This window comes from Oncorhynchus clarkii, chromosome 7 (assembly GCF_045791955.1).
Source record: "Oncorhynchus clarkii lewisi isolate Uvic-CL-2024 chromosome 7, UVic_Ocla_1.0, whole genome shotgun sequence".
Taxonomy (NCBI): domain Eukaryota; kingdom Metazoa; phylum Chordata; class Actinopteri; order Salmoniformes; family Salmonidae; genus Oncorhynchus; species Oncorhynchus clarkii.
Genome location: NC_092153.1, coordinates 27,885,112 through 28,029,290, shown reverse-complemented (window position 1 = coordinate 28,029,290; position 144,179 = coordinate 27,885,112). Strand labels below are relative to the sequence as shown.

The following is a 144,179-nucleotide window of genomic DNA, read 5'->3' as shown; positions in this document are numbered from 1 at the left end:
AGTCAGGAGCCGCCGCCAGTCTGCCAGGATCCGTCAGATCCGCCAGTCAGCCAGGATCCGCCAGTCAGCCAGGATCCGCCAGAGCCGCCAGTCTGCCAGGATCCGTTAGATCCGCCATTCAGCCAGGATCCGCCAGTCAGCCAGGATCTTTCCAGGACTGCCAGTCAGCCAGGATCTGCCAGAGCCGTCAGTCAGCCAGGATCCGCCATTCAGCCAGGATCCGCCATTCAGCCAGGATTCGCCAGTCAGCCAGGATTCGCCAGTCAGCCAGGATCCGCCAGTCAGCCAGGATCCGCCAGTCAGCCAGGATCTGCCAGAACCGCCAGTCAGCCAGGATCTGCCAGAACCGCCAGCCAGCCAGGATCTGCCAGAACCACCAGCCAGCCAGGATCTGCCAGATCCATCAACCTGCCTGAGCTTCCCCTCAGTCTTGAGCTTCCTCAGTCGTGAGGCACCCCTCAGTCCAGGTGGGCCCTTTGTTGGGGATAGTAGGCCTGGGTCGGTGGCGAGGGTCACCAATGAAGGGACTTGAAGGAGGTGGACAGAGACTATGTTGGAATGGGGTCCACGTCCAGCGCCAGAGCCGCCACCGTGGACAGACGCCCACCCAGACCCTCCCCTATGGATTTAGGTGGCGGCCGGGAGTCCGCTCCTTTGGGGGGGGGGGGGGGGGTACTGTCACGCCCTGGCCTTAGTATTCTGTGTTTTCATTAGTATTTTGGTGAGGCCAGGGTGTGACATGGGGATTTATGTGGTTTGTTTTGTCTTGGGTTGTTTGTAGTAATGGGATTGTGGTTAGAGTAGTACTCTAGGTAAGTCTATGGTTGCCTAGAGTGGTTCTCAATCAGAGGCAGGTGTTTATCGTTGTCTCTGATTGGGAACCATATTTAGGCAGCCATATTCTTTAGGTCTCTTGTGGGTGATTGTTCCTGTCTTTGTGTTTGTGGCACCAGATAGGACTGTTTCGTTTTTTTCACGGTTCTTGTTTTGTAGATTGTTGTAATTTTCATCTTTATTAAAGATGTACAAAACTAACCACGCTGCATTTTGGTCCGCCTCTCATTCACCATTCATTTCAGTTACCTTTGCCTTCTTGGGATCAGGAACAATGGTGGCCATCTTGAAGCATGTGGGGACAGCAGACTGGGATAGGGAGAGATTGAATATGCCCATAAACACACCAGCCAGCTGGTCTGCACATGCTCTAAGGACACGGCTAGGCATGCCATCTGGCCCGGCAGCCTTGCGAGGGTTATCACGTTTAAATGTTTTACTCACTTCGGCCACTGAGAAGGAGAGCCCACAGTCCATGGTAGCGGGCCACGCCGGTGACACTGTGTTATCCCCAAAGCGTGTGAAGAATGTGTTTAGCCTTTCCGGAAGCAAGATGTCAGTCTCGGCAATGTGGCTGTTTTTTTTGTAGTCTGTGATTGTCTGTAGTCCCTGCCACGTATGTTTCATGTCTGAGCTGTTGAATTGCGACTCCACTTTATCTCCATACTGATGTTTAGCTTGTTTGATTGCCTTGCGTAGTGAATAACTACGCTGTTTATATTCTGCCATATTACCAGTTGTCTTGCCATTGTTAAATGCGGTGGTTCGCATTTTCAGTTTCGCGTGAATGCTACCATCTATCCACGGATTCTGGGTAGGGTAGGTTTTAATGGTCCCATTGGGTACTACATCTTCTATGCACTTCCTTATAAACTCAGTTACCATATCCGTGTATGTGTCTAGGTTGTTTTCACAAGCTACCTGGAACATATCCCAGTACACGTGATCAAAAAAATCCTGAAGCGTGGATTCCGATTGGTCAGACCTGTGTTGAATAGTTTGAAGCACAGGTCCTTCCTGTTTGAGTTTCTGCCTATAGGACAGGAGGAGCAAGATTGAGTCGTGGTCAGATTTGCCGAAAGTTGGATGAGGGAGGGCCTTGTAAGCATTCTGGATGTTTGAATAGCAATAGTCGAGAGTCTTAGCAGCGCGAGTGGTACAGTCAATATGTTGATAGAATTTCGGCAGCCTAGTCCTCAAATTTGCTTTGTTAAAATCCCCAGTTACAATAAATGCATCCTCAGGATATGTGGTTTCCAGTTTGCATAAAGTCCAGTGAAGTTTTTTGAGGGCCGTCAAGCTAACAGCTTGTGGTGTGTTGTAAATGGCCGTGGCGATGGCGGAGGAGAATTTTCTTGGGACATAATATGTGAGGTATTCTAGGTCGGGTGAACAAAAGGATTTGAGTTACTGTATGTTTCTAGAATTACACCATGAGTCGTTAATCATGAAACACACCCCTCCACCCTTTACCGACTCTGACAGAGTATCCCGAGAGAGCCATGTTTCCGTGAAACAAAGTGTTACATGTCTTTCTGGAAAGAAATCCTTGCTCTAAGCTCATCAATTTTGTTATCCAAAGACCGAACATTAGCGAGTAATATACTCTGAAATGGTGGGTGGTGTGCGAGAGTGAACAAAGAATCTGCTCCAGGGAAGTCGTATTCCTGGTGGTAATGCTGGTAGTTCTGGTGAATTACCGCCGCTCTATTATCCAATAGTTCTTCCCGGCTGTATGTAATGACACAAAACATTTCCCGAGCTAATAATGTAAACAATAATACATAAAAAAACTAAATATTGCAAAGTTTCCTAAGAGCTAGTCACGATGCTGCCATCTCTGTTGGCGCCATCTTCGATGTCTTGTCTCCATTACTACCGATGGGGCACCCGATCTGGTAGGCCACATTCGTGGGTTCGTTGCATTTTGCAAACGAGATTATTCTTTCCCGGACTTTCTTAGTTATCATTACGTAATTCATCAGTAAACTTTGTGCGTGAAGATGTTAAACATATGAAAGAGGTGATGGATGTTGCAATAAAGATTTTGTGTTCTATTCGAGCAAGAAGCCTACAGCGGAGTCTATTTTGTGCTCACTTAGAAGAGACTGAAGCGTAGCACATAAACCTGCTGCTGCACATGGATGTGCGGTGGCTGAGCCGATGTACATTTTTAGGGAGATTAAGCGAGTTGTTGCCTGAAATCAAGGACTTGCTCAAGGTCTCCAAACATGCAGGATATGCACAGCTGGAGGACACACAGTGGCTCCTGGATTTAGCTTTTCTCACTGACCTAACTTACATGCTTAATAATGAATTGAATGTAGAGCTGCAAGGAAAAGGCAAACATGTAATTGTCGTGATCAGCTCTGTGTACACTTTAAATGCACCTACAACTGCTCGTCAGGGCAAGGTTACAGCACAGCTTGACAGTGCACGTTACGTGGAGCAAGTCCAGTGCATATTATCTGAGTTTGACAGTCGTTTCACTGACTTTGCATCACTTGATCCTATTTCCACTTACATATATGTGCTTTCGTTTGGCACAGACATAAATGCGGAAGTCATTGCCTACCAAATGGGATCACTTTTTCATTTGGACACAACCTTAGTAGAAACTGACATTCTCACCCTTCAAAATGACATTCAGCAGCTATCCAGGGGAACCACTGAGCTGAAGGAAGAGTTCTGGGAGCTACTACTCGAGGGGAAGTATCCCAACATAAGATGTGCTCTCTACTTATGAGCACTTTTTGGATCAACCTACTTCTGTTAGTCTGCATTTTCTCACATGAAGATAATAAAGACCAAGTACAGATCTACTATGACTGATGACCACCGTATGGCCTGCATGGGACTAGCAACCAGCTGCTTCAGCCCTAACTATGAAAAATGACTTGCCTCCACCCAATGCCAAAAGTCACACTAAGGTAGGAAATTAAATTATTTGCAACATGTTATTGGTTCACATTATATTTGGCTATCAAATAGGTATCATAGCAGCAGGCCCATACCCAGTGGTTTGTTGCATTTCATACAATTTGTTGCTTGGTTTAGATTTAGAGACTGGTTGATCTCATTAGGCTGGCAAAAGAGAAAGTAGATCTCACATCAAAGAAGAATGGGCACACCTGCTGTAGACTATGGACTATGTAGACTACTGAGACTATAGAAACTGAGACTATAGAGATGCGAGACTATAGTGCCTTGCAAAAGTACTCATCCCCCTTGGCATTTTTCCTATTTTGTTGCATTACAACCTGTAATTTAAATTGATTTTTATTTGGATTTCATGTAATGGACATACACAAAATAGTCCAAATTGGTGAAGCGAAGTCAAAAAAATATAATTCTAAAAAACAAAAAAGTGGTACGTGCATATGTACAGTGCCTTGCGAAAGTATTCGGCCCCCTTGAACTTTGCGACCTTTTGCCACATTTCAGGCTTCAAACAGATAAAATAAAGATATAAAACTGTATTTTTTTGTGAAGAATCAACAACAAATGGGACACAATCATGAAGTGGAACGACATTTATTGGATATTTCAAACTTTTTTAACAAATCAAAAACTGAAAAATTGGGCGTGCAAAATTATTCAGCCCCCTTAAGTTAATACTTTGTAGCGCCACCTTTTGCTGCGATTACAGCTGTAAGTCGCTTGGGGTATGTCTCTATCAGTTTTGCACATCGAGAGACTGACATTTTTTCACATTCCTCTTTGCAAAACAGCTCGAGCTCAGTGAGGTTGGATGGAGAGCATTTGTGAACAGCAGTTTTCAGTTCTTTCCACAGATTCTCGATTGGCCTTTATGGAAGAGTGGCATTTCTTAAAGATATCCATAAAAAGTGTTGTTTAAAGTTTGCCACAAGCCACCTGGGAGACTCACCAAACATGTGGAAGAAGGTGCTCTGGTCAGATGAAACCAAAATTGAACTTTTTGGCAACAATGCAAAACGTTATGTTTGGCGTAAAAGCAACACAGCTGAACACACCATCCCCACTGTCAAACATGGTGGTGGAAGCATCATGGTTTGGGCCTGCTTTTCTTCAGCAGGGACAGGGAAGATGGTTAAAATTGATGGGAAGATGGATGGAACCAAATACAGGACCATTCTGGAAGAAAACCTGATGGAGTCTGCAAAAGACCTGAGACTGGGACGGAGATTTGTCTTCCAACAAGACAATGATCCAAAACATAAAGCAAAGTCTACAATGGAATGGTTCAAAAATAAACATATCCAGGTGTTAGAATGGCCAAGTCAAAGTCCAGACCTGAATCCAATCGAGAATCTGTGGAAAGAACTGAAAACTGCTGTTCACAAATGCTCTCCATCCAACCTCACTGAGCTCGAGCTGTTTTGCAAGGAGGAATGGGAAAAAATGTCAGTCTCTCGATGTGCAAAACTGATAGAGACATACCCCAAGCGACTTACAGCTGTAATCGCAGCAAAAGGTGGCGCTACAAAGTATTAACTTAAGGGGGCTGAATAATTTTGCACGCCCAATTTTTCAGTTTTTGATTTGTTAAAAAAGTTTGAAATATCCAATAAATGTCGTTCCACTTCATGATTGTGTCCCACTTGTTGTTGATTCTTCACAAAAAAATACAGTTTTATATCTTTATGTTTGAAGCCTGAAATGTGGCAAAAGGTCTCAAAGTTCAAGGGGGCCGAATACTTTCGCAAGGCACTGTATTCACAGCCTTTGCTATGAAGCCCATAAATAAGATCTGGTGCAACCAATTACCTCCAGAAGTCACATAATTAGTTAAATAAAGTCCACCTGTGTGCAATCTAAGTGTCACATGATCTCAGTATATATACACCTGTTCTGAAAGGTCCCCGAGTCAGCAAAAACACTAAGCAAGGGGCCCCACCAAGCAAGCGGCACCATGAAGACCAAGGAGCTCTCCAAACAGGTCAGGGACAAAGTTGTGGAGAAATACAGATTAGGGTTGGGTTATAAAAACATATCAGAAACTTCGAACATCAAACAGAGCACCGTTAAATCAATTATTTAAAAAAATTAAAGAATATGGCACCACAACAAACCTACCAGGAGAGGGCCGCCCACCAAAACTCACAGACCAGGCATGGAGGGCATTAATCAGAGAGGTAACAAAGAGACCAAAGATAACCCTTAAGAAGCTGCAAATCTCCACAGTGGAGATTGGAGTATCTGTCCATAGGACCACTTTAAGCCGTACACTCCACAGAGCTGGGCTTTACGGAAGAGTTGCCAGAAATAAGCCATTGCTTCAGGAAAAAAATAGGCAAACACGTTTGGTGTTTGCCAAAGGGTATGTGGGAGACTCCCCAAACATATGGAAGAAGGTACTCTGGTCAGATGAGACTAAAATTGAGCTTTTAAGCCATCACGGAAAAATCTATGTCTGGCGCGAACGCGACACCTTTCATTACCCCGAGAATACCATCCCCACTGTGAAGCATGGTGATGGCAGCATCATGCGGTGGGGATGTATTTCCTCAGCAGGGACTGGGAAACTGGTCAGAGTTGAAGGAATGATGAATGATGCAAAGTACAGGGAAATTCTTGAGGGAAACTTGTTTCATTCTTCCAGAGATTTGAGACTGGGACGGAGGTTCACCTTCCAGCAGGACAATGACCCTAAGCATACTGATAAATCAACACTCAAGTGGTTTAAGGGAAACATTTAAATGTATTGGAATGGCCTCGTCAAAGCCCGGACCTCAATCCATTTGAGAGTTTGTGGTATGACTTAAAGATTGCTGTACACCAGCGGAGCCCATCTAACTTGAAGGAGCTGGAGCAGTTTTGCCTTGAAGAATGGCAAAAATCCCAGTGGCTGGATGTGCCAAGCTTATACCCCAAGAGACCTGCAGCTGTCATTTCTGAAAAGGTTGCTCTATAAAGTATTGACTTTGGGGGGGTGAATAGTTATGCACGCTCACGTTTTCAGTTTTTTTGTCTTATTTCTTGTTTGTTTCACAATTAAAAATATTGTGGTAGGCATGTTGTGTGAATCAAATAATACAAGCAAAAATCCATTTTATTTCTAGATTTTAAGGCAACAAAATAGGAAAAATGCCTAGGGAGTGAATACTCTTGCAAGCCACTGTATAGACACTGTAGAGAGTATAGACACTGTAGAGTCTATGGCAACTATGGAGACTATAGAATAACCACAGAAGACACATATGTATGCATAGGAGGTAATGCATATAAGGTAACGACGAGTGATATGGGAGATTACTGGGAATAGTACCAAGTGAATGTATTTGAATGTATCCTGTGCTTGACTAACTGAACAGGGGTTTAGCCCCGGTGTGAGAGTTGTGTGAGTGTAGAAATTACATGTTAAGCTGATTAATTGAAATTTGGGTGTTAAACTCATTGGAATTTGGATGTTATGAGATTGAAATGTGGATAATAAGAGGATTGAAATTGAGCTATTAAGTATTTAGTGAATGAGAGCTGTCAGGGGACAAGCGAAAGTGTGAAAGAGGAGAATGAATGCCCCAACCAGTTCTGCTCCAACCATAATTTAAAAAAATCTGTAACATTATCTAGGGTCTGTCCAACACCACCGTTGTGTCTACAGGTGATGTTTGATGTATAATATTATTGTGCATGGCGATATGGGTTAATAGAGATAAAGTAACATAATATTGAGTATTATCGGTTATTATGATGATGATGAGAAGCATGAATAGAAAAACAATAATATACAACTGACACACCCACACATAGATGTGAGTGGTGAAAAGAGTGTTTAGTGGTCCCGATATGGATCATTTGTATGATAAGGTTAAACATCGTACAGGACTTGACTTCCCCCTAAACAGAACTAAATCATTTTTTTCCTCCACCCTGGTAATACATTTTGAAATAAGCCCATACCTTGTTAAATATAACCAATGAATGAGGAACATGCTTTTCTGTTAACTAAACTTAAAAGGCTACAATTTATTGTGCTCCCAAGTTTGTTTTTATATCCCAAATGATGGCGTTCTGAACCAATTCTTGAGTAGGCAAAATAGATACTGCATTTGTTACCCTGTTATCTCAGGTGCCAAACTTATTACGGACCAAGTGCAATTTCTACTTGGGACTAAGACGGTGCAACTCAGTTAATACATATTGATCCCTCCAAAGCATTACATATAAATATTGAAGCAAAAAGTGAATATCCAATAGAGATTGGTGAAGAAAATATTGAGTAACTCTTTGAAGGTATACTAAAATGAAAACCATGCCTTCCAATATGGCGAAGGTTATACTTTTTGTTTTGTTTTAACCCTTGTAATAGGGGGAAAAGCAGAACATTGTTTGAGAGTGGTCCGTGTGTTTTAGGAGTAGTAATTTAATGTTTTTTTCTACTGGAAAGAGTAGAATGATTTTAGTTGAAGGAAACACATTATGGAGACTAGTGAAAGTAACAAAGTGAATGATATCAATCAGTTACCAGTCTAATAATGCAACATTTTTGTAATTTGAAGGAGTAAGACAGACGGATTGAGCATTGGGACCGATATTAAATTAGAGTCTGCTAGAGTCAAGGCCTGGTCTACTGCTCTTGTGTTTAAGTCATCTGTTGTTTGGATTAGAGATAACCTTCCTGTGGAACAATAGATAGCCTGTTTTGAGTTCAGTGTGTACTTTCGGCTGTGTTGGCAGGTGGCTTGGGAGAGCAGTTAAAAGATCCAGCTGGACCTCCCAAATTAAGCAAGGCCTGGCCATTTTGTTTGAAAATAATATTTATTAAATATGAATACAAAACTTGTTTTTACGTGGATTATGCGACTCAGTTAGCTTTTAACAGCAAGAACCGCAATTTCTTATCCCGGAACCCCACTTCTTAGGGCTAGGGGCCAGTTTCCTGAATTTCCGGCCTGACTGACGTGCCCAAAGTAAACTGCCTGTTACTCATTCCCAGAAACCAGGATATGCATATAATTGGAAGCATTGGATAGAAAACACTCTGATTCAGTTTCTAAAACTGTTAAAAGAATGTCTGAAACTATAACAGAATTGATACGGCAGGCGAAAATCCGAAGAAAATTAGACCAGAATTTTTATTTTTCAGCTCCCAGGCTCTTATTATAGAAACCTATTGCTTTAACCTATCTAGGACTGTCTAGGACTAGCGGAACCCCCACAACAGCCAGTGAAAGTGCAGAGCGCCACATTCAAAACAACAAAAATCTCATAATTAAAATTCCTCAAGCATACAAGTATTTTACACCATTTTAAAGATAAAATTCTCATTAATCCAGCCACAGTGTCTGATTTCAAAAAGGATTTACAGCGAAAGCACCACAAACAATTATGTTAGGTCACCACCAAGCTACAGAAAAACACAGCCATTTTTCCAGCCAAAGAGAGGAGTCACAAAAAGCAGAAAGAGATAAAAATGAATCACTAACCTTTGATGATCTTCATCAGATGACACTCATAGGACTTCATGTTACACAATATACAGTGCCTTGCGAAAGTATTCGGCCCCCTTGAACTTTGCGACCTTTTGCCACATTTCAGGCTTCAAACATAAAGATATAAAACTGTATTTTTTTTGTGAAGAATCAACAACAAGTGGGACACAATCATGAAGTGGAACGACATTTATTGGATATTTCAAACTTTTTTAACAAATCAAAAACTGAAAAATTGGGCGTGCAAAATTATTCAGCCCCTTTAATTTCAGTGCAGCAAACTCTCTCCAGAAGTTCAGTGAGGATCTCTGAATGATCCAATGTTGACCTAAATGACTAATGATGATAAATACAATCCACCTGTGTGTAATCAAGTCTCCGTATAAATGCACCTGCACTGTGATAGTCTCAGAGGTCCGTTAAAAGCGCAGAGAGCATCATGAAGAACAAGGAACACACCAGGCAGGTCCGAGATACTGTTGTGAAGAGGTTTAAAGCCGGATTTGGATACAAAAAGATTTCCCAAGCTTTAAACATCCCAAGGAGCACTGTGCAAGCGATAATATTGAAATGGAAGGAGTATCAGACCACTGCAAATCTACCAATACCTGGCCGTCCCTCTAAACTTTCAGCTCATACAAGGAGAAGACTGATCAGAGATGCAGCCAAGAGGCCCATGATCACTCTGGATGAACTGCAGAGATCTACAGCTGAGGTGGGAGATTCTGTCCATAGGACAACAATCAGTCGTATATTGCACAAATCTGGCCTTTATGGAAGAGTGGCAAGAAGAAAGCCATTTCTTAAAGATATCCATAAAAAGTGTTGTTTAAAGTTTGCCACAAGCCACCTGGGAGACACACCAAACATGTGAAAGAAGGTGCTCTGGTCAGATGAAACCAAAATTGAACTTTTTGGCAACAATGCAAAACGTTATGTTTGGCGTAAAAGCAACACAGCTGAACACACCATCCCCACTGTCAAACATGGTGGTGGCAGCATCATGGTTTGGGCCAGCTTTTCTTCAGCAGGGACAGGGAAGATGGTTAAAATTGATGGGAAGATGGATGGAGCCAAATACAGGACCATTCTGGAAGAACACCTGATGGAGTCTGCAAAAGACCTGAGACTGGGACGGAGATTTGTCTTCCAACAAGACAATGATCCAAAACATAAAGCAAAATCTACAATGGAATGGTTCAAAAATAAACATATCCAGGTGTTAGAATGGCCAAGTCAAAGTCCAGACCTGAATCCAATCGAGAATCTGTGGAAAGAACTGAAAACTGCTGTTCACAAATGCTCTCCATCCAACCTCACTGAGCTCGAGCTGTTTTGCAAGGAGGAATGGGAAAAAATGTCAGTCTCTCGATGTGCAAAACTGATAGAGACATACCCCAAGCGACTTACAGCTGTAATCGCAGCAAAAGGTGGCGCTACAAAGTATTAACTTAAGGGGGCTGAATAATTTTGCACGCCCAATTTTTCAGTTTTTGATTTGTTAAAAAAGTTTGAAATATCCAATAAATGTCGTTCCACTTCATGATTGTGTCCCACTTGTTGTTGATTCTTCACAAAAAATACAGTTTTATATCTTTATGTTTGAAGCCTGAAATGTGGCAAAAGGTCGCAAAGTTCAAGGGGGCCGAATACTTTCGCAAGGCACTGTATGTATGTTTTGTTTGATAAAGTTCATATTTATATAAAAACAATCGGAGTTTACATTGGCGCGTTACGTTCAGTAGTTCTAAAACATGCTGTGATTGGACAGAGAGCCACATCAATTTACAGAAATACTCTTAATGATAAGACTATTATATATGGAATTTTAGATAAAATCTCTGTAACCTCTGTGTCAGATTTCCAAAAAACGTTACGGAGAAAGCAGACCATGCAATAATCTGAGTACAGCCTTTAGACAACAAAGCAGCTAAAAAGATACCCGCCATATTGGGTAGTCAACATTTCTCAGAAATAGCAACTTCTCTAGGATAGGGGGCAGCATTTGGAATTTTGGATGGAAAGCATGCTCAATTTCAACTGCCTGCAACTCATCCCCAGAAGATAAGATACGCATATTATTAGTAGATCTGGATAGAAAACACTCTGAAGTTTCTAAAACTGTTTGAATCATGTCTGTGAGTATAACATAATTTATGTAGCAGGCGAAACCCCGAGGACAAACCATTTAAATGTTTTTTTGAATCACCCTCTTTTCAATGAGTTTTCATTGGGATTCCAGATTTCTAAGGGACTTGCTTGCAGTTCCTACCGCTTCCACTGGATGTCACCAGTCTTTAGAAATTGGTTGAGGTTATTCCTATGTGTTATGAAGAAGTACGGCCATCTTGAACAAGTGTCACGTCATGTCTACTGTTTGATAGAGGCGCAAGACCAGAAAGCATGCTTGAGTTTGTTGTCTTCCTGTATTGAACATACTGTAGATCATTCCGTCTTCAATTTTATCGATTATTTACCTTAAAAAAATACCTAAAGTTGTATTACAAAAGTAGTTTGAGATGTTTTGGCAATGTTTACAGGTAACTTTTGAGGTCTTTTGTCGTCACATTGCGCAAGTTAGAACCAGTGTTTTTCTGGATCAAACGCGCCAAATAAAAGGACATTTTGGTTATATATGGACGGAATTAATTGAACAAAAGGACCATTTGTGATGTTTATGGGACATACTGGAGAGCCAACAGAAGAAGCTCGTCAAAGGTAAGGCATGATTTTTATTTCTGCGTTTTGTGTCGCGCCTGCAGGGTTGAAATGTTTTCTCTCTTTTGTTTACTATGGTGCTATGCTCAGATAATAGCATCGTTTGATTTCGCCGAATAGCCTTTTTGAAATCTGACATGTTGGCTGGATTCACAAGACGTGTATCTTTAATTTGGTATCTTACATGTGTGATTTCATGAAAGTTTGATTTTTATAGGATGAAAATTGTATTGGATGAATAGCGTGCCCAGAGTGAACTGCCTTCTACTCTGTCCTACTGAAAAACGAATTGTCCCGACGGATATATTATCGAATAGATATTAGAAAAACACCTTGAGGGTTGATTATAAACAACGTTTTCCATGTTTCTGTCGGTATTATGGAGCTAATTTGGAATACTTTTTGCCGTTTTCGTGACTGCAATTTCCGGGCGATTTCTCAGCCAAACGTGAAGAACAAACGGAGCTATTTCGCCTACAAAAATAATCTTTTGGGAAAAAAATTAACTTTGGCTATCTACCTGGGAGTCTCGTGAGTGAAAACATCATAAGCTCATCAAAGGTAAATGATTTAATTTGATTGCTTTTCTGATTTCCGTGAACAAGTTACCTGCTGCTAGCTGGACAAAATGCTATGCTAGGCTATTGATAAACTTACACAAATGCTTGTCTAGCTTTGGCTGTAAAGCATATTTTGAAAATCTGAGATGACAGGGTGATTAACAAAAGGCTAAGCTGTGTCTCAATATATTTCATTTGTGATTTTCATGAATAGGAATATTTTCTAGGGATATTTATGTCCGTTGCGTTACTCTAATTAGTTTCAGGCGATGATTACGCTCCCGCATGCGGGTTTGGGAGTCACAAGAAGTGTAAGAGCTGTATCTATTATGCACTGTTTCTGGACAAACCGGACCACTCAGAGTTCCAATGCGGCAATAGCTTACTTGCTGGGGATTATAGGCTGGAGGTGGCTTCATTGATCACGCAGGTCTCCAGCCTACGTAAGAAACTGGAGAAAACGCAGAGTGGAATGTTTGCATTTTCTACACCGGTGACTGGACGGCCTTCACACTTGTTGGATGCAACTCTGCCTTGTTGTTTGTTGTTATTTGACTGTCCGGTGTTTCCAGGAGTTCCCCCATCTGATAGTGGAGTCGAAGGAGCACAGCAAGATGAGCAAGACAATCAACGATGGTTGCATGTCACGAGCCGTGGAAGTCGAAGACAGCGACTTCCCGCAAAGCGATCTACACTCCCAATAAGAGGCCCCGAGAGGATACAAACAACAAATAGTTTCACTGTCTTGGAGCCTTATCTTCCTGCACCTTCATTGTGGGGGTGCCTGTGTCCGTGGCCATAGCGCCTACAACTACGCATTCGAAGTCGATGTTGACAACCTTCCGTCCCTGCTTTGGATTAAGCAGGGCTTCTCCATCTGTCAGAGGCCTGCCACAGGCGCCGGGGGCAACGGGCTCAAGTTATCCTGCCTCTCGCCTGTCCATAAAGGGTTCTCCGAATCATGAGAAGCGTGGCAGTGGCCGGATTTCCTCGTCCTACTTGTCAGGCGTGGTAAGCTCCATGGTAAGAAATGTGATCATTCCTGTTGCAAAAACAATGTCTTATCCCAGAGCTACTCCCGAATGTACTACACCAGGACATGGAAATCGATTCTATCGTAGTCCATGTGAGTTTTGATGACATTATGAAGGGCAATTCTGAAAAGTTGAAACTGGATTTTAGAGATGATTGACTCTCTGCTAAACACTAACAAAATACCCATCATATCTGGCCCTCTGCCATCTCTGAATCGCGGCATTGAACGTTTTAGCAGGATTCTTTCTCTTCACAACTGGCTACGTGATTATTGCAGCTCAATGGGTGTAACTTCTGTTGACAATTTTGATAACTTTTGGAAACAAAACATGTTTTATAAATCATTTGGGATCCTGGATCCTTTCACAGCACTGTAAGGCTGCATTGAGACAATGATTTATCAATGACTCAAGCCCAGCTCAGCTAATCCCAAACATTGTGATGCAGTTGTCATAATGCTTCAGCAATAGTACACTGCACCAGGGGCGTCAGTAGACACAAAATAAGTAACTTAATGTATGTCCCTTTAACTTCCCTGAATGGCTCTACTGATCCTACAGCTGTTATATGCAGTAATCATGTGCCTGAACCATATTTATACCGTTAGCACTAAGCCGGTGTGCCCTAGGATGACGTCCACTGTGAGCAGCTCACCCTGCACTAACATAAAGAACATGAGCACATCTACTATTGCTAAGCTTCCCAGTGAAACAAGTAAGAAACCCACAAGAAAAGTTTTCAAAATAGCTCACGTTAAGAAACAAGGTTAATGAAATCAATAATTTGCCAGTAACAGATGACATTCATATTCTGACTATTTCTGAAACTCACTTAGCCTGTTGAGTGTAGGGGGCAGTATTTTGATGTTTGGATGAAAAACGTACCAAAATGAAACTGCCTATTTCTCAGGCCCAGAATCTAGAATATGCATACAATTCGGATTAGGATAGAAAACACTCTAAAGTTTCCAAAACTGTCAAAATATTGTCTGTGAGTATAACAGAACTGATATTGCAGGCGAAAAGCTGAGGAAAATCCAACCCGGAAGTGCTGTTTTTCCTGGAAGCTCTCTGTTCCATTGCCTGCCTTCGCTCCATTTAAAGGGATATCAACCAGATCCCTTTTCCTATGGCTTCCCCATGGTGTGAACAGTCTTTAGACATAGTTTCAGGCTTTTATTTTGAAAAATGAGCAAGAAAGATCACATCGTGTCATTTTATGGCTGGGTGCCAGCAGCGTTTTGCATGCGCAACTGCTTGGAGCAGACATTTTCTCTCTCTCTCCTATTGAAGTAGCTACAGTCCCGGTTGAAATATTATTGATTATATATTGTAAAAACAACCTGAGGATTGATTATAAAAAAAGTTTGACATGTTTCTGAACATCATACAATGTGATTTTCTGGATTTTTGTTTTAGATTCCGTCTCTCACAGTTGAAGTGTACCTATGATAAACATTACAGACCTCTACATGGTTTGTAAGTAGGAAAACCTGCAAAATCGGCAGTGTATCAAATACTTTTACGTTACTGTATGTGGCAGTGGTGGAGTAGGGTGCTGAGGGCACACAGTCTGTGAATGTCTTGTAATGTTTTTTAAATTGTTTTAAAATTAAAACAGCCTTAATTTTGCTGGACACCAGCGAATGGGGATCCATAATAAATACAAATACCCAATCACAACCCTCCATGTTAGTGGTTAATAATCTGTTTGATTCAGAAGTATTTTTATTTCATTTTTCACGGGTTAGAAAGGATGCTGTACACAAATGAAAGTTTATATTGTCAGAGTTTTGGTTGTACACATGTACATTCTCTTTATTAGACAAAATATATTGAAAACCCCAATGTAAACCTGGTACACAAAATGTATGAAATATCTTTAAATAATGTCTGAGGAACAGGAAAACAAACACTCACTTAATAGGGCTCACTGACCTCTGTTCTGACTTCCTGGTGAGGCCTGATCACCCTTACTAGGAAGATAGCAGAATTTTCTTTTTTGGGGGCTATGAAAAAACAAATAATTAAGAAGTTTATAATTTAGCAGTAGTCCTGTGTGTGATTAGGACAACAAGAAGGACAGATAGATGGAGTGCTGTCTCTAGTCTATTTTACCATTACCTTAGGGGATACAATTATTTCCTTACAGAGTTACAGATAATTCGATTTGATTTATTCTGATATGTTATTTTTGATTTAACAGGCAGTGTTGTTTTTTTCGGACTCATATATCATGATGTGAGTCATGTGTCCAAAGGGGGAATTTCCGGGCCCCTCACCGGGCCCTTTGTTACATACAAAAATTGATTTTATTCACATGCCTGCCTATACAAGAGAAAAAGAGATGTTGGTTTTCCCCACCTCGAGTGATATACATGTATTGCTGTTGTTGTTTTATTTTATTTGTTTTTGTCTCACTTCAATAACAAATCTCACCATATTGGGTCTGCTGGATGGTCGGGATTTCTCCCTAAGGATTAGCCCTCTGACTCCTTGACCTGTAACTCCGCAATAAGATCGGCAAGATGGTAGGGGAGTATAAGCCAATTTGGGGGGGGAATAAATAGTTTTCCTGAATTACAAATGTCCTAATCTAAACTGTTGTTCTGGTCTGTCCTCTCTCGAGGTAATGGCGGAGATGGTATCTAGATGCATGGAAGATCATTCGGTCGAAGAACAGTGTGAACCTCAACACCCCTCTAACCGGCAGAAAATGGCGAAAATGGCATTCAGTATGGTCCACCACTTCTACCGTGAGTCCAAGCCAACAACCTACACACAGTAGGTGAAGATATCAACTTCCTTTTCTCTCATGTTTTTTTTCTCTCAGGAGTGACATGTGGAGTGAGCATGGAGAGAGATTCAGTCCAAACTTCTCTCATGCTGCTGGTGTACTGGTAGAAAAATGGTCAAAGACATAACGATATGTAAAGGATGGTGAGAGACATTATCAAGGCCCATCCACTTTGAACATGTGCCATTAAAAGGACGAATTGAAACCGTATCTGAAGAAGAACATGAAACGGCAAGAAAGGATAATGAGTGCAGTGAAGGGGGTGGTCGACCGTACCCATAATTGATTTTGGCTTGTCCAAAATTGTTTATTTGGGGTATCAGATGTATTGTGAAGATCTGCACACTACAGAATATAGTAAATTTAGACTAAGAATGCATTGAAATACCAATCTGTCATTACCACAAGTGATGAGAAAAGTGAGGGTCTTAGATGAAAGTGATTGAGTCCTTAGTGCTTCATGTTGATTAATTCTAAATTTGGGTTGGATAATATATCAATAATTATAATTATGATTTGGAAAGGCAAGGCTTCTAGAGACAGAGCTGTGCCCTAAAAAAATGCAAGGAGAGACACTAGATTGTAGCTTGGGCTAACCTTGCAGCAAGGTTGGTGTGAAACTGTTATAACGTGTTCTCTTACTCTTCCCTGTGAAATGTTATTAACATGCTGTATGGCGCTGTGCCTCTCTGGTTGATAGGATTTCAGTAGCTATCTTGTTTTATACTCCTCCAGAGGATGTGAAACAGTTAGATGCTAATTCTGGATGAGCCCCATTTACCTCTGTAGATACAGGACGATGAGTAATGATTGAAGGTTGTTTTCTTTTAACAAATTGAGAGTAAGGTTATCTAAACCCTTAACTTGTTTACATTAAGTGGAACCCTGAGCTGTTGAGCAAGCACCAACCCTTTGAAGAGCAGAATTGTTAAACAACTGGGTTTTATATTTTGACTAGGTGGATGTCCCAGGGACAGTTACTGAAAACAGGTCAATGCAACCCGACAGTGGTAAGAAATATGGAAACAATGGTTAACGTTGAGATATTTATTCACCTCTGAATCTGCAGATCCCTTGTGTACGTGTGTATTGTTTTAACACACTCCCAGTAATTAAGTATAACTTTATTATGGTTATAGTATTACCATACTAAGTGGATTGTACAACCCAGAATGAAGGGTCTGAAATAGAATGTCTGTTTTTTTCTGTGTTGATTTCCCTTACTTTAATAGAGTATAGAACATCTTGATATAGAAGCTAACATCTAAATGCTTATATTAAAATGTAATGATTATTATTACACATAGTGATAAGAGGATGGAATGTAATGGGAATTTCTTATATCGAATTTCGGTGTTCTATTCATCTGCTGTTCAATAAACCAATTTCTGTGTTCATGCAAGCGGCTGACTGTATAAATCACACCTGCAATTTGGCAGTACGCCCAGACCGTGTTTTGAAAACGAACAGCCATGTTTTGAGAACAAACAAAAGATATCTCAGTTTCACGGTCTCAGCTTAGAGAGGTGAAGCCTCGTGAGGTGTTGGTCTGTCACATGTTATGAAACAGTATTGGTTGGTCACATGAATGAAACAACACTTTAATGATTAATTAATAAAGCAAAATCATGCAAATATGACTTGTCTGTGTATAGCCATATACAAGACAACTGCTGGGTCTGCCCAAGGAGAGCTCCTGATTGACATGTGTACTATGGTGCATTGAGTTGGTTGGAACCTCTCCAATGCGCTGACAAACAATGATTCATTTAAGATTGACTTCCAGTGTCCCTGTGTAAGAATTTTTCCATAACAAGACGGAATCTTTCACTCCTAGCAAAGTGGTTATTTTGTAGTAAATGTGGAGTGACGGATAATTTGTGCTCTCTGTCTTTCCTTCCTCTGTCTGTCTTTCCTTGGGTGATTTAATGACTCCAACCTAAGTGTATGTAAACTTCTGACTTCAACTGTAAGTAGCACCATCTCACCCCAACCAATATCTCAGTGCAAACATGATACCTAGCCCATAAGTCTGTCCCTAGCAGCTCATTCACCCTGTTTGTCACTACAGACACCTGCCTGCAGCCGTATACACTGCACTAGCACATGCACAGCCACAGACGCCTGCACACTTACCACATGCATGCACATACACATTCACACTCACACACAAAGCAAGAGGTGTTTCATTAGCTCTTTCCTTCACTTACTATAATGACATACTGTAGATCATGTTGCTTTCGCTATGTATAAATACTTATAATTTGAAGGGCCATAGGGTATGGGTAAAAAACGGATATATCATAGGCAGCAGCACTTGATCAGAATGAAGGCCTTTGAGTGAGACAAACAGACAATGTGTAGACCAAACATAATGAGGATTGTCTCAGAGATTAAGTCAATTTGTTCAGGAGCCAAACTGAACTGTATAGCTGATTCAGTGATTCTATAATGACGCTGTATGAAATATCGGGAACAATTCTAAGAAATCGTCCTAATTAAGATAGTGCTTTGAAGCAATGAATACATGGACAAATATTATGAGCGAGACATTTCCTCATTCAGCCATTTCTGTAATTTAGTTATTGCTGTAATGCAGTGAAATGACATCCACTCATCAAGACTCTAATGACTTGTGTCTGTGCTTAGTAGGAAAGACAGAGAATTACCTGTTATTGTTATTATTATTTGTGGAAGAACCACCAGGGGGCAGTCTGGTTCCACAGATAGTAGCCCAGCTCAGAATGCGAGTCAAGGTGATCAGAGGCAATTAAGCACAGCTGACAGTACTAATGACCTAGTCTCTTCCCCCTACAAGAGAGAGGAGGGAACCAGAAGCGTGGACTGGAGAAAAAAAAAAAAAAAAAGAGTGATTGCGTCTCCAAAGGAGGGGACTTACCGGAAGGGAGAAGAAGAGGACAAAACTACCTCTTGGGAATGGCAACCACGGATCTGCACCACCACCCGAAGGGAGCTCTCCACGAACGGATAGTTAAGGCAGTGACACACCTGTAATTTATGTTATAGTTAAAAGTTACTCACCTTGTGTTCCTTGTTCGTGTAAAAAAAAAAGATTTGTGTTTTCCTTGTGAGATCATCCTTGATTGTGTGGGATTGTTAGAGGAGAAATAAATACTTCAATAGAGAACTTCAATGTAAGAGATCCTGCTCCCGACTAGTTTTTTCCGCTTTAGAGCAACCTCAAAGTACTTGCTCCGTTCACATTTATTATTATATTGCAGTCAAAGGAAAAGCGATAAACAAGTAATGTTTAAGTGTTCATACTGATTATTTTTTAACTGTTGTCATTCATGATGAAAGCCCATTTTCTCACGCTGTACTGTACCACCACTTCAAGGATGGAAAACAGCTAAGTGCAATCAAGAACACTATTGATCTCTCAAACTGTCTGACTCATTTTAGAAGTAGTTCTTGAAAGAAGTAAAAATTGCTCGTGTCACTTCCCTTCATTTTGAACATTAAATAATCACGCAAATCAAGAAAGCAGTGTTTTAATGTGAAATGCTTAGGCCAATCCCAAGGGCTATGCCTCAAATGACACCCTATTCCCAATAGTACACTACTTTTGAGCAGACCCCTATGGTCAAAAGTAGTGCACTACTGTATATTGGGGATAGGGTGCCTGTGTTACAATTGCGTGAAAACTGACTGAGTCATGTTGGTTGTTTCTACCAGTTACATGTGCTTGTGTCTGTGTGTGACAGCATGGCAGAGGCACTGAATTGAACCAGCGGAGCTAAGACGTCTGTTCTGCATGGCGTGTCCTGATAGACGTGCTCTGTGCGGCTGCCCTGGCAGAGTAGGGAAAGCAAGGTTGGGATTGAGGGCTAACATTAGGGCCTCAGAGCCAGCTGATAGGGCAGGAATCTAGCTCAGTGAAGAGCAATTTAACAGGATTCTGCTTCGCTGAACCCATTGTTGTCATTAGATGATGACTTAAGGTCCCTACCCCTTCACATGAGCCATCAACATGGCAAATCTTTCTGCAGTTGAAACACAACACCACTGAAACAGGCTCTAAGTGTGTGTGTGCATGTGTCTACTCTATGTCCTCCAGGAGAAGGGGCGGCAGGGTATTGGGGAATAGCATGGTATGTCAGACAAATGTCACCATTCTCTTAACCCAGTTCAAGTGTGGACACTGGAATGTGAAAATGATTTAAACCTCATAAAAATAGCAGGGGCATACACTCTTGCATCAAACCACACAACTACTGTAAATGTAGACAAATCCAGAGTCCATGTCACCTACAGGGGACAAAACAACACATTTCACCGTCATTGCACCTCAGGATAAATACATTCAGCTTTACTGAACACTTTTGATGTGCACCTGTGGGTTGAGAATTATCTACAAGTCTCTGTTATGAACACAACAGTTGTGATACAATGGAGATTTTTCTGAACAAAAGTAATTGCACAATGGCTGTTTTAACATTTCTGTGCAGACAAACTTTCTGTTGTATGAAATACGTTATCAAATTGTTGTACAACTTGAGTGTTTACGGGGCATGTGAGGTAGGCATCAACATCCTTTTAGGAGGGTTGCTAGTTCAAATCAAATCAAAGTATTTGTCACGTGCGCCGAATACAACAGGTGAAATGCTTACTTACGGCTCTAACCAATAGTGCAAAAAATGTATTAGGTGAACAATAGGTAGGTAAAGAAATATAACAATAAAAAGACAGGATATATACAGTAGCAAGGCTATAAAAGTAGCGAGGCTACAAAGACACCGGTGAGTCAGGCTGATTGAGGTAGTATGTACACTGTACATGTAGATATGGTTAAAGTGACTATGCATATATGATGAACAGAGAGTAGCAGTACCGTAAAAGAGGGGTTGGCGGGTGATGGGTGGGACACAATACAGATTGTCCGGTTAACAGTGCGGGAGTACTGCCCAATTGAGGTAGTATGTACATGAATGTATAGTTAACTTCTTGATTCTACTTGAGACGCATATGTCTCAAGTAGGCACCTGGAAATGCAAATGCGCTACGCTAAATGCTAAATGTACTCGTTAAAACTCAAACCTTGATCAAAATTCACAAGCAGGGTATTGAATTAAAGCTACACTCGTTGTGAACCTAGCCAACAAGTCAGATTTTTAAAATGCTTTTCGGCAAAAGCATGAGAAGGTATTATCTGATAGCATGCACCACCTCAAAATGCCTGAATGCGACGTAAACAAAGACTCTGCTTATCCGACGCAGCACAAAACGCAGAAATAAAATATAAAACATTCATTACCTTTGACGAGCTTCTTTCTTGGCACTCCTTTATGCCCCATAAACATCACTATTGGGTCTTTTTTTCGTTTAAATCGGTCCATATATACCCAAAATAGCTTTCTATGGAAGCTGTGTCAATCAGAAAAAAACATCGTTTTTAAACGCTGCGTCATTTTTTAAAATTAAAAAAGTCGACAATAAACTTTCACAAAACACTTCGAAATCCTTTTGTAATCCAACTTTAGGTATTAGTAAACGTTTATAATCTATCAAAATGATTACAGGGCGATGTATATTCAATAGCTCCTCGTCTGCAAATCAATGGCTGCCATTGTCCACATTTACAGCGTCCTGGTGGAGACTGGAAGAAACGGAAGCCAGATACTTGGATTTTCCAACAAAAAATTCAATTGAAAATGACGACAATGGCGACATCGTGTGGAATTTGTATGAATTGCATGCAGGTCGATATTAAATTTTGTCCTCTTTTAACAACCCATGAAAGTGACTTATGGAAATTATTTTTAGCTTTCAGAGAGCAGTTTTTCTTGCGTTTTTCAATGAAACACACAATCTGTTATAGTCACAGCCGTGATTTAACCAGTTTTAGAAACTTCAGAGTGTTTTCTATCCACACATACTAATCATATGCATATACTATATTCCTGGCATGAGTAGCAGGACGCTGAAAAGTTGCGCGATTTTTAACAGAATGTTCGAAAAAGGAGGGGGTAGAAGTAAGAGGTTTTTAAAGTGACTATGCATATATGATAAACAGAGAGTAGCAGCAGCTTAAAACTAGGGGTTGGGGGGGGAACACAATGCAAATAGTCCGGGTAGCCATTTGATTACCTGTTCAGGAGTCTTATGGCTTGGGGGTTAAAACTGTTGAGAAGCCTTTTTGTCCTAGACTTGGCACTGCTGTAGTAGAGAGAACAGTCTATGACTGGGGTGGCTGGGGTCTTTGACAATTTTTAGGGCCTTCCTCTGACACCACCTGGTGTAGAGGTCCTGGAGGGCGGGCCGCTTAGCCCCAGTGTTGTACTCAAATCAAATCAAACGTATTTATATAGCTCTTCGTACATCAGCTGATATCTCAAAGTGCTGTACAGAAACCCAGCCTAAAACCCCAAACAGCAAGCAATGCAGGTGTAGAAGCACGGTGGCTAGGAAAAACTCCCTAGAAAGGCCAAAACCTAGGAAGAAACCTAGAGAGGAACCAGGCTATGTGGGGTGGCCAGTCCTCTTCTGGCTGTGCCGGGTGGAGATTATAACAAAACATGGTCAAGATGTTCAAATGTTCATAAATGACCAGCATAGTCGAATAATAATAAGGCAGAACAGTTGAAACTGGAGCAGCAGCACAGTCAGGTGGACTGGGGACAGCAAGGAGTCATCATGTCAGGTATTCCTGGGGCATGGTCCTAGGGCTCAGGTCCTCCGAGAGAGAGAAAGAGAGAAGGAGAGAATTAGAGAACGCACACTTAGATTCACACAGGACACCGAATAGGACAGGAGAAGTACTCCAGATATAACAAACTGACCCTAGCCCCCCGACACATAAACTACTGCAGCATAAATACTGGAGGCTGAGACAGGAGGGGTCAGGAGACACTGTGGCCCACTCCGAGGACACCCCCGGACAGGGCCAAACAGGAAGGATATAACCCCACCCACTTTGCCAAAGCACAGCCCCCACACCACTAGAGGGATATCTTCAACCACCAACTTACCATCCTGAGACAAGGCTGAGTATAGCCCACAAAGACCTCCGCCACGGCACAACCCAAGGGGGGGAAACCCAGACAGGATGACCACATCAGTGACTCAACCCACTCAGGTGACGCACCCCCTCCAGGTACGGCATGAGAGAGCCCCAGTAAGCCAGTGACTCAGCCCCTGTAATAGGGTTAGAGGCAGAGAATCCCAGTGGAAAGAGGGGAACCGGCCAGGCAGAGACAGCAAGGGCGGTTCGTTGCTCCAGAGCCTTTCCGTTCACCCTCCCACTCCTGGGCCAAACTACACTCAATCATATGACCCACTGAAGAGATGAGTCTTCAGTAGAGACTTAAAGGTTGAGACCGAGTTTACGTCTCTGACATGGGTAGGCAGACCGTTCCATAAAAATGGAGCTCTATAGGAGAAAGCCCTGCCTCCAGCTGTTTGCTTAGAAATTCTAGGGACAATTAGGAGGCCTGCGTCTTGTGACCGTAGCGTACGTGTAGGTATGTACGGCAGGACCAAATCAGAGAGATAGGTAGGAGCAAGCCCATGTAATGCTTTGTAGGTTAGCAGTAAAACCTTGAAATCAGCCCTTGCTTTGACAGGAAGCCTGTGTAGAGAGGCTAGCACTGGAGTAATATGATCAAATTTTTTGGTTCTAGTCAGGATTCTAGCAGCCGTATTTAGCACTAACTGAAGTTTATTTAGTGCTTTATCCGGGTAGCCGGAAAGTAGAGCATTGCAGTAGTCTAACCTAGAAGTGACAAAAGCATGGATTAATTTTTATGCATCATTTTTGGACAGAAAGTTTCTGATTTTTGCAATGTTACGTAGATGGAAAAAAGCTGTCCTTGAAATGGTCTTGATATGTTCTTCAAAAGAGAGATCAGGGTCCAGAGTAACGCCGAGGTCCTTCACAGTTTTATTTGAGACGACTGTACAACCATTAAGATTAATTGTCAGATTCAACAGAAGATCTCTTTGTTTCTTGGGACCTAGAACAAGCATCTCTGTTTTGTCCGAGTTTAAAAGTAGAAAGTTTGCAGCCATCCACTTCCTTATGTCTGAAACACATTCTTCTAGCAAGGGCAATTTTGGGGCTTCAACATGTTTAATTGAAATGTACAGCTGTGTTTCATCCGCATAGCAGTGAAAGTTAACATTATGTTTTCGAATAACATCCCCAAGAGGTAAAATATATAGTGAAAACAATAGTGGTCCTAAAACGGAACCTTGAGGAACACCGAAATTTACAGTTGATTTGTCAGAGGACAAACCATTCACAGAGACAAACTGATATCTTTCCGACAGATAAGATCTAAACCAGGCCAGAACTTGTCCGTGTAGACCAATTTGGGTTTCCAATCTCTCCAAAAGAATGTGGTGGGCCGTATGCACTACCCTCTGTAGTGGCTTGTAGTCAGAGGCCGAGCAATTGCCGTACCAGGCAGTGATGCAACCAGTTGCAGCTGTAGAACCATTTGAGGATCTCATGACCCATGCCAAATCTTTTTAGTTTCCTTAGGCTTTGTCGTGCCCTCTTCACGACTGTCTTGGTGTGTTTGGACCATTCTAGTTTGTTGGTGATGTGGACACCAAGGAACTTGAAGCTCTCAACCTACTCCACTACAGCCCCATCGATGAGAATGGTGGGCGTGCTAGGTCCTCCTTTTCCTGTAATCCATAATAATCTCCTTAGTCTTGGTTACGTTGAGGGATAGGTTGTTATTCTGGCTCCACCCGGCCAGGTCTCTGACTTCCTCCCTATAGGCTGTCTCGTCGTTGATCAGGCCTACCACTGTTGTGTCGTCTGGAAACTTAATGATGGTGTTGGAGTCGTGCCTGGCCATGCAGTCGTGGGTGAACAGGGAGTACAGGAGGGGACTGAGCACGCACCCCTAGGGAGCTCCATTGTTGCTACCTACCCTCACCACCTGGGGGTGGCCCTTCAGGAAGTCCAGGATCCAATTGCAGAGGGAGGAGTTTAGTCCCAGGATCCTTAGCTTAGGGATGAGCTTTGAGGATACTATAGTGTTGAATGCTGAGCTGTAGTCAATGAATAGCATTCAGAATCCAGCTGGAGGGAGCCGGCAACCGACAGTTACTGGCATCAATATCTCAGGTGCCCTTGAGCACGGCACCTAACCCATAACCTGCTCCAGGGGCGCTGCTCTGTGGCTGACTCCTGTTCCCGACCTGTTGTCGGGGTGAGTCATTGTTCTGTGACAGCAAAATTATTAGTATTTTTATTTTTGCTTTGTAATTTCAGAAAAGTTCCATAATACTGTATATCTGCAGTAATAGTGGTATGATGGTGTTTCATAGTATTACTTATTGTGATATTACTGTTGTGATTGGCTCTGATATTCACCTATTGATTTCCCCCACCGGAGCGGCATCTGATATCAAAATGGGAAAGCTGGTTTGACTTTGTGGCTATGTTATCTACTGGAAATCGGGTCAAGAGGCCAATATTGAATTCACTCGGTCATTTACTGGTTTCTTTACAGAACAAAAATATAAACGCAACATGTAAAATGTTGGTCCCATGTTTCATGAACTGAAATAAATGATCCTAGAAATGTTCCAAAAGCACAAAAATGATTTCTCTCAAATTTTGTGCACAAATTTGTTTACGTCCCTGTTAGTGTGCATTTCTCATATACCAGATAATAAGATAATCCATCCACCTGACAGCAGTCCTGGTGGTCTAGATGATAGTGTTCCTATAAGACAATTTTCAGCAGCTGGCAAATTTGAAATATAGTTATAAACAGTTTTCCATAAACAAGGTCTAAAAACATGTTTGAAGCCATTTGTAAGTAAAAACTGGCGCAGTACTAGTAGTAGAGATGATAGGAACACAGACAATTTTCAGCAGTTGGCAACTTTGAAATATAGTTATTAACAGTTTTCAATAAACAAGGTCTAAAACATGTTTGATGCATTTAGTAAGAACAAATTCGTGCAGTACTGGTGGTCGAGATGATTGGAGCACTATGAGATAATTTTCAGCATGTTGCAACTGTGAAATATAGTTATAAACAGTTTTCCAGAAACAAGGTCTAAAAACATGTTTGAAGCAATTTGTAAGTCAAAGTTAGTGCAGTACTAGTAGTAGAGATGATAGGAACACTATGTGACAACTGTATGTGTTACGAACCTCTTTGGCCCTGCAGTCTAGGGGGGATGGAACCTGTAACATAGACAGGTAACATAGACATGTAACGAGACCTGTAACATATCTCATGCAAATCATAATAGTGAAAAGGAACAGTGAGAACTAATAACAACAGACAATTAAATCTACCGTCAAACACCTGTGGTTTATTTGTTAAACACACGGTAAGGTGTGGGGGGGGGGGCTGAGCTGGCCCCAAGGAAAGAAATAATAAATATCCACCCAAAAAACTAAGCTAGTCTTACTTGCTTCAATAACCGCTAGCTAACTAACCAATAAAATAGAGTGGGTGGTCCGCCCAGTTCTAACTAGGGTTCTTAGACAATGTTTTCCTACGGCTAATGTATGCCCATGGGCGACTTGGCTTTGTACCCCCTTTTCCCACCAACAAACAAACAGTCATACACCATAACAATACATACTCACATAAAAATAGACAAGTGGGACATGTAGGTGCAAAAACAAAAGAGAGAGAACTCCAGAGACAACTAATTGGGATTCTTTTAAACCAAGGGGAAGGGGATGTGATTGGGTAAGGGAAAAGGAGCAGGTGTCTCTTCTGACTGGCGACTGGTGAGTGACACCTGTGACTAGGGCAGAAGGAAAGAAAATACACACAGGATACCTGTATCCATAACAGTATGCCTTTTGCAACCGTGAAATATAGTTAAACAATTTTCAATAAACAAGGTCTAAAATCAAGTTTGATACAATTTGTAAGTACAAATTTGTATTGGTAGTCGAGATGATAGGAACACTACAACACAATTTTCAGCAGGGGCAACTTTGAAAAATAGTTATAAACATTCTTAAATAAACAAGGTCAAAAACACGTTTGACGCCATTTGTAAGTAAAAACTGGTGCAGAACTGGAAGTAGAGATGATAGGAACACTATGAGACAATTTATCAGTTGGCAACTTTGAAATATAGTTAAACAGTTTTAAATAAACAAGGTCTAAAAACATGTTTAATGCAATTTGTAAGTAAAAATTTGTGCAGTACTGGTGGTCGAGATGATAGGAACACTATGAGACAGTTTTCAGCAGTTGGCATCTCTGAAATATAGTTATAAACAGTTTTAAATAAACAAGGTCTAAAACATGTTTACTACTAGTACTGGTGCAGTACTAGTAGTAGAGATGATAGGAACAATACGAGACAATTTTCAACAGTTGGCAACTTTGAAATATAATTATAAACAGTTTTAAATAAACAAGGTCTAAAACATGTTTAATGCAATTTGTAAGTTAAAATTTGTGCAGTACTGGTAGTTGAGATGAACACTGGGACAATTTTCAGCTTTTTGCAACTGTGAAATAAACAGTTTTCCATAAACAAGGTCTAAAACCATGTTTGAATCAATTTGTAAGTCAAAGTTACTGCAGTACTGGTAGTAGAGATGATAGGAACACAGACAATTTTCAGCATGTTGCAACTGTGAAATATAGTTATAAACAGCTTTCCATGAATAAGGTCTAAAATCATGTTTGACGTAATTTTAAGTAAAAATGGGTGCAGTACTGGTAATAGAGATGATAGGAACACTATGAGACAAATTTCAGCATGTTGCAACTGTGAAATGTAGTTATAAACAGTTTTAAATGAACATGGTCTAAAACATGTTTGATGCAATTTGTAAGTACACACTTGTGCAGTTCTGGTAGTCGAGATAGGAACACTATGAGACACATTTCAGCATGTTGCAACTGTGAAATATAGTTACAGTTTTCCATAAACAAGGTCTAAAAACATGTTTGATGCAATTTGTAAGCCAAGGTTAGTGCAGTACTGGTAGTAGAGATGATAGGAACACTATGAGACAATTTCCAGCAGTTGGCATCTTTGAAATATAGTTATAAACAATTTTAAATAAACAAGGTCTAAAATCAAGTTTGATGCAATTGGTCACCATAGCAACACCCACCCGTAGCACGCTCTCCAGCAGGTATATTTCAAATCCCCAAAGCCAAGTCCTCCTTTTGTCGCCTTTCCTTCCAGTTTTCTGCTGCCAATGATTGGAACGAATTGCAAAAATCGCTGAAGCTGGAGACTCATTTCTCCCTCACTAACTCTAAGCATCAGCTTACCGATCACTGCACCTGTACACACCCCATCTGTAAATAGCCCACCCAACTACCTCACCCCAATATTTTTATTTTTGCTCTTTTACACCCCAGTATCTCTACTTGCACATCATCTGCACATCTATCACTCCAGTGTTAACGCTAAATTATTTTGCCGCTATGGCCTATTTATTGCTTTACCTTCCTAATCTTACACATTCGAACACACTGTATATAGATGTTTTTATTGTGTTATTGGCTGTACCTTTGTTTATTCCATGTGTAACATGTGTTGTTTTTGTCGCAATGCTTTGCTTTATCTTGGCCAGGTTGCAGTTGTAAATGAGAACTTGTTCTGTAGATTTTGCCAGATGTTCACTATCTGAGGAACAGGCCGTGGAAGCTTTATTGCTGGTAATAGTGTCCATAACCAGAGGTAATTAAATTGTTCAGTCTTTTTTTTTTCTCCATCTCTGCCTGTCTTGTTGTACATGGAACCTGTCTCGCATGCATTAATTAAAAAAAAACTTAAGATGTCAGATGCTAATTTTCAGATTTACACCACATAAACACAGCCATTTTCACTGGACTATCTGTTGCTGCCAAGTCATGATTTTCCTGGGGGTTAGCCTTGCACAAAGACACAAAGCCCTCTATTTTTAAATGTTTCAGGTACACTCTGATAGGTCACACCTCTTCACACTCACACCTCTTCACAAGGTCCTCGGCTGTTGTTCTGGGATTGATTTGCACTTTTTGCACCAAAGTCCGCTCTTCTCTAGCAGACAGAACGCGTCTCCTTCCTGAGCGGTTTGACGGCTGCGTGGTCCCATGGTGTTTATACTTGCGTACTATTGTTTGTACAGATGAACGTGGTTCATTCAGGTGTTTGGAAATTGCTCCCAAGGATGAACCAGACTTGTGGTGGTCTACATTTTTTTTCTGAGGTCTTGGCTGATGTCTTTTGATTTTCCCATGATGTTTAGCAAAGAGGCACTGAGTTTGAAGGTAGGCCTTGAAATACATCCACAGGTACACCTCCAATTGACTCAAATTATGCCAATTAGCTTATCAGAAGCTTCTGATGCCATGACATCATTTTCTGGAATTTTCCAAACTGTTTAAAGGCACAGTCAACTTAAGTGTATGTAAACGTCTGACCAACTGGAATTGTGATACAGTGAGTTAATCTGTCTGTAAACAAATGTTGGAAAATTACTTGTGTCATGCACAAAGTAGATGTCCTAACTGACTTGCCAAAACTATAGTTTGTTAACAAGCATTGTGTGGAGTGGTTGAAAAATTAGTTTGAATGACTCCAACCTCAGTGTATGTAAACTTCCGACTTCCACTGTATGTATTTATAACACCTGGATAATGAACCTCTTTCAATAAAGCGTTTCACATTTTTCACTGGTTGAAATTAAGTATCTCATTGAAATACTATCCTGTGTCCTCAGATTAATGCATGCAGATGAAGGGAGTTAGATATGCATAGTTTTTTTCTGTATATGTGAATTACAAATCAATCATGTTTTTAGTCTATTGCATAGTTACAGTGTGTAATCATTGATCTCCCAGGAGCAGGAGTGGTAAAACTTTTTTTTTTAGGGGTGGATCAGCTTAATAATATTGCGGAAAGATTGTTGCTTCCATCAATGTAATTATCTGCATCATTTCCAATCCCCCATATCTTTTTTTGGTAAATATATATATATATATCCATAAGCATACATGTACATACACATACCTATATAGATATACATCCTTTTTTTAGAATATACCTTTATTATTCCCTGCAAACCCTATCACCCCTCCCCCAATTGGAGTAAACTAATAAAGAATCACACTTAGGCTTCTACCTTCAATTTATACACCTTATACACATTTTAGAGACACAATATATTTGACAAAAGTTATATATTTTTTGTTTTTAGTCCTTCCTCTATTTCTGATGTCCATCCAGTTTTATTTCTATTTGTAGCTGTGCTATTTCACAACATTTCTGAACCTATATACATTTTACAGACTCCGTATGTTTTACATGTTTATCTTGTTATTAATCCCACCCTTCAGCTCCATTCAACCCCTCCCATCTATCTCTTAACACCATCCATTTTGGATTTCTATTTGCCATATATCTTTCAACTGTGCTGTGATGTTTCACAAAAGTACTGAACCTTTCTATTCTCATAGCTTCTACAGATAATTTTTAATTTACAAACATTTTGGCTAAAATTATTATTATTAACTATTTTGCAATTTATATGGCACAGCTGTCAGTTTTTGGTCCTTAAATGAAATTGGTGTACGTTTTTATATATCACACTTTTCTTCAACCATTTCTGTTCTTTAATGCAGGGCCGACATACAAGTTCCTTACTTTTTCCCCTTCCAATTTTGTGGTAATGCTGCAATTAGTTGGTTGTAATTTTGGTAGAGCAGACATTTCCATATGTCTGTGTTAGCTGCATGTGTGACATAACTCCACCAGTCCTATTTATGATATCATTCACAAAAATTGTACCTTTTTAAAACTTTTCTTCAAAAAATACATTTTTTTAATCAATTAGCATATTTGAGTTTAATTACAATATTTGGTGAATTATTTGTTCTGTCTTTTCAGACGGATTAAACTGAAATTGCAACCAACTTTCTAAGGCTTTTTTTAAAAAATAACGAGATTTTGGAGATTTCAAACCACCGAAAGTGAGCAGGTGTAATCTGAATAAAGGGGAAAAAGGCCATTCTTGAACATTGGTAGGGATGTCTCATGCTATTTACTAGAGAACCAGTTTGGATTTAACTATATCTTTTGTATGACTGATGCCTTTAGTGAGAGGTCTAATGCTTTAATAGTTAATCATTGCTGTCCTCCGAATTCATATTCGTTATATAAATAGGCCCTTTTAATTTTGTCTGGCTTGCCATTCTAAATAAAATTGAATATTTTTTGTTTATATAATTTAAAAAGCAGGTCACTAGGTGTAGGCAAAACCATATATATGAATTACAAATCAATCATGTTTCTAGTCTATTGCATAGTTACAATGTGTAATCATTGATGTCCCAGGAGCAGGAGTGGTAAACACTGTTGAAGTGTATAATTGTAATACATACATGCAGACACAGCACCATTCAAATAATGGAGTTTGATATGACTGAAAAAGAATGTCAGAGATTCATACCTGAACCACACCTTTATTTGCCAAGGAAGAGTACATGATCAGTGAATATATTCAATGTACAGAATACAATGTGGGAATCTCATACGTGGTAATAACTACATGTGTATATAGGATTTAAATCCTTGGCACAATAAAGATATTATATTTTACTCTATCCACATGTAACAGTACACAGTAGCTTCCGTCCCTCTCCTCGCCCCTACCTGGGCTTGAACCAGGGACCCTCTGCACACATCGATAACAGCCACCCTGGAAGCATCGCTCTACAAAAGCCGCGGCCCTTGCAGAGCAAACTTCAAGGTCTCAGAGCGAGTGACGTCACCAATTGAAGTGCTATCAGCGCGCACCCCGCTAACTAGCTAGCCATTTCACACCGGTTACACAGAGTACATGATCAGAGAATATATTCAATGTACAGACCACAATGTGGGGATATCATGCGTGGTAATAACTACAGTACATGTATATAGGACTTGCATTCTTGGCACAATAAAGTTATTATATCCTACTCAATCCATAGGCTTCATTGATGCTATTCAGACTTGAAGTTGATACAACAACTATGATAGCTGAGGTTCATAGATAGGTTCTGAACTATTATTCATACCAAACGTTTTAGGGTCCATACACAGATCGGCTACATACTGTAGCTTGCTACACATCCATAGGCATACAGTTATTCGTTATTTTTATCCTCCACTACACAATAAGCAAGTAAATACCTCTAAGTCCCGCGGCGCAAGCTCGCACATTTTAAAGGAAGAATCACTCTGCAGTACCCTCCAAATTCACCATTAAGCTCGATACCATATGTCTCGACCCTGCCCTATGCAACTGCGTCCTGGACTTTGACGGGCCGCCCCCAGATGGTGAAGGTAGGAAACAACGTATCCACCCCGCTGACCCTCAACACTGGGACTTCACAAGGGTGTGTTCTCAGCCCTCTCTTGTACACCCTGTTCACCCATGACTGCGTGGCCATGTACGCTTCCAACTCAATCATCAAGTTTGCAGATGACACTACAGTGGTAGGCTTGATTACCAAAAACGACGAGACGGCCTACAGGGAGGGGGTGAGGGCCCTCGGAGTCTAGTGTCATGAAAATGACCTCTCACTCAATGTCAACTAAACAAAGGAGATGATCGTGGACTTCAGGAAACAGCAGAGCGAGCACCCCCCCCCCCCCCCCCCCCCCCCCCATCCACATCGATGGGACAAGGGTGGAGAAGGTGGAAAGTTTTAAGTTTCTCGGCTTACACATCACAGACAAACTGAAATGGTCCACCCACACAGACAGCATGGTGAAGAAGGCGCAACAGCACCTCTAACCGCAGGAGGCTGAAGAAATTTGGTCTGTCACCTAAAACACAATCAAACCTTTACAGATGCACAATCGAGAGCATCATGTCGGGCTGTATCACGGCCTGGTACGGCAATTGCACCGCCCTCAACCGCAAGGCTCTCCAGAGGGTAGTGTGGTCTGCACAATGCATCACGGGGGACAAACTACCTGCCCTCCATGACACCTACAGCACCCGAAGGCCAAAAAGATCATGAAGGACAACACTCACTCGAGCCACTGCCTGTTCACCCCACAATCATTCAGAAGGCGAAGTCAGTACAGGTGCATCAAAGCTGGGACCGATAGACTGAAAAACAGCTTCACTAACATAGAGAGGCTGCCAACTCAGGTCAGAGTAGGTTTTAGGATGATGTTAAGACACTGCCCAGACTCTGAACCAGGAGCAAATTTAACTTAAAGTTTTATCTCAGCTGGTAATCATGACAGTTTGGTGTACTGCAAAGGAAAGATAGCGATGACACTCATTTACATTGTTGCAAATGATTGGGAATAACCAATTATTTATATGTACATGAGATAACTACCAGCGGGCACTGCTTGAAGCCACCTTGCCTCCATCTTGGCACTCCCCCACCTTTGAAAAATATATTTTGTAATACACTGCTCAAAAAAATAAAGGGAACACTAAAATAACACATCATAGATCTGAATGAATTAAATATTTGTATTAAAAACTTTTTTCTTTACATAGTTGAATGTGCTGACAACAAAATCACACAAAAATGATCAATGGAAATCAAATTTATCAACCCATGGAGGTCTGGATTTGGAGTCACACTCAAAATTAAAGTGGAAAACCACACTACAGGCTGATCCAACTTTGATGTAATGTCCTTAAAACAAGTCAAAATGAGGCTCAGTAGTGTGTGTGGCCTCCACGTGCCTGTATGACCTCCCTACAACGCCTGGGCATGCTCCTGATGAGGTGGCAGATGGTCTCCTGAGGGATCTCCTCCCAGACCTGGACTAAAGCATCCGCCAACTCCTGGACAGTCTGTGGTGCAGTCTGTTGGTGGATGGAGCGAGACATGATGTCCCAGATGTGCTCAATTGGATTCAGGTCTGGGGAACCGGCGGGTCAGTCCATCTTGCCTTCCTCTTGCAGGAACTGCTGACACACTCCAGCCACATGAGGTCTAGCATTGTCTTGCATTAGGAGGAACCCAGGGCCAACCGCACCAGCATATGGTCTCACAAGGGGTCTGAGGATTTCATCTCGGTACCTAATGGCAGTCAGGCTACCTCTGGCGAGCACATGGAGGGCTGTGCAGACCCCCAAAGAAATGCCACCCCACACCATGACTGACCCACCGCCAAACCGGTCATGCTGGAGGATGTTGCAGGCAGCAGAACGTTCTCCACGGCTTCTCCAGACTCTGTCACGTCTGTCACATGTGCTCAGTGTTAACCTGCTTTCATCTGTGAAGAGCACAGGGTGCCAGTGGCGAATTTGCCAATCTTGGTGTTCTCTGGCAAATGCCAAACGTCCTGCACGGTGTTGGGCTGTAAGCACAAACCCCACCTGTGGACGCCGGGCCCTCATACCACCCTCATGGAGTCTATTTCTGACCGTTTGAACAGACACATGCACATTTGTGGCCTGCTGGAGGTCATTTTGCAGGGCTCTGGCAGTGCTCATCCTGCTCCTCCTTGCACAAAGGCGGAGGTAGCGGTCCTGCTGCTGGGTTGTTGCCCTCCTACGGCCTCCTCCACGTCTCCTGATGTACTGGCCTGTCTCCTGGTAGCGCCTCCATGCTCTGGACACTACGCTGACCGACACAGCAAACCTTCTTGCCACAGCTTGCATTGATGTGCCATCCTGGATGAGCTGCACTACCTGAGCCACTTGTGTGGGTTGTAGACTCCATCGCATGCTACCACTAGAGTGAAAGCACCGCCAGCATTCAAAAGTGACCAAAACATCAGCCAGGAAGCATAGGAACTGAGAAGTGGTCTGTGGTCACCACCTGCAGAACCACTCCTTTATTGGGGGTGTCTTGCTAATTGCCTATAATTTCCACCTGTTGTCTATTCCATTTGCACAACAGCATGTGAAATTTATTGTTAATCAAATAAAATCAAATGTATTCATATAGCCCTTCGTACATCAGCTGATATCTCAAAGTGCTGTACAGAAACCAAGCCTAAAACCCCAAACAGCAAGCAATGCAGGTGTAGAAGCACGGTGGCTAGGAAAGACTCCCTAGAAAGGCCAAAACCTAGGAAGAAACCTAGAGAGGACCCAGGCTATGTGGGGTGGCCAGTCCTCTTCTGGCTGTGCCGGGTGGAGATTATAACAGAACATGGCCAAGATGTTCAAATGTTCATAAATGACCAGCATGGTCCAATAATAATAAGGCAGAACAGTTAAAACTGGAGCAGCAGCACGGCCAGGTGGACTGGGGACAGCAAGGAGTCATCATGTCAGGTAGTCCTGAGGCATGGTCCTAGGGCTCAGGTCCTCTGAGAGAGAGAAAGAAAGAGAGAAAGAGAGAATTAGAGCGAGCACACTTAAATTCACACAGGACACCGAATAGGACAGGAGAAGTACTCCAGATATAACAAACTGACCCTAGCCCCCCGACACATAAACTACTGCAGCATAAATACTGGAGGCTGAGACAGGAGGGGTCAGGAGACACTGTGGCCCCATCCGAGGACACCCCCGGACAGGGCCAAACAGGAAGGATCAGTGTTAATCAGTGTTGCTTCCTAAGTGGACAGTTTGATTTCACAGAAGTGTGATTGACTTGGATTTACATTGTGTTGTTTAAGTGTTCCCTTTATTTTTTTGAGCAGTGTACATTTATTAATGTCTACATGTTATTTTTTCTCTCACTTTATTTACTCTATTCAATGTCAACTTTGGGTATGAAAAACAGTCAAACTCCACCTCTTTATTTTTAAATAGAAATTGGGGTGTGCCTTCGGTGGTTGATCAATGATGACAATAAGTTACTTTTTCTGATGAGTGGAAGTAACTGTATTAGTTGACAGTGGAGGGTTTCTATCGTAGCTATCCACTGTAGCTACAGTTAGCTTACGTAAGATAACATAGCAATAGTAGCTAGTACTATGAAGATGAGCTTACTGTAACGTAGCTGATTCCACTATAGTATCTGGGCAGAGAGGGAGAAGTGAAAGATAGATTTGCATCTCCCCCTTTTCAGAGTCTGCCGTGCCGACTCCTCGAATATTTGTTCACGCTATTTCAGAGGATTTAATTTAGGACGGAAGCTGTAGAGGTCGGTAAGTGGCATTTCTGTAGCCAAATATCTTATCCATAAATGTTTGCAGTTGTTTTTAAGCATTAAATGACATGGTATTTTATTTTTATTTGATTTATTTCACCTTTATTTAACCAGGTCGGCAAGTTGAGAACAAGTTCTCATTTACAATTGCGACCTGGCCAAGATAAAGCAAAGCAGTTCGACACATACAACACAGAATTACACATGGAGTAAAAACAAACATACAGTCAATAATACAGTAGAAAAATAAGTCTATATGCAATGGGGGCAAATGAGGTGAGATAAGGGAGGTAAAGGCAAAAAAAAAAGGCCATGGTGGCGAAGTAAATACAATATAGCAAGTAAAACACTGGAATGGTAGATTTGCAGTGGAAAAAAGTGCAAAGTAGATATAGAAATAATGGGGTGCAAAGGAGCAAAATAAAGTGCTTAAAGCTAGTGTATGAAGCGAGGGCCAGCCCCTGCGACCTGTATGCTCTCGTTGGTTGGCCCTCGCTTCATACTCGTCGCCAAACCCACTGGCTCCAGGTCATCTACAAGACCCTGCTAGGTAAAGTCTCCTCTTATCTCAGCTCGCTGGTCACCATAGCAGCACCCACTTGTAGCACGCGCTCCAGCAGGTATATCTCTCTGGTCACCCCCAAAACCAATTCTTACTTTGGCTTTGGTGACAAAACGGATGGCATTGTGATAGACTGCATCCAATTTATTGAGTAGGGTATTGGAGGCAATTTTGTAAATGACATTACCGAAGTGGAGGATCGGTAGGATGGTCAGTTTTACAAGGGTATGTTTGGCAGCAAAGTTGTGTTCAATTACATACAGTAAGACCTAGATTCCTTCAATTGCCTCGTAGGCATGCTCAATTTAGGTTGCCTGGCTACACAGACTCCTTGCTCCGGTCAAACGCTACACCACGTCCACAGACATAGTTTCTTCTCCACCCAATTGACTCCCATTCACTCCTTGAAGGAGAGCTTTCCTTGTCCCAGAATCGTCCAGAATGCACAGCGAGCCCAATTGACGAAATGGGCAACGTACATAATATGCGTTAATACAATTACAATGGTTTCCCATCTCCTCAAAAGTATCCCTGGTACCTCCCCAACCCTTCACCGAATGCGAACACATTCGGGACCATCTGATTGGTCCAGAAACTGATGTTTTGGACAAGAGCCAGAACACACGTGGGCAAAACAGCGATTCAAAGATGATACTCTTATTGGTTAAAGACAATCCTATCACTGATTACTTTGTTTTGTACAACACCCTCCGTGCCCCTTCGCCATCATTGAAGTAAGTTGTGGTCTCAGACTAAAGTATGTAGAGAACGACAGAGCACATAAAAATAATCTGTTCTCAGTTGCAACACTCACTACCAAGTTACAAACTGCCTCAGGAAGCAGTCAGCACAATAACTGTTCGTCAGGAGCTTCATAACATTTTCCATGGCCGAGCAGCTGCACACAAGCCTAAGATCACCATGCACAATGCCAAGTGTCAGCTGGAGTGGTGTAAAGTTCGCTGCCATTGGACTCTGGAGCAGTGGAAACGCGTTCTCTGTTCTTGTGCTGACATCTGGCAGTCCGACAGACGAATCTGTGTTTTGCAGATGCCAGGAGAAAGCTACCTGCCCGAATGCATAGTGTCAACTGTAAATTTTGGTGGAGGAGAAATAATGGTTCGGGCTTTACCCTTAGTTCCAGTGAAATCTTAACATCACAGCATACAATGACATTCTAGACTATTCGGTGCTTCCAGCTTTGTGGCAACAGTTTGGGGAAGGCCCTTTCCTGTTTCAACCCCATTTGTCAAGATCAGTGTGGAAGAACTCGACTGGCCTTCACAGAGCCTTTGTGGATCCAAGATGGCGTAGCAGTAGGACGTATTGTCGTGTCGTGTCCCTTGTATATATCGTTTGTTTTCGTTTTTTTTCTTCACATATCTTTAAAACTTTTTGCTGAACCTCAACTTCTTCTAAATACTCTCCTGCAACCCGCCTCACCCAACGTAGCTATTTTTCCTAAAGTATTTATATTTACTTCGGATCTGGAACCCCTCAACTGAAGCTAGCCAACTAACTACCAGCTAACCGGTCATCAGCTAACCTTTAGCTCGGAAAGCTCTCGCCAGTTCGAACAACGCGACTCTAACCAGAGCATAACGGACCTATTTATTATTTTATTTTTATTTTTCATCCCCGGATTCCCATCGCAAACGGAACATTTTGAGCTCCTGGGCTACAATATCCAGACCCACGACCGGTCCATCGATGTCACCGCATGAAGAGGAATAAACAGACTCCCCCAGACTCCCCCAATCGCGACGTCCCCAAAGGCTAACTCTCTAGCCCTTGCTATCTCCTTGATTGCAAATTCGGCCTGTTAACTGCTAGCTTGTTTAGCCCGGTCCGCTAACTGCTACCGTGTTTTAGCACCGTCTACTAACTGTTAGCTTGTTAGCACAGGCCTGCTAACCGTCTGAATCGCCGCGTCCCAAACACTCACTGAACCCATATTTACTTTCTATCCCTTTTCGATTTTTTATTTGTTTATACCTTCCGGTAACCTGCCTCACCCAATGTGATACGGAACCGCTATTATCTTTACATTTTTAGAACACACTCAAGAACCTCCAGAAGCTAACCAGCTAACTGGCTACAAGCTATTTAGTCATTGTTAGTTTTCTAACCTGGATAACACTCGCCAATCCAGCTTCCCTGCCCCATCCACCGCTGCCCCTTGGACACTGATCACTTGGCTACATAGCTGATGCATGCTGGACTGTCCATTAATCACGGTAATCCATTCTGCTTGTTTATGTTTTATCTGTCGGCCCCAGCCGCACTTAGGCTCTGTGTGTAGTTAATCCGACCCTCTCTGCCTAATCAATCGCCATTCTACCTGCTGTTGTTGTGCTAGCTGATTAGCTGTTGTTGTCTCACCTACTGTTTTAGCTAGCTCTCCCAATTCAACACCTGTGATTACTGTATGCCTCGCTGTATGTCTCTCTCAAATGTCAATATGCCTTGTATACTGTTGTGCAGGTTAGTTATCATTGTTTTAGTTTACAATGGAGCCCCTAGTTCCACTCTTTATACCCCTGATACCTCCTTTGTCCCACCCCCCACACATGCGGTGACCTCACCCATTACAACCAGCATGTCCAGAGATACAACCTCTCTCATCATCACCCAGTGCCTGGGCTTACCTCTGCTGTACCCGCACCCCACCATACCCCTGTTTGCGCATTATGCCCTGAATATATTCTACCATGCCCAGAAACCTGCTCCTCTTATTCTCTGTCCCCAACGCCCTAGGCGACCAGTTTTGATAGCCTTCAGCCGCACCCTCATACTACTCCTTCTCTGTTCCGCGGGTGATGTGGAGGTAAACCCAGGCCCTGCATGTCCCCAGGCACCCTCATTTGTTGACTTCTGTGATCGATAAAGCCTTGGTTTCATGCATGTCAACATCAGAAGCCTCCTCCCTAAGTTTGTCTTACTCACTGCTCTAGCACACTCTGCTAACCCTGATGTCCTTGCCGTGTCTGAATCCTGGCTCAGGAAGGCCACCAAAAATTCTGAGATTTCCATACCCAACTATAACATCTTCCGTCAAGATAGAACTGCCAAAGGGGGAGGAGTTGCAGTCTACTGCAGAGATAGCCTGCAAAGTAATGTCATACTTTCCAGGTCCATACCCAAACAGTTCGAACTACTAATTTTGAAAATTACTCTCTCCAGAAATAAGTCTCTCACTGTTGCCGCCTGCTACCGACCCCCCTCAGCTCCCAGCTGTGCCCTGGACACCATTTGTGAATTGATCGCCCCCCATCTAGCTTCAGAGTTTGTTCTGTTAGGTGACCTAAACTGGGATATGCTTAACACCCCGGCAGTCCTACAATCTAAGCTAGATGCCCTCAATCTCACTCAAATCATCAAGGAACCCACCAGGTACAACCCTAACTCTGTAAACAAGGGCACCCTCATTGACGTCATCCTGACCAACTGGCCCTCCAAATACACCTCCGCTGTCTTCAACCAGGATCTCAGCGATCACTGCCTCATTGCCTGTATCCGCTACGGAGCCGCAGTCAAACGACCACCCCTCATCACTGTCAAACGCTCCCTAAAACACTTCTGTGAGCAGGCCTTTCTAATCGACCTGGCCCGGGTATCCTGGAAGGACATTGACCTCATCCCGTCAGTTGAGGATGCCTGGTCTTTCTTTAAAAGTAACTTCCTCACCATTTTAGATAAGCATGCTCCGGTCAAAAAATGCAAAACTAAGAACAGATATAGCCCCTGGTTCACTCCAGACCTGACTGCCCTCGACCAGCACAAACACATCCTGTGGCGGACTGCACTAACATTGAATAGTCCCCGCGATATGCAACTGTTCAGGGAAGTCAGGAACCAATACACACAGTCAGTCAGGAAAGCTAAAGCCAACTTCTTCAGGCAGAAGTTTGCATCCTGTAGCTCCAACTCCAAAAGGTTCTGGGACACTGTGAAGTCCATGGAGAACAAGAGCACCTCCTCCCAGCTGCCCACTGCACTGAGGCTAGGTAACACGGTCACCACCGATAAATCCATGATTATCGAAAACTTCAACAAGCATTTCTCAACGGCTGGCCATGCCTTCCGCCTGGCTACTCCAACCTCGGCCAACAGCTCCCCCCCCCCCCGCAGCTACTCGCCCAAGCCTCTCCAGGTTCTCCTTTACCCAAATCCAGATAGCAGATGTTCTGAAAGAGCTGCAAAACCTGGACCCGTACAAATCAGCTGGGCTTGACAATCTGGACCCTCTATTCCTGAAACTATCCGCCGCCATTGTCGCAACCCCTATTACCAGCCTGTTCAACCTCTCTTTCATATCGTCTGAGATCCCCAAGGATTGGAAAGCTGCCGCAGTCATCCCCCTCTTCAAAGGGGGCGACACCCTGGACCCAAACTGTTACAGACCTATATCCATCCTGCCCTGCCTATCTAAGGTCTTCGAAAGCCAAGTCAACAAACAGGTCACTGACCATCTTGAATCCCACCGTACCTTCTCCGCTGTGCAATCTGGTTTCCGAGCCGGTCACGGGTGTACCTCAGCCACGCTCAAGGTACTAAACGATATCATAACCGCCATCGATAAAAGACAGTACTGTGTAGCCGTCTTCATAGACCTTGCCAAGGCTTTCGACTCTGTCAATCACCGTATTCTTATCGGCAGACTCAGTAGCCTCGGTTTTTCGGATGACTGCCTTGCCTGGTTCACCAATTACTTTGCAGACAGAGTTCAGTGTGTCAAATCGGAGGGCATGCTGTCCGGTCCTCTGGCAGTCTCTATGGGGGTGCCACAGGGTTAAATTCTCGGGCCGACTCTTTTCTCTGTATATATCAATGATGTTTCTCATGCTGCGGGCGATTCCCTGATCCACCTCTACGCAGACGACACCATTCTATATACTTCCGGCCCGTCCTTGGACACTGTGCTATCTAACCTCCAAACGAGCTTCAATGCCATACAGCACTCCTTCCGTGGCCTCCAACTGCTCTTAAACGCTAGTAAAACCAAATGCATGCTTTTCAACCGTTCGCTGCCTGCACCCGCACGCCTGACCAGCATCACCACCCTGGATGGTTCCGACCTTGAATATGTGGACATCTATAAGTACCTAGGTGTCTGGCTAGACTCTAAACTCTCCTTCCAGACCCATATCAAACATCTCCAATCGAAAATCAAATCAAGAGTCGGCTTTCTATTCCGCAACAAAGCCTCCTTCACTCACGCCGCCAAACTTACCCTAGTAAAACTGACTATCCTACCGATCCTCGACTTCGGCGATGTCATCTACAAAATTGCTTCCAACTCTCTACTCAGCAAACTGGATGCAGTTTATCACAGTGCCATCCGTTTTGTCACTAAAGCACCTTATACCACCCACCACTGCGACTTGTATGCTCTAGTCGGCTGGCCCTCGCTACATATTCGTCGCCAGACCCACTGGCTCCAGGTCATCTACAAGTCCATGCTAGGTAAAGCTCCGCCTTATCTCAGTTCACTGGTTACGATGGCAACACCCATCCGTAGCACGCGCTCCAGCAGGTGTATCTCACTGATCATCCCTAAAGCCAACACCTCATTTGGCCGCCTTTCGTTCCAGTTCTCTGCTGCCTGTGACTGGAACGAATTGCAAAAATCGCTGAAGTTGGAGACTTTTATCTCCCTCACCAACTTCAAACATCTGCTATCTGAGCAGCTAACCGATCGCTGCAGCTGTACATAGTCTATTGGTAAATAGCCCACCCATTTTCACCTACCTCATCCCCATACTGATTTTATTTATTTATTTTTCTGCTCTTTTGCACACCAATATCTCTACCTGTACATAACCATCTGATCATTTATCACTCCAGTGTTAATCTGCATAATTGTAATTATTTGCCTACCTTCTCATGCCTTTTGCACACAATGTATATATAGACTCCCCTTTTTTCTACTGTATTATTGACTTGTTAATTGTTTACTCCATGTGTAACTCTGTGTTGTCTGTTCACACTGCTATGCCTTATCTTGGCCAGGTCGCAGTTGCAAATGAGAACTTGTTCTCAACTAGCCTACCTGGTTAAATAAAGGTGAAATAAAAAAAATTAAAAAAAAAATCTCAACCCCATTGAACACCTTTGAGATTAATTGGAATGTCGACTGCGAGCCAAGTCTAATCGCCCAACATCAGAGCCCGATCTCACTAGCAACTCCATACTAGTGTCCATAATTTTGAAATTAGATGTTCGACCAGCAGGTGTCCACATACTTTTGGTGATGTAGTGTATGTGGTGGTAATTGTTACCAGTGTGCACTTGACCGTACAAAGAAATGATGAGGGAGCCATCTTGTGGCCAAGAAATAAAAATCCCCAAATAGGTCAATTCTGGCTCGTAGAAATCATCAACATGTATTGATCACTTCTTTACTGATTGCTGCAGAAATTTGTTTGAAAGCAGTATCCAAATCCATCAGATGTAGTGATCACAATATAGTAGCCATAAAACCAAAGTTCCAAAGGCTGTGCCTAATATAGTGTATAAGAGGTCATACAATAAGTTTTGTAGTGTTTCCTATGTTGTTGATGTGAAGAATATTTGTTGGTCCGTGGTGTGTAATGAGAAGCAACCAGGCACTGCACTGACACATTTATGCACCCATTAAGAAAATGACTGTACAAACTGTTCAATCCTAGTGGCTTGATGAGGAATTAAAAAAATGTATGGTTGAGAGGGGTGAGGCTAAATAAATGGCAAATAGGTCTGGCTGCACAACAGATTGGCAAACGTACTGCAAATTGAGAAATCATGTGACTTAACTAAATAAGAAACTACACTATGAAATAAAGAAGCATAGTAAAAAGCTATGGAGCACCTTAAATTACATTTTGGGCAAAAAGACCAACTCTGCTCCATCATTCATTGAATCAGATGACTAATTCATCACAAAACCCACTGATATTGCCAACTACTTTAAGATAAGCAAGATGGAATATTACTGAGGATAATAGCGGATGATATTGCCACTCCTAAACTCAGCAAAAAAATAAATGTCCCTTTTTCAGGACCCCGTCTTTCAAAGATATGTAAAAATCCAAATAACTTCACAGAACTTCATTGTAAAGGGTTTAAACACTGTTTCCCATGCTTTTTCAATGAACCATAAACAATTAATGAACATGCACCTGTGGAATGGTCAATAAGACACAAACAGCTTACAGATGGTAGGCAATTAAGGTCACAGTTATGAACACTTAGGACACTAAGGAGGCCTTTCCACTGACTCTGAAAAACACAAAAAGAAAGATACCCAGGGTCCCTGCTCATCTGTGCGAACGTGCCTTAAGCATGCTGCAAGGAAGCATGAGGACTGCAGATGTGGCCAGGACAATAAATTGCAATGTCCGTGCTGTGAGATGCCTAAGACAGCGTTACAGGGAGGCAGGACTGACAGCTGATCGTCCTCGCAGTGGCAGACCACGTATAACAACAACTGCACAGGATCGTACATCCAAACATAACACCTGCGGGACAGGTACAGGATGGCAACAACTGCCCGAGTTACCCCAGGAACGCACAATCGCTCCATCAGTGCCGACTGTCCACAATAGGCTGAGAGAGGCTGGGCAGAGGGCTTGTCGGCCTGTTGCAAGGCAGGTCATCACCTATGGTGATCACCTATGCTCTTCACTGACGAGTCGCGGTTTTGTTTCACCAGGGGTGATGGTTGGATTCGCGTTTATGGTCGAAGGAATGAGCGTTACACCGAGGCCTGTACACTGGAGCGGGATCGATTTGGAGGGTCCTTCATGGTCTGGGCACAGCATCATCGGACTGTGCTTGTTGCCATTGCAGGAAATCTCAATGCTGTGCATTACAGGGAAGACTTCCTACTCCCTCATGTGGTACCCTTCCTGCAGGCTCATCCTGACATGACCATCCAGCATGACAATGCCACCAGCCATACTGCTCGTTCTGTGCGTGATTTCAGATTTCAGTATTCTGCCATGGCCAGCGAAGAGCCTGGACCTCAATCCCATTGAGCACGTCTGGGACCTGTTGGATCGGAGGGTGAGGGCTAGGGCCATCCCCCCGATGTCCGGGAACTTACAGGTGCCTTGGGGGAAGAGTGGGGTAACATCTCACAGCAAGAACTGGCAAATCTGGTGCAGTCCATAAGGAGGTGGTGCAGCTGGTGGCCACACCAGATACCGACTGTTACTTTTGATTTTGACCCCCCCCCCGTTGAGGGACACATTATTCAATTTCTGTTTGTTGCGTCTGTGGAACTTGTTCAGTTTGTGTCTCAGTTGTTGAATGTTATGTCATACAAATATTTACACATGTTAAGTTTGCTGAAAATAAACACAGTTGACAGTGAGAGGACGTTTCTTTTTTTGCTGAGTTTATTTGCCATATCTTTAATTTAAGCATACTAGAAAGTGTGTGCCCTCAGGCCTGGAGGGAAGCAAAAGTTATTCCCCTACCTAAGTATAGTAAAGCCCCCTTTACTGTCTCAAATAGCCAACCAATCAGCCTGTTACAAACTTTTAGAAAAACATTTGACCAGACACAATGCTAATTTAAAGTAAACAAATTCACAACAGACTTTCAGCACTCTTAAAGGGAAGGGCATTCAACAAACTTACAAAAATGACAGAGAATTTGATAATTAAAAAGATTGGGGGGGTTGTGTTGTTATTCAGTGTGGTTGACATTATCGACCACAGTTCATAGAAAAATTTGTGTTATGGCTCTACACCCCCTGCTATATTGTGGGTGTTCCCTCCAATAAAATCCAGGAATTCCCCAGGGCAGCTGTCTAAGCCCCTTACTTCTTTCAATCATTACTAACGACCCTTGCTTTTATTTATTTTTTATACTAACGACATGCCAGTGACCGAGTAAAGTCAGTGTATCTATGTATGCGGATGACTCAACACTATACACATCAGCTACTACAGCGACTGAAATGACTGCAACACTTAAAGAGCTGCAGTTAGTCATTGTATTTGGGACAAATAATTCACTAAACCTCAACTAAATTTTGTAATGAATAATGTCGTAACTGAGCAAGTTGAGGAGACTGAACTGCTTGGAGTAACCCTGGACTGTAAACTGTCATGGTCATAACATATTCATACAACAGTAGCTAAGATGGGTAGAAGTCTGTCCATAATAAAGTGCTGCTTCGCATTCTTAACAGCACTATAAACAAGACAGGTCCTACAGGCCCTAGTTTTGTCGCACCTGGACTAGTGTTCAGTCCTGTGGTCAAGTGCCACAAAGGAAAATTGCAATTATCTCAGAACAGGGCAGCACAGCTGGCCCTCAAGTACAGAGATAGCTAACATTCATAATATGCATGTCAATCTCTCTTGGCTCAAAGTGGAGGAGATTGACTTCATCACTACTTGTATCTGTGAGAAGTATTGACATGTTGAATGCACCGAGCTGTCTGAACTACTGGCAGACAGCTCGGACACCCATGCTTACCCCACAAGACATGCCACAATAGGTCTCTTGACAGTCCCGAGACCAGAACAGACTATGGGAGGCGCACATAGAGCCATGACTACATGGAATGCTATTCCACATCAAGTAACTGATGCAAGTAGTAAAATTAGACTTAAAAAACAAATACAAATACACCTTACAAGAGAGCGGGGACTGTGAAGCAACACAAACATAGGCACAGACACATGCATACACACGATAACATGCGCATTATACACACACGTACACAGAGTAGGGGCATGAGAGCACACACTTAAGATGTTGTGAAATCTGTTGTAAAATGTATTGTAATGTTTTTAAAAATGTATAACGGCCTTCATTTTGCTGGACCCCAGGAAGAGTGGCATCAGCTAATGGGGATCCAAAAAGACATACAAATATTCACAGATAACAAAGGAAAAACAATTCCCCCACTCCTAAGTCAAAGACTTGACCATTTGGCCTTGTTTCTATCTCACTGGTGTTCAGATTGAGTTGGTTGGTGGCACTGCTCTGACTGCCTATTTTCTGAAGCTGGGGTATGAATCATATTTTCCCTTTCTTAGTACATGTCTGAGGGGTATCCTACAAAGCAAGATCAATGACTTAGCCAGCTAACTTACAAGAATATTCTGAAATAACTATGTATTATTTTAAGAAGATAAGCATAACATGGGCATGGTCTAACTGACTCATCAACCAAAAACACCTATGAACCAGAAAATCAATAGTTATTTCAGGTTGTTTATCAATTTTAGCTGGCTTGATCCTGCTTGTAGTATATCCCTCTGGTCTGTCAGACGTGAAACTAGCTGGGTAGATAAGCATCTGAGTGGCCATCGATGAGCCCCCTCCCTGACAACTTGAAGTTAGTAAAACTAAATGAAAGACAACTGTTGCTCATGGAGTCCGTTTGCACAGTTGAAGTTGAGTGGTGAGCACAAAAGGTTGAGAGTTTGTGTCACAGTTGGGGTGGAACTCACTCTGTTACAATGGTCCGTCAACTGAATGATGCTATATTTGGACTAACAGAGCAGTTTGATATAACCTATTGTTTATTTATGTTATGGAAGTTAGTGTAATTTTCAAAAATGTAAAACATAAAGTGGTTAAGGTAGAACAATTTATAAACATTCCATAAATATGCAATAATTTTTATACCATATGGGCAGGTACAATGGTGAGTTAATGACACTGAGGCATCATGAGTTAGTAAAAAAATTATACTATGCTTTGTACAAACACCATCTGTCCATCTTATTATATAGCTACCGGCAACAATTTTGAGTATCAAACCAAATCAGACGCATTTGTGTCAATAATATGGCAAATATAAAAACCAAACTGTAAAAAAACCACACAGAATAACCCATAAAAATCTAGAACAACCACCTAAATAAAATCATTAAAGCTCCGGTCAATAAACAGGCAACATGTTTGCATTATTAATAATAAAGATATTTAAAATTCAGCCCCCAAACATCAGAGATTGTTATTTTTCCATTACACATTTTTCTCATGTTGAAAAACTGATGCTTTTCATAAAAAAATGTAATTTAGTAGTGTAAATCTTTTTTTCTTTTTTTTTTATCAAGCAAAACTCATAGGTTACTACTGTATGACCCTTTTAGGAAACGGCAGATCATTAATGCAATTTCACGAGGAGAAAAAAATGTATCCCACAATTTCATAGTGTAGTTTTAAGACAAAGTGAAATGAGCACACGGCAGTTTATGTTAGCAAGGCTCCTGTGGTCCACTTGATGTCCCATGTGAGGGACTTATGTTCTGAAGAGGAGACTTATGCAGATGAGCTGATGCTCTGCTTGTAGACGGCGTGGTAAGCGTTTCTCAGTAGCACGTAGGGGAAGCATGACTCCAGGAGGTCCATGGTGAGGAATGGAGACTCTTGGACAATCTGAAACCAAACCAAATACATGCATTTTGTGACGAAACCTAGTTGTAACGCTTCAGACTCCAGACTAAACATTGCCCCGTGCAGCATGGGTTTAAAGCCCACCTGCACCTTGTCACTTTCTCAATAAAAAAGAAAATATGAATTTAAAAAAGATTCTCAGAGAAAATGTGTGGGTGTGAACTTGTATTTGTCATACATATGCATAATGATAATGGGTGACATTCATAGATGGGATGGGACATTATTTAGGCAATTTGCTGTTTTAAATAATTGTCTACTTCCCAGGAACATCACATAATAAAAGTAGCTAAATAAATTACTAGTTGCAGTATTCGGAAATCTCCTTGGGTAATGTGCCATACCGTATTGTGCCATCCCAAATATATTGAATCAGCATAAATACTCACCATGTCCAGCAGCAGGTACACAGACTCCCTGTTTCGTGTCGTCATTTTGTCGGTCTCCTGGCCAATCTTCAGCAAGCTGGAAGATGCCAGCTGTAAATACCAAAACAGCAGAGGATTAAAGATCTGCAGCAAAACTGATTTATTTTAAGTTGCTCATCAATTTCAAAAATAAGTTTGACGTTTTCAAAGATCATGCATTTCAGAAACTGCTCAGTTGTGGGGGAAAAAAGTTGTGACAAATCCATTTGTAATGTTAAAGTGAATCTGGGATTCAAACAACAAAGTGGTCACCTTGCCACTTTTTTGACCAACAGCTGAGGGATGGGGCTGGAGAAATGTAGTCACTCTCAAATTCATAGACAGAGCCATGATACATGGACTGGCCCTCCATGAGGTCAACATTACATGTTCTGAAGCTATACAGTGTTTGTTTACAATTACTTTGTTTACAAACAATGAAGTAAAACAAGCTCACATTTTGAGTTTAGATGGGGTAAGAAAGCTTAACTAAACTTCTAAGTTATATCCAAGAATCAATGGCTAAATATAATTCATGTAAAAGTACAAAAATGGATGCACCAATCCAATGTGATAAATCGCAGGGAGGGAAAGGAAAATATGCATATAATAGATCAATGTTGACAAGAGCGACATGTTGCACTTACAGCCAGAAATTCTTTGAGACGATCTTCAATGCTTCCCTTGTGAATGGTGAACAAGGCAGCAGCTATCTGGTTGACAGCTTTCGCCAGACAGTGAATATTGTTGCAGTGTCCTTAGAAAGATTGAAGAAAACATTTACTTCTCAGTTATCACAGTCCAACAACAATTGCTTGACTGTTTACCTTTGATACCTCAAATCTCTCTATAGTTATATACAAAATGGAAATACAAAATACAACTATGGAACATACTGTTCTAATAAAAAAATATGCAGTAAGCAACACATATCAATATACTAGGCTCATTCATACTGAGAAGGCATCACATAACATGCAATCGCGCCTGTTCCCCGCCATTCATTTATTTTGGAAGCGCATGTCTCCTTATCTGATGATCAGCTGTTTTCGAACACACGTGGGTCTGAAAAGACGTTTCTCTTGTTCAATAGCATTCGTACTAGATGAAAAGCTGAAATAAGCATACCATACTGGCATATAAAGCATACCAAATGTTCCATATTTCACATAGACCTACTAAAAAATATTATATTTTCGCATACCTGATCAGAGTACTTACTATTTAGAAAGGGTATTCGGACATGGCCACTGTGTACTAACCATACTACTAGTGATGCACCGGTATGACATTTTTGGCCGATACCGATATCCGATATCTTCCTTGACAAATACACCTGATACCGATATTTACGTTTTTAGTGACCTTTTAAGCATTCTAGTACAGTTAAATAGTTCACACACACACAAGGACGCAGCAGTCTAAGGCACTGCATCTCAGTGCAAGAGGCGTCACTACATCCCTGGTTCGAATCCAGGCTGTATCACATCCGGCTGTTATTGGGAGTCCCATAGCGCGGCGCACAATTGGCCCAGCGTCATCTGGGCCATTATTGTGCTTTTTATAATTCTACTATTTGTATTAATTTGCATCACTGTCAATGAAATACTTTTATTTTGAAGGCAAACCGCAAATTCCACTATTGTGCCTAATCCTTATTGTGGCTAGCTTCACAACACATAACCGGGTCCGGTCGAGCCTCACTAGCAAGATGAAGCTAGCTGGCTGCTTATAACGTTAGCTTTGGGCAACAGGGTTAAGTTATTTTTTTAATATGATTTGTCAGTACATTATGTAAATGTTTTGCTGATACGGTTCAGTTTTAGCTATTTATTTTCATGAACTGAAGTTCAATTTCAATTAGCGAACAACAAGTGGCAACCTAGCTAATGCTTACTCACAATGATTCCTAAATCATTGCTAAGAATAATGAAAATGACTGCAGTTTCTACTGGTCATTGTTTTCAGGTTGTATTGGTGCTAGCTAGGTACCCCAGAAGCTGCGGTCGAACAAATGATGCTTTATTACCAACACAGTATTGTAAACACATCGTTTGTGGCCGGTGTTTGTAGACTTTTGTACAGCTTTGACAGTGCTATGGTATATTTTTTGACACACAAAGACCCAAACGGCGTTCAATAGTATGTATGTCTTGAAACTAATAGCAGTGACGCTATTACTGTCTAACTCCGGTAGGGTAACATCTGAAAAATAGCACCCTTGGTAGTGTGTACCGTTGCTCGACCAGTTGGCGAAAGCCAACATCACCCACGACAGAGAACGGTTGATTGTCAAGGGGAATGAATTCCATTATCTTGGCTTTAATGGATTTTGCCTTTGAGTTGTCTCGCTGAAATTTTCTTACTCATTCAAATGACTGCTCTATCCACACAGCAGACATTTTGGCCTAGGTTAGGAATGCTGTGTTGCATGTGTAGAGCAAAATTTTACGTGGCGTCATTACGTCATATAGGTATGCACGGCAGTTTTGACATCAGTTTTTAACATCGGCGTTAAACTAGACATCGGGCCGATACCGATGTTGGCATTTTTAGCTAATATCGGCTAGTTCTGATATGTTCACCGTTATATCGTGCATCCCTACATACTGTTAAGGATATAGGGCCTGTCCGAATACCCATACTTGTGTTCTAAAAAGTACTCAGACAGATCTATGTCTGCGCCTGGTGGGCTCTATGGTTAATCAGATATGGCCACTATTACCCAAACGGCCATTGACATATAGAAATGATAGAAATACCTTCGATTGCAGGGCTATATTGAGACATGACGTTGCTGGCCAGAGTTGGCATGGAAACGGCAACGAAGACCATGAGCAGACAGGCGATCTTATACTCCTCCTCTGGGCTTATGTTTTCTGGAAACAGTGGTATTATGTACAGTTAATAACTGGATGACAATCAAACAGGCTCTTAGAAAACAATGTCAAAGCTCTGCCAACTACACCACAATCATGTTTATGTTTTTCCAGGTAGCAGTATTCAGTACGGCCAGGCTTTCCTTTTGTAATGAATTGAAGATACACATGAGAAACCTGCACAATGTGCGGGTTTCTTCTTTTTTTCTCATCTTATTCGCCTGTTACCATGCACCTGCAAAAAAGATAGCTCAGATGTGCGAGTGCCTTTAGAATTTTGAACATACATAGAAAATTAACATCTTCCTCAAATGTGTTTATTTCCATTGGCAAACACTGTCAGCCCTTTGCAGGGGCCTAGTTTTGGCTCTCACCTGATTTCTGTGAAGAAAGGGCCACCACTAAGGCTGGGTCTATCTCACAGGGCAGGCCTGCTGCAGACGACAGCTCATACACATTCATGGCCACCTGACAGGAAGAGGAAATCATAGACTCAGCCATAAAAACATCAGATCATCATCTGCAAAAGTGTTTCCAAAATCTATCCTCCAGTACAGGGGACACCAGTTCCACCTATTTTATGTATTCCAGAACTAGCACACCTGATTCAACTAATGCAGGACTTGGTGATTGGTTAACCAATTGAATCAGGTGTGCTCATACTGGAATACATCAAAAAAGTCTAACTGTATATGGGGTACTCAAGAGAGGTTTGGGAAAGACTGTTGTCTCCATTGTAACCCACCGTGAAAGGTCCTATATACACACACACACACACACGTTGCCTCCTACCTTCATGTCAGTCTCTCTGGGAATGTGGTCCTTGAAATCCTCGACGGAGCTCACCAGGAAAGGAATGTGGAAGGACAGCACCTGACGACAGGTGATGGGACAGAAAAATTGGTCACATTTGAGTGCCGGTATGTTGTCATGTTAAATCTAGTTACTGGCATCTTTCCTTCACATCTTTCAAATTTGTATACATTTTATTGGACAGAGAAAGTGGGGAATAATAGGACGAGAGTGCGTTTTCAAACCCATGTCGACACTGGTATAGAAGTGCTGTAGGCGGTGGCACTAACTGTTATAGCACCCAAGCTACATTAATGGCAATTTTGACTTGATCTTATTTGTACCCAGATACACAGCAGAGGACTTCAGTGATGATACAGAGGCCTAGTTAGTGACAGTGATACAGTATTGGCCAGGATACGTGTTGTGACTGGACTTACGTCGCGGAGTGCTTCCTGGGCCAGTGATCGGAATGACAAGATGACTCCAATAATGGTCATCCTTTTCAGGACGCTGTCAACAGCTACAGAATACAGACAAAAGACACAAACAAGGCTTTAACCTCCCGTAGAAGAGTTTCAAAATGAAAAAACCTAACTAAAGAGACTTCAATGCTCAGTGCTGATCTGAGGGGAAACCATTTAGGGAGCACATCTTGAGTCATTACCACATACAGGATGTGCTTAATATGGCAACAAGTCACACTGCGTCTTCTGTTTTGGGGCTACAAGAGTAAGACATGGGCAAGGCAAGAGAGAGACAGACGTACATGAGAGCTTTTTAAAGAGGGCAGCCATCTGCTCTGGCTTATCAAAGCTGGTCCTCATCTGGTTCAGAACTTCCACGTTGTCCACCACCAGTTTCTATGGAAGTGAGAAGGAAGGGGGAGAGCGAGAAAGACAGAGCCAGACACAAAAAAAACCAGAAAGAACAAAATAAAGGAAAGAGAGAGATACTATTCATGAGATTCAGAGATAAAGAGCCCAGGGGCATCAGCATCAGTACAAAAAGCTCTGAAGGAAAATGAAAACAAACGCCTCTGATTCAGTCAGTGACCACACCTTGAGTTCTGCCACCTGGGAGGATATGTGCCACATGAGGCTCTCGCTGAGGAACTTCATGCCATAGGGTCCCAGCAGCTCTGAGAGTGACCTCATCTCTGTGGGAAAGACAGCGAGCAGGGGGATGTCAAATGCTTTGTGTCAACGCGTCACGATTCATACTCCTCTCGTTTATCCCCAATGCTTTTGGGATTTAAATATGTAGGTGGCCATGATTAAAATGTACACATATTTAACCTGATAAAGGCTGCAAGGCTTTCCCCCAAAAATGACGTGTCCTAGAGTGGCGGAATATTCACAAAACTATATTCACTATACAGTAGCCTCAGCATACACTGTACCCATCACGTCACATTATCCTATTCAGGACAGGCTACAAATTCCTGCTCAGAGTATTGCAAGCCTCTATTATGTCTAATACATTATTCTGATGGTCTCACCGGATATATCGGAGTACTCCTCAGCATTAAAGGTGAGCTCGTTCTCCGTAGGCAGGTTGACAAAGGCCTTCATGGCAGGGAAGTAGGCAATGTGGCCGTTACTTACCTGCCGGAGCAAGGTCTCCAGATACCTATGGACACACAAGCAGACTCAATCTCACTGGGTTACACGATCGAATGGATATCTATCAAGAGTGCTGATCTAGGATCAGGTCCCCCAGTCCATGTTATCTTATTCGTTGTGATCCTAAATAAGCACTGCTACTCTGAGACGCTTAATACATATGGCCCAAAACTCCATCTACTCATTGGACATTTTTTTTGTCCTGGTTTTGTGAGGAATCACCTAGGTGACATAATACAGTGCCTTGTGAAATGATGAATCCCTCTTGGTGTTTTTCCTATTTTGTTGCATTACAACCTGCAAATAAAATAGATTTTATTTGGATTTCATGTAATGGACAAAAATTGGTGAAGCGAAAAATATTCAAAACAAAAAAGTGGTGCGTGCATATCTATTCACCCCTTTGCTATGAAGCCCTTAAATAATATCTGGTGCAAACAATTCACTTCAGAAGTCACATAATTAGTTAAATAAAGTCCACCTGTGTGCAATCTAAGTGTTGCATGATTGGTCACATGATCTCAGTACAAGGCCCCAGAATCTGCAACACCACCAAGCAAGCGGCATCATGAAGACCAAGGAGCTCTCCAAATAGGTCAGGGACAAAATTGTGGAGAAGTACAGATCAGGGCTGGGTTAAAAAAAAATCAGAAACTTTGAACATCCCACAGAGCACCATTAAATCCATTATTAAAAACTGGAAAGAATGGCACCACAGCAAACCTGCCAAAAGAGTGCCGCCCACAAACACTCACAGACCAGGCAAGGAGGGCATTAATCAGAGAGGCAACAAAGACCCCAAAGATAACCTTTAAGGAGCTGCAAAGATCCACAGCGGAGATTGGAGTATCTGTCCATAGGACCACTTTAAGCCATACACTCCACAAAGCTGGGCTTTATGGAAGAGTGGCCAGAAAAGATATTTGCTTAAAAAATAATAATAAGCAAACACATTTAGTGTTCGCCAAAAGGCATGTGGGAGACTCCCCAAACACATGGAAGAAGGTACTCTGGTCAGATGAGGCTAGAATTTAACTTTTTGGCCATCAAGGAAAACGCTATGTCTAACGCAAACCTAAACACCTCTCATCACCCCGAGAACCCTATCTCCACAGTGAAGCATGATGGTGGCAGCATGTTTTTCATCAGCAGGGACTGGGAAACTGGTCAGAATTGAATGGTGCTAAATACAGGGTGCTAAATACAGGGAAATTCTTGAGGGAAACCTGTTTCAGTCTTCCAGAGATTTGAGACTGGGATAGAGGTTCAGCTTCCAGCAGGACAATGATCCTAAGCATACTGCTAACGCAACACTCGAGTGGTTTAACTTCTTCGAGATAGGGGGCGCTCTTTTAATTTTTGGATAAAAAACGTTCCCGTTTTAAACAAGATATTTTGTCACGAAAAGATGCTCGACTATGCATGTAATTGACAGCTTTGGAAAGAAAAAACGTTTCCAAAACTGCAAAGATATTATCTGTGAGTGCCACAGAACTGATGCTACAGGCGAAACCAAGATGAAACTTCAAACAGGAAGTGAGCAAAATTTGAGGCGCTGTTTTCCATTGTCTCCTTATATGGCTGTGAATGCGCAAGGAATGAGCCTACACTTTCTGTCGTTTCCCCAAGGTGTTTGCAGCATTGTGACGTATTTGTAGGCATATCATTGGAAGATTGACCATAAGAGACTACATTTACCAGGTGTCCGCCTGGTGTCCTGCGTCGAAATTGGTGAGTAATTTCCAGCTGCAAGTATTCTTCCATGTGATTCAGAGGAGAAACCAGACTTCCATGAACGATATATCATCGAAGAGATATGTGAAAAACACCTTGAGGATTGATTCTATACAACGTGTTTAGTCGTTGTTTCAGTCGATATTATGGAGTTAATTTGGAAAAAAGTTTGGCGTTTGATGACTGAATTTTCGGTTTTTTTTGGTAGCCAAACGTGATGAACAAAACGGAGCGATTTCTCCTACACAAATAATATTTTTGGAAAAACTGAACATTTGCTATCTAACTGAGAGTGTCCTCATTGAAAACATCTGAAGTTCTTCAAAGGTAAATGATTTTATTTGAATGCTTTTCTTGTTTTTGTGAAAATGTTGCATGCTGAATGCTAGGTTTAATGGTATGCTAGCTATCAATACTCTTACACAAATGCTTGTTTAGCTATGGTTCAAAAGCATATATTGAAAATCTGAGATGACAGTGTTGTTAACAGAAGGCTAAGCTTGAGAGCTAATATATTTATTTCATTTCATTTGCGATTTTCATGAATAGTTAACGTTGCGTTATGCTAATGAGCTTGGGGCTATAAATAGGATCCCGGATACGGGATTGCTCGTCGCAACAGGTTAACGGAAAACATTTACATGTCTTGGAATGGCCTAGTCAAATCCCAGACCTCAATCCAATTGAAAATCTGTGTTATGACTTTGCTGTACACCAGCCGAACCCATCCAACTTGAAGGAGATGGAGCAGTTTTGCCTTGAAGAATGGGCAAAAATCACAGTGGCTAGATGTGCCAAGCTTATAGAGACATACCCCAAGAGACTTGCAGCTGTAATTGCTGCAAACGGTGGCTCTACAAAGTATTGACTTTGGGGGGGTGAATAGGTACGCACGCTCAAATTTTTCATTTTCTTGTTTGTTTCACAATAACAAAAATATTTTGCATCTTCAAAGTGGTAGGCATGTTGTGTAAATCAAATGATACAACCCCCCCCAAAAAACGAATCTTTAATTCCAGGTTGTAATGCAACAAAATAGGAAAAATGCCAAGGGGGTGAATACCAAGCCGACATATGTAAACTGAGGACTGGTGTGTTGGTTGGGTGGGACTCACCAGTTGGTGTAGAGGCTGGTGATGGTGGGCTCCCCATGGCTGTCCAGGTGCTGGGTCTGCTGCAGCAGCACGTTGTTGAACACCCGCGTGATGTCAATCTGCACATAGTTCTCGATGGACTGCAGCACCGTCATGTAGGAACGCACGCTGGTGAGTAGCTCGGAGGGCTTGGCGATCTCTTGCGTGGCCTGGTTGTACATGGTCATCCCCACGATGGACCTGAAAGAAGAGGGAGCATCATGAGTCTTGGATTGATCTATAGATTGTATCTATCGATCACATTATTTCAATCAATGGTAATGTATCATACAGTTGAAGTCAGAAGTTTACATACACCTCAGCCAAATACATGATGCTGCCACCCCCGTGCTTCACGGTTGGGGTGGTGTCCTTCAGCTTGCAAGCCTCCCTCTTTTTACTCCAAACATAACAATGTTCATTATGGCCAAACAGTTCTATTTTTGATTCATCAGACCAGAGACATTTCTCCAAAAAGTACGATCTCGTCCCCATGTGCAGTTGCAAACCATAGTCTTGTTTTTTTTATGGCGGTTTTGGAGCAGTGGCTTCTTCAGTGCTGAGAGTCCTTTCAGGTTATGTTGATAAAGGACTCGTTTTACTGTGGATATAGATTATTTTGTACCTGTTTCCTCCAGCATCGTCACAAGGTTGCTTTTCTGTAAATTATTTGCACTTTTCGCACCAAAGTACGTTCATCTCTAGGAGACAGAACTTCCTGAGCGGTATGATGGCTGCGTGGTCCCATGGTGTTTATACTATAAGTAAAAAAAATAAAAAAATAAAGTGATTTATGTATTATTTTTTTCTCCCCAATTTCGTGGTATCCAATTGGTAGTAGTTAGTCTTGTCTCATTGCTGCAACTCCCGTACGGACTCGGGAGAGGCGAAGGTCGAGAGCCATGCGTCCCCCAAAACACAACCCAACCTAGCCGCACTGATTCTTGACACAACGCACATTCAACCCGGAAGATAGCCGCACTAATGTGTCGGAGGAAACACCGTATACCCGGCGACCTGGTCAGCGTGCACTGCGCCCGGCCCGCCATGGGAGTCGCTAGTACGCGATGAGAAAAGGATATCCCTGCCAAACCCTCCCTAACCCGGAAGACGCTGGGCCAATTGTGAGAGTCGCCCCATGGACCTCCCATGGACCTCCCGGTCGCAGCCGGCTGCGACAGAGCCTGGGCTCAGTCACAGCAGAGGCTCTGGTGGCACAGCTAGCACTGCGATGCAGTGCCTCAGACCACTGCGCCACCTGGGAGTTTATACCTGCGTACTAGTGTTTGTACAGATGAATGTGGTACCTTCAGGCATTTGGAAATTTCTCCCAAGGATGAACCACTTGTGGAGGTCTACCATTTTTTTCTGAGGTCTTGATTTCTTTTGATATTTCCATGATGTCAAGCAAAGAGGCACTGAGTCTGAAGGTAGGCCTTGAAATACATCCACAGGTACACCTCCAATTGACTCAAATGATGTCAATTAGCCTATCAGAAGCTTCTAAAGCCATGACATACTTTTCTGGAATGTTCCAAGCATTTTAAAGGCACAGTCAACTTAGTGTATGTAAACTTTTGACCCACTGGAATTGTGATACAGTGAATTATAAGTGAAATAATCTGTAAACAATTGTTGGAAAAATTACTTGTGTCATGCACAAAGTAGATGTCCTAACCGACTTGCCAAAACTATAGTTTGTTAACAATACATTTGTGGAGTGGTTGAAAAACAAGTTTTAATGACTCCAACCTAGGTGTATGTAAACTTCCGACTTCAACTGTATATATCGTATCATATCCATAGTATTTATTGTATCGTATGATATCCTAACACAGCATAAATACTTGAGGACCAGAGGGATAGGAAACACTGCTGCTGAAATATGGTTGTGTCCCAAATGGAAGCCTATACCCTATACCGGGCACTTCGGGCCCTTGTCAAAAGTAGAGCACTAAATAGGGAAAAGCGCACCATTTGGGAGGCATTCTATGTGTAGGTGGGTGGACTCACTTGGTGAAGCGGATCTCCAGGTGGGAGGTGAGGTATTCGCGGGGGGTAAAGGTATGTTCCCACACCACCATGTTGGGCACGTAGTTAATGGAGAAGCACAGCTCTGACAGCGCTGTGTGCAGCTTGTCCAGGCTGGAAGACACAACAAGATAGAAATGAACATCAGCAACTACTAACATACACCATCACACACGCAGGCACGCACAAACAGTCACACACACGGACAACTCACTTGGTGACTAGGAGCCTGTTCTTCCTCATGCTCTCAACACCTGGCTTCTCTCGCTCCGGCTCGCCTTTCTTCCCAGTCAGCTTTTTGGACTTCTTGTTCACTGCCTGACTGATGGTTTTCGCACAGTGTTTAGGAAGCAGCTGCAAAGAGATAACATCTAATCTGAATGAAAATCCATGTGCAATAATTTTATCTATACTTTGATAAGGTAACATAGGATTCCATGAAACTGTCATATATTGTCAATAAGGCTTACATCAATATGGCCCCTGTCCATTCATTATAAAAGGCAAAACTGATCCTAGAATCAGCACTCCTACTCTGGATCACATATGCATTCACTGTACTGAAGTCACTATGGAAAAAAAAGAGACCGCTAAAGTGACAAACGCATCATTATATACCCTATTCCACAAGGACATGGGTCTCCATGCCGATGACCCCTCACCTGGTCACTGAGCGTGCACTGCTCTGTGCAGATGTCGGTGATGAGGTTGCGCGCCTGCTTGGCCATCTCGTCCAGGAACATGTTGCAGAGCGAGAGACTGCGGTCGCCAATGTGATGCCGCTGGGAGAACGCAGGGAAGGGACAGGTAGTTAACCACTCAGGAACAGTGTGAGATGGGAATCTTAGGGGCAACACTTCCGTAGTGCAAAATAATGATTCAAAAAGCAAAACTGACAATAAAGCTCAATCTCGCAGTGATTTAATTTGAAACGTTTCTTGACCAATGTGCTTTATAAGCAGGCTCCTTTTTTAAATTTTTACTTCAGTTTAGTAAACTGATCAATACAATCACTTTGTTCTGCACATTGTTGAAGAAAAGTGTCAAATTATATCACACTGAGATGATTATAATGACATTTATAGTAAGTTTTGTACTTTGCACAATGAAAAATGCTGCCCTTAGTGTTTTATGAGAATCTCAAGTTGCACAATTCCAGAAACTTTCCCAAAGTTCCCAGGTTTGAAAAAAAAATCCCAGTTGGAGGATTCCCAGAGTCAGAAGGAAAAATGCAGGGAGGGAAACACTCCAACTGGGAATCCTGCAACCGGGATTTCTGAATAACCCAGGAACTTTAAGAATGTTTCCTGAATTTTGCAGACATAGCCTTACAAAACGAATTGTAGATATGGATGTGATGTTATGCTTCATAAGGGTTTCTTTCAACCATTGGTTGCGGGGCCTTACCTCTTCGGGACAGAGCTCATGGGTGCAGCTCATGAAGTGTGTGCACAGCAGGGGGAATGAGATGGAGTGGCGCGACTGTGAGGGCAGTTCCAAACACTGCTGAAACATCTTCTCAAATGCTCGGCTGTAGAAGCTATCACCACCAATGAGACGAGGACACCGAGAAAGTCAAACTCAAAATCAATCTAGAGCAATCATATCCAAAGCAATAAATTAATTAATCTGGTTTTCATATCTTGTCATTAACATATATTTTAAATATTTATTTATGCAATTATTCTTTACATTTGTGTTATGCCGATTTATTATCGTTAGCTCTCATGGTTATGGAAAATCATGTGACCGCGCGCCTCGATGTCATTCATTGTTTTTTTTCTAAAAAAATAAGCCCCTACTGGACTGTATTATTTACTATAACTCTATTACTAATTGCATTTATTGCAAGGTAAATTAAAACATGCTAAGTGTTGTAGGAGGCCTTTAGAATAATGCAAAACATATCCTTGACTATCCGAGGTGACAAGTGAGAGGAAGCGAACTACACCTAAACTATACCGAAACTAATTTCACACATAAATTTGCCTAGAAACAAGATTAAATTGACAATAATCTGATGACTGATAATATTATCAGTTGTAAAATTGTACATGAAGAGATGGGCGGAGAGCATGGAATTAATTGAACGAGGCAGGGAAAGGAGCACCACTTTATCAAATCCTCCTTTAACTGCAGTCACATGCAGGTAAAACGTTTTGATTTATTTATGAGACTGTTAGAATGCTGACCCGTCATTGGATGGATGCTATGTGGTGCCCCTGACAACATTCTCTAGTGGATACTTATAGACTGAAAGGCCTGGCATTTCTGGTGTGAAGGAGGAAGAATTTACCTAGGTCTACATTTGTTTAAAGTGCAATCAAAATAATGAGCTGAAGGATCGGATGATCACGCATCAAGAGGAGACTGAAGAGTAGACTGAATTATCACCAAGAGGCTTCTAGATTGAATGCGGCAACGAATATGCTCTCCCTTGGGGCGGATCTGCCATTGAGACAGACCGGGACAAAAACTATGGAGGTCGACTTCCCAAACATACGGCTGGCTACACAACGGCGTTCCGACCAGCTCGACCCCAATTCCCATCTAGCCAGTCCCAGCACTCAGTGACATTCACCGGTAAAGGTAAAAGCTGAAGGAAAGTTAGAAGAACAAGCCACTGACCACAAGCGTGATCTGGGCTCTTCCTGGCCAATCAATTTCAGCCTGGAAATTCCACTCCCACAGTAGGATTTGCAAAAAGGTAGTCCAGAGTCCCCATTGTAAGTAATGAGCGGTCCACGTCTCCCAGTCTACTGAGGGCTTTGAGAACACCCAATGTGAGTCAAAGGCCCCCCACCCTCGGCCCCAAACGTCAGCAATTTTTGAAATGGGGGAGCAGCAGGGGGAGATGAATCTGCTCCAGCTGGAAGGAATCGTCCTCCAAGAAGCACAGGGCTCTGCAAACCTATTCATTGGAGAGCTACCATCATATAGGTTTTCACTCTGGGGTTGGAGCAAAAACCTACAGGAAAGTAAGCTCTCCAGGAACAGGGTTGGAGACCCCTGATCTAGCATCATTGCTGAAACCTCCAAGGTTTGTCATGTTGCCATCCCAGATGCAAGTACTCTTTATTACCTGGGGGTGCACGTGATGGATTTACAAGAACTGTTCCCAACCATCAAAATTCATGTCAAGTGAGTGAAAGCAGAAAAGCTCAAATCCATTTTAAAAACAGCTTATCGTGACCATACAGGATTCGGGTAAACAACCCATAAACTCCGATCCTATTCCTTCTGCGCGTTGGAACTGCGAGAAATTCAGCCGTAAATGGTCTCTACATGTTTGGCTAAGAAAACATTGTACAGTGAGGGAAAAAAGTATTTGATCCCCTGCTGATTTTGTATGTTTGCCCACTGACAAAGAAATGGTCAGTCTATAATTTTAAATGGTAGGTTTATTTGAACAGTGATAGACAACAAAAAAATCCTGAAAAACACATGTCAAACATGTTATAAATTGATTTGCATTTTAATGAGGGAAAGAAGTACTTGACCCCCTCTCAATCAGAAAGATTTCTGGCTCCCAGGTGTCTTTTAAACAGGTAACGAGCTGAGATTAGGAGCACACTCTTAAAGGGAGTGCTCCTAACCTCAGTTTGTTACCTGTATAAAAGACAGCTGTCCACAGAAGCAATCAATCAATCAGATTCCAAACTCTCCACCATGACCAAGACCAAAAAGCTCTCCAACGATGTCAGGGACAAGAATGTAGACCTACACAAGGCTGGAATGGGCTACAAGACCAGTTGGAAGAAAGACAAAATAACTGTCAATCTCCCTCAGCCTGGGGCTCCATGCAAGATCTCAGCTCGTGGAGTTGCAATAATCATGAGAACGGTGAGGAATCAGCCCAGAACTACACGGGAGGATCTTGTCAATGATCTCAAGGCAGCTGGGACCATAGTCACCAAGAAAACAATTGGTAACACACTACGCCGTGAAGGACAGAAATCCTGCAGCGCCCGCAAGGTCCCCCTGCTCAAGAAAGCACATATACATGCCCGTCTGAAGTTTGCCAATGAACATCTGAATGATTCAGAGGACAACTGGGTGAAAGTGTTGTGGTCAGATGAGACCAAAATGGAGCTCTTTGGCATCAACTCAACTCGCCGTGTTTGGAGGAGGAGGAATGATGCCTATGACCCCAAGAACACCATCCCCACCGTCAAACATGGAGGTGAAAACATTATGCTTTGGGGGTGTTTTTCTGCTAAGGGGACAGGACAACTTCCCCGCATCAATGGACGGGGCCATGTATCGTCAAATCTTGGGTGAGAACCTCCTTCCCTCAGCCAGGGCATTGAAAATGCCTCGTGGATGGGTATTCCAGCATGACAATGACCCAAAACACTCAGCCAAGGCAACAAAGGAGTAGCTCAAGAAGAAGCACATTAACTTCTTGGATGTAGGGGGCGCTATTTTAATTTTGGGATGAAAAACGTCCCCGTTTTAAACAATATATTTTGTCACGAAAAGATGCTTGACTATGCATATAATTGACAGCTTTGGAAATAAAACACTCTGACGTTTCCAAAACTGCAAAGATATTGTCTGTGAGTGCCACAGAACTGATGTTACAGGCGAAACCCAGATAAAAATCCAATCAGGAAGTGCCACATTTTTTTAAACCGCCTCATGCCAATGACTCCTTATATGGCTGTGAATGGGCCACGAATGAGCTTAGGCTTTCTGTCGCTTCCCCAAGGGGTCGACAGCATTGTGACGTATTTGTAGGCATATCATTGGAAGATTGACCATAAGAGACTACATCTACCAGGTGGTCGCTTGGTGTCCTCCGTTGCAATTATTGCGTAATCTCCAGCTGCAGTATTTTTCCGTTCGCTTCTGATGAGAAACCAACTGTCACGACTGATATATTATCGAATAGATATGTGAAAAACACCTTGAGGATTGATTCTAAACAACGTTTGCCATGTTTCTGTCGATATTATGGAGCTAATTTGGAAAAAAGTTTGGCGTTGTAGTGACTGCATTTTCCGGTCTTTTTCTTAGCCAAACGTGATGAACAAAACGGAGCTATTTCGCCAACACAAATAACATTTGCTATCTAACTGAGAGTCTCGTCATTGAAATCATCCGAAGTTCTTCAAAGGTAAATTACTTTATTTGAATGCTTTTCTTGTTTTTGTGAAAATGTTGCCTGCTGAATGCTAGGCTTAATGCTATGCTAGGCTATCAATACTCTTACACAAATGCTTGTGTAGCTTTGGTTGAAAAGCATATTTTGAAAATCTGAGATGACAGTGTTGTTAACAAAAGGCTAAGCTTGTGTTTCGATATATTTATTTCATTTCATCTGCGATTTTCATGAATAGGAAACGTTGCGTTATGGTAATGCGCTTGAGGTAATGATTACGCTCCCGGATACGGGATTGCTCATCGCTAGAGGTTAAGGTCCTGGAGTGGCCTAGCCAGTCTCCAGACCTTAATCCCACAGAAAATCTGTGGAGGGAGCTGAAGGTTCGAGTTGCCAAACATCAGCCTCGAAAGCTTAATGACTTGCAGAAGATCTGCAAAGAGGAGTGGGACAAAATCCCTCCTGAGATGTGTGCAAACCTGGTGGCCAACTACAAGAAACGTATGACCTCTGTGATTGCCAACAAGGGTTTTTCCACCAAGTACTAAGTCATGTTTTGCAGAGGGGTCAAACACTTATTTCCCTCATTAAAATGCAAATCAATTTATAACATGCGTTTTTCTGGATGTTTTGTTGTTATTCTGTCTCTCACTGTTCAAATAAACCTACCATTAAAATTATAGACTGATCATTTCTTTGTCAGTGGGCAAATGTACAAAATCAGCAGGGGATCAAATACTTTTTTCCCTCACTATAGATCTATTTCATCTAATGAAAAAGGATCCAGACTGCTATCACCAACATTTGCGCAGTACTAAGAGCTGTTAGGCTTACTCGAGCAAGAACCCTCACTAACACTTATTTAATTCCATGTCCTCGCTTGAGGCATATACCCAAATGGTAGTTTTATACAATCTTAATTCTATAACACGACAAAATGTGTGCTTATCAAATGTAGTTTCCTCAATATTAAGAAAGAAGTGCCGCAGGGGTCAATTTTGGGCTCTGTTCTTTTCACTATTTATATAAATAATATTTGTCCATCTTAAAACCTGTAACATTCATCTCTATAAGCAGATAGTTATTTACTCCCTTTGCCCCCTCAGTACAGCAGGCCATTCATGACTTTCAACAAAAAAAATAGCTTATTGATCTTAAACTAGTGCTTAATCTTAATAAAACCAGGTTTATGTTGTTCTCTGGGTCTCGTAATATTGACCCTGAGGACCTGAGTATCTGCCCATTGAAGGGAACCCAAATTGAGCAAGTTCCCCATTATAAGTACTTGGACTGACGATGAGCTATTTTTTAAAACACACATTGAAAAGCAGATAATTAAGATTGGTTTATTTTATAGAAATACATCCTGCCTCAATTTTAAAAGTAGGAGGAAGGTTGTTCAAGCATCTCTTCTCCCAGGTCTTGATTATGGTGATATAGTCCACATTCACGCGGCAGTCTCGGTTTTAAAATCAGCACTGCGTTTTATTTCTGGGGACAATTTCTGTACACATCACTGCATTTTGTATAGTTTTGTTGGCTGGGAGTCTCTGACTACCAGAAGGGTCAAGCATTGGATGCTTTTTAATATGAAGCATTTTACTTTCAGAGACTCCCCCACCTCACGCAATATTTGGAGATACAGCTAATTTTCAGACCCGCTCTTTGGACTAGCTGGTTCTGGAGGTCCCACAGGTCTCCACCGATAGGGAGGAAAATACTTTTTGTTTTTATACCCCCAGTTCATGGAATAGCCTTGAGGCCATTGCTGGTCTGCAGTGGACAGATTAGAAGTTTAAGGACGGTGATATGTGAGACTTGTGTTTGTTTTGATTAATATTGTTGTACATATAGTCATTGTATTACATTTTATTGTGTATGTACATGCTTATGCAGCTCCCTTGTATATGAGACCCTGGTATCAATGCAGACCTACTCTGTATGAACAAAATGAAATGTATGTATATATTTTCTGTCTGTTGGGTTATGTATTACCAGAAGATGGAGATGTCTGAGGTTTCCACTAACATCTCCACCAGGGAGTCCACCATCTTGGTGTGGAATATGATGGTGTTCATCATCTTGCCCAGTTCACGGTGGTCAGCGATGCCCAGAGAGGCTTTTGACACACTAGTGTAGGCCTGGAGAGAGCGAGAGAGACAGACAACAGTTTCATCACATCAATCAAAATACCTTGAATTTCAAATCAAAACCATTCTCCCTTTCAGCTAGCATCATATTACAGTCTCTCTTACAACTGGTGTTTAACCCCCTAGAGTCGATTGACACGTCAATCTAAGTTACATATCACATCCGGCCGTGATTGGGAGTCCCATAGGGCGGCGCACAATTGGCCCAGCTTCGTCTGGGATGGCCGGGGTAGGCCGTCATTGTAAATAAGAATTTGTTCTTAACTGACTTGCCTAGTTAAATAAAGGTTAAACAAATATATATAATAATAACGAAAAAAAGAGGGATATCAGTTTTTTTTTTCTCCATTGAATCTCAATTCACCGCATCCGCCAGAGTCACACTTCCGCTTCTTGGTCCCATGTTTAATGAGCTGAAATAAAAAATCCCAGAAATGTTCCATTCGCACAACAGAGCTTATTTCTCCCAAATGTTGTGCACAAATTTGTTTTCATCCATGATAGTAAGCATTTCTCCTTAGACAAGATAATCTATCTACCTGACAGGTGTAGCATATGAAGAAGCTGATTAAACAGCATGCTCATTACCCAGGTGCACCTTGATCTGGGGACAATAAAAGCCCAGTTTAAAATGTGCAGTTTTGTCACACAATGCCACAGATGTCTCAAGTTCTGAGGGAGCGTGCAATTGGCATGCTGACTGCAGGAATGTCCAGTAGAGGCGTTGCTTGACAATTTAATATTCATAAGCTGCCATAAACATTGTTTTAGAGAATTTAGCAGTACGTCCAACCGGTCTCACAACCACAGACCACGTGTAACCATGCCAGCCCGGGACCCAGGGTGGGTGGAGTATTTCTGTTTGTAATAAAGCCCTATTGTGGGAAAAAAAACGAATTCTGATTGGCTGGGCCTGGCTCCGCAGTGGGTGGGCCTGGCTGCCAAGTGGGTGGGCCTATGCCCTCCAAGGCCCACCCATGGCTGCACTCTTGCCCAGTCATGTGAGGACCTAATGAAACTCAGTACCATCTTTGAAATTGCATGTGGCGTTTATATTTTTATTCAGTACATTATGACCACTCTATGGAAAGGGGAGAATCTTGCGAACACAATGGTGTTCTCCATTTTGCTCTTCGACCCCCAGAGTGTCACAGGACTAACCCCGAGAGTGTCACATGACTAATGGAGGTATGAAGGTAGTTTTGCGCCTATAAAAGTGGTTGAATGTGTGTAAAACATTTTTTAAATTTTTTGATAGATAGATACTGCAAATACGGTGCATTCAGAAAGTATTCAGACCCCTACACCTTTTCCATATTTTGTTATGTTACAGCCTTATTATAAAACGGATTAAATAGTTTTTTCCCGTCATCAATCTACTACACACAATACACCACGTGATGCTTTGCATTCAGGCCAAAGAGTTCAATCTTGGTTTCATTAGACCAGAGAATCTTGTTTCTCATGGTCAGAAGTTTGCCTTTTGGCAAACTCCATGTAGGCTTTCATATGCCTTTTACTGAGGAGTGGCTTCCATCTGACCACACTACCATAAAATGTCTGATTGGTGGAGTGCTCCAGAGATGGGAAAACCTTCCAGAAGGACAACCATCTCCACAGAGGAACTCTGGAGCTCTGTCAGAGTGACCATCAGGTTCATGGTCACCTCCCTGACCAAGGCCCTTCTACACCAATTGCTTAGCTCGGTTGGGCTGTTCTGGTGGTTACACATTTCTTCCATTTAAGAATGGAGGCCACTGTGCTCTTGGGGACCTTCAATGCTGCATAAATTTGTCGGTACCCTTCGCCAGCTGTGCCTCAACACAATCCTGTCTCGGCACTCTACGGACAATTCCTTTGACCTCATGGCTTGGTTTTTGCTCTGACATGCACTGTCAACTGTGGGACCCTAAATACACAGATGTGTGCCTTTCCAAATCACGTCCAATAGACTGAATTCACCAAAGGTGGACTCCAATGAAGTTGTAGAAACATCTGAAGGATGATCAATGGAAATAGCATGCACCTCGGCTCAATTTCGAGTCTCGTTTTCACTTTGTCATTATGGGGTATTGTCTGTAGATTAGAGACAGTTAATGTAATATATTTTAGAATAAGGCTCTAAAGTAACACATGTGGAAAATGTTAAGGGGACTGAATACTTTCCAAATTAACAGTAAAACATTCTGAGATTTTTATAGCTCCTAAATTTAGAACAGACACTTCAAAACTGTGTTTCTTGTTTTGTTTTTTTAACTGCCCTTTCTGCCATTTATTAATGTGTTATTCAATGCGGTTCTTTGGGATTTGGTAGAAAAGTCCAAAATTAACATTTTATCAAATATTTTTTTTTATATACAGTACCAGTCAAAAGTTTGGAAACACCTACTCATTCTAGGGTTTTATATAATTTTGACTATTTTCTAAATTGTATAATAATTGTGAAGACATCAAAACTATGAAATAACACATATGGAATCATGTAGTAACCAAAAAAAGTGTTAAACAAATAAAAAATGTATTTCATATTTAATATGAGATTTTTCAAAGTGGCCACCCTTTGCATTGATTACAGCTTTTCACACTGTCATTCTCTCAACCAGCTTCATGAGGAATGCTTTTCCAACAGTCTTGAAGGAGTTCCTATATATGCTGAGCGCTTGTTGGCTGCTTTTCCTTCACTCTGCGGTCCAACTCATCCCAGGCCAGGTCATCTGATACAGCACTCAATCACTCTCCTTCTCAGTCAAATAGGCCTTACACAACCTGGAGGTGTGTTGGGTCATTGTCCTGTTGAAAAACAAACAATAATCCCACTAAGCGCAAACCAGATGGGTTGGCGTATTGCTGCAGAATGCTGTGGTAGCCATGCCGTTTTAAATGTGCCTTGAATTCTAATTAAAATCACAGACAGTGTCACCAGCAAGGCACCCCCACACCATCACACCTCCTCATCCATTCTTCATGGTGGGAACCACACAAGAGGAGCTCATCAGTTCACCTACGCTGCTTCTCACAAAGACACGGACAGATTTCCACCAGTCTAATGTCCATTTTTTGGCCCAAGCAAGTCTCTTCCTCTTATTGGTGTCCTTAAGTAGTGGTTTCTTAGCAGCAATTTGACAGTACAGGTCTAAAATCACGTTGTCTCCCCTCAACAAATGTTGAGATGCGTCTGTCACTTGAAATCTGTGAAGTATTTATTTCAAATCAAATCAAAGTTTGTCACGTGCGCCAAATACAACAGGTGTAGACCTAACAGTGAAATGCTTACTTACAGGCTCTAACCAATAGTGCAAAAATGGTATTAGGTAAACAATAGGTAAGTAAAAAAATAACAACAGTAGAAAAGACAGAACAAGGCTATATACAGTGCCTTGCGAAAGTATTCGGCCCCCTTGAACTTTGCGACCTTTTGCCACATTTCAGGCTTCAAACATAAAGATATAAAACTGTATTTTTTTTGTGAAGAATCAACAACAAGTGGGACACAATCATGAAGTGGAACGACATTTGTTGGATATTTCAAACTTTTTTAACAAATCAAAAACTGAATAATTGGGCGTGCAAAATTTTTCAGCCCCTTTACTTTCAGTGCAGCAAACTCTCTCCAGAAGTTCAGTGAGGATCTCTGAATGATCCAATGTTGACCTAAATGACTGATGATAAATACAATCCACCTGTGTGTAATCAAGTCTCCGTATAAATGCACCTGCACTGTGATAGTCTCAGAGGTCCGTCAAAAGCGCAGAGAGCATCATGAAGAACAAGGAACACACCAGGCAGGTCCGAGATACTGTTGTGAAGAAGTTTAAAGCCGGATTTGGATACAAAAATATTTCCCAAGCTTTAAACATCCCAAGGAGCACTGTGCAAGCGATAATATTGAAATGGAAGGAGTATCAGACCACTGCAAATCTACCAAGACCTGGCCGTCCCTCTAAACTTTCAGCTCATACAAGGAGAAGACTGATCAGAGATGCAGCCAAGAGGCCCATGATCACTCTGGATGAACTGCAGAGATCTACAGCTGAGGTGGGAGACTCTGTCCATAGGACAACAATCAGTCGTATATTGCACAAATCTGGCCTTTATGGAAGAGTGGCAAGAAGAAAGCCATTTCTTAAAGATATCCATAAAAAGTGTCGTTTAAAGTTTGCCACAAGCCACCTGGGAGACACACCAAACATGTGGAAGAAGGTGCTCTGGTCAGATGAAAAATTGAACTTTTTGGCAACAATGCAAAACGTTATGTTTGGCGTAAAAGCAACACAGCTCATCACCCTGAACACACCATGCCCACTGTCAAACATGGTGGTGGCAGCATCATGGTTTGGGCCTGCTTTTCTTCAGCAGGGACAGGGAAGATGGTTAAAATTGATGGGAAGATGGATGGAGCCAAATACAGGACCATTCTGGAAGAAAACCTGATGGAGTCTGCAAAAGACCTGAGACTGGGACGGAGATTTGTCTTCCAACAAGACAATGATCCAAAACATAAAGCAAAATCTACAATGGAATGGTTCAAAAATAAACATATCCAGGTGTTAGAATGGCCAAGTCAAAGTCCAGACCTGAATCCAATCGAGAATCTGTGGAAAGAACTGAAAACTTCGAGCTGTTTTGCAAGGAGGAATGGGAAAAAATGTCAGTCTCTCGATGTGCAAAACTGATAGACATACCCCAAGCGACTTACAGCTGTAATCGCAGCAAAAGGTGGCGCTACAAAGTATTAACTTAAGGGGGCTGAATAATTTTGCACGCCCAATTTTTCAGTTTTTGATTTGTTAAAAAAGTTTGAAATATCCAATAAATGTTGTTCCACTTCATGATTGTGTCCCACTTGTTGTTGATTCTTCACAAAAAAAATACAGTTTTATATCTTTATGTTTGAAGCCTGAAATGTGGCAAAAGGTCGCAAAGTTCAAGGGGGCCGAATACTTTCGCAAGGCACTGTACATTAGTGAGGCTATAAAAGTAGCAAGGCTAAATACAGATTCCGGTTAGTCAGGCTGATTGAGGTAGTATGTACATGTTGATATGGTAAAGTGACTATGTGTGACCGATGTGAAATGGCTAGCTAGTTAGCGGCGGTGCGCGCTAATAGCGTTTTGATCGGTGACGTTACAGGAGGGGACTGAGCACGCACCCTTGGGGGGCTCCAGTGTTGAGGATCAGCGTGGCAGATCCTCACCACCTGGGAGTGGCCCATCAGGAAGTCCAGGATCTAGTTGCAGAGGGAGGTGTTTAGTCCCAGGATTCTTAGCTTAGTGATGAGCTTCAAAGATACTATGGTGTTGAACGCTGAGCAGTAGTCAATTAATAGAATTCTCACACAAGTGCTTATTTTGTCCAGGTGGGAAAGGGCAGTGTGGAGTGCAATAGAGATTGCATCTGTGGATCTGCTTGGGCGGTGTACAAATTTGAGTCAGTCTAGGGTTTCTGGGATAATGGCGTAGATACCAGCCTTTCAAAGCACTTAATGGCTACGGACTTGAGTGCTACAGGTCTGTAGTCATTTAGGCAGGTTGCCTTTGTGTTCTTGGGCACAGGGACTATGGAGGTCTGCTTGAAACATGTTGAAAATGTCAGTGAAGTGCCAGTTGGTCAGCACATGCCCGGAGCACACATGCTGATAATCCGTCCGGCCCCGCAGCCTTGTGTATGTTGACCTATTTAAAGGTCTTACTCACGTCGGCTACGGAGAGTGTGATCACACAGTCATCCGGAAGAGCTGATGCTCTCATGCATGCCTCAGTGTTGCTTGCCTCAAAGCGAGCATAGAAGTGATTTAGCTCGTCTGGTAGGCACTGGGCAGCTGGCGGCTGTGCCTCCCTTTGTAGTCTGTAATAGTTTGCAAACCCTGCCACATAAGACGAGCGTCAGAGCCAGTGTAGTATGATTCAACCTTAGCCCTGTATTGACACTTTATCTGTTTGATGGTTTGTCGCAAGGTATAGAGGGATTCCTTGTAAGATTCCGGGTTAGAGTCCCACACCTTGAAAGAGGCAGCTCTACCCTTTAGCTCGGTGCGAATGTTGCCTGTAATCCATGGCTTCTGGTTGGGGTATGTACGTACAGTCACTATGGGGACGACGTCCTCGATGCACTTATTGATAAAACCAGTGACTGATGTGGTGTACTTCTCAATGCCATCGGAAGAATCCCGAAACATGTTCCAATCTGTGATAGCAAAACAGTCGTGTAGTTTAGCATCTGCTTCATCTGACAACTTTTTTATAGACTGAGTCACTGGTGCTTCCTGTTTTAATTTTTGCTTGTAAGCAGGAAGGAGCAGGAGGAGAGAGTTGTGGTCATATTTACCAAATGGAGGGGGAGCGTTGTACGCGTTTCTGTGTGTGGAGTACAGGTGATCTAAAAAAAAATCCCTCTGGTGCTCATCCTCATCCTCTGTGCTTGCGTTTCTTCCTCTTGCAAATAACGGGGATGTTGGCCCTGTCGGGTGTTTGGAGAGTGACCTGTGCGCCTTGCTTGTTGGAGAAAAAATCTTTGTCTAATCTCAGGTGAGTGATCGCTGTCCTGATATCCAGAAGCATTTTTTTTGCCGTAAGATAAGACAAATAACGCAACAACAAAAAAACAACACATAACAGCACAATTGGTTGGGCGCCAGTAAAACTGCTGCCATTTCATCCGGCGGCAATTTATTTGGGCTGCAATTTCTGAGGCTGGTAACTCTAATGAACTTATCCTCTGCAGCAGAGGTAACTCTGGGTCTTCCTTTCCTGTCGCGTTCCTCATAAGAGCCAGTTACATCATAGCAAATTATGGTTTGAACCTGAAGCAAGGATATGCATATTCTTGATACCATTTGAAAGGAAACACTTTGAAGTCTGCAGATGTGATGTGAAATTAATGTAAGAGAATATAACACATTAGATCTAGTAAAAGATAATACAAAGAAAAAAAATATGCGATTTAAATTTTTTGTTTTGTTCCGTCCTCTTTGAAATGCAAGAGAAATAATTTAGATTCTGGCCACTAGATGGCAGCAGTGTATGTGTAAAGTTTAATAATGATCTAATGAACCATTGCATTATTGTTCAAAATGTTGTATCAAGACTGCCCAAATGTGCAGAATTGGTCAATTGATACATTTACAAGTACATAAATATAGAGAACATCCAAAAAGTATATGGTAATAAAAAATGCAAGTTTACACACTCCCAGGAATGTCATAAATGGATAATTAGCATCCCTACAGAGAAGACACTAACCTTCACATCTAGGGGCAGACAGAGCAGGGGTTCAAACTGTAGAACCCAGTTCCTACATTTGAATATAAAAATTGATTTTATCAAATAAAACTGATGCTACATTTTATCTCTGGGATGCTCGGGATGACAAAACAGCAAGATTACTGAATTTAAGTACATTATTTACCTTCAGATGTGAATGTACCAAACCAGTTGCTGTGATAAAGGTTTTGTTGTGCATGCTCCTCAAACAATAGCTATTACAGTGAAAAAATACCATGCTACTGTAAATTGGACAGTGCAGTTAAATTAACAAGAATGTAACCTTTCTGCCAATATAAGACATGTCTAGGTTTTAAAGTAATGATGGACTGCCATTTCTCTTTGCTTATTTGATTTAGTATTTTAGGGCCATCTTCTGTATACTGCCCCTACCTTGTCACAACACAACTGATTGGCTCAAACGCATTAAGGAAATACATTCCACAAGTTAACTTTTAACAAGACACACCTGTTAATTGAAATGCATTCCAGGTGACTACCTCATGAAGCTGGTGGAGAGAATGCCAAGAGTGTGCAAAGCTGTCATTATGGCAAATGGTGGCTACTTTGAAGAATCAAATATAAAATATATATGTTTAGGTTACTACATGATTCCATGTGTGTTATTTCATAGTTTTGATGTCTTCACTATTATTCTACGACGTAGAAAATAGTACAAATAATGAAAAACCCTCGAATGAGGTGTGTCCAAACTTGTGACTGGTACAGTATAGTTTTTATACTTAAAGGGGTCCTAAAGTTCTAAACCAAATAGCTAAATGATCCATAGTATGACCAGTTTAAAACAATTCCATGTCAGTTCAGCAATCCCCCCTACCCCAAAGTCTTATATTGAAAAGAATGAAGGGGGTAAACACCACCGTTTATGTGCTGTAAATGCTGCAAACTAGCATATAGTAAACCAGGATACAATGCCAAAACGCAACTTTTTTGTTCAATTTATATTGCTCTTGAAACATTTCACTCGCCAAATCACTAGCTGTACCCCCCTATCGAATACGACATGGAGCAGATTGTTTACAAATAGACATAATATTCATAGGGACAGCTTCCCAGACACAAATTAAACCTAATACTAGTCTAAAAAGCACTTCCAAAGGAGATTATAATCTGGGTCCAAAAAAACTGTCCCATAAGGGTATAACTACGGAGTTATTGAGCTTTGTAATACGAGGACTGTTTTTGATATGGCTACCATAACCAGCCCTGGTCTGGCAGTGGCTTACCTGCAGACGGAACCAGTCAAGCCTCATGCCCCGGAAATCAAACATGTCTCCGTCCTCCACTGCAACACAAGCACAAACACTCATATCCTGATGTCAAAATCCGCACCCACCACAGTGTCTATACAAAAAGCAACACTTGGGAAGGAGGTAGTGGCAGGCAGGCGACTATCGTAAGTGGCAGGCTGAATACCTTGCTTCACGCTGAGGGAGGTCATGGTGTTCACAAAGGAGGACATGATGATGGACTCATCCTCAGGGCAGACGGAGAGGTTCTGGAAGGGGAGATATACATGTAACTGTCTTGTTGTTGCGAAATGTTGTTGAATGCAAAAAACTAGTATTCGTGTGGCAGCGTGCACGTGTTAATGTGTGTATGGGGGGTGTCTCACCTGCACAAGCTCATTGAGAATCACAGCGTCAAAGCCGGACAAGTACTGCACATAGTACCGTTGCATTACGGGACCGTACTTCCTGATGTGTGCCCGGAGCTCCTCCATGTAGAAGATGAGCTCTGCAACATGCCTGAGAAGTAACAAGAGAAAAGGAGAAGTCAGGGGTGTATTGATTGGTGAACACTGTAGCAAAACAAGTGTTTCTTATGGAACAAGTTCAGGTTAGTCTAAGGCAGCCAAGCCATACTCACAGACAGACCTTGGAGAGCTATTTATAACCGGTCAGAAATGTTCAGTTGATCAACTACTTCCCCATGTTAGGTAAAGTAAACCAGCCATCTAAATCTTGTAGTTATTATGACCAGATTACGTGCCCAGGGGACTCGACCACAAGGGGGCCCCCATTTCTTTTTTTGATTTATTAGGATCCCCATTAGCCAACACTAATGGTGACAACTAGTCTTACTGGGATCCGACATATACCGAAAAAACATTAGACAAAATAATTTCAATTTACATGTTAATGTTTTTAAATGTGTGTGTCTGCGTCGATCAGTCACACATACAGTGCCTTGCGAAAGTATTCGGCCCCCTTGAACTTTGCGACCTTTTGCCACATTTCAGGCTTCAAACATAAAGATATAAAACTGTATTTTTTTGTGAAGAATCAACAACAAGTGGGACACAATTATGAAGTGGAACGACATTTATTGGATATTTCAAACTTTTTTAACAAATCAAAAAATGAAAAATTGGCCATGCAAAATTATTCAGCCCCTTTACTTTCAGTGCAGCAAACTCTCTCCAGAAGTTCAGTGAGGATCTCTGAATTATCCAATGTTGACCTAAATTACAAATGATGATAAATACAATCCACCTGTGTGTAATCAAGTCTCCGTATAAATGCACCTGCACTGTGATAGTCTCAGAGGTACGTTAAAAGCGCAGAGAGCATCATGAAGAACAGGGAACACACCAGGCAGGTCCGAGATACTGTTGTGAAGAAGTTTAAAGCCGGATTTGGATACAAAAAGATTTCCCAAGCTTTAAACATCCCAAGGAGCACTGTGCAAGCGATAATATTGAAATTGAAGGAGTATCAGACCACCGCAAATCAACCAAGACCTGGCCGTCACTCTAAACTTTCAGCTCATACAAGGAGAAGACTGATCAGAGATGCAGCCAGGAGGCCCATGATCACTCTGGATGAACTGCAGAGATCTACAGCTGAGGTGGGAGACTCTGTCCATAGGACAACAATCAGTCGTATATTGCACAAATCTGGCCTTTATGGAAGAGTGGCAAGAAGAAAGCCATTTCTTAAAGATATCCATAAAAAGTGTCGTTTAAAGTTTGCCACAAGCCACCTGGGAGACACACCAAACATGTGGAAGAAGGTGCTCTGGTCAGATGAAACCAAAATTGAACTTTTTGGCAACAATGCAAAACGTTATGTTTGGCGTAAAAGCAACACACCATCCCCACTGTCAAACATGGTGGTGGCAGCATCATGGTTTGGGCCTGCTTTTCTTCAGCAGGGACAGGGAAGATGGTTAAACTTGATGGGAAGATGGATGGAGCCAAATACAGGACCATTCTGGAAGAAAACCTGATGGAGTCTGCAAAAGACCTGAGACTGGGACGGAGATTTGTCTTCCAACAAGACAATGATCCAAAACATAAAGCAAAATCTACAATGGAATGGTTCAAAAATAAACATATCCAGGTGTTAGAATGGCCAAGTCAAAGTCCAGACCTGAATCCAATCAAGAATCTGTGGAAAGAACTGAAAACTGCTGTTCACAAATGCTCTCCATCCAACCTCACTGAGCTCGAGCTGTTTTGCAAGGAGGAATGGGAAAAAATGTCAGTCTCTCGATGTGCAAAACTGATAGAGACATACCCCAAGCGACTTACAGCTGTAATCGCAGCAAAAGGTGGCGCTACAAAGTATTAACTTAAGGGGGCTGAATAATTTTGCACGCCCAATTTTTCAGTTTTTGATTTGTTAAAAAAGTTTGAAATATCCAATAAATGTCGTTCCACTTCATGATTGTGTCCCACTTGTTGTTGATTCTTCACAAAAAAATAAAGTCTTATATCTTTATGTTTGAAGCCTGAAATGTGGCAAAAGGTCGCAAAGTTCAAGGGGGCCGAATACTTTCGCAAGGCACTGTACATGTCAGTATATACACACAACAAGTAGGTCACATGTGGGAGAGGCGTTGTGCCGTGAAGTGTTGATTTATTTGTTTTTAGAAACCAGGTTTGCTGTTCACTTGCACTATATAAGGGAATTCCATGCTCTTATGGCTCTGTATAATACTGTACATGTCCTTGAATTTGTTCTGTAAAAATACCCCTGGTGGTATGTCTGGTGGGATAAGTGTATGTGTCAGTGCTGTGTGCAAGTTGACTATGCAAACAATTTGGATGTTCCAACACATTGTTTATTATAAAAACAAGAAGTGACGCAGTCAGTCTTTCCTTAACTCTTAGCCAAGAGAGACTGTCATGCATAGTATGAATATTAGCCCTCTGATTACAATGAGTCAGTCGCAAGACGCTGTCGCTCTGTTCTGGGCCAGCTGCAGCTTAACTTCACAGCATTAAAAATTTTTGATGAAAAGCGTGCCCAAATTAAACTGCCTGCCACTCAGTCCCAGAAGATAGGATATGCATATAATTAGTATATTTGGATAGAAAACACTCATGTTTCCAAAACTGTTAAAATAATGTCTGCGAGTATAACAGAACTGATATGGCAGACGAAAAACCGAGGAAAATCCAACCAGGAAGTACTATTATTTTGAAAGGCTGTTTTTCCCATTGAAAGCCTATCCACCATACAAAGACTTAGGACCCAGTTCACGAGCTCCGTGGCTTCCTCAACATGTGACCAGTCTTTAGGCATTGTTTCAGGCGTTTACTCTGAAAAATGAGGGAGACACAGCACTTTCAATCAGTGACCAATGAAATGTTCCATTCATCAGCCATGCGCCCTGATCGAGAACGCGCCTTTGTTTCTCCTTTCCTATTGACGAAGCCTTTATCCGGTTGAAATATTATTTATTATTTATGACAAAAACAACCGGAGGATTGATTTTAAACATCGTTTGGCATGTTTCTACTAACTTTTATTGTATTTTTTTTTATTTTTAACTTTTCGTTTAGAATTAGTGCACGCGCAAAGCATTTTTTAAATCTTACTCAGCGGTTGCATTAAGGATAATTTTATCTTTAAAATGGTGCCTAATACTTGTATGTTTGAGAAATTTGATTTATGAGATTTCTGTTGATTTGTATTTGCAGCCCTGCAATTTCATAGGCCCCTAGCGGAACACCGTTCCCAGTGAGGTTTTAACTATGTCTTTCTTTGCAGCACTTGACCAAATGTGTTTTTATTTTTTATTTAAATAGTCAAGTCAGTTAAGAACAAATTCTTATTTACAATGATGGCCTGGGCCAATTGTGTGTTGCCCTATGGGACTCCTGATCACGGCAGGTTGTGATACAGCCCGGGATTGAACCGGGTCTGTAGTGACGCCTTAGACCCCTGTGCCACTCGGGATCCCAATAATGGAGATCAGATCAAACTAGAGCCTGCAAGACTTGCTTTGTGGAGTGTGGTGTCAAAAAAGTAGAGCATCTCTGTGATGTTGGAACCAACCTCAGCACTGCTGCTGTTGATGCTTCATTCGATGGGTGCGGTTACAACATGTAGGTAAGGCAGGTCAGGATTGTTTGTGAATGGTAGATAACTTTTTGAAACATGGTGCATGTGCTGTGACGCAGTTGAGGTGTGCTTTGGTTGATTATGGGCTGACAGACTCAATCCATATGTGTGAGGTGCCGCAAATGCTGATGTTATAACAAAAACGCTCATAAAAGCTCAAAAACATTTGCAAATGAATTGCCAAAGCCAGATTTATCGCACACCGCTACCTTAGTCTAACCCCATTTTGGCTGTTTGCTTTCGTTTGGTTCCTAGTGAATACATCCCAGGTGAGGATTTCATATAAGCAAACCACTATTCATTTGAAGCTAAAAATCTGCATTATCCCCCACAGATGGTTTGTACCGTTAAGAATACAGCTTACTTGTCAATGAAGTCATCTGTGCTTTTTTTCTGTATGTTGTCTGCATGGCGGAGGAGCCAGATGATCTCATCCCGGGCGAAAGAGAGAGCCATGAACACAAACAGAGCCTGTGGAAAAACAACCTGGCCTTTAGAGTCAGACATCCTATTACACTATCACACAAAAAGTGAAGGTAACACAGATGCAAAACACATGAATTGAGGCGCAAACTGAAGAGGAAATTCAGCAACTCTTGGAGGACAGTAGAAGTTGATCAAAATAAGCCTTCATCGATTCTGGGTTCGAGCCCAGGCTGTGTCGCAGCCGGCCGCGACCGGGAGGCCCATGAGGCGGTGCACAATTGGCCCAGCGTTCACGAAATTGTGGAGAAAAAAGGGGGTCAAATTTTCAAAAATGTTTTTATTTAAAAGCCTTTATCAACTTCCACTGTCCTCCAAGTTTTGCTGAATTTCCTCTTCAGACTATCACACATAGATAACGTGTGTTAATATTGAAGATGACTTGTTAGTGACAGAAGCAAATTGCACACTTAATCAACAATAATAACAATACATATCCATCGACAGATTAAAAAAGGGGTTATTTTTTACCTTTGGGCCCAGCAGTCCAGGCTGGTCAGACAGAACTGTGGCCAACTCTTTCAGGGCAGACCTAAGAAACTTGCGCCTTTCTCTATGCATGGTCCCACTGCAATGAATGCAAAATTAATGCTTTATTGATTTAGCATGATGAACATTCTATTGCAAGGCAGTATAAAAAAAACTACTGGGGACAATGAAGACGATATACTTACGCTTGCGATAGTGCTTGTTCTTTGCATTCTTTGATGTCATTTAGACGTTTATTGTAGCTGGAAAACAACGGACATCATTTTAACATGGAAGGTGAAGGGAGACTTCTGTACACATTTACTAAGGTACTTTTATTTTGTAAAAATGTCACACAATATTCTCAAGGCTCCATTTACAGTACAACAACAAAATGTGTCTGAATTAATTTATTACGTCTCTCTCTTTGCAAAGGTACTTGGTTCTTACATGGACTAGTTACTCAGCTATGATCAAAAATACACTCTGCCCTTGAAACTAATGCTGTAGTTCAAAGTTGCAGCTAGCAGTCTTTCCACACTGAGCTTTCAAAAGAGAGATTTACACAGCAGTGATTTGACACTTGACTTAGAATTCAACAGTCCTGTCATTTGTGCTAGTTTGATGACATATCTGCCAGTACTGGTTGAGCAGATTTCAAAATCAAGGATCAACCCACCAGGAAAGAAAATGTTGAATCAATGTTCTATCAACGTCATCTTTTGTCACAATTGAATATTATGTTTTAGTTGACCATTCTGGTTCCACTTTAAATGCAGCTGATAACGGCTTCATAAACACTACATAAATGTGTTACAAATCATCTATAGCTGTGTCATGTTTTATAAAGGGTTCATAAATGCGGCATAACAGTGTGACGTTACCCAGTGTCAAATATAAGTATTAAAGAACACTACATAAAGTGTCTAATGTGTTATTAACGTTCTGCTGATTTATGAAGGTGCTCTCGTGATCCACAGGTTACCGTAGGGTGAGAGGTATTTAAATGGGTTGATGGACCTGCAAAGCTTGTGAGTGTCAGAGCCAAGATGATTTAGAGTAGTCCAACCTGAGACCACCGCACCAGGTATTCCCTTCCTGTTCCCATGCTGGAGACCAGGGCTTAATTAGAACCGGTTACAATGGTGCCAACCTTTTGTGGAAGATCTTTCAGCGGGGGAGTGGGTGAATGTGTCAAAGACCTGATGTGCCCAACACTGTGCGGTATGGGTCGTTTTTGTTGTATGCGTGTTTGTGTAGAGAGGAACATGTAACTTGGTTGCAGAAAGCCACTTTCAATTTCATTAGGTTAGGTGCTTTCATCAAGGTAAGTGTTTCTTGGTGTAACGTCGTCCCCAGGCTATTGCACAAACAGCACATATACAGTGGGGCAAAAAAGTATTTTGTCAGCCACCAATTGTGCAAGTTCTCCCACTTAAAAAGATGAGAGAGGCTTGTAATTTTCATCATAGGTACACTTCAACTATGACAGACAAAATGAGAAAAGAAATCCAGAAAATCACATTGTAGGATTTTTTATGAATTTATTTGCAAATTATGGTGGAAAATAAGTATTTGGTCAATAACAAATTTTATCTCAATACTTTGTTATATACCCTTTGTTGGCAATGACAGAGGTCAAACGTTTTCTGTAAGTCTTTACAAGGTTTTCACACACTGTTGCTGGTTTTTGGCCCATTCCTCCATGCAGATCTCCTCTAGAGCAGTGATGTTTTGGGGCTGTTGCTGGGCAACACGGACTTTCAACTCCCTAATAAGATTTTCTATGGGGTTGACATCTGGAGGCTGGCTAGGCCACTCCAGGACCTTGAAATGCTTCTTACGAAGCCACTCCTTCGTTGTGTGTTTGGGATCATTGTCATTCTGAAAGCCCCAGTCACGTTTCATCTTCAATGCCCTTGCTGATGGAAGGAGGTTTTCACTCAAAATCTCACGATACATGGCCCCATTCATTCTTTCCTTTACACTGATCAGTCGTCCTGGTCCCTTTGCAGAAAAACAGCCCCAAAGCATGATGTTTCCACCCCCATGCTTCACAGTAGGTATGGTGTTCTTTGGATGCAACTCAGCATTCTTTGTCCTCCAAACATGACGAGTTGAGTTTTTACCAAAAAGTTATATTTTGGTTTCATCTAACCATATGACATTCTCCCAATCTTCTTCTGGATCATCCAAATATTCTCTAGCAGACTTCAGACGGGCCTGGACATGTACTGGCTTAAGCAGGGGGACACGTCTGGCACTGCAGGATTTGAGTCCCTGGCGGCATAGTGTGTTACTGATGGTAGGCTTTGTTACTTTGGTCCCAGCTCTCTGCAGGTCATTCACTAGGTCCCCCCGTGTGGTTCTGGGATTTTTGCTCACCGTTTTTGTGATCATTTTGACCCCACGGGGTGAGATCTTGCGTGGAGGCCCAAATCGAGGGAGATTATCAGTGTTCTTATGTATGTCTTCCATTTCCTAATAATTGCTCCCACAGTTGATTTCTTCAAACCAAGCTGCTTACCTATTGCAGATTCAGTCTTCCCAGCCTAGTGCAGGTCTACAATTTTGTTTCTGGTGTCCTTGGACAGCTCTTTGGTCTTGGCCATAGTGGAGTTTGGAGTGTGACCGTTTGAGGTTGTGGACAGTTGTCTTTTATGCTGATAACAAGTTCAAACAGGTGCCATTAATACAGGTAACGAGTGAGGACAGAGGAGCCTCTTAAAGAAGAAGTTACAGGTCTGTGAGAGCCAGAAATCTTGCTTGTTTGTAGGTGACCAAATACTTATTTTCCATCATAATTTGCAAATAAATTCATAAAAAATCCTACAATGTGATTTTCTGGATTTTTTTTCTCATTTTGTCTGTCATAGTTGAAAGCCTGAGATATCAACCATTCAAAGCTGCTCTTTGTGGAAGTGACCATAGAATTCTATAGGAGTGACCTTACTGAGAAAAGTATTTGTCATCGTCACTAGTAACACCATAAAAAAGTAATAATTATGGTTAAACCCCACCCATTTCCACAATTTATCTTCTTAAAATTGCAAATTATAAACTAATGAAGGCCAAGTTTGATTTGAGAGGAAATATCTGGGAACCAGATTATGTGTAATGTGACTAACATGACTTCACAAGCATTTCGTTACACACACAATAACATCTGCTAAATATTTGTATGTGACCAATAAAATTTGATTTGACTTTAGAGCGTATTCTTACCGACCCAACCTGTCACCCTTCATAAAGCAAATGTTTATCATATTCTACATATGTCATATTTGACAATGGTGAATGTCAGTTATGCCACATTTATGAACCCTTTATAAAGAATGAAATGTGATTATAGATATTTTGAAACATGTCGTGCTTATGAAGGCATTATGAATGCTTTATGAAGCCTTTATGAGCGGAACGTCATTTAACTAAAACTTTACCTAAAACTAAAAAAAAAAAAAAAATCTAAACTAACAAACAGGACTGAAAACTAAAATTAAACTTAATTTAAATGAAAAGTGAAAATAGTATAATAACGTGGTACAGATGACTTTGGAATGATACTTCAAATTCAGCATGAACAAAAAAACAAAAAATAATTGAAGTGTTTCAAATGTATTTACTTGCATCAGTCCTATAAAACAAAACAATTACAAGACATACATTCGTGGCCAAAAGTTGAGAATGACAAATATACATTTTCACAAAGTCTGTTGCCTCAGTTTATATGATGGCAATTTGCATATACTCCAGAATGTTATGAAGAGTGATCAGATGAATTGCAATTAATTGCAAATTCCCTCTTTGCTATGCAAATGAACTGAATCCCCCAAAAACATTTCCACTACATTTCAGCCCTGCCACAAAAGGACAGTTGACATCATGTCAGTGATTCTCTCGTTAACACAGGTGTGAGTGTTGACGAGGACAAGGCTGGAGATCACTGTCATGCTGATTGAGTTCGAATAACAGACAGGAAGCTTCAAAGGGACGGTGGTGCTTGGAATCATTGTTCTTCCTCTGTCAGTCATGGTTACCTGCAAGGAAACACGTGCCGTCATCATTGCTTTGCAAAAAAATGGCTTCACAGGCAAGGATATTGCTGCCAGTAAGATTGCACCTAAATCAACCATTTATCAGATCATCAAGAACATCAAGGAGAGCGGTTCAATTGTTGTGAAGAAGGCTTCAGGGCGCCCAAGAAAGTCCAGCAAGCGCCAGGACCGTCTCCTAAAGTTGATTCAGCTGCGGGATCGGGGCACCACCAGTACAGAGCTTGCTCAGGAATGGCAGCAGGCAGGTGTGAGTACATCTGCACGCACAGTGAGGCGAATACTTTTAGAGGATGGCCTCATGTCAAGAAGGGCAGCAAAGAAGGCATTTCTCTCCAGGAAAAACATCAGGGACAGACTGATATTCTGCAAAAGGTACAGGGATTGGACTGCTGAGGACTGGGGTAAAGTTATTTTCTCTGATGAAGCGCCTTTCCGATTGTTTGGGACATCCGGAAAAAAGCTTGTCCGGAGAAGACAAGGTGAGCACAACCATCAGTCCTGTGTCATGACAACAGTAAAGCATCCTGAGACCATTCATGTGTGGGGTTGCTTCTCAGCCAAGGGAGTGGGCTCGCTCACAAATTTGCCTAAGAACACAGCCATAAATAAAGAATGGTAGCAACTTCTCCCAACCATCCAGGAACAGTTTGGTGACGAACAATGCCTTTTCCAGCATGATGGAGCACCTTGCCATAAGGCAAAAGTGATAACTAAGTGGCTCGGGGAACAAAACATAGATATTTTGGGTCCATGGCCAGGAATCTCCCCAGACCTTTATCCCATTGAGAACTTGTGGTCAATCCTCAAGAGGCAGGTGGGGTGGACAAACAAAAACCTACAAACTCCAAGCATTGATTATGCAAGAATGGGCTGCCATCAGTCAGGATGTGACCCAGAAGTTAATTGACAGCATGCCAGGGCAGATTGCAGAGGTCTTGAAAAAGAAGGGTCAACACTGCAAATATTGACTCTGCATCAACTTCATGTAATTGTCAATAAAAGCCTTTGACACTTATGAAATGCTTGTAATTATACTTCAGTACTCCATAGTAACATCTGACAAAAATCTCTAAAGACACTGAAGAAGCAAACTTTGTGGAAATTAATATTTGTGTCATTCTCAAACCTTTTGGCCACTACTTCGTGAATCCTCCTGCAGCTCCTCATAAGAAAGGCACCGAGAGTGGTGTATTCTGAGTGGATCGAGGGTGGTGTGTTGGCGAGCGGCTTACCCACGGATGTTGACGAACAGGTCCTCACAGGCCTTGTGGATGTGAAAGACCTCATCCCTGAAGAGACAGAGGCAGGTGCTGCTCTGGAGGGCCAGCTTCCACAGGCTCAGCGCTGCTGGGTCAGTATTCAGCACCGCGTGGCACAGGACGAACCCGACTAGTGAAGGGACAGGTTAGTACTGTAAAAACTGCTGAATGCTGCTCTACAATTGCAAATATAGTAACATTGATTCCCCTTTTTGTTCAGTCACTGGCTTTATCAATAAGTGAATTGAGGACGTCGTCCCCACAGTGACTGTACGTATACAACCCCAACCAGAAACCATGGATTACAGGCAACATTCGCACTGAGCTAAAGGGTAGAGCTTCCGCTTTCAAGGTGTGGGACTCTAACCCAGAAGCTTATAAGAAATCCCACTATGCCCTGCGACGAACCATCAAACAGGCAAAGCGTCAATACAGGGCTAAGATTGAATCATACTACACCGGCTCCGACGCTCGTCTTATGTGGCAGGGCTTGCAAACTATTACAGACTACAAAGGGAGGCACAGCCGCGAGCTGCCCAGTGCCTACCAGATGAGCTAAATCACTTCTATGCTCGCATTGAGGCAAGCAACACTGAGGCATGCATGAGAGCATCAACTGTTCCGGATGACTGTGTGATAACGCTCTCCGTAGTCGACGTGAGTAAGACCTTTAAACAGGTCAACATACACAAGGCTGCGGGGCCAGACGGATTATCAGGACGTGTACTCCGGGCATGTGCTGTCTTCACTGACATTTTCAACATGTCACTGACTGAGTCTGTAATACCAACATGTTTCAAGCAAACCACCATAGTCCCTGTGCCCAAGAACACAAAGGCAACCTGCCTAAATGACTACAGACCCATAGCACTCACGTACGTAGCCATGAAGTGCTTTGAAATGCTGGTGATGGCTCACATCAACACCATAATCCCAGAAACCCTAGACCCACTCCAATTTGCATACCGCCCAAACAGATCCACAGATGATGCAATCTCTATTGCACTCCACACTGCCCATTCCCACCTGGACAAAATTAATACCTTGTGAGAATGTTATTAATTGACTACAGCTCAGCGTTCAAAATCATAGTACCCTCAAAGCTCATCACTAAGCTAAGGATCCTGGGACCAAACTCCTCCCTCTGCAACTGGATCCTGGACATCCTGACGGGCCGCCCCCAGGTGGTGAAGGTAGGCAGCAACACATCTGCCACACTGATCCTCAACACAGGAGCTCCCCAGGGGTGCTTGCGCAGTCCCCTCCTGTACTCCCTGTTCACCCACGACTGCATGGCCAGGCACGACTCCAACACCATCATTAAGTTTGCATACGACACAACAGTGGTAGGCCTGATCACCGACAACGACAAGACAGCCTATAGGGAGGAGGTCAGAGACCTGGCCGGGTGGTGCCAGAATTACAGCATATCCCTCAACGTAACCAAAACTAAGGAGATGATTGTGGACTACAGGAAAAGGAGCGCCGAGCACGCCCCCCATTCTCAACGACGGGGCTGTAGTGGAGCAGGTTGAGAGCTTCATGTTCCTTGGTGTCCACATCAACAACAAACTAGAATGGTCCAAACACACCAAGACAGCCGTGAAGAGGCCACGACACAGCCTATTCCCCCTCAGGAAACTAAAAAGATTTGGCATGGGTCCTGAGATCCTCAAAGGGTTCTACAGCTGCAACATCGAGAGCATCCTGACCGGTTGCATCACTGCCTGGTACGACAATTGCTCGGCCTCTGACCGCAAGGCACTTCAGAGTGTAGTGCGCATGGCCCAGTACATCACTGGGGCAAAGCTGCCTGCCATCCAGGACCTCTACACCAGGCGGTGCCAGAGGAAGGCCCTAAAAATTGTCAAAGACCCCAGCCATCCCAGTCATAGACTGTTCTCTCTGCTACCGCATGGCAAGCGGTACCGGAGTGCCAAGTCTAGCACAAAAAGGCTTCTCAACAGTTTTTACCCCTAAGCCATAAGACTCCTAAACAGGTAACCAAATGGTTACCCGGACTATTTGCACCCTTGTGCCCCCTCCCCAAAACCCCTCTTTTACGCTGCTGCTACTCTCTGTTTATCTTATATGCATAGTCACTTTAACTATACATTCATGTACATACTATCTCAATTGGCCCGACCAACCAGTGCTCCCGCACATTGGCTAACCGGGCTATCTGCATTGTGTCCCACCACCCGCCAACCCCTCTTTTTACACTACTGCTACTCTCTGTTCAAAATCTAAGTTTATTTGTCACGTGCGCCAAATACAACACGTATAGATAGACCTTACAGTGAAATGCTTACTTACAGGCTCTAACCAATAGTGCATATATATGCATAGTCACTTTAACCATACCTACATGTACATACTACCTCAATAAGCCTGACTAACCAGTGTCTGTATATAACTTTGCAACTCTTATTTTCAAATGTCTTTTTACTGTTGTTTTATTTCTTTACTTACACCCACCCACACACCCGCCCACACACACACACGCGCACACACACACACACTTTTTTTTGCACTTTGGTTAGAGCCTGTAAGTAAGCATTTCAATGTAAGGTCTATGACCTGTTGTATTCGGCGCACGTGACAAATAAACATATTTTTTCCACTGAGACCCACCTGAAGCATTTTAATATTTCTTGTGACTGTTATAAAACAAGATTTTGGAGCCGGGATCTAGTTTTAAGTAAGCAATCCTTGGAAAAGTAAATCCTTAGGGGCAAGAGCCTAACTCCTGTTAATGTAGCGCGAGGCAGATTGATGTACAAGTAAACCCCCTGGACAGTACACTAATCTGTCACAGGGCCTTACCCCCAATCAATCTCCTTATTGAGGAGTGCCAAGCAGGGGCATGAAGTCCCATGTTTCGGTATGACTTGACCAGGGATCGAACCCCCAACCATCCAATCTCAGGGCAGACACTAAGCATAAGGCCAAAAGGAATCCTCCCTGACCAATTTGGAGAAAAAAAAACCTTAACACAATAACTTGAGCAGTAAACTTACACACAATCCATTTCTCCATACAGTCTAAGGAGAGGTATTCACAGGGCATCTAGAACAGAGAACAGACATTTGTCACGATGTATTCACAGATTAAGTTGAGTAACTGAAAATATAATATTGGCCTGCTAATAATGTGGACTTTAAAAACAGCTTGTAACATCTAACACAATTTTCCAAATGGCAGAGCTGGCTACTACATTTAGAAAATGAGTAGAATAAATGGGAGAACACATGACATGTCAACAAGATAAGGTGTTGGATGGGTGAGAGGTGTTAACTGATTGGTGTGAAGGTGGGTTTAGTAGCAGTTTAGTAGTAGTAGTAGTAGGGGCTTAGGAAAGTGACTGGGCAGTAGGCACTGACTGTGTCTGACTGGGCCGGGTTGAGCATGGTACTGGGGGCGCTAATCAGGCTCAGAAGCTGGGCGTTCCTCCACTGGTCAGCGGACAGGTTCCTCCTGGGGTAGACCATCTGCAGCGAGATGAGTGCGTCTGACAAAGACTATCGCCATCAGAACAGAAAGAGAAGAAGATAAATTGAAAGTATTTCTGGGTGCATAATCATTTCTATAGGTATTTACTTGGTAGTTAATAGAAAATTGTGGACATTTCTTACATGGTGCTATCTGTGCCGTGTATGTAAAACAGTGCTATCTATTTTTCATTTGTATATTAGTGTTACTGAGGAATATATTCACAGATGTCTAGTGTCTCACCTTCCCATGAGGGACAAACTCTTCCATCATCTTTTTCAGAGGATTCTCATAGTCCACGATCATTTGGCCCAGCCTTGGGTATTCCCTGTCACTGGTTGCAGAGGAGAGGGGGAAAACAGTCAAAAGACATCACATAATACATTTCAGAGGATAGTCCTGCTCATAGCTCTAGCTGTACCTGGCCCCGTGTGTCATTTCATGGGCGTAGTTGTAGAGTCCAATGATTGCTTTCCGCTCTTCAATACGGGACAGTAGCATCATTAGTGTAGTGTAGGTGACAACTAAGTCAAGGTAGTTCTTGGTGAGATCAAAGTTAACCGTCTATAAAGACAGAAAGAAAAACTCCAGTTAGCTTTGATTAGGATTATAGAAAAGGTATAATCTGAGGAGATTTGAAAAACATTTATTTGTATACCAAGTAAAGGGAATTGTGGAAAGATGAATACTTACAACATCAAAGAAAACCTGGCAAGCGTCAATAGTGTTCAGCAATTCAGAAACATTGTCCTAGAAGAAATACAAAACACTCATGTCTGGATTGTATAGGTACAACATAGCTAAATCGTATATGATTGTACAGGTGCAGTATTTTCCTACCACTATTCAGAGTAATGAAGAAATGGCTACTCAGACATTGACCTATCCTAATTAACACAGCTATATACACATCTATAAACGTTGGATTTGTAACCGAAAGGTTGCAAGATCGAATCCCCGAGCTGACAAGGTAAAAATCTGTCGTTCTGCCCCTGAACAGGCAGTTAACCCACTGTTCCTAGGCCGTCATTGAAAATAAGAACTTGTTCTTAACTGACTTGCCTAGTTAAGAAAAGGTCAAATAAAATAAAAATATATATAAAAACGTATATTACATTATGCTTATTATTACACGAATATACCTATTAAAGTAGTTTAACATCGAGTAAAAAAAAAAAAAAAATCCTTACCTTGAATTCCATGACATCCACAAATGTGAAGTAATATAGAGATAGATTCTTTAGTATTTCAGACTTTTCTTTTTGAAGCTGTGTAAGCTGTTGCTGTAAATGTAGAATAAACAATTTGTTAGGTCTCTCAAGGAGCATGTCAAAGTAGTCATGTCAAACTTATCTGTAAGGTTCACTTCTTTCACCCGCAGTCACACACCATGTCATTCTCCTGGTTTGATGGTTGACGTTTTACGGCACTATTATTTTCTATATTTCATTGCATATCTAACTTTTGAATTTGGCCAATAACCTATAACTTCTTGAGTAAACCATTTGTCAGTGTTAAAGTTTAGATCGTTTCACTACACCAGTCTCCAGATGTTATTAGCTAATGACTTTATGACAAAAATGCATTGTAGGGAACCCTTAGGTACTGAGTGAAGATCCAGTATTTTTTAATTTTTTTATTATCATTATCATTTTTTAATTATTAGCCAATTTCATGGTATCCAATTGGTAATTACAGTCTTGTCTCATCGCTGCAACTCCCGTACGGACTCGGGAGAGGCGAAGGTTGAGAGCTGTGCGTCCTCCAAAACACAACCCAACCAAGCCACACTGCTTCTTGACACAATGCCCACTTAACCCGGAAGCCAGCCGCACCAATGTGTCGGAGGAAACACCGTACACCTGGCGACCGTGTCAGCGCCCACTGCGCCCGGCCCGCCACAGGTGTCGCTAGAGCGCGATGGGACAAGGACATCCCTGCCGGCCAAACCCTCCCCTAACCCAGACGACGCTGGGCCCATTGTGCGCCGCCCCATGGGTCTCCCGGTCACGGCCAGCTGCGACAGAGCCTGGACTCGAACCCAGAATCTCTAGCGGCACTGCCTTCGACCACTGCGCCACTCAGGAGGCCGTTATCCAGTATGGTTTGTAGTTGTGGTATGTATGAGAATTACCATGAGCTATGCTTTATTGCCAAATTGAGACTAAATATTGGTCTAGCTATGTTTACCTAAATCAGCTCTAGCATTAGCTATATACAATTATTAATTGTATTTTCTTACATATATTATAGGACTGTCTTGTATGTCAGTAAAATGTTAATGTAACAATAAGGACATGTTTGTTCTGAAGTCATTTCAGGCGGTTAGGTTAACCAGATTACCCATGCCCTATATTACAATTCATGGAACACAATACAAATATTGTCTATTATTAACTAAACAAACATTTCTCTCCTGCGCAAATGGAAATACAGTCTTAGTTGTTACATTTCCATGTGAATAATGCTCCAATCAAAATCTCAACCATACAATTCAATATTTGATTTTTTTTTAGCTGGGCCAACCAGTTCTGACATAACATTGCCTCAGAATTGAATAGCATGAGGGTAAAGGCTTTTAAATTTTTTCAAGACAAATTAGCAAGAACAAGTTGTGTTTGCATGTGCTACTTTGCCCACTGATACGCAGTGTTTACACAGGCAGCTCAACTAATATTTTTTTCCCACTTTTGACCAATCAGATCCTTTGCCAAAAATATCAGAACTGGGCTAACTGTGTAAACTCAGCCATATAGGCCTAGCTTGTACGATAACTGTATAGTCTAATTGGTAAGAATAATGACAGAGTATTCAAATAGAATGGTTTAATGACCAGATAACCTAGTTGTCAAGATGCATTACTAGGCTATACAAAGTAATCCAAGAGCTGAAGCAGAATTAAACCGATTTCCCCCTTAACCTAGATGGGGTGGGTAAAATGAAACTTTGATTCCTTTGCATAGTCTATCAGGATAACAAGCAATAGGCTAGATGAAAACTAAAACTCTTCCACTACAAAAGGCAGACTAAGCAAAGCTAAGCAAAATGGCACTACAAATAGTACAAATTTACCAAAAAGGACTATCCAGAAAAAAGCCACATTAAGCATGCAAAACATTGAACAAAAACAAACAAAGAAAAAAAACATAAGGGACATAATGACACAGTTAAACATAATTAAGCTCAAAGTCATTCCAATAGGCAGTTAGCTACACATTTCACACAAACACAGCAAAAGCAAATAGTAAGAAAGTAGCATATATGACAACATAAATGTACAGTACACATAATGTACGTACGGTATGACTATGTGATCATACATTTAGAAGTTACCATTTTTAAATGATGACAGACAATTTCCGGCGACACCATGTCTAAAACAATTGTATATACACTGAGCATACAAAACATTATGAACACATGCTCTTTCCATGACAGACTGACCAGGGGAATCCAGGTGAAAGATATGATCCCTCATTGATGTCACTTAAAACCCACTTCAAATCAGTGTAGATGTATTTTTGAAATGTATTTAACTAGGCAAGTCAGTTAAGAACAAATTCTTAAATTACAATGATGGCCTACACCGTCCAAACCCAGACGACGCTGAGCCAATTGTGCGCCGCCCTATGGGACTCCCAATCACGGCCGCTTGTGATACACCCTGGAATCAAACCAGGGTGTCTGTAGTGACGCCTCAAGCACCGAGACGTAGTGACGCCTTAAGCACTGAGATGCAGTGCCTTAGACCGCTGCGCCACTTGGGACCCCAGGTGAGGAGACAGGTTAAAAAATATATTTTTAAGCCGCGCAACAATTAAGACATGGATTGTGTAATGTGTGCCATTCAGAGGGTGAACGGGGTATGGTAGTAGGTGCCACGCACACCAGTGTCTCAAGAACTGCAACGCTACTGGGTTTCACAGTCAACAGTTTCCTGAGTGTATCAAGAAGGTGTTCTTAATGTTTTGTACACTCAGCATATTTAATTTACAATTTAGTCATTAAGCAGACTAAAGTATCCAGAGCGACTTACAGTAGAGGGGATACATTTTCATACTGTTCATCTGTGGGAATCGAACCCACTACCCTGGCGTTACAAGCGCCATGCTCTACCAACTGACTACATGGTAGTTACTGCCTCTCGAACGCTCACAGACAAAATCAATAACATTAATGCAATATCCTACTGCATAAGGTCATTTGAATAAACTTAAAACAGAACTTACATTATTGTTTCGCGTCTCTATTGCAGGGAATTTTCGTACGATAAACTTAACCACCGACTCCAAGTTTTTGTCCACCAGGTATGACGGCTTTGCTTTGGGGTCGCCGCATGCCTAAAGTGGAAAGGGAAGAGAACAGAAAGATGCTACAGCAGTCATCTTTGAATACTGGCTGATTCTCATTGAGCAGCATTGTTAGTCAAATAAGAAGGTTGTTAATTAAGTTCATGATTGACAGGATGAACAGGCAGAGTGAAAATGGTTTCATTTTTGCTGAAAAATGGAGTGAGCAGAGAACGAAAGGAGAACAAAACATTGTGCACAAGGTCTCCTGTTTAGGTCTCATAATTTAAAAATGCCATCTAGAACCAATAGGTTAAATGCAGTTTTTTGTTCTAAATTATGATCCGTTTTTCATTGGGCAGTTCTCTACAAAAGAGATTGCTCTTAAAGGGGAAGTACACCTAAAATAAAACATTTCCCAAGTAATTCCATACATTGAAACTAGTTAGGTGGAGTTAAGACTTCAACCCCTTTCTCCCTGCAGCCTAGAACAGGAAAGCTGCAAAAACGTGTCACGTGATTCCTCACGTTTCTTTGGAAACTACTAGCTCTGTTCCGTTGTCTTTCAAAGACCTATTGTAGACAAATTCTTTGTTAAATTGAAGGCATACGGCTAAATAGATCATCACATTCATAAAAAGAAACGCCCCTTTTTCAGGACCCGGTCTTACAAAAATAATTTGTAAAAATCCTAATAACTTCACAGATCTTCATTGTAAAGGGTTTAAACATGGTTTCACATGCTTGTTCAATTAACCATAAAAAAATAATGAATATGCACCTGTGGAACGGTCGTTAAGACACTAACAGCTTACAGACAGTAGGCAATTAAGGTCACAGTTATGAAAACTTAGGACACTAAGGAGGCCTTTCTACTGACTCTGAAAAACACCATAAGAAAGATGCCCTGCTCATCTGCGTGAACGTGCCTTAGGCATGTTGCAAGGAGGCATGAGGACTGCAGATGTGGCCAGGGCAATAAATTGCTATGTCCGTACTGTGAGACACCTAAGAAAGCGCTACAGGGAGACAGGATGGACAGCTGATCATCCTCGCAGTGGCAGACCATGTTTAACAACACCTGCACAGGATCGGTACATCCAAACATCACACCTGCGGGACATGTACAGGATGCAACAACTGCCCAAGTTCCATCAGGAACGCACAATCCCTCCATCAGTGCTCAAACTCAGCCTATTGCGGACAGAGAGGCTGGACTGAGGGCTTGTAGGCATGTTGTAAGGCAGGTCCTCACCAGACATCACCGGCAAGAACGCCGCAGGGGTGATGGTCGGATTCGCATTTATCATCAAAGGAATGAGCGTTATACAGAGGCCTGTACTATGGAGCGGGATCGATTTGGAGGTGGAGGGTCCGTCATGGTCTGGGGCGGTGTGTCACAGCATCATCAGACTGAGCTTGTTGTCATTGCAGGCAATCTCAACGCTGGTCGTTACAGAGAAGACATCCTCCTCCCGCATGTGGTACTCTTCCTGCAGGCTCATCCTACCATGACCCTTCAGCATGACAATGCCACCAGCCATACTGCTCGTTCTGTGTGTGATTTCCTGCAGGACAGGAATGTCAGTGTTCTGCCATGGCCAGCGAAGCACCCGGATCTCAATCCCATTGAGCACGTCTGGGACCTGTTGGATCGGAGGGTGAGGGCTAGGGCCATCCCCCGAGAAATGTCCAGGAACTTGCAGGTGCCTTGGGTGGGGTAACATCTCACAGCAAGAACTGGCAAATCTGGTGCAGTCCATAAGGAGGAGATGCAGCTGGTGGCCACACCAGATACTGACTGTTACTTTTGATTTTGACCCCCCCTTTGTTCAGGGACACATTATTCAATTTCTGTTAGTCACATGTCTGTGGAACTTGTTCAGTTTGTGTCTCAGTTGTTGAATCTTATGTTCATATAAATATTTACACATGTTAAGTTTGCTGAAAATAAACAGTTGACAGTGAGAGGACGTTTCTTTTTTGCTGAGTTTATAATGAATTAAAATGCCTTTATTTGTATGGCATGTTCAATGAAAACAAATAAACTGACGCTTTTCAGTTTTGAGTCAGGACATGTTCCCACTTTAAATACAGTGCCTTGAAAGTATTCGGCCCCCTTGAACTTTGCGACCTTTTGCCAATTTCAGGCTTCAAACATAAAGATATAAAACTGTATTTTTTTGTGAAGAATCAACAACAAGTGGGACACAATCATGAAGTGGAACGACATTTATTGGATATTTCAAACTTTTTTTCAAAAACTGAAAAATTGGGCGTGCAAAATATTCAGCCCCTTTACTTTAAATATTTGAATGATCCAATGTTGACCTAAACTGTGTGTAATCAATGTTAAAAGCGCAAGAGCATCATGAAGAACAAGGAACACACCAGGCAGGTCCGATATACTGTTGTGAAGAAGTTTAAAGCCGGATTTGGATACAAAAAGATTTCCCAAGCTTTAAACATCCCAAGGAGCACTGTGCAAGCGATAATATTGAAATGGAAGGAGTATCAGACCACTGTTTGCAGAGATCTACAGCTGAGGTGGGAGACTCTGTCCATAGGACAACAATCAGTCGTATATTGCACAAATCTGGCCTTTATGGAAGAGTGGCAAGAAGAAAGCCATTTCTTAAAGATATCCATAAAAAGTGTTGTTTAAAGTTTGCCACAAGCCACCTGGGAGACACACCAAACATGTGGAAGAAGGTGCTCTGGTCAGATGAAACCAAAATTGAACTTTTTGGCAACAATGCAAAACGTTATGTTTGGCGTAAAAGCAACACATATCACACCATCCCCACTGCTGCAGCATCACAGCAGGGACAGGGAAATAATTTTGCACAGCCCAATTTTTCAGTTTTCCAAAACATAAAGCAAAATCTACAATGGAATGTTAAAAAAGGTGTTAGAATGGCCAAGTCAATGTCCAACCTGAATCAAATCGAGAATATGTGGAAAGAACTGAAAATGTCAAATGTCACTGAGCCACTGGGAAAAAATTCATGATGTTGTGTCCTTACAGCTGTAATGTGGCGCTGTTGAATAATTTTGCACGCCCAATTTTTCAGTTTTTGATTTGTTAAAAAAGTTTGAAATACAAAAAAATACAGTTTCACAAAAAAATACAGTTTTATATCTTTATGTTTGAAGCCTGAAATGTGGCAAAAGGTCGCAAAGTTCAAGGGGGCCGAATACTTTCGCAAGGCACTGTATTTATATAAAATAATCAGATGTTTTATGTGGCCGACTGCAACATCGGAGATGGGTAAAAACTGCACGTGCGCTCGTGGGGCAAACTGACGCACAGTGCATTCAGAAAGTATTCAGACCCCTTCCCGTTTCCCAATTATTTTTAGCGGTACAGCCTTATTCTAAAATGAATTAAATTAATGTTGTTCTTCAACAATCTACACACAATACCCCATTATGACAAAGCAAAAACAGGTTTAGATTTTTTTGCAAATGTATTAAATAAAAAACAGATATACCTTATTTACATAAATATTCAGACCCTTTGCTATGAGACTTGAAATTGAGCTCAGGTGCATCCTGTTTCCATTGATCATCCTTGTTTCTACAACTTGATTGGCGACACCAAGACTCTTCTTAGAGCTGGCTGCCTGGCCACACTGAGCAATCGGGGGGAGAAGGGCCTTGGTCAAGGAGGAGGTGACCAAGAACACAATGGTCACTCTGATAGAGCTCGAGAGTTCCTCTGTGGAGATGGCAGAACCTTCGAGGACAACCTTTTCTGCAGCACTCCATCAATCAGTTCTTTATGGTAGAAATGGCCACAAATAAGCCACTCCTCAGTAAAAGGCGCATGACAGCCTGCTTGGAGTTTGCGAAATGGCCCCTAAAGGACTCTCAGACCTTGAGAAACAAGATGCTCTGGTCTGATAAAACCAAGATTGAACTCTTTGGCCTGAATGCCAAGCATAATGTCTGGAGGAAACCTGGCACCATCCCTACGGTGACGCATGGTGGTGGCAGCATCATGCTGTGGGGATGTTTTTCAGCGGCAGGGACTGGGAGAATAGTCCGGTTGAGGGAAAGATGAACAGAGCAAAGTACAGAGAGATCCTTGATGAAAGCTAGAGTGCTCAGGACCTCAGACTAGGGCAAAGGTTTCACCTTCCAACAACACATTGACCCTAAGCATACAGCCAAGACAACGCAGGAGTGCCCCAGCCAGAGCCCAGACTTGAACCCGATCGAACATCTCTGGAGAGACCTGAAAATAGCTTTGCAGCAAAGCTCCCAATCCATCCTGACAGAGCTTGATAGGATCAGCAGACAAGAACGGGAGAAACTCCCCAAATACAGGTGTGCCAAGCTTGTAGCATCATACCCAACGAAGACTTGAGGCTGTAATCGCTGCCAAAGTACTGGGTAAAGGGTCATAATACTTGTAAATGTGATATTTCCATGTTTAATTATTAAAACATTTACAAACATTTAAAACAAGTTTTGCTTCGTCACTGAGGTATTGTGAGTAGATAGATAAAATAATAATTTCAAACATTTTTGAATAAGGCTGTAACGTAACAAAATGTGGAAAACATCAAGGAGCCTGAATAATTTCCAAATGCACTGTTTATGTACTCATTTGGAGCTTGACACCACACGGTATGCACTTTATATAAGACATCTAGGGAAGAAGGCAAAGTTTCACTATTTTCCATTGAAAGATAGCCAGATGGAGAAGATGGCCAGTAGCGATAAAAACAGTAAAAACTATGTAAACATTCCTACAGCCAATATTGCAAATGTATCATGAAGTCCCATTGGGCCACAAATAACAGAGGTCAATATCCCCATCTCACTCACAGGTTCTGGCCTCAATAGATCGGTCTTCAAACAACTAAGCAACAGCAAGCGCCTCTGGCACCCATGTGAGTTGATGTTGTGTGAGAATATCCAGTAGACCTTTTCCCAATGTGTTGGCTAGCCATGATTATTTTCATGACAACATTTCAGGCAACTGTATAGCCTTGTGTGGAATACCTGGCCGCAGGAACCACCTGGGGTATATTATTTCCCAGTCTGGTCTATTGTTTCTCTGTAACTCCCTCCCCCTGTCAATAGGGGCCATGCGTATCCTAACAATATAATTTACATGTAGCACAATGGCCATAACAAAAAGGCTTTATAGGTTAGTAAACATGGCATCACTTGACTTATGTTTGGGCGGAAGTTACTCCTTTCTCAATACACATAATACTAATATGGAATATAATAATGAAAATGTGGACAGGGAACAAGCTACTTGAATTACTTGATAGACTTAATTTCCTTTATATAAGCATTTTTATTATAAAATAGATCACGCATGTACATCACATAGAATAATATGAAGTACCATATTTCCTGTTACAACATAAGCATAAGTATTTTGTGAAACAATAATTATCATTAAGAATAAGTCTGTGTGTGTACCATGTAAACATGTACCATGTAAACTGCCCTCTGCATTAATTGTGTAGGTGAGAAACACTTGATCCTAAAACAAAGTGCAAGCAGTGGGTGGCCAATTTTTTTTTTTTAATAAATGAACAAAAAAACTTTTGCAGTTCAGGGAGAAACTGGTTGTCCAGGTGCTGGAGTGGTAACAACTTCCAACGGTGATTTACAAGAATCCTTCATCCCACCTGCCCAAGCCTACTTTAATCTTCCAGCCAACATTACTAGAGGAGAGACCTGAGAAAGGACCTGGTTAGAAGATATCACTCCAGAATGAAGTAGACAAAGACATTAATGATGCACATACAATAGGTTGCTAACATTATGTAGTATACCAGTTTAAATATTTGTATATGTAACTAAACAATGTTTGAATGTTTTGTATTCCAGTTGTGGTCCATTTGCATGGATATTCTTTATTTTTGCAGTCACAGTACCTAACCTGACAAACAAATCACAGTCTGGGAGCAGCACATACCTGGGAGTCTTTCACTTCCTGAAAACCAGGGTAGACCCCCTAAGGCAGTGGATATTTGGCTCGGACGGTATTTAAGACGCAGGATGGGAGAGGAATCCGGACTCCTGGACACAGTGACTCACCGCAGAGGACCCACTTCAAAGCTATGCTGAATGAGACTAGGGATGGGCATTTGACTGTTGAGAACTCACATGAAATATCTAATTTACACCCAAGTCAACACTATGTAGAAGTACCTTTGACAGCGATTACAGCTGTAAGTCTTTCTGTGTAAGTCTCAAAGAGCATTCCACACCTGCATTGTGTAACATTTGCCCATTATCTTTTCAAAATTCTTCGAGCTCTGTCAAATTGGTTGTTGATCACTGCTACATAACCATTTTCAGGTCTTTCCATAGATCTTCAAGTAGATGTACATCAAAACTATAACTCTGCCACTGTTACTGTCACGGTCTTCTTGGGAAGGAACTCCAGTGTAGATTTGACCTTGTGTCGTAGGGTTATTGTCTGCTAAAAGGTGAACCAGGTTTTCCTCTACGATTCCGCCTGTGTTTAGCTCCATTCCGTTTATTTATTATCCTGAAAAACTCCCCAGTCCTTAAAGATTACAAGCATACCCATAACATGACACAGCCACCACTATGCTTGAAAATATGGGGAGTGGTACTCAGTAATGTAATGTGTTGTATTGGATTTGCCCCAAACATAACACTTTATATTCAGGACAAAAAGTGAATTCCTTCCTATGCGGCAACTGAGTTAGGAAGGACGCCTGTATCTTCATAGTGACTGGGTGTATTGCTACACCATTCAGAGTGTTATTCATAACTTTACTATGCTCAATGGGATATTCAATGTCTGCTTTTTATTTTACCCATCTACCAATAGGTGCCCTTTTTTGTGCAGTATCAGAAAACCTCCTTGGTCTTTGTAGTTGGAATCTGTATTTGAAATTCACTGCTCGACCGAGGGACCATACAGATAATTGCATGTGGGGTATATAGATGAGGTTAGTTAAACACTATTATTGCCATGAGTCCATGAAACTTGTTATGCACATTTTTACACCTGAACTTATTTAGGCTCGCCTTAAAAAGGGGTTGAAAACTTAGTCTCAAGACATTTCAGCATTTCATTTTTAAATAATCTGTAAACGTTTCAAAAAACATAATTCTACTGTAACATTGTGATAGTGTGTAGGCCAATTATTATATATTTTTTTATGTGCAATATAATCCATTTTAAATTCAGGCTGTAACATTGTTAGTTTGAGAGTACTTATATATATTATATTTTTGCTAATTCAGCCATATGCTTTCAATAAAACAAAAAATGTGACTGACAGCAGAGCTAGCAGTGCACAAAGACATCACGTGACCTGTTTTAGCAGCTTTCCAGTTCTAGACTGCAAGGAGAGAGAGGGGGAGAAGGAAAACTCCACCTAACTAGTTTCAATGTATGGAATCACTTGGGACATTTTGGATTTTAGGTCAACTTCCCCTTTAACATGGTGGTAAAGCGGCATGCATTTTGGGTACACGTGTCATAAGGTGAACAGGATGCAGTGCATGCATGTGTTGTCATCACATAGGTTAATAATGATGGTTACTAAACCTTATGGTGTGTGTGTGTGTAGACACTAACTGTAATACTATACCACAATCGTTGGAGGAAGTAGGCTTGTATATGAAAACGGTGGGCAATCAAAACATCAGGGTCAAGCTCATTAGGGCACGCAAGAGAAAACGTAAAATATGAAGTGTTTTGCCCACGGAAAGCGAATATTTGCATCCAGGAAGTCCCTCCTAGTTTTTGTCGGTTTTCTTCCGTTTGATGCCCAAAGAACATGACCCTAATTGTAATTTACACAACCTTACTGTATTTAATGGCAGACTTCCACCAAGTCTTGCCTTATCAAGCCTGAATAACCTAACAGTACAGCATGAAACAATGCACTTTTTTGCATGGTGTGGCAAACAATTTGCCATGTCAAAATGAAAATACACAGAATGATACGTCACCTACAGAGGCTATTGTGTATCTTCATCCACTATAAAGCCAGTCACCGTTGGTCAACAATTAACTGCCAATAACACAACTTTAAAAAGTATTAAAAAGCTTTCAATTAGACAATTAAGCTCTTTTTCTGCACTTAAAACAGTGATTGGATAAATTGGTTGAACTGGTTAACGAGGCTCTGTGGGGTGTCAAGCATTCTAATGCTGTCCTGGTGTTGCCTACAGTGGGGTTGTCACGAAACCAGTTTTGCGATATTCAGAAGTATTATGGCAAAGAAACAAAACATGATGCGGACACAGCGCAAACACACCGGTAAGATTGTTAAATGCTTGCCTGCCAACAGTACTTAGCACCTCTGAACAGTGTCGGCAGTCAATCTCTATTGTGTTCACACCTCAGACTTTAGAACTCAGCTTTGTTATAATACTCCAAGCCAGAAGGTGGCAGTAGCGTTGTTTGGCAATGCATATCCGTTCGTATTGCTTATAGTCTAGATTCCAAGTGATCTGCACTAATGTTGCTATTTTGTAGAAAGCCCTTGTTGATACTAACCAGATGGCCACAGCTAGATGATTACCTAGCAAGATGGCAAAGAAACAATTTAATTCACACTCCATAATCCCATACGGCCAGTGTCAGACCATAGCCAAATGTTTAGCTAGCTAGCTAACGATAGCATATTCACTAGCTAGCACAACATAGCTAGCTAGCCAGCCAGCCAAGGACACTGCACTAACTTGGCAGCTAACAACCATTGTGATTAATTATAGTGTCAATACTACCTACAGTGGTTAGCTAGCTTGGAAGTATGTAGTGGTGTGTGCATTGCAACTCTACACTTAGCTAGCTACCATCCCATAGCCTACATTGCATTTGAAGTGTGACTGGCTCATCCGTGGACGTACGAAGAAAATGCCCTTACTTGTCGTTTTTTGTTGTTGACTCCCCCACGTGGGGGTTAATGCTCTCAAAATGGCTCAAAGTCAAGTTGTTGGCCACTGACGCTACCGGGTCAGCAGGCAACAGGTACTGCTTTTGTTCTAGCAAGAGAAGGGAGGGCCAACCAACTGTGATAATCTAACTGCCGATAGGGACTTCTCTGTGCATTTCATGCTTTACGTTATTGAAGAAAACAGTCCTAATGTTGGAAACAAACAGCCTTATGTAGTCAGCCAGTGTCGCATTTGTTTATTTTCCAAGATATAGCACAGCAAGTGCTTAAAGGATCAAAGAATTTAATCTGCTTTGAGTTTCCAATAGAACATTTTGCATAGCAGCATTGTGACACTGGTATTGTGACGACCCTAGCCTACAGTAGCAGTTAGTATGGATGATGTTGCTAGCTACATAACGGCAGTCTTCATTTGAGAAAGAGGGGCGATACGAAGATCTGAGACGAAACAGAGCCTGTAAGTCTAAAAGAGTGACATTACGTGTTTGTTTTTTTTCAACAAATAGGTTAAAAAGCTACAACCGGAATGGCATGCAAGTATCTAGACTATACTACACATATAGGCTCAGTGGTTTGCAACACAAAACTACTGAAGGGCAAGGATTTAAGAATGGGAGAGAAACGTACAACACGAAACACCATGTTTCTCAAAACACACAGCAACACAGTAGCTGTCAATCAAAAGCCTGTCTATTATAATTCTGCTTTTAAAGACCATTTCTCTGGCAATTGCTCAATGAGACGGGAAACAAAAGCGCTCCAATTTGGCAACACAGACCTCTTATAGCAGCTGTACCAACACTATGCGCTAAGACACTGTGGTTAACATAGAGAGGGGTCATGAAACATGAGACTAGGTAGAAGGCGGTAGGAAAGGAAGGTTTTGATTTAGGGAAAGGCGAAAAGCTGTGCAAACCTTCCAAACTTGTCCTTGCTGGAGGAGGAGCATTGTAACAGAAAGAGAGAAAGGTATACATCAACACAGGCTCTTCAGTAACTAACATGCATATCTAATTGCAAACAACTGGTTTTGGAGATAATTCTACATTCTAATATGTTAGTTATACAGGCCAAGGACTTAGGCCTATGTTATGCCACACAGGGGGACCTTCTTATCTAGGCCTATGTGAGTGTCCCAACTGTCATTCATTCAAAACTGATGGTATTAATTATGGTGTAGTCTACGTTGTCCCTATTATAAGAACCTTGACCTCCATGAGTGGGGTGCTCTGTAAGCTTCTCTCCGTCTAGCCTATAGGCTTCCTGAGGACACTGAAGATTAGAGGGTTGTGGGGTGAATAAGCAGAAAGAACAGCATGCAAGAGAAGCATAAATCAGGGATGCAAACTCGTGAGGGACAAAAGAGGCAACACTTTCCCTGCTAGGGGGAAATTCAGGTTAACTAATTAAAACAACAAAGAATATGATCTACATGATCAATCTCTGTGTGTAAAATAAAAAGTGGTTCATGTGAACCTAACTCTCAGCTGAAAAATGTAAAGAAAGCAATCCAATGTTATTTGTTGCTTAGACTTTACTGCAAATGACACTCAAGTCTTGAGAGAAAAACAATGCACTAATATTGCAGTTAGCCATGACAGCCTTTATAATAGAATTATTGTGACCACACACACACACATCTACAGTTGAAGTCGGAAGTTTACATAAACTAGTTTTAATGACTCCAACCTAAGTGTTTCAACCACTCCACAAATTTCTTGTTAACAAACTATAGTTTTGGCAAGTTGGTTAGGACATCTACTTTGTGCATGACACAAGCAATTTTTCCAACAGTTGTTGACAGAGATTATTTCACATATAATTCAATGTACCACAATGTCAGTGGGTCAGAACTTTACATTCACTAAGTTGACTGTGCCTTTAAACAGCTTGGATAATTCCAGAAAAATTATGTCAAGGCATTACAAGCCTCTGATAGGCTAATTGACATCATTTGAGTCAATTGGATGTGTACCTGTGGATGTATTTCAAGGCCTACCTTCAAATGCAGTGCCTCTTTGCTTGACATCATGGGAAAATCTATAGAAATCAGCCAAGACCACAGAAAAACTCCTGAAGGTAAAACGTTCATCTGTACAAACAATAGTATGCAAGTATAAACACCATGGGACCACGCAGCTGTCATACCGCTCAGGAAGGAGATGCGTTCTGTCTCCTAGAGATGAACGTACTTTGATGTGAAAAGTAAAAATCAATCCCAGAACAACAGCAAAGGACCTTGGGAAGATGCTGGAGGAAACAGGTACAAAAGTATCTATATCCACAGTAAATCGAGTCCTATATCGACAGCAAGGAAGAAGCCAACGCTCCAAAACCACCATAAAAAACAGACTACGGTTTGCAACTGCACATGGGGACAAAGATGGTACTTTGGAGAAATGTCCTCTGGTCTGATGAAACAAGAATATAACTGTTTGGCCATAATGACCATCGTTATGTTTGGTGAAAAAAGGGGGAGGCTTGCAAGCCGAAGAGCACCATCCCAACCGTGAAGCACGGGGGTGGCAACGTCATGTTGTGGGGGTGCTTTGCTGCAGGAGGGACTGGTGCACTTCACAAAATAGATGGCATCATGCCGCAGGAAAATTATGTGGATATATTGAAGCAACATCTCTAGACATCAATCAAGAAGTTAAAGCTTGGTCACAAATGAGTCTTCCAAATGGACAATGACCCCAAGCATACTTCCAAAATTGTGGCAAAATGGCTTAAGGACAACAAAGTCAAGGTATTGGAGTGGCCATCACAAAGCCCTGACCTCAATCCTATAGAAAGTTTGTGGGCAGAACTGAAAAAGTGTGTGTGTGTTCAAGGAGGCCTACAAACCTGACTCAGTTACAAAATTCACCCAACATATCGTGGGAAGCTTGTGGAAGGCTACCCGAAACGTTTGACCTGAGTTAAACAATTCAAAGGCAATGCTACCCAAATTCTAATTGAGTGTATGTAAACTTCTGACCCAGTAGGAATGTGATGAAATAAATAAATGCTGAAATATAGAATTCTCTACTGTTATTCTGACATTTCACATTCTTAAAATAAAGTGGTGATCCTAACTGACCTAAGACAGGGCATTTTTACTAGGATTAAATGTCAGGAATTGTAAAAAACTGAGTTTAAATCTAGTTGGCTAAGGTGCATGTAAACTTCCGACTTCAACTGTAGTATCCTAGCAAAACTAGTGCATGATTGTGTGAAGACAGTTTGCCTGACTCAGTAAATTGGATTATGGCCTACACTTGCAGACAGGAAAGTGAATAGAATAAGCATCACATGACAGACACTGGGCTCCGATACAGCCCTGTCGCTATGGTTCAGAAAGACAAAGACTGGCTGGGCCAACAGCTCACTTTGCCTCATTCACACTATAGCCCTACATCCAAACCAAGCCAAGGTGAACTGTAGGCCTGTATTGGGCCTGCCTGGTTACACATCCACCATAGTTGCTAAAGTTTTGATGGAAACGACAATATGAAAGGAAAATATAGCCAACATAGTACAGTTCGCGTAGGGATGGACAAGTCCATTCGGATATCCGGATAAACATTAGTATTCGATTACTTGAGTGACTGCCAAATTATTATTTGATATGTTACTTTGGTTTTGGTTTTACAGATACAATCCATAACATTTCCTGACGTTCAATAGAGAGCAATAGTAATGGCATATTTTGTAGGCACTACTCTGCCATGGCTCTTTGGCCAAAGCTTATGGGGAAATTAATGTTTTTTTTAATGGGGAAATGCCTAAAATAAGGTCTGTAGTTTAACACAGGTTTAGGAGATCGTATACGTTTTGTGCTATGAGATACAGTATGTAACCACTCAAATTCATAGACATAGCTTTGACCATTCATGATATCAAAATTATAGTTTTAACCATGTTGAGGCTATAGGCCTACAGTGTTTTTACAATTACATTGTTTACAAATAGTGGAGTAAAACAAGCTTATATTTTGGGTTCTGATAGGGTACAACAGTTGAGTTGAACTAAACTCATGAGTTTTTTTTTTTGTTATGTCCTCAAGAGTCATTGAGCTTGACATTAACGCTTGTCCGCTCCGCAAGTAAAAAAATAAAAATACATTAAAAAGCAGATTATAGATTGTCCATACGGACAAGTAAAAAATGGTTAAAAAAAAACATTAAAATCTAATGTCAAACAATTAGGCTACTCCGATGCGCACTGTCCTCCCAATCTCTGCAGAGCGCATCGGTGTACAATTATTGTAGGCCTGCATTGATTGACAGGCACTAGCAGTCTTTCAATCCTGCAGTCAAGAGATGCATTTATTTTTAATATCAAAATGTGCCAAGCCACACGTGTTGATATTCATTGCTAGTTAGTGAGTTACTTGCCCAGTTACAGCAAATGTTTGGTCAGCAAAGAAAATCCTGGAAAAGTCCAGGTGTGTGCATCACCTGCGTGTGTGCCAGTGGGCCATTGCCAGAGGAGAGAGAGAGAGACATTGCAGCAGCAGGTAAAATAATACAACAAACTAGCTCGATTCAATTCAAAACATAGTGTAGTAGTGTAGCTGGTTATCTCGCTAGTTAACTATTAGCATGTATTAATATAATTGTCATGTGTGATCCCCCCCATTTTTTTCCACCTGCACAAGTGTATAACCGCAAAAGGCCTACAGCCACAAAGTTGATATGATGCACAGTTGATGAATTGGCTCAAAATTGGGTGTTAAGAAATAATTCTGACACTCTTGGAAAAACTTGAGATTCTCCTCTATACAATGTACTTCTGACAACATTAAAAAAATATATTGTCATACTGGTATCGTCCCGGTGTTGTTCCGAAAATCTCCCCCCTGCCTGATTTCTCCCCCCTTCGAATTTACTTCATTTTGTGACTAGTCAAATACTTTCTATAGAACAAACTTCAATAAACATTTCAGAACTACGGCTGAATTATTAACCTTACACTTTCAAAAATACTAGTTGAATAAGACATGGGCATTTTGGAAAATATGTATTTATAGACTAATACAAATCAGTAGCGGATTTAGGTACGGGCAGCATCTTGCCGGGGGCGGCATGTGGCGCCCCCAGGTGCAGGCGCTGAATGCGGGGGGTTCACCTAGTGCGCCATATTGAAACAAATAGCCAAACCAAAAACTGCAGACAAAAATGCTTTCTGCTACTAAGATTTGAGAAATGTAGACTAAACTGACAACGGAGTGAAGAGCAGAAATCTCAACGAGCAAGCAAGTCGCAGCAATGAAGAACGAGAAGGGGGGGGGAATTCTGTCAGGGGGAGATTTTCAGCACAACACCATCCCTCATTTTTTATTTTACCTTTATTTAACTAGGCAAGTCAGTTAAAGAACAAATTCTTATTTTCAATGACGGGCTAGGAACAGTAGGTTAACTGCCTGTTCAGGGGCAGAACGACAGATTTGTACCTTGTCAGCTTGGGGATTCGATTTTGCAACCTTTCGGTTATAAATCCAACGCTCCAACCACTAGGCTACCTGCCGTGCTCTCTAAACAGCTACTATAAGGTTCAGCTAACTTTAGCCACCAATAGGAATCAATGGGAGTGATATAGTCTCGCAGTGTCAGACGTAGGAGCAAGAGGACCTTGTCAGGCGAGGATGTCGGATTCTCTTGGACATTTCGAAAGGGGGAAAACATTTTTTTACTGGGAGGGTCCTCTTTAAAATGCACACAACAAATCGTTAGCTACTTTGCTTAGACGTTGCCCACCTTAGCCATTTGGTACCTGAATCATTGAATGAGGGAATTAATAAAAAGTATGTGGTTGTAATTGTAATGTTGCATGCTGGCCAACAATCCAGGAGAGCCACTGGGTGTACAGGCTTTTGCTCAAGCCCTGCGCTAACACAACACACACAAAAAGTCAGCTGCTCAACAAGACCTTGATAAAGATTAGATCAAAATCATGCACACCCAGTAGCGCTCCAAATGGAGGGTTTTATACCGTAGTCTATCATTGCAGTATTTTACTTTGCTGCACACCCAGTATTGTGATTTGATACTGTGATTTCAATGTGATTCGATGTTCTAAATATATTGCTCACCATGTCTCTGCTGCAGATGGACAAGAGCGAGCCATGAGAAACTCGTTTTGATCAATCATGGAAATAAGTGCTCTAAACATATTGCGATAGTCAAAACGATATCGACTAAAATACACACCCCATCATCATCACTACTAGCATGCTACCTAAATTGCTGTCATCAACACGTTCACTTATCATCACACTCAACAACAAACTATCAATTGAAGGGTTTGGGGGCTGACCATAGTTAGCTAGCTAATGTTGTGTGGATTATTGGAATCAGACCTATTATCTATAATGATAGTAGACCGTACATTATGCCGTTTCTGGCTATGCACCCACCCGAGCTTTCTGCCTAACTAGCTAACTACTACAAGAGGAGGGCGATTAGCTAGCAGTCTGTCTACCATTACAAGCAGGCTAGCTAGCATTAAGGCCTTCACACTGATTCCTGACCATTCCCGATGCTTTGCACCAGTCATGTAACGTTATATTAATAGAACCAAACACAGGTTTCTATTTAATTACATAAGAATGGATGCATATATATATATACACATTTGTGAACTTAAGAAGAATGTAACACAGACATATCTTAGTTACCTTTTTGATGTTATAGATCCGGGTGAGCATCCCGATTCCCCTGTCGTTAAGGATGGTAAATTTCTCTGCCAGCTTTTGCTGGCTCGGCTGCAATGCCCCCCGTGACATTTTACTTGTTCAAGGTGTTCCTCAAACCAAAATGTGTCCTGTATCTTCGCAGTACAGTGTTGGTATAGAATAAATACTTGCTGTAATAAAAATCGTGTTATAGTGTTACAATTCGTCCATTTAAGGAAAGCATCAAGGCTAACAAACCCACCCCACGGTCTCCCTGTTTTTCCTTTCTCGCTACCTAGGTGTTGCCCAGGCTCAGAACGAGGCTGCTCCCTGCAACACGACTCTGTTCACGTGACACAATTCCGTTCATATTTCCCATTTGTATCATTGTGACAGGGGGTAGCCGGATAGCTAGCGTTCGGAAATACGTTAGTTTGCAATAAAACGCGAGCACTTCATTGGATTACAATACACTGTTGCGAAAACGTTTTTTTCTGGTATGTGCTGCTAGCTAGATTAGCGGCTCTCAGTATTTGTGCTTGCAAAGACCCATTTGACAGATGCAATGCATTCACTTGCACAGGAAATTCAAGGATTTTCGAAAACAAAACTGAAAAAGCAAAGCACTGTTGTGACAACTGTGCTCGGGCAACGGCACATAGAAACAATGGACGACTCCAACGTGCACGAAATTGAGGACCCAGGGATGTCATGCTGTGGATTTGTTCAAGATACCAGTTTGGATCTTCATGTTGGCATTATCAAGCCATTTCTACTGCTCTGTAAGGCATCATCATTAGTTGTTTCCATTAAATTGTCCAGTGACATTTTGTTGTTGTCGACATTTATAAAGTTTGCATATAAAATGGATGCGACAATTATTCTATCGAGCGTTTCATTTTAACTGTCTCGTGCAGACAACGTAATGTGGTCATCCACAAAAGGGGGTCGCACCAACATATTAATTTAGACCATGTTTAAAGGGAAGCTAAATTTAGATTAGAGGAAGGATTTAAATTATTCTAGGTTTACAATTTGGTGCAACAAGATTAATTGCTGATTTTTAACCCAGTTTAAGAGTTAATCCACGTTGGTGCAACCCACCCCAAGTGTTGAATAACAGTGCCATATTCAAATAATCATCATGTGCCAATGTATCGCCATGGTCCGTGCCATGGTGAAATTTGCACTACTTTAGATCTTAAATAATTGGATGGTGAAACTTGCCAGCCAACCAGAAAAGCAAGTCTTGAAAGTGTCTTGTGGGTGTAAAGAAACAATTTTATAGTTGAAAAATGTGCTTTTAAAAGCAGTAGTCATTTAGAATAATCCTATTAAATGTAAAGTCCTCTGTTTAGGGGACCTGCGCGGTACTGGTACCGGTTCCAACCGACATTTCCGCTTATAAATTGATCTGTGTACACAATAGATCGAAATGGCTTGCATTGAGCAAGTTCCCACAGACAGGGTATATTTTCTGAGCCTGTGTGATGTAGGACGTGAAATTGGAAACCGGTTGAAGTTGTGATGGCCCTCCTACCATTTAATTTGCTCTTCCGACTGTCCATCAAATCCTGACTGAGCTATATGTATTCGTCTTTGATATATTGGCGATCGCACATTTGTTTATGCATCCTGCAAACGATTTTTGATTTTCTTTTTTTAAATGTAACTAAATCAAACCACTTCTGTAGAAAAAAAATATATATATACATGCATACATACATACATACACACACAGTTGAAGTCTGAAGTTTACATACTCCTTAGCCAAATACATTTAAACCCTATCCCTATCAGAACCCAAAATATTAGCTTGTTTTTTACTCCACTATTTGTAAACAATGTAATTGTAAAGAAACACTGTAGGCCTATAGCCTCAACATGGTTAAAACTATAATTTTGATATCATGAATTGTCAAAGCTATGTCTATGAATTTGAGAGTGGTTACATACTGTATCTCGTAGCACAAAACGTATACGATCTCCTAAACCTGTGTTAAACTACAGACCTTATTTTAGGCATTTCCTCATTAAAAAAACATTAATTTCCCCATAAGCTATGTTGGCTCTATTTTCTTTTCATATTGTCGTTTTCATCACAGTTCTAGCAACTATGGTGGATGTGTAACCAGGCAGGCCCAATACAGGCCTACAGTTCAGCTTGGCTTGGTTTGGCTGTAGGGCTATAGTGTGAATGAGGCAAAGTGAGTTGTTGGCCCAGCCAGTCTTTGTCTTTCTGAACCATAGCGACAGGGCTGTATCGGAGCCCAGTGTCTGTCATGTGATGCTTATATTCTATTCACACTCCTGTCTGCGAAGTGTAGGCAATAATCCAATTTACTGAGTCAGGCAAACTGTCTTAATCGCATAATCATGCACCAGTTTTGCTAGGATACTACAGTTGAAGTCGGAAGTTTGCATACCTTAGCCAAATAGATTTAAACTCAGTTTTTCACAATTCCTGACATTTAATCCTAGTAAAAATGCCCTGTCTTAGGTCAGTTAGGATCACCACTTTATTTTAAGAATGTGAAATGTCAGAATAATAGTAGAGATAATGATTTACTAAAGCTTTTGTTTCTGTCATCACATTCCCAGTGGGTCAGAAGTTTACATACACTCAATTAGTATTTGGTAGTATTGCCTTTGAATTGTTTAACTTGGGTCAAATGTTTAGGGTACTCTTCCACAAGCTTCCCACAATAAGTTGCGTGAATTTTGGCCCATTCCTCCTGACAGAGCTGGTGTAACTGAGTCAGGTTTGTAGGCCTCCTTGCTCGCACATGCTTTTTCAGTTCTGCCCACATTTTTGTATAGGATTGAGGTCAGAGCTTTGTGATGGCCACTCCAATACCTTGACTTTGTTGTCTTTAAGCCATTTTGCCACAACTTTGGAATTATGCTTGGGGTCATTGTCCATTTGGAAGACCCATTTGCGACCAAGCTTTAACTTCCTGACTGATGTCTTGAGATGTTGCTTCGATATAACCGCATAATTTACTTCCTCATGAAGCCATCTATTTTGTGACGTGCACCAGTCCCTCCTGCAGCAAAGCACCCCACAACATGATGCTGCCACACCGGTGCTTCATGGTTGGGATGGTGTTCTTTGGCTTGCAAGCCTTCGACTCATCTCTTGGAGAAAGAACGCAAGAAATTTGTGGTTGAAAAACGAGTTTTAATGACTCCAACCCAAGTCTATGTAAACTTCCGACTTCAACTGTATATAGACAAATATACAAACTACCGTTCAAAAGTTTGCGGTCAGAAACAACTTTTTTCTGAAACTCATCAGTCTATTCTTGTTCTGAAAATTGAAGGCTATTCCATGCGTGAAATTGCCAAGAAACTGAAGATCTGTTTCCTTCACAGAACAGCACAAACAGGCTCTAACCAGAATAGATTGAGGAGTGGGTGGCCCCGGTGCACAACTGAGCAACAGGACAAGTACGTCAGAGTGTCTAGTTTTAAAAACAGACGCCTCACAAGTCCTCAACTAGCAGCTTCATTAAATCGTACCTGCAAAATTGATGAGTTATTTTTTTCTGGCCGTTTTGAGCCTGTAATCCAACCCACAAATGCTGATGCTCCAGATACTCAACTAGTCTAAAGAAGACCAGTTTTATTGCTTCCTTAATCAGAACAACAGTTTTAAGCTGTGTTAACATAATTGCAAAAGGGTTTTATTTTAAAATTATAAACTTGGATTAGCTAACAACGTGCCATTGGAACACATGGTTGCTGATAATGGGCCTCTGCACACCTATGTAGATATTACATAAAAAATCAGCCGTTTCCAGCTTCAATAGTCCTTTACAACATTAAGAATGTCTACGCTGTATTTCTGATCAATTTGATGTTATTTTAATGAAGACAATTCCTGTGTGGTTGATGCCCGGCGTCTGACACGCTGGGGGAATGGGGAAAAATTAAATCTGTCGGTCCTGTTTTTTGATAAAGAGCAAAAAACCCACGCATATGAAGCTTGGTTATGTAAAATATACTGTAAGAGCTTTCGTCCTCAAACCATTGCAATTGGAAGGTTTTGTAAAATATTTGGCCATGTTCCAAGGGTGTGCAGACGGACAGAGTATATTGAAGAACGGTGTGTAGAAGGACGATGTTGTTGCACTTGTGGTGGGGATCATGATCCCGATTTCCTGAAGTGCCCTGTAAGGGTAAAGGAGATTGAGGTGGAAAAGGTTTGAGCGGTCAATCGAATCTCCTATGCGGAGGCGATTTTAAAATAATTGAAAAAACAATTGATGCCAGTGAACATATGGTAGTGGAGTAAATGTTTGCTGTCAGTCAAAAGATACATTGTGTGTTTAAAGTGGATTTTGTGGAGTTCATTGCCAAAGTTATAAACTGTACGGCACAAGTCTCAAAGAAATCTAAGAAACTGGACATTATTGTGAATGCGGTCAGAAAAGTTTTTGGGACTCAAGGATTTTACATTTGAAGAGTTGCATGGGATACTGGCGCCGGAAGACCCGCCCTCCCAGGTTTCCCTTGAGCCTGTGTAGGGATCTGATATGCACTACCATTCAAAAGTTTGGGGTCCCTTAGAAATGTCCTTGTGCACTCACCCTGGTGCTAGAGGGGGTATGCAGCTGGAGGTTGAATGTTTGAAGGGGTACGGGACTATAAAAGTTTGGGAACCACTGCAGTAGCACTTTCAGAGATTGATTTATATCCATTAATATAAAATAATACATTTTAAACAAACACTTTCTGTTTGTCTTAGATGGACAAGATTAATATGAGAGGAAATAAAAAGTTCCGGAAGCCAAGTCAGAGCTCTAGACATTCACAGCGATGGGGGCATACATTTTGATCAAGACAGCCCTTTAGAAAATATGCACAAAAACCTGGGTCAATGGAAAACTGCCTAGTGTTTGTGTTTATTCTACACCCTCGTGTATATTAGTGGCTCTCAACCAGGGGTCCTAGGAAAAGCAAAGAGACCTAGCAAATAGAAAATAACTGCATTTAAGTCCAAAATATTTCACATTATGGAAGATAAGTGTTTTTAAATACTTTCAAATATTACAATGTTTTCAATTTCAGATTGAGTGTCGACAATAAATTAATATTGAGCAGACTGTTTACTCTTAAAAATGGGATCTCCGATGTAGGGGGTCCTCAGAATATCTGGAAGTGTTTTAAGGGGGACATGGAACAACTTTTAGAACTGCTGTGTATGTGACTGGGTTCAAACCCAGGTCTCCTGTGTGCCTCAAGACTGTAGGTTTGAGTTTATTTTATTTTTACAGGGACAGTGCACATTAATCAACGTTTCAGTAAAAGTGTCGGTTTTAGCCAGCCGGCTAATTTTCAACCGCAGTCCCTGGGCAGGTTATTAAAAACAATTACAATATAGACAATCATTGAGCAGTAGCAACATAGGACAAGCAAGACAGACAGAGCAACATAGAACAAAAAGCAGCAAGACAAAATTCAAAAAAGCAACAGTGTTTCCACACCTCACAAGCTACAGACAACATGGAAAGCGGCAATACACAGCTAGGAATTATGATCACAAATCTGATTGACCTTTAGCCATGTATTCATACATTTTGTGAAAGTGTGATAGTTGGTGCAGTTATGCGTGTCTGATGGCAGTGCATTCCAGACATGGGAAGCTATCACAGAGAAAGCGGTGCTTATCCTTGAGGGAACTATACAGTCAATACAGGTTGTATTTGCCCACTGAGCTAAAGCTTAGGCATAAGCTCAGGTCGATGACACAATTCTTCAAGTCTCAGTCAAGGTTACTCATCACACAAGCGTGATTCACTGAACCATTAACTTTAATCTAAATTGTTATTTTATGTACTGTCTAGTTGACACATAGTAGCCTGCCTTGTTACAACAGTGTAGGCATGATACTTTTTTTTTTTTTTGCAGCATCCCAAGACGCAGCCCAAGATATAGAAACTTTGAAGAAATGTAAGGTAAAAGCGTGCCTATTGTGGTGTACATTTCAATTAAACAATAAAAAAAATATATACATTTCGCTAACGGAACACTTCTTCCTTCCAGGTTTCACATATATTGAATGTTGCCTATGGTGTTAAAAATAACTTCCCAGATCTATTCAGTTATAAAACAGTGACCATTCTGGATATTCCGGAAACAGACATCACCTCATATATCCAAGAATGTTCACAGTTCATAGATCAAGCCAAAACTGAGGTAATATAAGAATGGTTATTATGTGGATGTATAAATTAATGAATCTTTGTGTTAACTGACCATGTAAGACAATAATTGGGATTTGCCGTAACAATAAAAACAAGGAAATAAGGAGTGGGTAGGGTATTTGCTATGAATAACTGATAACTGTGTAACACCTTATTGCCACATTTCTCAAGTCGTTAATTTAGATTTCTTTCCATTTTCTCCAGAGTGGGGTTGTCCTGGTTCATTGCAATGCTGGAGTCTCCCGTGCTGCCTCAGTATTAATTGGGTACCTCATGTACAGAGAAGGTTTGGGGTTTGATGAAGCATTTGCCGTTGTGAAGGAAGCAAGACCCTCTATCCGTCCCAATCCAGGATTTCATGAACAACTGAAGAATTACAAGCCATAGACAACTAACACAATGTAAATGCAAAGCAAGAAATATAAATGCAGTGTCTTATGTAGGCCGAACATCCTGAACATGCAAGACACTAATAATAAAATTCAAATCATTACAAACCATAGGCAAATATGTTTGTTATGAAGCCAATGGAACAGAGGGGTATACTACAAAGCAGGATCAAGTTAGCCAGCTAACTTACCTAAATATTCTTTCATAACTTTACATTTTTTTAGAAAGATAAGCTTGAAATAGGAATGATCTAGTTGACTCAACAACCCCAAAACATTTAAGTTTAGCATTGTTTATCAAAGATAGCTGGCTAACTCATTGATCCTGCTTTGTAGTATACCCCTCTGATGGACAACATTGAAACAATTATTCAGTGTATTGATAAGCATTCTCCTTCGATATAGTGTAAAACTTCCTGTGGTTTTAGTTTTTGCCCTGATATTTTGAATTATAGTCGACCAGCAGAACATTAATGGCGGAGGTACGCTAAACCAATGTGAACTTTAATGCCTTTTCCTAACCCTTACCCTCACTCTCATTCCTAAACGTAACTTTAATTAATTTCGACCCACTAAGGCTAATCTTTTCTGCTATTCTTTATTGATCTCCGGAGGGGAAATTGGATTCATCACTAGCATAAGATTTTATACAGGGACAATAGACACATTGTCAGACTGACTGTCCGCTATGTCTGACATCAAAATGAATGGGAAGTTTTGGCATTGATGATGACAATTTACGTTTACTGGCCTGATTCAAACACAAATGTTGAAAAATGTATTCTCTCCTAATATAGAATACTGGTTGCATTCTATATGCTGTCAACTGTCAGTATACAGGAGTATTTATTTTTTCAACGAGGCCATGAATTTTATTGTATTTCTTTACTTAACTAGGCAAGTCAGTTAAGAACAAATTCTTATTTACAATGACGACCTACCCTGGCCAAACCAGGACGACGCTGGGCAAATTGTGCACCGCCCTATGGGACTCCCAATCACGGCCCGTTGTGATACTGAGATGGGAGTCCCATAGGGCGGGAGTCCCCCTATGAAGAAAGCAACCTTTCATAGTTAACTGTATCGGAGTGCTGCCTTGCATCTAAATTGTCAATACAGCTACAGCCTACGTTTTCCCTGAGTTCTTGTTTTTTTTAATTCAACCTTTATTTTAAGACATTGAGACCTAGGTCACTTTTTCAAACATGCCCTGTATAATACGCAACAATTTTAAAAAATGTCATTGCGTAACAGTTAATGAGGAAATCACTCAATTGTAATTCATTAGGCCCCAATCGATGTATTTCTAATGACTGGGAATACAGAGATGCATCTGTTGGTCAAAGATACCTTTAAAAAAAAAAATGGGCCTCAGGATCTTGTCACTGTATTTTTGTGCATTCAAATTGCCATCGATAAAAATGCAATTGTGTTCGTTGTCCATAGTTTATGCCTGACCATACCATGGGCACTCTGTTCACAACGCTGACATCAGCAAAGCCCTCTCCCACACGACGCCATACACATGGTCTGCGGTTGTGAGGTCGGTTGGCTGTACAGTACTGCCAAATTCTCTAAAATGACATTGGAGGCAGCTTATGATAGTGAAATTAACATTAAATTCTCTGGCAACAGCTCTGGTGGACATTCCTGCATTCAGCATGCCAATTGCACACTCCCTCCAAAGCGCCTGTGGCATTGTGTTGTGGGACAAAACTGCACGTTTTAGAGTGGCCTTTTGTCTCCAGCACATGGTGCACATGTGTAATGATCGTGCTGTTTAATCAGCCACACCTGTCAGGTGTATGGATTAACTTGGCAGGGGAGAAATGCTCACTAACAGGGATGTAAACACATTGATGCACAAAATGTGTGCTTATGGAACATTTCAGCGCTCGTTTTTTCAGCTCATGAAACATGGGACCAACACTTTCCATGTTGGGTTTATTTGTGTTCAGTAGCTTAAACTGTTAGAGCTGTACCGTTTTGAAAACCAACCACTTTAGGCTGCCATTGACACCCATGTTGTTTTACGTCATTTCAAATAGTTATAATGCACAGTAATGTTTAGGATTAGGATTCAAACCTTTCAAACAGCCTACTCAATATTAGGAAGGTGTTCTGGATGTTTTGTACACTCAGTGTAGACACATTTTCACCTAACAGACTCGTAAGCAGAAACATGTAATACGTTACAGCTCGCTTCACAGCTTTTTCCCATCCAAATACAGGGAAACTCACTGTGGTCTATCCACTGCGTTGGACCCTCGCAGTCAAGTTTTGGTAAAAAAAAAAAAAAAGACACGCAATTTCTTAGCGTGGGAGTTGACACGTCATGAGTGCATGAAGAATAATTGCCCATCTCATTATAGCTATTTCTGGGGGGGGGGGGGGGGGGGGGGGGAAATTACATGGTGCTTGTGATTTTTAATTTATGAAATTAAGCTACCTTTGATTTAGGATTTAAATAGGAGTCTCAGATGTTTTTTTTCCCTGAACTGGGACTAGGCATTTTCTTTAAAGATACAGATTGCAACTATGGGCAACCCTACCAATTTCACATAGATCTGTCACTCTTTGAAAGCAAGTCTAAGTGGCATTTCTATGCTCCCCGTTCTTAAGTTTTGTTTTTGCTTCTTTAACTTTCAGTTTTGTACACCAGCGTCAAACAGCTGAAAATACTATATTTTTGGTGATAGAAAATATATTTCACAGCATTTTAGATGGTACAATGATTTTCTACATTACACATTGCTTGTTTTGTCACAAACTGACATTAGGCAAACTATATTAGAATTTCAGCAACCAGGAAATGGCAAAGTGATTTCTGCATATTGCATCTTTGAGGTACAGTCTCATGGTTTTAGACAAAATGTTCCACGTCAAATACAATGTAACATATTCCCACACACACACATATATAGCTTACCTAGATACGTTTACAAAATGCCTAAAACACCCGACTCTAATCAAATTTAAATTACATCTTGTCTTTACATTAAAACCTTTGTTATACAATCCACTTTGTTTTTTTAAAAAGAAATAGGGTCCTGACCTCCAAATCGAATTTGATTGGTCACATGCAGATGTTATTGCGGGTTTAGCGAAATGCTTGTGCTTCTAGCTCCGACAGTGCAGTGATATCTAACAAATTACACAACATATACCCAATACACACAAATCTAAGTAGGAAGGAATTAAGGCTATATACACATATGGACGAACGATGTCAGAGCAGAAGAGACTAAGATACAGTAGAATAGTGTAGAAAACAGTACACACACACAAGATGAGTAATGCAAGATATGTAAACATTAGTGACTAGTGTTCCATTCCTTAAAGTGGCCAGTGATTTCTAGTCTATGCCTATAGGCAGCAGCCTCTAATGTACTAGTGATGACTGTTTAACAGTCTGATGGCCTTGAGATTAAATGTTTTTCAGTTCTCTCGGTCCCAGCTTTGATACACCTGTACTGACCTCACCTTCTGGATGATAGCGGGGTGAACAGGCAGTGGCTCGGGTGGTTGATGTCCTTGATGATCTTTTGGGCCTTCCTGTGACATTGGGTGCTTTAGGTAGTGGCGGTTCTAGGTTGTATGGCTCCGTGGGCGAACCCTCCTCCCATAAAAAGCTCCATTCTGCACTAACTAATTTTTAGTCAGACATTTGGAACACAAATAATATTTACAACTATATAAATACAAAAATAAGACTCAAATATCAAAAAAGTAACAAAGACAAATGTTGATTTGGCACTCAAAGCATCAATACATTACACATCCCCCATCACTGTCAATCAAGAGTCAAGACTAAACCAATTCACCTTGGTTGTAACAGTTCCCTTCCGCTGAAGGAGAGGAGGACCAAAATGCAGCATGGTTAGTGTTCAACATGTTTAATAAGGTCAATAAACGTGAACACTACAAAATACAAAACAACAAATGTGAAAAAACCAAAACAGTCCTTTCTGGTGCATAGACACAAAGACAGAAGACACAATCACACACCAAAATACCCAAAGAACATGGCTGCCTAAATATGGTTCCCAATCAGAGACAACGATAAACACCTGCCTCTAATTGAGAACCAATCTAGGCAACCATAGACTTACAAAAACACCTAGACTAGAAACCACCCCATAAACATACAAAGACCAGACAAAACACATAAATCCCCCATGTCACACCTTGACCTAACCAAAATAATAAAGAAAACAAAGATAACTAAGGCCAGGGCGTGACATTAGTGGTTTGCAGACTGGTTTTATTTTATATTATATTTTGCACAAACCAGAAGAAAATGCAACAATATGTCTGTGAAACTATATACACTGCTCAAAAAAATAAAGGGAACACTTAAACAACACAATGTAACTCAAAGTCAATCACACTTCTGTGAAATCAAACTGTCCACTTAGGAAGCAACACTGATTGACAATAAATTGCACATGCTGTTGTGCAAATGGTATAGACAACAGGTGGAAAGTATAGGCAATTAGCAAGACACCCCCAATAAAGGAGTGGTTCTGCAGGTGGTGACCACAGACCACTTCTCAGTTCCTATGCTTCCTGGCTGATGTTTTGGTCAATATTGAATGCTGGCGGTGCTTTCACTCTAGTGGTAGCATGAGACGGAGTCTACAACCCACACAAGTGGCTCAGGTAGTGCAGCTCATCCAGGATGACACAACAATGCGAGCTGTGGCAAGAAGGTTTGCTGTGTCGGTCAGCGTAGTGTCCAGAGCATGGAGGCACTACCAGGAGACAGGCCAGTACATCAGGAGACGTGGAGGAGGCTGTAGGAGGGCAACAACACAGGCCAGTACATCAGGAGACGTGGAGGAGGCTGTAGGAGGGCAACAACCCAGCAGCAGGACCGCTACCTCAACCTTTGTGCAAGGAGGAGCACTGCCAGAGCCCTGCAAAATGACCTCCAGCAGGCCACAAATGTGCATGTGTCTGCTCAAACGGTCAGAAACAGACTCCATGAGGGTGGTATGAGGGCCCGACGTCCACAGGTGGGGGTTGTGCTTACAGCCCAACACCGTGCAGGACGTTTGGCATTTGCCAGAGAACACCAAGATTGGCAAATTCGCCACTGGCGCCCTGTGCTCTTCACAGGTGAAAGCAGGTTCCCACTGAGCACATGTGACAGACTTGACAGAGTCTGGAGACACCGTGGAGAACATTCTGCTGCCTGCAATATCCTCCAGCATGACCGGTTTGGCGGTGGGTCAGTCATGGTGTGGGGTGGCATTTCTTTGGGGGGCCGCACAGCCCTCCATGTGCTCGCCAGAGGTAGCCTGACTGCCATTAGGTACCGAGATGAAATCCTCAGACCCCTTGTGAGACCATATGCTGGTGCGGTTGGCCCTGGGTTCCTCCTAATGCAAGACAATGCTAGACCTCATGTGGCTGGAGTGTGTCAGCAGTTCCTGCAAGAGGAAGGCATTGATGCTATGGACTGGCCTGCCCATTCCTCAGACCTGAATCCAATTGAGCACATCTGGGACATCATGTCTCGCTCCATCCACCAACGCCACGTTGCACCACAGACTGTCCAGGAGTTAGCAGATGCTTTAGTCCAGGTCTGGGAGGAGATCCCTCAGGAGACCATCCGCCACCTCATCAGGAGCATGCCCAGGCATTGTAGGGAGGTAATACAGGCACGTGGAGGCCACACACACTACTGAGCCTCATTTTGACTTGTTTTAAGGACATTACATCATTACATCAAAGTTGGATCAGCCTGTAGTGTGGTTTGTTTTGTTGTCAGCACATTCAACTATGTAAAGAAAAAAGTATTTAATAAGAATATTTCATTCATTCAGCTCTAGGATGTGTTATTTTAGTATTCCATTTATTTTTTGAGCAGTGTATATTCACAGTATTATGAATGAATTGTGGTTTATTTGGTAGCATTTCATAGAGTGACTGATTTGACTAATTTCATTAGTACTGTACAAAGTTAGAGGTGCGCTATTTGATAGATTCTCCCGCTCCCCCTACCTCGGGCTTCCAGTTGGGAGACCTGAGGTCAACCTACCCCCGCCTCATACTTCTGAGTGGGGGACCTTCCCAGGCAGTGGCCTGCCTAGCACACAAACTAGAATCAGGGCGCCTACACCGACAAGGTTAATTGACCCACAGTCTCACACGATGACATGATATCATTGACGTGACATGCAAATGAGCGATAGAAAACCGATCGCGCAAATGTCACATCATTTTTTTGGGAGGTGCGGGCCCACCGTGACATTTAACCTTAAGTATACTTCCTAACTGGCTTGCAGATAATGGTGGTACACTATAGCCTGTCACAACTTAACTTGTGTCAAACAACCATTATTTATACAGATTTAAGTTATTGGATGCTATATCCTAGGTTGTGTTTTTTAGAGCACACAGCGGAAAACGTTTTAAAATACTTTGCAACGGAAAACAAAAATGAGTAGTCCCTCCATGTTCCAGTATGTTTTCTTGGTGCTTAATGTTTACAACCCTGGACTCTTGTGAAAGGTTAGTTGGGAGGACTCATGTTGTGGTCTATCCATGAGAGGATTTCACCTAGCTTGGGCCTATGCCTCATCTCTCCATAACAAGAAGAGAAACCCTGTGATCTTTCATGCATTCACGATACAGATTATTAAAGTGTCTATAAATAGACAATGACAGAGAGCACACATATGCACAGATTCTCCCGCCACACAAATACAGTATGCATGCATACACAAGAACTATTCAAACTCTGTATTCAACATTTCTTTTGAAACCTAAGCTTACTTTTAATAATTTTTGTATATACAAAAAAATCCCAGATTCAAAAACATCTTGATGTTAATGTACCATGATCGCCCTGTTAAAATAGATACAGATTTGGAGGTGAATGGATCAAGGTTAGTTTGGATTGTCAAATAAACTGATAGGATTGTTATTCTGCCCTGTTCAATGTATAAGGTGCACTCATCCACTTCAGAGTATGCTCACTCATATACATGCATAGTCATGTCTGCATCCCAATTGGCACCCTATTCCCTATAGTTCACTACTTTTGACCAGAGCCTTACGGGTGCCAATTAGGACACAGGCATGCACACTCCTGATTGTGCCAATTGAGATGCAGACCAATCTCTTTTCTTATACCTTCTATATCTCATGCCACTGCATGGGAACTTGAATGGTTTTCCTCACAGAGGAAAAGGAAATTACTGTCTTGCCGATGTATCTGAATGGTAGGCTATAATATTGTATGACTAATATGCACTGGCTGACAATTGCTACTGCTCTCCCTAGTTGATATAAGCAGTTTTGGCTTCCTATGTACACATGTGAAATAATCTAGCATGCACTGTATGGCAAACAAGAAGGAAAAGTAACTGTACCCTTTTGAGGGAGGAAACACAACTGCAATTTTACCTTTATGGCGCCGGAGTAGAAGGCAGACGTTTTACATGCCCCCAGCCGATTGTGTTTTTTTGTTTGTTTATTTGCATTGTTTGTAACTTATTTTTTTACTTATTTTGTACATAATGTTGCTGCTATCATGACCGGAAATAACTTCTAGACATTAGGACTGCGGTTACTCACCACAGACTAGCAGAATACTTCTTTCTTTTCACCACTCTGACGAGCCCGACGCGAAGGATATACTGCTTCCTCGGGAACAGGACCTGATCCTCGTGATCTGCGTGAAGAGGAGGCAGAGGGGCCGAAGAGCAGGCAGCATTCTGAAAATTCATAGGCTATCGAATAAACCCCCACTTTCCTCCATTCTGCTAGTAAACATGCAACCATTGGAGAATAAAATCGACAAGTTACGCAGAAGATTAAACTTCCAAAGGGACATTAAAAACGGTAACATCTTATGCTTCACAGAGTTGTAGCTGAATGACGACAATATCAATATATAGCTGGCTAGTTATACGATGTACCGGCAGGATAGAACAGTGGCGTCTGGTAAGACAAGGGGCAGCGGACTATGTATTTTTTGTAAATAACAGTTGGTGCACGACATCTAAGGAAGTCTCAAGCTATTGCTCGCCTGAGGTAGAGCATCTCATGATAAGCTGTAGACCACACTACCTACCGAAAGAGTTTTCATCTGTATTTTTCGTAGTTGTTTGCATACCACCACTGTCAGAAGCACTAAGACAGCATTGAATGATCTGTACTCTGTCATAAGCAAACAAGAAACGCTCACCGAGAGGCGGCGCTCCAAGTAGCCGGGGACTTTAATGCAGGGAAACTTAAATCCATTTTACCAAATTTCTATCTGCATGTTAAATGTGCAACCAGAAGAAAAAGAACTCTGGACCACCAATATTTCACACACAGAGATACATACAAAGCTCTTCCTCTCCCTCCATTTATCAAATCTGACCATAATTCTATCCTCCTGATTCCTGCTTACAAGCAAAAATTAAATCAGGAAGCACCAGTGACTAGATCAACAAAAAACTGGTCAGATGAAGCAGATGCTAAGCTACAGGACTGTTTTGCTAGCACAGACTGGAAAATGTTCTGTGATTCCTCCGATGGCATTGAGGAGTACACCACATCAGTCATTGGCTTCATCAATAAGTGCATCGATGACGTCGTCTCCACTGTGACTGTACGTACATACCCAACCAGAAGCCATGGATTACAAGCAGCATCCGCACTGAGCTAAAGGCTAGAGCTGCGGCTTTCAAGGAGTGGGACTCTAACCCGGAAGCTTAGAAGAAATTCTGCTATGCCGTCAGACGAACCATCAAACAGGGAAAGCATCAACACAGGACTAAGATCGTATCGACCTACACCAGCTCTGAAGCTCGTTGCATGTAGCAGGGCTTGCAAACCATTACAGACAACAAAGGGAAGCCCCGCCGAGAGCTGCCCAGTGACACAAGCCTACCAGACAAGCTAAACTACTTCTATGCTCGAGGCAAATAATACTGAAACATGCATGAGAGCACCAGCTGTTCCAGAAGACTGTGTGATCACGCTCACCGCAGCCAATGTGAGTAAGCCCTTTAAACAGGTCAACATTCATAAGGCCGCAGGGCCAGACTGATTACCAGGACGTGTCTTCACTGACATTTTCAACCTCTCCCTGTCACAGTCTGTAATACCAACATGTTTTAAGCAGACCACCATAGTGCCTGTGCCCAAGAACATTAAGGTAACCTACCTAAATTACTAATGACTCAAAGCAGTCACATCTGTAGCCATGAAGTGCTTTGAAAGGCTGGTCATGGTCACAACATGGTCACAGCACCATCATCCCAGAAACCCTAGACCCACACAAATTTACCACCCCAACAGATCCACAGATGATGAAATCCTTATTGCACTTTGACTACAGCTCAGCGTTCAACACCATAGTGCCCACACAGCTCATCACTAAGCTAAGGACCCTGGGACTAAACACCTCCCTCTGCAGCTGGATCCTGGACTTCCTGACGGGCCGCCCCCCAGGTGGTAGGGGTAGGTAACAACACATCCACCAAACTGATCCTCATCACAGGGGCCCCTCAAGGTTGTATGCTCAGTCCCCTGCTGCACTCCCTGTTCACTCATGACTGCACGGCCAGGCACGACTCCAACACCATCGTTAAGTTTGCCGATGACGCAACAGTGGTAGGCCTGATCATTGACAACAACGAGACAGCCTATGGGAGGGTCAGAGACCTGGCCGTGTGGTGCTAGGACAACAACCTCTCCCTCAACTTGATCAAGACAAAGGAGATGATTGTGGAGTACAGGAAAAGGAGGACCGGACACGCCCCCGTTCTCGGGCTGCAGTGGAGCAGGTTGAGAGCTTCAAGTTCCTTGGTGTCCACATCAACAAACTAGCATGGTCCAAGCACACCAAGACGTTTGTGAAGAGGGCATGACAAAACCTGTTTCCCCTCAAGAGACCGAAAAGATTTGGCATAGGTCCTTAGATCCTCAAAAGGTTCTACATCTGCCTCATAAGACTCCTGAACATCTAGTCAAATGGCTACCCAGACTATTTGCATTGCCCATCCCCGTCTTTACACCACTGCTACTCTTGTCATCTATGTCATCTATATATAGTCACTTTAATAACTCTACTTACATGTACATAATACCTCAACTAATCGGTGCCCCCGCACATTGACTCTGCATCAGTACCCCCCTGTTTGTAATCTCGCTATTGTTATTTTACTGCTGCTCTTTAATTACTATTTACTTTACCCGCACATTGACTCTGTATCGGTACCCCCCTGTTTGTAATCTCGCTATTGTTATTTTACTGCTGCTCTTTAATTACTATTTACTTTTATCTCTTATTCTTAATCCATCGTTTTTTGGAACTGCATTGTTGATTAGGGGCTCGTAAGTAAGCATTTCAGCATATGTGACTAATAACATTTGATTTGGTTTGCCCTATCTGATTTACTATAGGCTTTACAGTGAAGACGGCACCCCACATAAAAATACTTTTCCACCAGCACAGGTTTCATAAATTCACAAATAGCGATTAAATTTTCACTTTTTGAAAATCTTCCTCTGATTTGTCATCCAAAGGGTCCCAGCTACAGCATGTAGTGTCGTTTTGTTAGGTAAAATCCTTCTTTATATCCCAAAAAGTCAGTATAGTTGGCGCCATCATTTTGAGTAATCCACTCGTTCAACATGCAGAGAAAGGAATCCAAAAAGCTTGTTAAAACAAGTCAAAATATATTTCTATTTAATCCTTCAGATACCCTAAAATGTAATTAAACTATAATATTTCATACGGAAAGAAGTATGTTCAATAGGAAAACAATATTAGCAGGTAAGCGTCCTCTTCATCGCGCGCACATAGACTGATTTCCAACTCTGAATCCCAGTACTAAAACTCATTAATCTTCCTCGTTTGGGAAGAAACAAGCCTGAAATCTTGTTAAAATACTACTGACATCCAGTGGAAGCCATAGGAATTGCATACTGGGAGCTGGATTGAATTTTTTCCCTATACGTTCTAATGGAAGAGCATATGCTCTCAATTTTGTTTTATTCTGGTTGATTTTTCTTTGGATTTTCTCCTACCATATCTATTGTGTTATAGTCCCCTATAACTTTTTTTTTCCAATGGTACCAATGATATGCATATCCTGGCTTCAGGGCCTGAGCAACAGGCAGTTGACTGACCTTCATGTCTTAAAGTAATGATGGACTTTCATTTCTCTTTGCTTATTTGAGCTGTTCTTGCCATAATATGGACTTGGTCTTTTACCAAATAGGGCTATCTTCTGTATATCCCCCTACCTTGTCACAACCCAACTGATTGGCTCAAAAACAGAGATATAGGGGAGGTAATGACAGAGGTGACTTGAGTCCAGGTGAGTCCAATAATCGCTGATGCGCGTGACGGAGAAAGGCAGGTGTGCTTACTGATGGTGATAGGAGTGCGTAATGATAGGGAGCCTGAAGCCTGGCGCTTTCCACACGCCAGGGAGGGAGAGCGGGAGCAGGCGTAAAAGAACACCTACTCATTCTATTCCCTGCTGCAGCAGTAATTGTTGGTTTGTACGCATGTGCTGACGCTGTTCTTGTCTTGGTCTTTGTTCATTTCCTGATTAAATGTTGACTCCCCGTACCTGCTTTTCATCTCCGGCGTCGGTCCTTACATGTTCTAAAACTTTTGACCGGTAGTGTAGCTCAAAAACAAATAACAAATGGAAGTTAATTTAGTTTTAAAGACTGATTAACACAACACCATTTGTTTTAGTATTTATATTGCAGTAAATTAGACTAAATTACTCACTCAAAATGTACATACATGGAGTGTACAAATCATTAAGAACATACCCCTCCTTTGCACTCAGAACAGCCTCAATTCATTGGGACATAGATTCTACAAGGTGTCGAAAGCATTCCACAGGGATGCTGGCCCATTTTTGACTCCAATGCTTCCCACAGTTGTGTCAAGTTGGGTTGATGTCCTTTGGGTGGTGGACCATTCTTGATACTGAAGGGGTTAAACCAAGGCCTCATCCCTTTTAAAGGGTTAATAAGTTGTGTTATGATAAAATGTGTGTGTATTAACACCTGTTTTGAGTGTTTTGCCCTTCAGACAGTATCAGAAGAAGGAATCCGCCTACGTTCATACATACTCCTCCTGTCTGGGCCCCACCTGGCTATCTGAGGTTCTGAGAATACGACTGGTTTTCTGAGAACACAAGGCTGCCATAGGCCTAATGAAAACAGCGACCTGTCAGAAGATGCTTGGACTCGTTCACCTTGTTATGACCCTATACTTGTGATGAAAGGTCAAGTTTCAGTCAAACCCACTTCGGAGCTTTTAATTGCTGCCAAGATGGCTGGAGGTTAGATTTATTAAAATGTTGTTGCCAGGGAAAATCACACAAGGAGGAATGGGAGAGGCTATATGAGTTACAGGATGTTTTAGACATTTTGCAGAACCTGGGTAGAGCTATCATATACTGTACCAACTTCTGCCTACAATTGTATTACTGAAGTATCATTTTAATACTTAAACAAAGAGTCTGTGTTTCCATTACTAATGTACAGTTGAAGTCGGAAGTTTGCATACACTTAGGTTGGAGTCATTAAAACTCGTTTTTCAACCACTCCACAAATTTCTTGTTAACAACGCAGCTGTCATACCGCTCAGGAAGGAGACGTGTTCTGTCTCCTAGAGATGAATGTACTTTGGTGCGAAAAGTGCAAATCAATCCCAGAACAACATCAAAGGACCTTGTGAAGATGCTGGAGGAAACAGGTACAAAAGTATCTATGGTATGGTATATGTAAACTTCCGACTTCAACTGTAACTATCAAACACACACTTGAAGTCAGAAGTTTACATGCACCTTAGCCAAATACATTTAAACTCAGTTTTTCACAATTCCTGACATTTTAATCCTCTTAAAAAATCCCTTTCTTAGGTCAGTTAGGATCACCACTTATTTTAAGAATGTGAAAGGTCAGAATAGTAGAGAATTATTTATTTCAGCTTTTGTTTCTTTTATCACATTCCCAGTGGGTCAGAATTTTACATACACTCAATTAGTATTTGGTAGCATTGCCTTTTATATTATTTAACTTGGGTCAAACATTTTGGAGGGTGAATTTTTGCCCATTCCTCCTGACAGAGCTGTTGAAACTGAGTCAGGTTTGTAAGGCCTGAGTAAATGCTGTAATTCAACACGTTATTGTGCGTATAGTACCAGAGTGAGAGGCAAGGAGGATTTGATTCCTATGAAAAGTTCTACAAATAGGACTACTTCACTGTTAGTCACCCTATTCTTTTTGGTTGAAGCTTGTTTGAACAGTGTAAAACAATCAGAATGGAGAAATCCCCAATTAAACCACTTAGAAATATGTGGTATGTTGCCATCTTAGGGTCATGCACTACTCAGAAAATTAAGAAAATGTCATCAAATATAAAACAAAATATTGTGATGTGACATTTTGACCATATCACCCAGCCCTAGTAGTGTAACAATGAGTTATTCCAATACATTTTAACAGTACTATCAGAATAATTACACTGTTACGTAAAGTGTTATCAAGTATCATGATTTTTATTAAATACATTATATTATGCCTTTCTGCCCCAGAAATCAAATTGCTTCAGCCTGGATTAAACATTATAAAAGGCAATGCTACCAATTAGGTTAAATTAGATTGTCTTTGACGTCAGTTATAGCATTATTAATTCATAAAATTAAACATGAAACAGTGTATTGATTTTGCTGCGCTATTTGAGTTAGCGACACATTGAGTTTTTGAATGCGTATGACTGGCTGTGGGAGTTACTGTAATTACTGTCTCGTCACAGATGGCTTCTCGACACTGAGGATGAGCTCAGTGATATCCAGGCTGACTCTGTTCCTCTTGAGGTCCATGATTGGCTGGCCTCCACCTTCACCAGGAAGATGGCCGTGTCACGACAGCGGCGGCAGGAGGAGAAGCCGCGGTTTCGCAGTATCGTCCACGCCGTCCAGGCTGGCATCTTTATGGAGAGGTACAGGATTTTCTTATTCAAAAAAGGAGAGTGGAATTCCAGATAACAATTTATTTTAACGATCTTTAATAAACTATTTATAAGGCATTTCAAACAGTTTTGCACACTATTTATCAATCATTACTCACACATTTTGAAATGTTAGTAATCTAGTTACTCACACATTTACATAACATTTTCAGTAATGCTTTAAACAAAGTTAATCTTATGAAGGCTTCGTAAGAACGTCATAAAGGCTTCATTAGCACTACATAAATGTGTCACAAATCATCTGTAACCATATGTCATGCTCTATAAAAGGTTCATAAATGTGGCAGAACTGTGTGACATAACCACCAATGTCATAGGATACAAGGCATTTATGTATGTTTTATAATAATAATACATTTTATTTTAAGAGCTTATTACGACAGCCAACGTCACTTTACATATGGTTCACATTAAAATCACCAGGATAAAAATTGAGAAAAAAAATCACACGTTAAAATAAGTAAGTATATAAAAGTACACTAAACGTAATGACATACTAGCCATGGAGTACACTATATGATGACAGACTTAACAAGAAAGTCAACAAGACAGAAGATAAAAGCTAACACAGAGAATATTAATGTGTGTATGGATTGTGAGGTTCTGACATGGAGAGAGAGGGAGTTCCAGAGTTGGGGAGCTGCACTTCTAAAAGCCCGGTCTCCCATGCCTGGTGCGAGGGATTGTGAGGAGGCCAGTGTCAGGGGAGCACAGTCAATAGGTAGGAGTGTAGGGGTGCAGGAGGTCAGTAAAGTTCAATATGTTGCCACCAGTCCATTGAGTGCTTTGTAGCTGAGCATGAGCAACTTTAATGTGATCTTGTATTGAACTGGGAGCCAGTTTTGTTTGATGAGGGTGGAGATGATGTAGTCCCAAGGTCTGGTGTGTGTGAGGACTTGTGCAGCGGAATTTTGGATATGTTGAAGTCCAGGCGTGATAATACAAAGGTATGAATGAGGGTTTCAGCAGGGGGTCAGAGAGAGAGGGTCTGAGTCATGAGATATTTTTGAGGTGGAAGAAGGCTGACAGTGATTTTCTGGATGTGGGATTCGAATGACACCAAGGTTCCTGACTGTGGAGTTGGAGTGGATGGTGCAACCGTTGATTGTAATGTTGACCCAGTTTCTTTTTGAGGGAGTTGGGGCCTATGAACATGATTCCTGTTGTGTTGTCATTTAGTTTTAAAACATTATTGTTCATCCAAGTTTTCACTTCACTAAGACAGTGAACAACAGCAGGGGGTGGCAGAGTGTAGTTGGGTTTTGTGTGGATGTAGATTATAAATGACTGAAAGTTTTCACTTCACTAAGACAGTGAACAACAGAAGGGGGTGGCAGAGTGTAGTTGGGTTTTGTGTGGATGTAGATTATAAATCATGCTCATTGAGAGACTGCCAAGAGTGTGCAAAGAAAGTTTTCAAATATAAAATATATTTGGATTTTTAAATTTTGGTTACTACATAAGTAAAGAAAAACCGCATACTTGTGATATAGAGTCTAAATGGACATGTTATGATTACAACATGTTACTGAAACTGTGGCTGATCACTTCAATATTGAAGGAGATCCCAAAAGACTGTTGACTCATCCCAAACCATCTCAAAGGTTGTGGAGGCCAGGTCATCTAAGCACTCCATCACTCTCCCTTGGTAAAATAACACAGATGGTCCTGTTGAAAAACAAAAGGGCATAAGCCCAAACCAGATGGGTTGGCTGCAGAATGCTGTTGTAGCCATGCTGGTTAGGGATAGGGGGCAGTATTTTCACGTCCGGATGAAAAGCGTGCCCAAATGTAAACTGCCTGTTACTCAGGCACAGAAGCTAGGATATGCATATAATTGGTAGATTTGGATTGAAAACACTCTAAAGTTTCGAAAACTGTTAAAATAATGCTGTAAGTATAACATAACTGATTTGGCAGGCGAAACCCCAAGGACAAACCATTCAGGGAAAATAAAATTGAGGTCATAGTATTTCCCAACAGTTTTCTATGGGAAGCCCTATTTAATAGGAACCTGTTTGCAGTTCCTATGGCTTCCACTAGATGTCTTTAGAAATTGTTGAATATTTTTCTTTTGCGTAATGAGGAAGTAGGGCTGTTCTTAGTGTCACTCCATGTGTACTCTACTGTTTGGTGCGTGTGAACTGGAACGCGCTTCGTGTTGTTTTTATCCGGTATTGGAAACAGTTTATCCCATCTTAAATTTTATCGATTATTTACGTTTTAGGATACCTGAGGTTGGATTATGAAAGTTGTTTGAAATGTTTGGACCAAGTTTACAGGTAACTTATTAGATACTTTGTAGTCATGTTGGGCGAGTTGGAACCAATGTATTTCTGAATCAAACGAGCCAAATAAATTGACATATAAAGAAGGAATTTATCGAACAAAATGACTATTCATTGTGTCACTGAGACATTTAGGATTGCAAAAAGAAGATCTTCAAAGGTAAGGCATTTATTATATAGTTATTTCTGACTTTTGTGTTGCCACCTGCCTGGTTGAAAATTATTTTCATGTGTTTGTATGCGGGGCGCTGTCCTCGGATAATAGCATGGTCTGCTTTCGCAGTAAAGCCTTTTTGAAATCTGACACTGCGGCTGGATTAACAATCAGTTAAGATTTATTTTGATGTATTACACTTATTTTCGTGAATCTTGAATATTGATATTTCTGTAGTTTGAATGGATGTTGTCAAATGAATCCCGCTAAAGGGATCACTAACAGGTTTTAAGTGTGCCTTGAATTCCAAATAAATCACAGGGACTGTCACAAGCAAAGCACCCCCACACCATGACACCTCCTCCTCCATTCTTTACGGTGGGAAATGCTGAGATCATCCGTTCACTCACTGTGTCTCACAAAGACATGGCGGTTGGAACCAAAAACCTCCAATTTGGACTCCAGACCAAAGGACACATTTCCACCGGTCTAATGTCTATTGCTTGTGTTCTTTGGCACAAGCAAGTCTCTTCTTCTTATTGGTGTCCTTTATTAGTGGTTTCTATGCAGCAATCGACCATGAATGCCTGATTAACGCAGTCTCCTCTGAACAGTTGATGTTGATTTGTGTCTGTTACTTGAACTCTATGAAGCATTTATTTGGTCTGCAAATTCTGAGACTGGTAACTGTAATGAACTTTTCCAATGCAGCAGTGTTAACTCTGGGTCTTCCATTCCTGTGGCGGTCCTCATGAGAGCCAGTTTCATCATAGCGCTTGATGGGTTTTGCGACTGCACTTTAAGAAATGTTAAAAGTTCTTGAAATGTTCCATATTGACTGAACTTCATGTCTTAAAGTAATGATGGACTGTCGTTGCTCTTTGCTTATTTGAGCTTTTCTTGCCATAATATGGACTTGGTCTTTTACCAAATAGGGCTGTCTTCTGTACACTGCCCCTACCTTGTCACAAAACAACTGATTGGCTCCAACTCATTAAGAAGGAAATAAATACACAAATTATCTTTTAACAAGGCACACCTGTTAATTTAAATGCATTCCATGAAGCTGGCTGAGAGAATGCCAAGAGTATACAAAGCTGTCATCAAGGCAAAGGGTGGCTATTTGAAGAATCTCTAATATAAAATATATTTTTATTTGTTTAAATTTTTTGGAGTTACTGCATGATTCCATAAGTGTTATTTCATAGTTTTTATGTCTTGTCAAAATGAAGAAAATCCCTTGAATGAGTAGGTGTTCTAAAACTTTTGACCGGTAGTGTATGCTGGAGTCTTTCATCAAGGTAAGTTTTGCCTGGTGTAATGTGACTACCATGACTGCACTTTAGAGCACACGTCATCCTGCAGCACAGCATTTTGGGGAAGGTTGGGGTCAGGTCCAATATTGGCAGTGATCCCAAGAAGGAAAGAGGTTGGGCCATCCTAGAAATGTTTTAGAGTATGACACGACAAGGTGATAGATGCTTTGTTAAGCCTAAATGTATTATGATTTATAAAGCCCTTATTAAACAGTGCTTATATCACCCTTTAAAAAACACAAGTTTGTCATATTTGGCACAGTGGGTTATGTCACATTTAACATTTGTGTGTATGTCAAGTAGTTATACCACATTTATGACCACTTTATAAAACATGACATACGGTTATAGATTATTTGTGACACATTTATGTAGATTTTATGAGAGCATGATTTACAGCAGTCAAATGGCACCATATGCTAATCAATCATGCCAAGAATAAGTGAAAGAAATAAGGAGTAAATCACAGCTATTTTACAAGACCATGAGCATCTTTTACTTTTTTTTTTATATACGAATATAAATGTACACTACCATTCAAAAGTTTGGGATCACTTAGAAATGTCCTTGTTTTTGAAAGAAAAGCACATATTTTGTCCATAAAAATAACATCAAATTGATCAGAAACACAGTGTAGACATGGTTAATGTTGTAAATTACTATTGTAGCTGGAAACGGCTGTTTTTTTCTAAAATATCTAAATAGGCGTACAGAGGCAATTATCAGCAACCATCACTCCTGTATTCCAATGGCACGTTGTGTTAGCCAGAATCAAGTTTATCATTTTAAAAGGCTAATTGATCATTAGATAACCATTTTGCAATTATGCTAGCACAGCGGAAAACTGTGCTAACAAATACGTAACAAAAACACAGGGTTTAATCCCAAACAAAAGAGTACCTTGACACACGTGCACAATGATTACCACACGGGACGAGACCCGTAATCATCTGCGCAATCCACAAGGGCACGAAAGACCACAACACACAGCACAAGTCCTCACCACGCACCAATGTACATTGGAACAATAATCAACCCCCCAATAGAAACCAAAGGGCACACTTATAGAAGTACTAATCAGTGGGAATAGGGGACAGGTGTGCGTAATGAAAGCTCGGGAGGGATCCATGACACATACAGTGGTTTAGCAGATGTTATTGCGAGTGTAGCAAAATGATTGTGTTTCTAGCAACGACAGTGCAGTAATATATAACAATTTCACAACATATACCCAATACACACAAATCTAAGTAAAGGAATGGAATTAAGAATATATAGAATTGAAGTTGGAAGTTTACATACACTTAGGTTGGAGTCATTAAAGCTCGCTTTTCAACCACTCCACAAATTTCTTGTTAACAAACTATAGTTTTGGCAAGTTGGTTAGGATATCTACTTTCTGCATGACACAAGTAATTTTTCCAACAATTGTTTACAGACAGATTATTTCATTCACTGTATCACAATTACAGTGGGTCCGAGGTTTACAAGTTGACTGTGCCTTTAAACAGCTTGGAAAATTACAGAAAATTATGTCATGGCTTTAGAAGCTTCTAATTGGCTAACTGACATAATTTGAGTCAATTGGAGGTGTACCTGTGGATGTATTTCAAGGCCTACCTTCAAAGTCAGTGCCTCTTTGCTTGACATCATGGGAAAATCAAAAGAAATCAGCCAAGACCTCAGAAAAAAATGTAGACCTCCACAAATTTGGATCATCCTTGGGTGCAATTTCCAAACCCCTTGAAGGTACCACGTTCATCTGTACAAACAATAGTACAGAAGTATAAACACCTAGAGATGAATATGCTTTGGTGCAAAAAGTGCAAATCTATCCCAAAACAACAGCAAAGGATCTTGCGAAGATGCTGGAGGAAACAGGTACGAAGTATATCCACAGTAAAACAAGTCCTATATCGACATAACCTGAAAGGCTGCTCAGCAAGGAAGAAGCCACTGCTCCAAAACTGCCATAAAAAAAGCCAGACTACGGTTTGCAACTGCACATGGGGACAAAGATCATAGTTTTTGGAGAAATGTCCTCTGGTTTGATGAAACAAAAATAGAACTGTTTGGCCATAATGACCACGGTTATGTTTGGAGGAAAAGGGGGATGCTTGCAAGCCAAAGAACACCATCCCAACCATGAAGTTATGTGGATATATTGAAGCAACATCTCAAGACATCAGTCTTAGTCGCAAATGGGTCTTCTAAATGTACAATGACCCCAAGCATACTTCCAAAGTTGTGTCAAAATGGCTTTAGGACAACAATGTCAAGGTATTGGAGTGGCCATCACAAAGCCCCGACCTCAATCCTATAGAAAATGTGTGGGCAGAACTGAAAAAGTGTGTGTGATCAAGTAGGTCTACAAACCTGACTCAGTTACACCAGCTCTGTCAGGAGGAATGGGCAAAAATTCAACCAACTTATTGTGGGAAGCTTGTGGAAGGCTACCTGAAACGTTTGACCCAAGTTAAACAATTTAAAGGCAATGCCACCAAATACTAATTGAGTGTATGTAAACTTCTGACCCACTGGGAACGTGATGAAAGAAATAAAAGCTGAAACATTCTCTCCACTATTCTGACATTTAACGTTCTTAAAATAAAGTGGTGATCCTAACTGACCTAAAACAGGGCATTTAACTAGGGTTAAATGTCAGGAATTGTGAAAAACTGAGTTTAAATGTATTTGGCTAAGGTGTATGTAAACTTCCGACTTCAACTGTAAATAAAATCAAATCAAATTGTTTTGGCAAGTTGGTTAGGATATATGGACGAGCAATGTCAGAGCGGTATAGACTAAGATACTGTAGAATAGTTTAGAATACAGTATATACATATGAGATGAGTAATGCCAGAAACGTATGTAAACATTATTAAAGTGACTAGTGATGGCAAGTCTATGCATATTGACAGCAGCCTGTATGTGCTAGTGATGGCTATTTTACAGTCTGATGGCCTTGAGATAGAAGCTGTTTTTCAGGCTCTCTGTCCCAGCTTTGATGCACCTGTACTGACCTCGCTGTCTAGATAATAACGGGGTGAACAGGCAGGGGCTCGGGTGGTTGTTGTCCTTGATCTTTTGGCCTTCCTGTGACATCAGTTGCTGTAGGTGTCCTGGAAGACAGGTAGTATGCCCCAGGTGAGAGGTTATTTCCCTGATGCGGTGATGCCCTGCGGTTGTGGGTGGTGCAGTTGCCGTACCAAGCGGTACAGCCTGACAGGATGCTCTCAATTGTGCATCTGTAAAATGTTGTGAGGGTTTTATGTGCCAAGCCATATTTATTCAGCCTCCTTAGGTTTAAGAGGCACTGTTTCTCCTTCTTCACCACACGGTCTGTGTGGGTGGACCATTTGAGTTTGTCTATGATGTGTACGCCGAGGAACTGTCGATGTGGTCCTGTCGATGTGGTGCTGCCTCTGCTGTTTCCTGAAGTCCACGATTATTTCCCTGGCACCACACTCCCAGAGCCCTCCCTGTAGGCTGTCTCGTCATTGTTGGTAAACAAGCCTACTACTGTTGTGTCGTCTGTGAACTTGATGATTGAATTGGAGGCATGCTTGGCCATGCAGTCTTGTGTGAACAGGAAGTACTGGAGGGGGCTGAGCACACACTCTTGTGGGTACCCAGTGTTGAGGATCAGTGAAGTGGAGGTGTTGTTTCCCACCTTCACCACCTGGGGGTGGCCGTCAGGAAGTCCAGGACCCAATTGCACATGGCGGGGTTCAAACCCAGGGCCTCGAGCTTAATGATGAGCTTGGAGGGTACTATGGTGCTGAGCTATAGTCAATGAACAGCATCCTTACATATGTATTCCTCTTGCGCAGTGTGATGGCGATTGCATCATCTGTTGATCTATTGGGCTAGGGTGATAGCTAAGGTAGAGGTGATATGATTCTTGACTAGTCTCTCAAATAACTTCATGATGACAGAAGTGAGTGCTATGGGGTGATAGTCATTTAGTTCAGATACCTTTAATTTCTTGGTTACAGGAACAATGATATATCCTGGTCCCAGACCTCTTGCCAACTCCTATGGTAATTGGCCAAACAACAGAAACTGAGATCTGGGACCCGATTAGTATGATGCTGTAATCAAATCAAATCAAATCAAATTGTATTTGTCACATACACATGGTTAGCAGATGTTAATGCGAGTGTAGCGAAATGCTTGTGCTTCTAGTTCCGACAACGCAGTAATAACCAACAAGTAATCTAACTAACAATTCCAAAACTACTGTCTTATACACAGTGTAAGGGGATAAAGAATATGTACATAAAGATATATGGATGAGTGATGGTACAGAGCAGCATAGGCAAGATACAGTAATCAAAGCAACAGTGAAGTTCCAATAATGACTAGCAATTACTCTCTGAGTCTGACATCAGTTATTAATGGGACAGTACACCCAAATTACAAAATGTCTGATTCTGTCACGGTTTCCCAATGCTAACATTTTAAGTCATGTTAGAGAGGAATCTTCAGGACAAAAGTGTTGTCAAGAGGTGCGATTAGAAAATCTGAAGTGTCTCAAAGCCTCTTGAGTAGAGTGGGAAGGAAGATCGGCGGGATGGTTTGGAGTGCAACAGATAGAGGAGAGGAACAGTGAGAAAGGAGTGGACAGAGTGTGAAGACACACCCGTCTGACTGCTGCAAAGCACTCCTCATGGTCTTGATCTGCTGAAAGTGGCACAACATATCTGTGCTCATGACCATCTCAATTACCAGTGCACCGAGCTCCCTGCAAACACATGCAGGCACACACACAAGTTCACACATGCATACACAAATGTGGATACCTGTTGTTAGCGCCTTTGTTTCCTCTGTGTCTCCCTGGATCTACTAATGGATAACCCCTTACCGCCAGTCATCTTTAGGTTGAGTTTTAACAGTGTATATTTATCTCCTGCTCTTTCCCCACATTTAGTCATTACTCCACTCAAATCAATACTGAGAACTGTTCCCTTTCATATAAAAAAAAGTGTCAAATTACATTTCACAACTGAAAAGTGTTGTGATCCACAGAACCATTTGTCTTTCTAAATCTGAGTTGGGGTCAATTTGAATTGAAGTCAATCAATTCAGGAAGTAAACTGAAATTACAATTCAATAACTGGTCAGTAAGCTAAAAGGAGAAGGTATTTATTCAATTCTTTCCATTTTGGGATTTGAAATTCAAATCACTTTCTGAATTGACCCCCAACCCAGTTCTAAATGAGACATACGAAAGAGGGAGAGTGATGACTGACCTGGTCTGGATATGGAAGTTGTTGGTGGTCCCTGTGTTGCTCAAAGTCATGATTTGCTGCAGCAAACACCATGGCTAAATCTCTAGGTCATTGAGCCAGTGCTGCAAAATGAATATCTAGGTTAGAGATCTAGTATAGCTTCTTTGCATGTGTGACAGTGTGTGTGTATACAACACAATAACTACAGTTAGCTATGCAAAATGGCAACACTGCATTGTTAGGTAGGAAGCAGGATTGCCATTTTGCAGAGCTAATTGTGTTATTGCATTGTGAACGTACTTAGGGTATAAATTAGGCTTAACTCACCATAACACCGGTGTGAAGCATTAGGTAGTGTGCGGTCTGCGTGACATCGGAAGCGTGGATCAGGTTGTGATAGGGGTTTCAGTGCTTGTTGTAGACCACCTCCAGAGCCTCCACAAAGGATACCAGGGAAGACATAGGTATCTGATGAAGCCTAAGTAAGTCATTTAACATACTTTATATGTGCCTGTTGGAGCTGTCCTGGTTAAATAAACCAATATAAGTGTCAAAACGGCAAACCTGCCCATCTGGCACTCTAGGCAGACTCTGAAAAACGCTCAAAGTATTTGAACGGCTTTTTCAAATATTTCAACCCAGGTCTGATTGATGAGAATATTTTTGAACATCTGACCCAAAAGGGGTTTGATCAGGTCATATCTGTTGAGGAGCTCATAGACCAAGAACTTGAGTGCATGTTCCCCGCTAGCTTCATGGAGCACAAAGACATCAAATGACCACTTGTCCACATCCTGCAGGCAACAAGAGAAAATACTACTTTAAAAGTTTACTGAGTTTGATAGTTATATAAGGAACATAAGTCATAGTCTTAAAGGGATTTTTCACCCAAATTACGAAATAACACATTGTTTTCCTGAAGGCTCGGACACACCAATAGCATTTGCCTACCAAGATTGCTTGGTCCCTCTGAACAGCTTTTTTGTGATTCACATTTCTTTATTGATTTTCACACACAGAAATTAACAGTGACAAACAGAACAGACTGAACAAAAACAGTCAACACCACACAACGTCCTATAAAGAGCTCCAGACCATCATAAATCATGATAATTGAAATTAGTTGTTTTAAAGTTATGTTTTTTGAGATTGTTGCTGTTTCCATTGGGTAAAATAGTATGTTAATGGTGTATACAATTCTCTAAAGCCTTGTTCACATTAGCAGTTGTGACTCAAATTTATCATTTTTCTTTGCATGTCTGATTCAAATTTGTTATTTTTCCTCCAGTCTGAAACACCCAAAAAGAACATAGAATCAGATGTTTCAAGACACATTTCACTGGTGGTTTGAAATCAGATATAAATCTGATTCCTGGCCATGCAACTTGTGTCTTAGAGGTCAAATCTGAAATATTCCCCTCAAGTGATTTTTAGACTGTTATTTGGCATATCATGTTGCTTGCTTGCTAACTACCCTGTTGATAGTTTTGACAAGAACATGTGGTAGCTGTGGAGCAAACTATCTTGTTAATTGTTACAAATAAATTATTGAATGTGCTAGAAAGCTAATCATCTACCTAGTTAGCTAGTTGACAGCTGTGGCTGGCCAAAAAGGACTAGTCTTGCAAGTTGGATCATCTTATCTATCCTTTGAGGCTTTAAAAGTGTTCTTACACTAAGCAACTGGGAAACGTCCGTAGCAGGCATTGTTGTCACCCTAGCTTTCTACATAACTTCTAAGTAATAGGAGCACCACCACCAATCATCCTACATCACTGTGCACACAACCGTTGTTACTATGACAACAAGCATAGCCATGTCATCAAATTAATGCTGTCTGAACACATACAGTGGATCCTCCTTTAAAAGTTGCATCATACCCCAGCACACCTTGCAGGCTGCTGCAGCATTCTGTGGCACGTTATCTATATGCAGCCATTTTTCTGTCAATGCAAGTTATTGCTAGTTTGACCAGCAGAGGGCGTCTTTGAGAAGCATTTGATACTCTTCCATGTTGCAGGCACGCGGGAGACCGGGGTTCAATCCCCCAACGGGGAAGAAGGAGTAGACTGTCCTTGTAAATAAGAATTAGTTCTTAACTGATTCCATATGTGTTATTTCATAATTGTGATGTCTTCACTATTATTCTACAATGTAGAAAATAGTAAAAACATAGAACAATCCTGGAATGAGTAGGTCTGTCCAAACTTTTGACTGGTACTTGCTTAATTAATTTGATTAATATTATGGTGTTTCTATTCCATGAAAAACAAAAAACCCTCACGGTCGGCAGTACAGTACTGGGCTATTTAGCTAAAGAATCCCTGTGTTGTGCGGACCGGATGGGAGACCGGGGTTCAATTCCCCGACGGGGAGGTAGGCTGTCCTTGTAATTAAGAATTTGTTCTTAATTGATTTCATAGTTGTGATGTCTTCACTGTTATTCTACAATGTAGAAAATTGTAAAAATAAAGAAAATCCTGGAATGAGTAGGCTTGTCCAAACATTTGACTGGTACTTGCTGGGTAAATTCAGACCGTTTCTGTCTCTGAGCACACACTGGACGTTCGGCCGAGGAGTAGGATTGATTTGAGCATTCTGGCCTTACAATGGCAGTCAAGCACCCAAGCTAGCTTGCTAGCTACTTCCAGACAAAATGAGACCACTCTGACCATTTTACTCACCCTAGGAGAGCTGGTAAGGCAGATTTTGTGTTAACCAGAGCGATGGTGACTGTAACTGTGCTGCTTTTTTTGCCGACGTTTACTGACACCGGCCATATTCAACTGGTGTTGAGTGCTCGTACCCTCAGACGTGAGTGCTCTGAAATCGGAGTAGATAGCCAGGGCGAATTTACGAATGCACCCGAATGTCCATTCAGAGCGCACAATGACTATACCATTTAGCTAAGCTAAGAAATGGGAATCATCAAGTCAATAAATGTTGGGTTTCACACCTAGCTCGCCTATTAGACTAATATTTAGTACAGGTTGAATAGTCTATTGTTCAGCTATTAGCCCAACCTCCCCAACTTGCAACAAATGTATGTATTTTGGTCTAGAGCAAAACGTTTTTATTTTCAAGTCAAAAATATTTTTTCTTAAAGCAACTTTTTTATTTTCAATCCAAAAATAATTGTTCTGACAGCAAAAACGAGGCAAATAATTTGTGATAGAGTGCAAAACGTTATGCATTTTATTCCCCCAAAATAATTATCTTTTGCTATCAACCACCCTCCATTTTGACCATTTATGGTCAGTTTGGCCACAACCAATACTGTTCAGCCTTTCTTTCCGACACAAAGGAATAGCGGACACCTACGAAGAAGGACTGTGTGATGATGGTATCTCAGGTAAGCACCACTGGGCATTCTTCCTTCCAACTTTTACATTTCTAGTAGTTAGCTCCTATGATTCAGTGTCGGTTCATAACATTGTACTATATTACATACATACATACATACATACATACATACATACCGTAGAATGATAAATCATGCACTTATTATTCTCAAACTAACCAAAATCATTTAGCCTGTTCTCGCCATTTTCAGTTTAATTAATCTAATTCATCTTTTGAATTAATCTTTCTTTCATTTATTTTTTTTATTTTTTTTATTTTACCTTTATTTAACCAGGCAAGTCAGTTAAGAACAAATTCTTATTTTCAATGACGGCCTGGGAACAGTGGGTTAACTGCCTGTTCAGGGGCAGAACGACAGATTTGTACCTTGTCAGCTCGGGGGTTTGAACTGAACCTTCCGGTTACTAGTCCAACGCTCTAACCACTAGGCTACCCTGCCGCCCCCATAGCAACTCATAAGCAGTCATTGTCAATATAAATTAAACTCACTCACTTTTGTACATCGCCTTGGTCCGTACAATTGACCTTATTTTAGCGCCGCAAAAACGTAATACTTCCAGATCAACTGTAATGTCAATACTATTGTAAAGCACAATTTCTCCCCTTTCCAACAGAGTCAATTACATGACCCCACGCTGCCCGTTTCTGCATGATTCAAGAAGGCAATGAGCCCTGTCAGGTCTTTTTAAAAATGGCGGGTGGGGAAGCGAAACTAATGCGTGATAGTGAGAAGGAGAGATGTTGTGTGGGAAAATTGCTTTTTTTTCACTCGATCTGTCCAACTTATCACCTTATCGCCTCTAAAATGTAAATAAAACACTATAAAGAGTTTATATAATGTGTCATTACATACCTATTTGAAGGTTTGTGTTGAATTTGAATCGGGTTTTTAGGGCGATGCTAAAGTGATCTTCAGAAGTTAACAGCGGCTTTGAGAGTCATGATCGCATGCAGTGATGACGCAAAAAAATGACTAGGTATCCCCCTTACCCGTCACTGTCAATTTCTTGTTTTTAAACAATGAGAGAAGTGTTACACCTGGTGGAGAAAGATTGTAAAACAGAAATAGTTGCTTTATGCATGCAGTACGTTACAGCATGATACGTCATGTGATGTAACGGAGGGTCTGTTTTTTTCAACTTTTCTCCAATACTATAGAGCCATGTCGATCAACGCTTGAATAGAAACGTAGTTCACACCCCAGATTTTCAAGTCAACACAGTCGCTACAGTCCCATTAGTTTTCTTTGTAGCCTCGTTTGAATGTTGCGGTTGCGCACATTTGTACGGAATGGAGTGAGTTTACATTATAATCATATTTCATGACAGTGTAACTGTTTCCCTTTTTTTACAGAAGGATGAAAGAACACAATATGTTTGTCAAGGAATGCTATTCTGATATGTCATATTAAGAGTTAGACCAGAAAGTCAGCGCCATTAAGACAAGGATTCCCCATGCTGGCTTTAGAATGGTCAAAGGATGTCTCAGAGCAATGGGCCATCGTGTACAATGGTGAAGAGTTAGAGAGTCTTTGCAGCGTGTAGATAGATGGTGGAGGTATCATTGCCAGAGTGATCCAGCTTTGTTGCATTGCTCGGCAAAAATACTCTGTTCCTGCACCCCCTGTCTTGCGTCCACATTGATACAAATCATAAATTGATAAGGTATTAAGATATATAATGTCTCGATCAAATCTTAGAAGTTATTTAAACTTTTTTATTCTTTCTTATTCCTAGAAAAATGTTAAATGATGTATGAAATTAGAGTTTTTCTTCATCAACTGGTAATACATAAATAAGGAAGCAGGTTAATAGGTTAAACATTTCACTTTTAATTCCAATGCTTTTTTTCAAGATACAACAGGTGATTTTGTACACATACTGCATATTTCCCATCACCTAATGAACAACCACAATACCAGTCTGGTGTTAAGCTTTCTGTGCTGTATTGACGTATCCTGAAAAGGACATCTGCTGCTTTAGATTGAGCGGTCAAATCTCAGTTATTGTTTTCATATATACAAAAAAGAAGCTATTTTCTTTACTTTCAGAGTGCGAGTTGATCAAGGGGTCGAAAATGTAGACATTGTCAGATGTTCACTATCCGAGGAACAGGCAGTGGAGCTTTATTGCTGGCAAAAGTGTCCATAACCAGAGGTAATTAAACTGTTCTGAGTTATTTTTCTCTCTTCCTCTCTGCCTGTCTTGTTGTACATGGAACCTGTCTCACATGCACAGTTTGGAGGAAGAATAATATCCACCTCTTCTGTGTGGGATATGTGTTCCTACCTTGTCTGTGGGCAGATCTGCAGCATTTCACAGAGAGTTGGAATAAACACCCTTTAAGTACAGAGGTGAACCTGACACCTCACCAGCTGTGGCATATCGGAATGCTCCAAACACCTGTGCACATTTTGGTTTTTGCCTTAGCACTACACAGCTGATTGAAATGATCAAGTCATCATCAAGCTTCAAGTGGTATTTATGTCTAATAATGAATTATCTTCTATTGTTTGTCTTCATGTGTCTGTTTGTCAGCATAAAGTACTCTGTAGGCACTTCCTGTGGACACCAGGTGAGACCACACACACACAATAACATTCTCTCTCCTTAACAACTTCCTCCCTCTCCCCCTTCTCCCTAAATCCTCTAGGTCATATCAGCAGTGTTGGTGAACCCCTCCCGCATCTGAACTGGCTGACACAGAGAGCACAGCATGATCATAGCTGAGAGGTCACTTGGTCTGTCAC

General features: G+C 41.5%; 2 protein-coding genes across 2 annotated transcripts; one reads left to right on the top strand and one right to left on the bottom strand.

Moving 5' to 3' along the window:
• Window positions 1–45,312: 45,312 nt before the first annotated feature.
• Window positions 45,313–108,866, bottom strand: LOC139413136 (nck-associated protein 1-like). Its single transcript, XM_071160223.1, has 31 exons — window positions 108,470–108,866; window positions 92,831–92,941; window positions 89,792–89,884; window positions 89,295–89,351; window positions 89,023–89,165; window positions 88,845–88,935; window positions 88,493–88,630; window positions 88,130–88,178; window positions 85,083–85,239; window positions 80,002–80,058; window positions 79,799–79,895; window positions 79,209–79,315; window positions 75,106–75,238; window positions 74,907–74,988; window positions 74,717–74,775; window positions 66,056–66,201; window positions 60,364–60,496; window positions 59,619–59,738; window positions 59,171–59,310; window positions 58,939–59,070; window positions 56,908–57,126; window positions 53,935–54,065; window positions 53,495–53,592; window positions 53,203–53,296; window positions 52,874–52,956; window positions 52,434–52,514; window positions 52,016–52,109; window positions 51,525–51,641; window positions 49,410–49,519; window positions 48,745–48,834; window positions 45,313–48,337 (listed from the first exon to the last, which is right to left on the bottom strand). Exons 1-31 carry the CDS (start codon window positions 108,575–108,577, stop codon window positions 48,221–48,223), a joined length of 3,387 nt encoding a protein of 1,128 aa, XP_071016324.1. The 5' UTR covers window positions 108,578–108,866; the 3' UTR covers window positions 45,313–48,220.
• Window positions 108,867–109,023: 157 nt separating this feature from the next.
• On the top strand, window positions 109,024–115,279 carry LOC139413137 (dual specificity protein phosphatase 19-like). Its single transcript, XM_071160224.1, has 4 exons — window positions 109,024–109,248; window positions 114,380–114,426; window positions 114,515–114,667; window positions 114,880–115,279. The coding sequence occupies exons 1-4, from the start codon at window positions 109,032–109,034 to the stop codon at window positions 115,060–115,062; spliced, it is 600 nt and encodes a 199-aa protein (XP_071016325.1). The 5' UTR covers window positions 109,024–109,031; the 3' UTR covers window positions 115,063–115,279.
• The last annotated feature ends 28,900 nt before the right edge of the window (window positions 115,280–144,179 follow it).

Coding starts and splice junctions, on each gene's coding strand:
- LOC139413137 (XM_071160224.1), top strand. CDS start 109,032: ATGCATTCACTTGCACAGGAAATTCAAGGATTTTCGAAAACAAAACTG. Junction 109,249..114,379: donor CAAGCCATTTCTACTGCTCT/GTAAGGCATCAT, acceptor TTTTTTTTGCAG/CATCCCAAGACGCAGCCCAA. Junction 114,668..114,879: donor TAGATCAAGCCAAAACTGAG/GTAATATAAGAA, acceptor CATTTTCTCCAG/AGTGGGGTTGTCCTGGTTCA.
- LOC139413136 (XM_071160223.1), bottom strand. CDS start 108,577: ATGTCACGGGGGGCATTGCAGCCGAGCCAGCAAAAGCTGGCAGAGAAA. Junction 74,776..74,906: donor CTCCCTCAGCGTGAAGCAAG/GTATTCAGCCTG, acceptor CTTGTGTTGCAG/TGGAGGACGGAGACATGTTT. Junction 54,066..56,907: donor ACCAGCCTCTACACCAACTG/GTGAGTCCCACC, acceptor GTGTGTCCATAG/GTATCTGGAGACCTTGCTCC.